This window comes from Trichosurus vulpecula, chromosome 4 (genome assembly GCF_011100635.1).
Source record: "Trichosurus vulpecula isolate mTriVul1 chromosome 4, mTriVul1.pri, whole genome shotgun sequence".
Taxonomy (NCBI): Eukaryota; Metazoa; Chordata; class Mammalia; order Diprotodontia; family Phalangeridae; genus Trichosurus; species Trichosurus vulpecula.
In genome coordinates, this window is record NC_050576.1 from 272,701,872 (window position 1) to 272,846,050 (window position 144,179).

The 144,179-nt window shown below is 40.1% G+C and overlaps 1 protein-coding gene across 1 annotated transcript; it reads left to right on the forward strand.

Annotated features, from left to right (window-relative positions):
• The first annotated feature begins 4,046 nt into the window (after window positions 1-4,046).
• IRS1 (insulin receptor substrate 1) lies at window positions 4,047-85,667 on the forward strand. Its single transcript, XM_036753865.1, has 2 exons — window positions 4,047-8,357; window positions 79,684-85,667. Exon 1 carries the CDS (start codon window positions 4,600-4,602, stop codon window positions 8,332-8,334), a length of 3,735 nt encoding a protein of 1,244 aa, XP_036609760.1. The 5' UTR covers window positions 4,047-4,599; the 3' UTR covers window positions 8,335-8,357; window positions 79,684-85,667.
• Window positions 85,668-144,179: the final 58,512 nt, after the last annotated feature.

The following is a 144,179-nucleotide window of genomic DNA, read 5'->3' on the forward strand; positions in this document are numbered from 1 at the left end:
TATAGTTCAATATTCCTTACATTTTTTATTGGTAGGTAGATATATAGATAATCAACATTAGAGTCCAAAGAGATTAAGCAATTTGTTCAAAGTCACAGACAGAAGCAGAACGCTTCAGAGCCTGTATTTGAACCTAGATTCTCTTACTCCAGAGCCATTCATCTTTCTACCACACCTCGTTTTGAATCAGCTTCACATGACTGCAAACCCAGAATATTTACAGATTAAATTAAACCCTCCAATTCCTCTTTTGAGGAGAGAGGATGCTGCATCACTCTGACCTTTTCATTACAGGAGTATTATCTCACTTTAAAAACAATACACAAAAAGCAGGTCTGAATGATTGGTACTGCGGGCATTCTAACCAGACCTAAAATTAACACTACCTCCCTCCCCCTTCAGTCTTACCTGGACTACTTTATCATACCACTAAAAACACCCCTTTTATTCTCATTATCGGGTCCGACAGGCATTCTTTGCAACTTGACTTGCTTACATGAAGACTTCCTCCCCATAGCCTTCCCTCCCCAATTCCGCAATCCAGTAGTCCTGCGAATCTATTGAACTGCAGTAACTGTCACTGCTGGTGTAAATGTGTGTGTATGTGTATGTGTGTTTCATCCTTTAACAAATATCTCCTATTTATAGTCTTACTGATGTGGGCACGTGCGCCAGTGTTACCAAGGCGTGTGTGTGTGTGTGTTGCACGCTACAGATTAAGAGTTTAGATAAGACAGAGGGCTGGGAGGGGAGGGAAAGGGACAGGAGAGGAAGGGAGAGAATACGAGTCACCAGATTTGAGCTGCCACACTGCAGAGATTCACAGTCCCCCAGTTTATAAATAACACAGCACTGAATGGCGTCTACCTCTGTTTTTTTTCTTTACTATGCATTGCAACCTACCTTGGAACCCTCTTCCTTTCTCCCCACCTCTCTACCCTGCGGTGTATTGAAGGACAAGCAACCACACCAATCAGCCGGCTTCCCAAAGCAGAAGCCCATGTGTTCAGGGAAGCCTTCCTACTTGCTGACGGGTTTTTGTTTTTTTTTTTTTTTTAACACCCCCCCCCACCCCTTTTAGCTACTGAGCATGCTCAGCTCCTCGTCTGGAGTCATAGTGGAGTTGCAGAGTGGAGCATCCCACATTTCAGGAAAGCTTGAGTGAGAGGAGGGACCAGTGCAGATCAATACTAGGGCTGGAACCTAAAAAAGACTGCAGGAGAGTGCAGTGATGGGGGTGGGGGTGGGGAAGACACGGGACAGGACGACGAATCATTGGTCAGGCTTTGCTTTCTACTTTGCCCTTTATTGATGGGCATCATTTCTCTCTGCTCTTTCAGGTGACGTGGGTGGGCAGGGGCTACATTTTGTTTGTAGGTCAGCTTAAGGAAAAAAAAAATTCTGGGGCACATTTACTTGTGATAAGGCAGAAGGTAAACACCTCGGAGAAGGTAAACAGCCACAACAGGGCTGTCTGGACAAGCAGAGCTCCTAACCTCGGCTTATGACAGACAGTGGTAGTAATGAGTTTGTAATCATCCATAATCTTTCTTCCCATTTCCCCTGTGATTAAGGGCACACGTTTATTACATGGCTTCCTGGTGTTATGGTTGCGCAGCATCAGCGGCTGCAGGGCTGAATTCTTCCTTTTGGCTATTCATTAACTGGACTATATACTGGGATTGAACCTTTCATGTTGGCCTAATTAAATCTACGCTCAGCTAAATGGCAGTCCCTTTACTTGCAGAGAGAGAGAGAGAGAGAGAGAGAGAGAGAGAGAGAGAGAGAGAGAGAGAGAGAGAGAGAGAGAGAGAGAGAGAGAGAGAGACCTTCTCACTGTAGTGTGACCAATGAACTGCACATCAAACTTTCTTTGGAGACCCTCACCATCTGTCTGCCTATCATTTTGACTAGGAGGAGGGGAGAGGGAGAAATTGCATAAGGCCCCAAGGAAGAGAGCAAGTAATTGTTATCCTCACCTGTTCCCCATACTTAAATCCTGGGATCACAGATTAAGCTGGAAGGGACCTTAGAGATCATTTATTCCAAGAGTTCCTAACCTGGGGTCTGCGAATTTGATTTACAATTTTTTTGCAGGGATATCTGTATTTTGATATAATTTGTTTCTTTTGTAACCTTGTTTTTTTAATTTTTTTTTCCATTTAAAAACACCCTTCTGAGACTTCACCAGAGTGCCAAAGGCGTCCATGGTCTCCGAATCCACATCCAGTGCCCTTCCCACACCTACAAACCCACCGTGAAATGGCTGATCTTACTGCACCACTGTTATTGTTATCCCTCTCCTCCCTCCCTTCTCTCGATCCTGAGGGAGACGGAGCTTCTTTTTAAGGAGTCACCGCCAAAGTCCCCCCCTCTTTGGTACTGCACCATACGTACCCTTTCGCATTGCATCCGCCCCGGACCTGCATACAGAATAGGCTGCAGTATGTCTCCTAAAAACCTTGCCATTTAAAAAAAAAAAATTCAAGAAGAAAAAACCCCCACCGAAAACAAACAACCGCTTGCATTGACCAATCTGTATCAATCTCCCTGAAAATCAAAGCCTCCTTTTAATACACCAAAGGGTGTGTGAAGATCTGCATAGATGATAATAATAGCTCACATTTATATAGAGCTTACTATGTGCCAGTCACTGGGCTAAGTGCTTTACGATTATTATCTCATTTGAGATAAAAGATGTAGGTAAAAGACCAATCTGTCAGTTACTCAATAAACATTAATGAAGCACCTACCTACTATGCGCCAGACACTGTGCTTGGTGCTTTACAGGTATCTCATCTGAGATGAGACTAAACTGTCAGTCACTCAATAAACATAAATAAAGCCCTTACTAGGTCTCAGACGCGGTGCTTTAAAGATATCATCTCGTTTGAGATAAGAGACTGAACTGTCAGTCACTTAAGCATTAATGAAGCACCTACTATGTGCTAGACACGAGCAGGAAACAGGCTAACACCTGTCTGCAGCTCCCTGGTTCTCGGTGGGGGTCTTCTCCTTGCCACGCCCCCCATTCTCCCCAATTTTTCAGCCCTCGCTTCCCGGGCAGTGGGGGCAGGAGGCGGCTGTTTGTGCACCTCCGCCCCATCGCAGGTCCACTCCCCTCCTCTGGGCCTCCTTCTAGGTCAAAGCTGAAATAAACAAACAAGCCAGGCCGGAGCCGGGCATGCTCAGTTGGGCCGGAGCAGGTTTGGGTCGGCGAAGTCAGAGGCGTTATTTGGTGTGTGAGCGTGTGTGTCTGGGTGTGCACTCCGGTGCAGAGCCGCCGCTCCGGGGCGCTGCCTGAGCGCGGCGCGGGGAGGGGGAGGAGGAACGGGAGGGGGAGGGGAGCAGGAGGAGGGCGGGCGCGGGTCGGATCGGAATGTAGCAACCTCGGCTGGAGCCTCTCGGCGGCGGCGGTGGCAGCTCCCTCCGTCACGTGTCGCGGTCCTGGGAGGGAGACGCGGCGGCGGCAGAGGCAGGGGGGCCCCGGCGCAGGCGGGCCCCGACGCTTGTTTGGGTTCTGCAACTCTCCGAGGAGGAGGAGGAGGAGGAGGAAGGAGGAGGAGGGAGGAGGGACTGCCCCGGCTCCTCCCTCCCAGGGAGAAGGAGACTCTGCCTAGGACTCCTCTCCCCAGTCTTCCCCAGCTCCCCGCCAGCCCTCGGGGGCCGCCCCTGCGGCCGATTGGAACGGGTGCCGCGGGAGCCCCGGCCTCCTGCATTTCGCGTGCAGATGGCCCTTTCTCCTCGAGTGGATGGGGCTGGCCTCGGGATCCCTCGCGGGCGGCGGCAGCACGAGCGGCGGCGGCGGCAGCCCCGCGGCCGGCTCTGAGATCCGATCCCGGTATTTCTGGGGAGAGGAGGAGGAGTGGGGGGTGGGGCCGTTGGTGCTGAGGCTCGGGCTGCTGCTGGTGGCGGCGGTGGGAGGGTGAGGGTGGGAGGAGAGGGAGGAGAAGAAGGAAGAGGAGGGGGAAAGGGAGGCGGAGGAGGAGGAGGGAGAGCCCTGTGCAACGTTGGGACTTGGCAACACGCCTCCCCCGGCCCAAGGATATTTAATTTGCCTCGGGAATCGCGGCTTCCAGTGGAGGACTCAGAAACCCGAGGAGTGTGTACTGGAGAGGGAGAGACAGAGAGAAAGGGGAAAAGCAGGGACCCCCCCCCCCTTTCCAGCCCCCCAGCTCCTCCTCCCTGTGCAGGAATCCAGCCCATGCAATGAAAGATGCATCTTTGCTTCTTCCCAGCGGCGGCTGAGGGGAGACTTTGCTCTGTATGGATTGGGACTGGCCTCGTCCAGGACTGATTTTCACCCCCAAGGGCATGAAACACCCATAAACTCTCGCTGGGGATCCTGACTTCTCGAGCAGCTGCTTTTTCTTCTGAGCTCGGGCGGCGGGGGAGAAGAATCAAAAAGAGATTCGGATCAAGGACAAGGGGGAGGTTGTATTTTTTTTAAACCGTCCCCGTCTCCCCCCACCTTCTCGGGCTGACTTGTTTGCATGTGCTGTGTTTGGGGGAGGTACCCGCTCTCCCACCTACCCGCTTGTATTTCTGCCCACCCTTCGTTCCTTGCTCGGTGGCTGGGGCACCAGCAGCAGCGGCAGCATGGCGAGCCCACCGGAGGGGGACGGCTGCTTCTCCGACGTGCGGAAGGTGGGCTACCTCCGCAAACCCAAGAGCATGCACAAACGCTTCTTCGTACTGCGGGCAGCCAGTGAGGCCGGGGGTCCAGCCCGCCTGGAGTACTATGAGAATGAAAAGAAGTGGAGGCACAAATCTGGTGCCCCCAAGCGCTCTATCCCGCTGGAGAGCTGTTTCAACATCAACAAGCGGGCTGACTCCAAAAACAAACACCTGGTAGCCCTCTACACCCGGGATGAGCATTTTGCCATTGCCGCGGACAGCGAGTCCGAGCAGGAGAGCTGGTATCAGGCGCTCCTGCAGCTCCACAACCGGGCCAAGGGGCATCACTTGCACCATTCCCACCACGAGGCTGCAGCTTTTGGAGTGGGAGGGGGAGGAGGAGGGGGGAGCTGCAGCGGCAGCTCCGGTCTGGGAGAAGCCGGTGAGGACAGCAGCTATGGTGAAATGGCCCCAGGACCAGCTTTCAAGGAGGTCTGGCAAGTGATTCTAAAACCTAAGGGCTTGGGGCAGACAAAGAACCTGATTGGCATCTACCGGCTCTGCCTGACCAGTAAGACTATCAGCTTTGTGAAGCTGAACTCCGAGGCTGCGGCAGTGGTCCTCCAATTGATGAACATTCGCAGGTGTGGTCACTCGGAAAACTTCTTTTTCATTGAGGTGGGGCGCTCTGCAGTGACTGGGCCTGGGGAGTTCTGGATGCAAGTGGATGACTCTGTGGTGGCCCAGAATATGCACGAGACCATCCTGGAAGCCATGCGGGCCATGAGTGAGGAGTTCCGGCCTCGCAGCAAGAGCCAATCCTCCTCAAACTGCTCCAACCCCATCAGCGTACCTTTGCGCAGGCATCACCTCAATAACCCACCACCCAGCCAGGTGGGGCTCACCCGAAGATCCCGGACTGAGAGCGTCACCGCCACATCGCCGGCCAGTGTAGTAGGTGGGAAGCCCTGTTCTTTCCGTGTCCGGGCCTCCAGTGATGGGGAAGGCACCATGTCCCGACCAGCTTCAGTGGATGGGAGTCCTGTGAGTCCCAGCACCAACCGGACCCATTCTCACCGGCACCGGGGCAGCTCCCGCCTGCATCCACCCCTCAACCACAGCCGTTCCATCCCAATGCCCTCCTCCCGATGCTCCCCTTCAGCCACGAGTCCAGTTAGCTTATCCTCTAGCAGCACCAGTGGCCACGGGTCAACTTCAGACTGCCTTTTCCCTAGGAGGTCCAGTGCGTCAGTGTCTGGCTCACCCAGTGATGGGGGCTTCATCTCTTCTGATGAATATGGCTCTAGTCCCTGTGACTTCCGAAGTTCCTTCCGCAGCGTCACCCCAGATTCCCTGGGCCATACCCCACCAGCTAGGGGTGAAGAAGAGCTCAGCAACTATATCTGCATGGGAGGCAAAGCCACGCCTAACTTGACAGCCCCCAATGGCCACTATAATCTATCCAGAAGTGGCAATGGGCACCGGTATACCCCGGGAGCTGGCCCAAGTCCTGCTACAGTTGGAGATGAGGCAGGCACTGCAGCGGAGCTGGAGAAGAGTTTCCGTAAGAGAACTCACTCAGCAGGTACTTCTCCTACCATTTCCCACCAGAAGACACCTTCACAGTCCTCGGTAGCATCCATTGAGGAGTACACAGAGATGATGCCTTCCTACCCGCCCTGTCCTGCGGCTGGCAGTGGGAACCGGGTGCAAGCCTACCGGCACTCAGCCTTTGTGCCCACCCACTCCTATCCTGAGGAGTGTCTGGAGATTCATCCATTAGAGGAGAGAGGTGGCCACCATCACCGGGGGGACGCTCCGGTGCTACACACAGATGATGGCTACATGCCCATGTCTCCTGGGGTGGCCCCGGTACCCAGTGGCCGAAAGAGTGGTGGGGATTACATGCCCATGAGCCCCAAGAGTGTGTCTGCCCCGCAGCAGATCATTAACCCCAGCAGACATCATTCCCAGAGGGTAGACCCCAATGGCTACATGATGATGTCACCCAGTGGCAGCTGCTCCCCTGACAGCGCAGGGGGGTCCAGCAGCAGCAATGTTGCCGCTTCTGGCAACAGCTATGGCAAGTTATGGACAAATGGGGTTGGTGGCCACCATCACCATCACCACGTTCACCCAAAGCTCTCTGTGGAGAGCAATGATGGGAAGCTGCCTTGTAGTAGTGACTACATCAACATGTCCCCAGCTGGGGACTCTGCTACCAGCAGTCCCTCTGACTGCTACTATGGCCCAGAAGACCCCCAGAACAAGGCCGTCTATTCCTACTACTCTTTGCCAAGATCCTTCAAACACACGCAGCAGCAGCAGCAGCTTCAGCAGCAGCAGCAGCAGCGTCGAGGGGAGCCTGAAAATGGTGCCAGGCTTAATCACCTGCGCCTCTCGGTCAGCTCCAGCCGTCTCCTCTATGCCACAGCCGCAGAGGACTCGTCCTCTTCCGCTAGCAGTGACAGCCTGGGAGGAGGTGGAGGTGCGCAGGAAGGGGCACATGGCCATCATCACCATCAGCCCCTGCAGCAACACCTGCCCCGAAAAGCGGATATGGTTGCACAGACCAAGAATCGCCTGACTCGGCCCACGAGGCTGTCTCTGGACGGCCCCAAAGCCAGCACCTTACCTAGAGCCCGAGAGCAGCCGCAGCAGTCTCTTCTTCCTCCAGAGCCCAAGAGCCCAGGGGAATACGTGAATATTGAGTTTGTTGGTGACCAGCCGGGCTACTCCCATGGCTCAGCCATCTCTCTCTGCTCTCCCACAGTCAGGTGCCCATCCCAGCGACAGCCAGCCCCTAGAGAAGATGAGACTGGCTCCGAGGAATACATGAACATGGACTTGAGGCCTCCCCGGAGGCCTGCCTGTCAAGAAAGCTTTGTGGCAAAGGCTGGCAGAGCGTGCCCCCTGCCCACTGGGGTGGGTGGTGTGCGTAGGCCCAGCCGAGTGGTGCCAAACAGCCAGGATTACGTGACCATGCAGGTGGGTGGGCCCTGTCCAGGCTGTGCGGATGCCTCCCTCAGCTATGTGGTTATGCAAACAAGCAGGGCTTCAGAAGAGTCCAGCGTCCCAGCCGCTGCAGCAACTGCCCCGTCCCCCTCTTTTACAACCACCTCCCCCTCTCTCCCCCAGCACCAAGGACAGGCAGAGCTGGCTAGCCGCCCATCCCTGTTAGGAGGTCCAAAGGGACCTGGAGGGATTAGCGCCTTTACCCGGGTGAACCTCAGTCCCAGCCGCAACCAGAGTGCCAAAGTGATCCGGGCTGACCCCCAAGGGTGCCGGAGGCGTCACAGCTCAGAGACATTTTCCTCTACTCCTAGTGCTGCCCGGGGCAGTAACGTTGCAGTGCCCTTTGGGGCTGCTGGTGCAGGTGGCTCTGGGGCCAGTGGCAGCAGTGAAGATGTTAAACGCCACAGTTCTGCCTCCTTTGAAAATGTCTGGCTAAAGCCCGGGGATCTAGGGAGCCCACCCAGCAGGAAGGAAGCATCCCAGACGAGCGGGGGTGCAGCCGGTTTAGAGAACGGACTCAACTATATCGACCTGGATTTGGTCAAGGATTTTAATCACCGGCCCCAGGAGTGTCCCCCTCTGCTGCAGCCTCCTCATCAGCCTCGTGGCAGTGGCGCAGCCAGTGGGAACGGCTGCTCCAATGAGGATCTAAGCGCCTATGCTAGCATTAACTTTCAGAAGCAGCCCGAGGACCTTCCATAGCTCCTCCTGAAAAATCACAGCAGGTGAGTTTCCCAGTGAGAAGGGCCAGCTGCAGAAACTTGGCCCCCATTGCTCCCTCCCTCCCTGTCTCCCCCCTCCCTCCCCACCTTGTAGGGCCTGCCCAGGGATCAGAGGGACACACACACACACACACACCACACATAATTATCACCCAGTTATCTACAGGCAAAGCTGGGCACCTAGCAGAGTCCAAAACTGCATTAGAAAAACCACTATCATTGCCTTGTCAAGAGACTGGGTAAGGGACATAGTTAAGTATTACTGGCCTCTGCAACACATACAGGTTTCTAGGTCTATAGATATCTATAGGCAAATATATAGCATATGTGTGAATATGTATGTACATGTGTATACATGTGGATATTTACACATACCATTTCTAAGGCTCGTGTAAGAGAAAGAAGCCTGGTCTGTTCCTGTTAGTAATTGCAACAGTATTTAAGAACACAAACAAAACAAAACAAAAAATCAACAGACTGGCCCCCAGGTTTGGGGTGGGTAGGGTGGAAATCTTGCTACAAGATAATATTTATTTGAGTTTTAAAGAAGTGCCTAACACTCCATCAGAGGTTGGTTTAACTCAAATTCAAGGTCTCTTTGTCAACTTGGGACTTTGGGTCTGTTATTTCAGAACGCTAAGGCATCATAAACAGAAATGGGAAGCCATATTCAAAATGCCCTTAAAAGATTTCATCACTGAATTCTAATTCTAGCTTTAAAAAAATATTAAGAATGAAGTAGTAATGGGTAAAGAAATAAGATCTCTCTTTGTTTCTGAATCAATATTCCGACAATATTATTCACACGTAGACACATCATCTCTTAGGCATGACTGTTTTTCAGACAGGATATGCAGTAATCCTCTGCATGCAACTGGGACCCATTATTAGTGAAGAGTTATGGAGGTTCATTACAGTGTGTCTGTATTACAGTAGTCGGCTTTTAGAAATGTCTGTGCTGAGACTGGAATATCTGTTGAGGGCTACTGTCCGGTTTATTTAAAATCACTTAAGCTATTTCTGTTTGTGGTGTTTGAAAGGAAGGAGAAGTAAGTCAGGAAACATGGGGGATTTTTAAAAAAAAATTTTTTAATAAAGATCACAAATGAACTATATTAATGCCACCTTCCTTATACTTCCATTTGCTGCTGATTTCTGAGATTGAGACTAGACATTTCAATAGTAAATGTTTTGGCTAAGGTTGTGTTGAGGATGGACATAGTTGCTTTTGACTCCCCTTTCCCTCCGTGGAAGCATGTTGCCTGGCTGGTGGTGATAGCCATGGGTTGAACAGTGGAGTACTTTTGTAGTGATGGCTACTAAGAAGTTTCCACCATTTGGAAACAATTTATTCTAGTGAACTAGTTATCTTGTGATTCTTTCTTATTCCTGTTTCAAAGATGACCTTTTTTTTTTAAGTGTTTGCTTTAAGTGTATGTGTTCATTCATAAAACATTGATTTTTGCACTGACCTTTCAGGCAAGTCAGTTAATTTCTATAGGGACAATTTCCTTGATTCCAGTAAGCTTTAGATGTTTGACCCACATCAGTCATTGTTTTGTCTTAGGTGTATGAAAACATACTGACAGAAGGCTAACGACATCAAATCAAATTTATATTCTAGGATGCGTCAGCAGAATGATGCTTACTTGTTTATCTTTAGTGTGTCTGCTTGACCCAGATGGGCTATGGTGTGTTGGGTGTAAATATTTGGAATTAAATTTATCAATGAAGAACTGTCTTGTTTCTTTGAAATTAGATTCCTTGGAGTATGAATCACTGGTAGACAGAAGAAAAAAAATGTTGTTTCATCATATTTATTCATAGCTGCTCCATAATTGAGCCAAGAAAGTAGATCTTTAGTAATATTCTTCCCAAAGAGAAATGTGTTCACCTCAGGTGGAAAGGATTACCCTAAGTATATTCATTCATAAAATACTGCTTTTTTGCTTTAAAATTCCAGTTCAAGGCAAGTCTATTAATTTCTATTGTGACTTTTCCTTTACTTCTCAGTAGAGGAGATAGATATTCTGGTTGAAATTGGCATTCGTGTCTTTTCAGGAAAAATAATACTCTGGGATAATCAAATCCTAATAATCACAGAATAAGGAGTGTGCGTGTGTGTGTGTGTGGGGGGGGGGGTAATTCCTCAGTATTTTTTTAGTGAGATGGAAATGTGGGGCATATGCCTTGGTGTGGATTGGGCAGTGTAGGGGCTGGTGTGAATAGTGGGCTATCGAAACAAAATTGGGGCACATTTTCTAAAGTAATGCCTGCTTTAGGCCTGTTTTCAGTTAAGAGATATTTTACTTATCATGATACAAATATGAATCATCAGTCGGTGGTCAGACTGCAACTCAGAGCTAAGTAAGTTTTGCATTTGTGAAAAACTTCTGGGCATTTATTTTCTTTTCACTCAGGTGGGGCTTGGATCTTTATGTAGGATAAAGGGGAATGTGGAGCTGTGAGAGGCCTAAGGTACTAGTTAACTATTTCCTTCTGTTTTATTTCCTTTTTCATTCTGGCCTTTTGGATTCCTCACCTTCTTTTCCCCAAACCCCAACCTTCCTCTCCCCATCTCTGGTTTCCTTGTCTTTTCTTCCATGCTAAGTTTCCCCTTCCTAGACTCCGAGTTCCTTCTATTCAGTTCAGCAAATAAGATTAAGTACTTGCAACTTACTAGGCATAGGGGGTGCGAAAACAAAAAATGAAAAACATTTCCTGCCTTTGGAGAGTTTACAGTCAACCTAGTGGAGAGCTAGAGATCACTCAGATGAATACAAGTTAGAATGTGACCAATGTTTGAGACTGGTTCGGGAGAACTAGACTTTAGAAGAGGAAGGATCGCTCCTAGTTTAGGAAAGGGAGAGGGGAAGTGTGTGTGTGGTTTCTACTCATGTCTCCGGCCTTTGTTTAATGCTGACCCCCCACCCCCACCCCCAGACTTCCCAGGCCCTTGTTTGTCCAAGCTGATCACCTTCTGCAGCCTTCGGAAGGAGGAGTTGGGAGCTCAGCTAGGCGGGGAAAGAGGAATGGGCGTGGACTGGATTGGAGGAAAACAGAAAATCTGGGGAACTGGGAAATCTGGGTTTTAGGGCTAGACCTGGGGAATCCGGCAGCCTTTGCATTTAGTTGCCCGTGGCTAGCTGCCGACTTTGACTCCAAGCCATTTTTATTTTGGAAAGAGTGGCCATTCCCCAGTAGGACTCTCCGCCCCCCAATTCCGTCCCCATCCCACCTTCTACCTCCATTTGCGGGGAAAGCCACGTGGATTCTTGTTTTGTCCTCTCCCTTTTTCCTTTTTGTCCTTTGTTTTGGCCTAGGGCGCTGCCTTTTACTTCTTTTTGATTTCAGGTTCTATTCCGTATTCCCTGGGTGATCTTTCCCCTCCCCCCACACCCCACCTTCTTGCTCTTCTCCCTTTCTCTTGGTCCCCAGCTTTCGTGTTCGCTCCTGTCCCCAGGGCACCCCTAGCGTCTCCCCACTCTTTTCTTTAGGGTACCCTGTCTGTCTTGCTACCTGGCTTGGCTTTTCTGCCAGACGCCTGACCACCTCTCTAGAGGTGGTAGGTGTAGCAGGAACGACCCCCGGGGGCCCAGGCTGGAGGGGCGGGGAGGTGGGAATGCTTCCAGGGGTGGCAGCAGAGCTCGCTGTGCTCGTGCAGGCACAGTGGCCCCTGGTGTCTGGCACAGGCTGTGAAGGCTGGCAGGGGTCGGGCGAGGAAGAACTGGCAGTGGTGACTTGAGGTGGGGAGGGGGCTGCGGGGGCGGAGGCGGGGCTGCAGCTGGGGTTCTGCCGCTCCTTTCCTCCGGCTTTGGCCAGCCAAGGCTCCTTCCCCAGGGGGGCCTCCCAGTAGCCTCGGCGGCTGGCCCGCCGGTGCATGCTGAGTTAAATATTGAGCTCCCCCTTGGTTCCCCCCCCCATCTTATTTTTGCCTCTACACCAGGTTGTGAATTCAGGAAGGAAAATAGATCAGACCAGCCCGATGATAGGCTAGAAACTAGCCTTCTTATTTTAAATAAAGAAACCCCCCCAAGTAATTTTTTTTCTGTTTGGTATACTCAGCACAGTTACTGGCACATAGTAGGCACTTAACAAATGCTTCTTGTTGTCTAGTAGGCACTTAATAAATGCTTGTTGTTGCTGCTCCTGTTGCTAATGATAACGAACCGGTGCCCGGGCTATTTTCTTACCAGTCTTACCAGATGAGACATCTTTTACTCTGGCTGATGACTTCCTCCTTTTCCCTTGCTTGGAGGTCTTTTAACTCCATGTGCTGGGGAAGTTCCATCTAGGGCTGGGCTAGGCTGGGCTAGGCTGGGCTGGCAGTTTCCAAGGGAATCTTGGGTTTAAAGCTTCCTAATGAAAAGGAGGGACTACAGTAAGAGAAATGCAGATACAGTAATTTGGGCCTTTTGTGACTTTCTCCTCTAATGACTCACCCTTCAGAAAGCCAGCATCTAATTCCAGAAATTTAAAAAAAAAAATCCTAACCAGTGAACTGTGTGATTTCAGGGAACTTAAGGGGCAATAGATACAGGTTCCTAAATGTACTAGGTACTGACAGAAATAGGAAATAAAGCTCTGGTATTTTTTTAGGTCATTATAAAATTTAAATCAGTCTAACATACTTTGAAGTGAATAACATAAGACAAGAGAATCCAGTTTTTAAAGTTGGTTACGTTTCGTTGCATATCCACCTCAATGACATATATAATATATAGAAACAAGTTACATATGTATGTAGATTATATATCTAATATGAAATTAGACTTGATATCTTCATGTATGTTTGTCTCTGTTCTGTTCTGATTTCCTCCTCTCTTAAAAAAAAAAGGAAGGATGAAAAGAGGGTGATGGTGGGAAGAAGCACCTTTCCTCTGGACTGACTTGTATGGCTTTTGTTCTCTTACTGGCTTCAACCGCTTGGCCCAAAGTTCTCTTCCTGCACTGAATCATGTGTCCTGAAGGCAGTGCTTTTCCTTAGGTGCTGATTGAAACATCACAAGGGAACAGTGTATGATTTGGCATGCTATGTAAAAAAATGTTTTGTCCTAGAGCAACTTCAGGCAGAATGTGAAGTTCTTTGACTTCAAAATAACTTTAACAAGAGTTCAAATAACTGGCAAACTCCCTCTCTAACGCTGTTTAGACTAATCCTGAAGGCTTAAAAATAAAATCTACAAACTGACAATTCTTTAACTTCTCACCCTTCTCCTCCCCAAAACCGTTTTTTAATATTACATTCTACTTTTGGGTGAATAGTATGGAACTCCTGCCACTGTTATTGTCCAAAGAATAAATAAATGCTGTCCATGGTATTGACTTTAAACGCCAGGACTTTGAATTACCCAGACCGTTTTTCTCTTTGTAGATCAAACCTCTTAGGCAAGTCCTAAAATAAGACCCCTGCTCTCAGGAGGCAACCACTTGCATTCTTTTCCTGGGTCAGATTTAAAGACATATTCACGTATAAAGGTATTACGTGTTCATGGATTGGGTTGTCCTAGTGGACATCGGAAAGCCCTTAGTATAGCCAGTCGTAGGTTTTTGAGGTATGCATACTTTATTGCCCAGCCATAGATCCTGAAGGAACATCCTCAGCATGATTCCAGGTTGGCCCCAATAGGCTAGGGAATACTTGGGTACCTTTCATGTTTGGAAAGAAATTGTCCAGATTCTACCAGATGAACTTTAGGATTGGTCTGACCTTCATTGACCCCTGATGACTAGACTGGACTGCCTGAGAATTCTCCAGACTGAATCAGATCCTTCTGTCTTGTCCACTGGAGAAGACTTCTGGTCTGCCAGCCGTGGGGCTATCGGTGGCGCCTTGGATGCTACCACATAGAATGTGCCACCATGAATATATTCTATCATGAGTAATCCTTGTTCACTTTATCCTAGTGTCCGCAGGACTTTAGCTAGACATTTAGGCAAGAAGAAAGCATCCAAAAAGCTCATAAAAAGGTGAAGAGCTTTGCTTTTGTGCTTATATTGTTGTTCAACTGTGTCCAACTCTCTGTAAGCTCATTTGGGATTTTCTTGGCAAAGATACTGAAGTGGTTTGCCATTCCTTCTCTAGCTCATTTGACAGATAGGGAAACTGAGGCAAACAGAGTTAAGTGACCTGGCCAAGGTCACATAGCTAGTAAGTGTCTGGAGGCTGAATTTGAACTCAGGTATTCCTGATGCTCTATCTAGTGTACCACCTAGCTGCCTTCACTATGCTTTTGCATTTTTGCATCTGAATGATTTGGTGAATTGATAGGCAGCTTTAGAGCCTGGAAAAACTGGGCTCCTACCTTTGACACGTGCTTGCTGTGCTGTGTGACTTTGGGTTGTTGTTCTTCATGCTTGAAGAGAACCCAAATGACCTCTCTATGTTAGAGTCAGGGTACAGTGTGTCCGACTGTGGCTGATCAAACCAATTCGAGCTCAGAAGGCTCTATCACAGGTCGGGCACAAATAGTCCATATGTCTATGTGGGCAAGTTCCTATAAGTTGCAGAAAAGATGATAACCTGTATTAGTAGAGGGAATTTACTAATTCAGAAGTTACCTATATCAATTAAATCATTGGTCTAGTGCCTGTCTCTGTTGTGAAAACTTATGGTTTGGTTTTTCCTGTGTAGGCATATGTAAAAGATTTAAACATTTCTTGTGATGATTAAATTAGTTTGGTTTCAGATTTTCTTCCTTAGGTTTTCTGAGCAGTTTACATTGGATTATGTATGGCATTTCCAGTTTTCTCCTGACGATTGAGTTTTTGCTGTATTCTGGAACTATAAGCTTTCTCTACTTACTACCTTGCAGATTTCATAAATCATCAGAATAGTCCATTGACTTTTTTCATTCATTGCTTCATTGATTTAGCCTTTTCCAATCCTTCTTTAACCGTGGTAGTAATCAGATAAATTTCTTAGCTCTATAATATATAAATGTTACCTTTTCAGCTTTAATGGTAATTCATTATAATGGCACTCTTAACAATCTGAAAAAGTGTCACTGTCCCTCCTCACCTTCTCTGTCTGCCCTTCAGGAAGTTAAATATTGGTTGAGGTAGTAGTTTATTTTTCTACTTTATAGGGTTTTTGGTAATTGCATTCAAAAGAGGTATTCTCTTATAATAGGCTACTAGAGGTCAGTGATTTCTATAAATGGTCCCATGAAGAAATAAGGGTATTATAAATTCTTTTTTGATCAAGATATTTTGATTTTTTTTATGACAGGTATTATCCTTCTTCTAGTTATATAAACTAAAGTTTCAGTATCTTTTAATTCATAGATGTGCCCAATTTTAAGAAACAGTCTTGGTAACTTTATTCTTTTCATTTTGTATTCAGATAAATTCTTAAGGAGAAAGCACTTTGATTTATTTTTATTGAACTCTATTTTAATATTGGGAAATGGATAAAGCACCAGACCTGGAGTCAGGAAGACCTGTTCAAATTCAGCCTAGATACTTACTAGCTTTGTGACCCTGGGCAAGTCTCTTGACTCTGCCTCAGTTTCTTCATCTGTCAGATGAACTGGAGAAGGAAATGGCAAATTCCTTCAGTATCTTTGTCAAGAAAACGCCAGATGGGGTCATGAAGAGTTGGACATAACTGAACAACAATATTATTTAATATTATTAGAATCTCTACTAATAAGGCAGCATCAGCTGGCTATAGAGTCCCGAAGACACAGATTCAAATCCTGGGATACATAATAGCTATATGGCCACGCCAAGACAATTAACTTCTCAGTCCTAGAGGCAAGATTGTAGTTTATAGATGAGTTGTCAGTCTATGTTGATGGATATACTTACTACAGCAGGAGATTCCTAAATAAAGGAAGTCATAGTTTGGGAAAATGATACGGAACTATTTTTATAGATCAAATAAAAATAGGCTTGTTATAGTTGCCACTTCTTTGCTTTTCCTTTCTCCTGTAGAGCAGAAACCACTTGAGGGCAGATAACTCTTTCATTTCTATCTTTCTACCTCCAATGAGTAGCATAGTTCCTGGCAAACTGTAAGCAGTGAATAAATGTGTTTTTTGATTGATCATTCACATAGAGATGATTATATTTGTCCTCAACTTAATTCACAAAAATGGGAAGACTTTTTTATGTAACGTGCCTAAGGTAATTTGAGTTCCTCAGAAAAAGATAGCCTTGGTAGGGTCTGTACCGTGATCGCTCTCTTAAAAATCTATATTTTTTGTTAGAGAAATATATTTTGTGCTTGTTATTGAGCGAGTCATTTAAAACTAACATAATTTGAAATAATTAAATTAAGTGAACCTACAAAAGACTGCTTTATGTATGGTTTTAAATTTCATTTTCTGTTTTTAATTTAAGGTGATATTTGCAATACCAAAGACCTGTCCCTGTATCCATGGATGCATCTAACTAAGACTGTCATAAATCAGAGGATGAGTCTCTCCTTTTTAATGTCCCGTCTTCAGTGTCTTATTATATTGCACCAAACTGTTTCATCAATGTATTAGTATGTGCTGAGATGCCTTAGTAAATAATAAATTGTTAAAATCTGTTTATTGTTAGCATGGGAAGTGAACCTAAAAGGTTATAAGCTGTAGTGAGTAAAAGAGTCTTTCATCAACTCTCCATTTGTTTTGTTTTGTTAACTCAAAGGCATTGATGGGTATCCTCTGATCTTCTTTGACACATCTGGGTCACACTGTTGAAGCATCACTTAATCCTAAGTAGCTGCTAGTTGTGTTGTCTGGGTTGGAGTGATCAAAGAGGTGCTTGCTGTTCCTCCTTGCTTCTCATTGTTTTCACTTAAATATTTTTAAACACATCTTTTATAGCCGGCATTTTCTGCAATGCTTCAGAATTAAGACTTTTGGCTTTCAGGTAGTATAAAACCTTAGACTGTCCTTGAAGGATCATAGATTCAGAACTGGAAGGAACCTTAAAGGTCCAACTCAAATAGAATAGGGTTACATATTAACTTAGAAAACCACAAATTAACATTATCTATGTTGTATTGTATTTTTAATTATTTCATTAAACATTTCCCAGTTATGTTTTAATCTGATTATAGCCTCACTGGTAAGTCAGGTAGCTGTGTTTGATGCCTCTGATCTAGTCCAGCTCTGTAATTTTACAAATGAAGAAAAGAAACCCAGGGAGATTGTGACTTACTACAGGTGACAGAGATAATGTGGGGCATGGGGTGGTGTCTGAGCTTATTTTCCTTCCCATTTATGTATAGAAATAGAAAGATTTTCAAATAAAGCCACCATATGGTGGCATCTGGGCCTCCCTCTCAGCTGCCAGGGCCTGCCTACCCTACCTCCTGAACATACCTTGTGGGTAGGTAGGTGGCAGAGTGGATTAAGTATCTGAATTGGAATCAAGAAGAAAGACCTGAGTTTGAGTCCTAATTCCTATACTTAACTAGCTGTGTGCCCTTGGGCAAATCATTTACCTTTTCTCTGTGTAATGGGGATAATAATGGAGCTATAACCTCAGGTTGGTATAATGGTTGGAAGGATCAAATATGTACATACATACATACATATAGCTAGCTATCTAACTAGAGATGATAGATGTTAGATGCTGTAGATAAAAGATGGGATGGGTGATAGATGGTAGATAAAATGATAGATGGTAGATTGACATTAAGTACTTTGCAAATCTTAAAACACTATAAATGCTAGCTGTTATTATAATTTATTTTGTATAGACTTTGGCATATATGTACTCAATGGCTTTGAGGGCAGAGACTTTAATTTTGGTCTTCTTGTTCCTAGTGCCAAGTACAGTGCCCCACATGGGCAATGGTGCTTAGACCCTTGTTGATGGCTTGAGCTAGAGCAGCTGGTGTGCCTTATTTACCCTTCATCTTCTACTTCTTAATCTCCTCTTTTCCCATTATAAAATTCCCTGTTCTCCTTTGGAGGAGGAAGCCAAGATTCTGCTCTTTTTAGTGGAGAAAGTGTTAATGGTAGTCAGATCAGTAAAAGCCTTTAATTTGGTACCTGTTAGGTGGTTATCACTCTCTGGGATGCTGTGAAGTACCCAAAACGATGAATATGACATGAAATCTTGTTTCCAACTTTTTGGAAAAAACTCAGGCGCTCAGAGATGAGGGAAGGGTGAAGGGGCACTAGGCTTCAAATCAGATCACAACTTCAAGTTCTGACTATACCACCTACAGACCATGTGACCTTGGGGAAAATACCCGAGTATCAGTTTCCTCATTTGTACTACCTGTCTCACTGGCTAGTTGTGAAGGCCAAATGAGATAACTCCATTTAAAGTTCTTTGTAAACCATAAAATGCATGTACACATGAGCTGTTACTGTTTTATTTTGGTTTTTTTTTGGAAGCTTCCTCATCCCTACTTGATGCAGTGGTAGGATCACCCGAAAATGTTGTAAGTCAGAGATGTGAATTTGTTCAAACATTTGGATTGTTGCTGATTCTTTTTTTTTGTTTGATGAGTTTTCTCATGCTCAAATGAAGCCCCTGAATCTACAGTTAACATCTGCAAAGGCTTTTTTTGTCTGTGGGTGGTTGGTTTTTATTTTTAGTAGAAAAAGATACTAACCCTGTGAACTCTGTCTCTTGTCCTAGGATCCAGCCTTCTCTGAGGTTTTGTCTTTGCTGTCTTAGGCACGTTCTCTCTCTCTCTCTCTCTCTCTCTCTCTCTCTCTCTCTCTCTCTCTCTCTTTCTCTCTCTCTCTCTCTTTCTCTCTCTCGCTGTGTATGTCTTGTTCTTTCTGTCTTTCTGTTTTTGTGAACGGGTTGACATTATACAGGAGACCTTGCATTTTGACCACCAACAAAAAAAGAAGCGTACCTTCTCAAGAAGTTGTTAGCAGCCTTTCACAGAGATAGAAATCTTTCTTGCCTTCAGTAAGTTTTATGTCTTACTGTGATTGATGAAGCTCAGTAAACAAATACAGCAGATTTAGTTAAACATACAACTGTTTAATAATTCTTCTGAAAGAATTCGTGGAGATTCACCTCAGCTCAATTTTCCCACCTTTCTTTGTACTTAGCAGCCAACAGCATACTTTCTTGATAATGTCTGTGCTTTCATTTTATTTAATTTTATTTTTCGATTTTAAAATATGCAATTATTTTATTTCTTTGCCCTGATAGTAAGAACTTAATTTACACAGGAACCTGCAGCGAGTACAACAATTGACAGAGAAGTATCCCTCCATCACAGGGGACCAGGTTTCCAGCAAAGCAAAGATGAGACTAAATGACAGCTCAATACCTCTTTCCCTTCCCTCCCTCCCCCTACCAGGCCCCAAAAGAGAAAACAGTAACCAAAAACAACAAAATAAATCAGAACCCAGAACTTGCTAACCAATGAATACAGAATAAGGAAGTTGAATTTATCAGCCCTTTATGTGTGCATGGGGGCAAGAATAATAGGAGGGAGCTCCCCCCCGCAACTATCTTTCCCCCTGCACCCAAAATGATAGGGTTTAGGAATGATAGTAAAGGTTCTCATCTGTAGTTGGAATGTTTGAAGGTTACTTAAGTCCAGGGTCTTGCTCTTTATTGAAATACCTAGAGAGAGAAAGTGGAAGAGATTCAGAGAGAGAGAAACAGGGAGGAGGGGAGGATTAGGACAAAGATTCTCCATAAAATCAGTTTAGTGATACAGTCTGCCTACCCTCCTTTCCAAAGCCCACAGAATTCAGAGCCACATTTTGTTAGTAATTTCAATATATCTGCTACATTTCATGAGACTGGAGTAGAATGGAAGTTAGACAGGAAGGTGTAGAAAGGAGGAGTTATATTTGATCAGAAGTCTAAAGTCTTTAAAAATTCTATTTTATGATGTTATAAAATAAAAATGTTCCGCTGCTTCTGTCCCCTCCACTTTGCATCAGTTCATAAAAAGTCTTTACAAGTTTCCCTGAAACCGTCTCTTTCATGATTTCTTATGGCGTAATACTATCGCATTGGCTTTATGTACCATAATTTGTTTAGCAGTTCCCCAATTGAGAGCATCCTTGTAGTTTCCAGTTCTTTTCCAGCACAAAAAGAGCTGCTCTAAATCTTTTTGTGTGTATGGGTCCCTTTCCTCTTTGACTGATCTCTTTGTGTGTAGACCTTATAGTGGCATCCCTAGGTCAAAGGACATGCACAGTTTAGTAACTTTGGGGGCATAGATCCAAATCGTTGTTCAGAATAGCAGTACCAATTCAGAGTGCTTCCAACAGTGCACCGATGTGCCTATTTTCCCACAGCCCCTCCAGCATTTGTCAGTTTCCTTTGTTTTTTGTCGTCTTTGCTGTTCTGATGGGTTTGAGGTGATTTAATTTTTATTTCTCTATTAGTGATTTGGAGCACTTTTTCATATGACTGTTGATGGCATGGATTTCTTGCCTTTAAAAATCACCCATTAATTTTTTTTGATGAATTGTAGAATGGTTCTTGAGGCTTCAAAATCTTTTCTTTTTTAACAGAAGGGACCCAAGAGATCATCTAAGCCATACCCTTCATATAACAGATGAGCTGCCTATAACCCAGAGAGGCTAAATTCCCATAAGTAAGAAGTAAAAGCTTCAGAATTCAAACTCAGAACCTCTGACTAAAAGGACAGTGTTTTTCCACAAAATCACATAGCCTCCCCAAGTGCCTGTAGTGGAAGGAAAGAGCAGGGCACTCAGAGGAGGCTAGGTTTCTATTCTTCTACCATTTTTTTTCGCTTGCCATTTCTCCTACTCACTCCTATATCCTTGACTAATATAACTTATAATTATCCTGGGTATTAGTTACCACCCTAAATGCCTGAAAGCAGAAGGTCAGACCGTGGTATGGTAGAAAGAACATAGAATTTTGACTAGTGAAATTTGCAGTCAGAGTCTATTCCTTAATGCCTACCTGACCTTGGGTAAATCACTTAAACTTCTCTGGGCCTCAGTTTCTTCTTTTGTAAAATGAAGGGGGTTGAACTAGATCATAGCATCTTAGGTTTAGAAGCTGGAATCAATGAATGAAGCTTAGAAGATTTGAATTAGATGTAAGGTTCCTTTCAGCTTTAAGCTAACGAATGATCCTGTGATCTCTTAATTGTCTCTTCCCAGTTCTGAGATGTGAGATTCTAAGTACAGGGAAGAGAGGTACGGGTAGCAAGGCCATTTGAGTTAGAGACCTTCATAAGGTTTGAGGGCTGTGTTTTCTCTTTTGAATGCGAGTCCAGATTTTGATAAGACAGATTTACTTATTATGAAAAACAAATATATGTGTATGTGTGTGGTGTATTACTTTGAAATCTCCGATCTGGTCAACATTTCACATTTTTGTCTTATCACTGCCAAATGCCTTACATGTTTCTGTCGCCCAGTTTCAGGGGAGCCACTTTCTGGCCAAAGGGAAGGGTGAATCTCTGGACTTCCTGTGGAGCATTTGGTGGGCTTCTAGTTGAACTTTCCCCCAACACACATTTAGGGTTCCTACCATTACTTTATCTACAGCATTCTTCTTTTGCTGTCAGTCCGTTCTCTCTAGCTAGATTTTTGCTGTATAAATATTGTGCTTTTTAAAATAGATAACAACTGTTGATTTCTGACAATGTCGTATTCCCATTTTTAGAACAACCTAGAAGTTGTTGGAATTAGATTTAAAAATCGCTCCTTTCATTGATAATCAATTCCCTCAGAAATATGGGAAACACCTTCCTTATTTGAATTTAGCCCTGTCTTTACTTTTTAATTTTTTTTTTTTTTTTTTGCAACATAAGTCCTTCACAAGTTACTACAAGGGAAGACCTTCAGAAGGTGTGCAGGCTTGTAGCTAGTTCTTTGAACTGGGTTAGGAATGTGTCTCAAGATGGAAGAATGGATGGCTGTTTGGGGCTTTTTAGCCCCTGGGCTCCAAACTCACTGGAGGAATGTTATTGTGTCTTCAAAGACTCTCACACAGGGCTTTGTTAGACAAGATCTCCGATAGTGTCTTTGCATTGTCCAGTACACAACAACACTGAGCCACTCAGTCTGGTCTAATTGAACGGGGCAACTCAGATATCCTTGAGCCTGCAAAGTAGCATGTTTGCAGATTGGTTGCTTTCAATTAATTGACTTTTTTTTTCTATTAATAGAAAAATTACCCAGAGCCATATTTCTGTCGTTTACTATTTTGTGATAGGTCCAAGTAGCTACTTTTTTTTGAGGGGGGGAGGGAGGGAGTAAGGGGATGATACACTTCATAATAATTAATATTTATATAGTGCTTCTATCTGTCTGTCTATCTGTCTGTCTCCCAACCAGGCACTGTACTAAGCACTTTACAATTATATCATTTGATCCTCACAACACCTCTGGGAGGTAGGTGCTATCATTATCCCCATTTACAGATGGGGAAACTGAGGCAGAGGTTTACGTGACTTGCCAAAGGTCACACACAGGTAGTAAGTGTCTTCAGCCAAATTTGAATTCAGGTCTTCTGACTCCAGGCTCTTGCTATAACACCACCTAGCTGACAGGTTCACTTAAAGAAGTGAAATATTTCTTAATTCTGCCCCTTTGACAGACCCATTATTTCATCACTGTGAGTATTCCTTTCCCCAGTGCAAAGACATCTTCCCTCTGTGCCTCCTCCTGCTGATTTTTGTTTATGTTTTCTCATAAATCCTCCAGGGAGGCTCTGTTTTATAATAACAGCTCATGTTTATGTAATATTATAAGGTTCATAAAATCCTTTCCTCACAACAGCCCTACGAGGTAAGAAGTACGAGTATTATTATCTCCACAGATGAAGAAACTGAATCTCTGAGACATTAAGTGACTGTGCATGATCAGACATCCATTAAGTGTCTGCAGCGGGGATTTGAACCCAGGTTTGGAGAACTTTCTCTTACTGTCTTCACTATTTTGAGATTCTCATGTTCTGTTTCACCTGTGGTCTTTCGCTTCATGCCTGGCCCATTTGTCTTTCTGGTCAGACCCATCTTCATAATGTCTCTGGTTTCTTTGCTGGAGTGCTGTGTTCACCGATGGGCAGGGTACCCTGTTTGAAGAAACATATTGCCATGTTTGGGCAGCCAAGTGGTGCAGCGGTAGAATGCCAGGCCTGGCGTCAGGAAGACTCATCTTTCTGAGTTCAAATCCGGCCTCAGATGCTTACTAGTTGTGTGACCCTGGCCAAGCCCCTTAACCCTGTTTGCCTCAGTTTCTCCATTTGTAAAAAGAGCTGGAGAAGGAAATGGCAAACTAGTCATGTGTCTTTGCCAAGAAAACCCCAAATGGGGTCACAAAGAGTCACACATGACTGAAATGATTCAACAGGGACGACAAATGGCATGTTTCAAGATCATGGCCGGAGGAATGCAGCTGGAATGGCAAGAAGATTAGAGAACACAACGCGGGAGGATCAGTTGAGAGAATTAAAGATTTTGGTCTGGAGAAAAGAAGGGGCAAATATGTCGATTAGATATTTAAAGAGACGCTTCATGGAACCAGGGACTTCATGGATTCTGCATGGCCCAATATAGGACCAATGGGTTATAGAGAGTCAGACTTGGTCCCACTACAAGGAAGAGCTGCTAGTGTTTATGAATAGTTACTATCCATAAATAGAATTGATTATCTTGGAGGAAAATATGGTAAGTGCTCCATCACTTGAGGTTTTCATGAAAGTTGGATAATCACTCATTGGGAATGTCCTAGAGGGTTCAGGTGTGCATTTAGGCTATGGGGTCCCTGTCACCTTAGTGAGTTTTGATTTTGTGAAGGTCACTATGATTATCGAACTGGCCAAATAAAATGGCGGTTGACTGGGTATTCAAATGACTCGATGCATTCTTCCTTCCTCTCCTACTCACCCACTTCTGTTTTCCTTTCTGTAGTATTGATTCCATCCCTGTGTTGAGATTTTATAACTTTTCCCTATGATTTTCAAAACTCAAGAAAGTTTTTTTTTTTTGAAATCAGGAAATGCGTAGGAAAAAAATCCCATGGTGATAGGAATAATCACAACTTAGAAAAAGGTTATTTTTCATTGTCATTTTGGGGTGCCTTAAGCAGATCCATTTTCCCCGTGCAATATTTTTTATCTTACTCATTCAGAATGAACGATTTTGGGAGTGACAGTGAGGTACCTGTTGAATCCTTCTGATATTCTTCAACCTAATGTGAAATCTCGGTTAAAATTAATTAGAACTTAATTAATTATTTGTGGACCTGAATAAATGATCAGTGATTCTGTGTCTGATTTATCTCAAAGCCTTTCTGTTTTTTTTTTTTTATTTTCCTCAAAGACACTGTCTGTTTCTTGAAGATGGACACATCTTTTGCTTTGTTTTGATGGGGTTTGCTTATTTCTCTGCTTGAAATAGCATCTCATCAGCTTTTATTCTGCTAGCATAATTCTTATGATGTTAATTGCATTTTACAGATTCAGGTCACAGTTTAGCATTTGCATTTGGGTTTAAGGAAATCGGAAATCGAAAGCAGTAAGAAAATTACTAAAAATAATTGTTTTACTCTAGCGATCTCAGTTATTCAGAAGCTAGTTATTAAGCTCCTGGATAGCATGGGCCCCTTGGGTCCGCATTTTCTTCCTCTGGTTCTCTTGTCTTCCTCTTGGGCATTTCACTGCTCATTAGCACCTCTGCCACCAGCATGGGTAGGGCTGGGGAATGGAAGAGAAATCCAAATCAGTCAATTTTGTTAACAGCTCTGCTAAAAAGTGAACTGAGCGAGAGAAGTTAAAAGTGGTTGTTAAACTGAGATTTGAGGATTACAGCATACATTTAGGCCTTTCCCCCATCCCTCATTTCCATAGATAATCAAGAAAGTGGACTTTAGTCTAAAGGCCAAAGTCATGGAATTCCTGTTATTAGAATTAGCTACACCAGCTGCAGTCAAAATCCATTTGAACATGGCTTGTTATGAGAGGGATTAGGCTATACCTTGGGTCTGGTCGTATTCTGGGAAACATAACTGCATTCAGTCAAATATCATTAACCTTTAGCACGTCACCTGAGAACGCTGTTTTTGAATTCAGGATTTTAGCACTTTACTGAGGCATTCCTTGGACTTTTAATTCCATTCCTCAAAACTTTAAAATGTCCACAGTTTGGTGGGCAGTAGTAGCATCAGGTGTTAGAGTCCTGGACTTGTAATGAAGAAAACCTGGATTCAAATACTACCTCATATACAAACTGTGTGACTTTGCAATCTTTCTCAGTCTCCTTGCCCCCATCTATTAATGAGGGATAATAACAGTATCACCCTCACAGGACTGTTGTGGAGAGTGAGATCATGTATGTCTGTCAATTTAGAGATGGAAAAGACTATATCAATAGGAGCTATTATTAGTTAGAAATAACTCCAGCTTTTAAAGAAATTAATCAATTAACAATTTTTTTTTTCATTTTTTTTGGTATCAATTAACAATTTAATTTAAAAAATTTTAATAATTGCCTCCAGTGTGCCAGATATTGAGGATAAGTTTTAAGGGACAATTTACTCTTTATGTATTCATTGTATTTGTTCCTCAATGCCTGGCACATAGTAGGTATTTATTAACATTATAAAATTTAATTGTTAATTGACTCTTTATTTATATACATTATAATATGTTGAACACAATATACATATATTGTGTATATCATATTTATCTATAATATGTATTAAAATGTATAACATATAGAAGATATTAAAATATATTCAAGTAATGCATTGAATAGAATATATTTTATATAGTATATGTATATCATATTGTATATATGTATGTGAATGTATATGTGTGTTGATAGAAATATATTTGCACGTGTGTACGTATATGTGTATGTACACACATATATACACACTTATATCAGCTAGGTGGCACAGTGGATAGAGCAGTGGCCTTGGAATAAGGAAGACATTTTCCAGAGTTCAAATCCATCCTCAGACACTTACTAGCTGTGTGACCCTGGGCAAGTCACCTAACCCTGGTTGCTTCAGTTTCCTCATCTGTAAAATGAGCTGGAGAAAGAAATAGCAAAATATACTCTAGTATCTTTGCCAAGAAAACCCCAAATGAGGTCAAAAAGAGTTGGACACGACTGAAAATGACTCCACAGTAATGTGGGTGGATGGATAGATGGATAGATGGACATATATATCAAAATATATGTGTGTATCTATTTATATCTATCTATCTATTGCTATCTCTATATCTGCAACAACCTGGGGAGTCAATGACTGGATATCTTTTTAAATTTTCAAATAACATTTTTATGCAAATGTCTTAGGAAAATAGGTTAATGAAACTTAAAACTAGGACTTCTTTTCCCTAATTAAGAAAGGAAAGCAAAAGTTTGTAAAGATAAAGAAGTTTCTCTGAAATTGTATTGTGCCTGCTAATTCTGCAAATAGTCGAAATCTACTGTAATACCCTTTGCTTTTTTAAATAAAGATTGGGGCCAATGGTCTGGCCCTATCATCTTATGAAATTAAAAGTTTATGGCGGTCTTCATTCCCTATTCTCAGGGCCCATATTCTCTCTAATGTAGTCTTTGAAGGAGTTGAGATAATTGTACCATTATTCATGGTTTCAGAAGAATATTTTACAGAACCACGTGTGGCTCTTTTTGACACTAAAGATCAAATAATCGTCTAATCTATTTCTTAAATGTACTGAAGGAAGCTACATTTCAATGTCTATACTTTAGGCACTCCTAGGAGCAGCAACACAGTAGGGACTTGTTGGCCAGTCAGTTCATTGATTAGAGGCAAAATATTTACAGAATGGGTATGGTAGTATGAATGTGCCTCCTCGTGTGAGCCAGAGGCAAATGAATAAAAGCAGGTTGACATCAGTGACTTTTTCAGGAAAATGGGGAATAGGGCCACCCTTAGGGTCAGCACCCCATTCAAGCCCTTGTTTTGTGTCATATCTCAACAGGCGGGGCCATCATTGTAATCACGTCCCCGTACAATATATTAGTTTATAGCAAAGCATGTGAGTCATCAGAAAATAACCCACTGGCCCCCTCGATGTTTGAAGATAACCCTTCAACTTTCTCTTAATAATAATGTCTGTGGCTTCTACTTACAGGCTTTATTTTCCTACCCTTTCATCAATTTTGTGGCTTTTTCCAGAGCCATCATAAAGTTTTCCGCATCTTCTTCCAGCTGTGGAGCTCATAACTGGACATGACTCTAGTAGAATGGTATCCAACAAGCATTGACTATATGATAGAAAACTGGCCTCCTGGTCTCTATACATGATACTTTAGAACTATGGATATTATTTAAGTCTCAAGTCGAACAAAATAACATTGTTGGAAACATATGCATGTTTATTTGCTTTTTTCAATTTGTAAAATTCCTTTAATAGTCATAACATTTATTAAAAACTGCAGAAACTAGGACGCATTTGATGTCTTTCATTTTCATTATCGGTCTTAACCATTTCAGGGGAAAACAGAATTGTTATTTATAAAAGGGACCTTATAAATCAGGGGTGCTTTACTCTGTGTGTGTGTGTGTGTCTGTCTGTCTGTGTGTGTGTGTGTCTATGTGTGTGTGTCTGTGTCTATGTCTGCACATACACACGCATGTGCATTGGACTCCTTGGGCAGCCTATGGAACCACTATCAGAATACTGTTTTTAAAAGCACAAAGTAAAATACATAAGATGATGCAGGAAGCCATTCATATTGAAATACTGTGATCAAGAGATTAGAAAACCCAGTTTCAGGGACTTCAGACTAAGAACTCCTCCACAGATCATTTAGTCCCAAGCCCTTGTATCACATTTGAGTCTCAGTGAGACAAGGACCTTACCAAAGGTCAAATGGCAAAGCCAGGACTGGAACCGTGGTCTCTTGAGTACTCTTTCCAGGGCATTAGCACTTCCTTAGGTTGCCTGACCTAGACCTAGATTGTGTTTGAGTTCTCCAGAGAGTGACCCGGTCCAGTCATGTCTGCATGCCTTGAGAAGATTGCAGTTTGGAAAATGCAACTGGGAGCGGGGGGGCATTTCCATCCTTAGGGCACCGTGAATAAGCCCCTGCCTTCACTGGCATGGATACTGGTCCGCACCATGGAAAACTAACTGGTCCACTGGGGAGGAAAAGAAAATATTCAGTATTCATTTACCCAACATTTGAGGGCATCCATGTGCATAGAGGGCAGCCTCCTTCTATCTACCAAAGTATTGCTCTTTCATTACTCATTTTCTTCCTCAAGGCTGGCCTGCGCATTCGTATTTAATCATATTTTGTCTGTGTGAAGATTAAGGAGGGGCACGGTATGATTCTTTCCCGCTTTTTCCTTCTGGGACAGCCCTTGCTCACCTCTGTGACTTGCATGTACCAATTCTCATTAATCATTCAGAACGTTTGAATGTTGGAACTGGAAGGCCTCTCTCTTTCATTTTACAGACGAGGACACTGAGTCCATAGAGGTTAAATAACTTGTTTCAGGTCACACAGCTACTTAATGAGAGCCAGAACCTTGCACTAGAAGCCCTGTCTCCCGAGGCTTAGGGCCCTCAGGGCTCCTCCATTACACCAGCTGTCTCTGTTGCCTTTTCCCTGACTTATAATAATGAGGCTGGTTTGGGGATGGTGGTGATGGGGATAGAGAGGAAGGGGATTCATCCTAGATCATGAAAGTGTCTGGGTAGGAAACAAAACTATACAGCATCCCAAGCTTTCAAAAACCATATACATCTTACGTCATTTCCCTTCCCTTCAGAAGAGCCAGACGCTCATTTAAAAAAATACACTTTTTTTTGGTCTCTCTAAGAAATGTCTCAGCTTGTCCTGTAGATCTGGCAGTAAGATTCTTTACAACCTAGATCATAAAAGATTACAACCAGGGATGGGTTTTACCTCCATGTGCTTTCTCTATATATTTAACTTTGGATTACATCGGTAATTTTTCAAGCACATTCCCTTATAATCTCTCTTGTTGTCTGTACTTGTTGATTGAGAAGGCTACTGGGAAATAAGCTCAGAATAGAAAACCCAGGGCCAGTTGTTGTACATTATTTTCACCAAAATGAGTCTGTAGGTAAAAATGTTATTATTATTCATGGGTCGTGGTGTACATCCTTGGAAACATGACTTTCAAAATATTTCTTTATAACAACCTTTTGAAGTAGGATGGGGATAGGAACCGGACCTATGTTTGCATTAGTTTAGAGAGCTCTCTGGTGAGGAAAATTTCTTCTGCCTATGCAGGCTGTCACCTTTTCTCCCACCTCGGCCCTTAGAGAGGTGCCTAGAATGCTGAGGAGTTGTGACTTGCCCAGGAACAGTCAGTAGGCAGTAAATATTTATTAAGCACCTACTATGTGTCACATATTGTACCAAGCTCTGGGGGATACAAATAGAAAAGAAAGAAGGAAGGGAAGGAGGAAGGAAGGAAGGAAGGAGAGACAGTCCCTACCCTCAAAGAGTTTACAATCCAATGGGAAAAGATAGTATACAAAATAAAGCTCAAAAAGGATGAAAATGTGATACAACTAGCTGGGCTTCCTTTGCTCCTTCTACTACATTATGGCATCTCTCCTGGTGTCCTCAGGAACTTACAGAACATCAAATAACTTGTAATACTTGGTGTCTCGTGCTCATTTGCAAACCGCATGTCTTTGTGGGATTCATTCAGTGCAGACGTGGATGGTATCCTCTATAGACGTTGTGTGATGTTTTAATTAGGTACTATCTGTTCTCCAGTCACTGACATCCAAGGGGAATTAACACAGTCGGACTGTATTTGCATCGAGAATGTTAGCAGCCCCCTGGAGTACATATATTTGGCTATTTATGAAACAGCTTTGCCTGAGAGCTAAAGACCCGAAAGCTTCTATTTTGGGAAGTGCCCCTCACACGTGAGGTTATGTGGACAATGATGGCTTTTAGCGTTCCAGAGAAGGCCCCATTTGTAGGAAGTCGAGGGTTAATATTTCTCCTCAGGATAGTAAACTGATAGATTATATTTTAAGTGGTCTGATTGTCCAATGAGCTGATGATGCACGTACATACACATATACACACACACATCTTTTTATTTAGAATCAGCCTTACTGAGTGTTTCCAAAAAATCTTTGAGTCTGCAAAATATTTTCATTGGCACCTTGGTGCCACCTTTTCCTTCTCCTACCAAGATCTCCCTCCCACTGCTCTCAGTTTGCTTAGACTTAGAGCAAAAGTGTCTGTCTGCAGCTGATACATAGTTTCAATTCCCCCACCTCCCATAAGCATAGTTTAATCTCTATGTAATGCAGCATAAACCTAAGGAAATTTAAGAATTTGGAGGTTCAGAGTTGTTTGAATTCTTCATCTCCTTCTCCCACACCTACAAGGATGTAAAAGTACCTTTGAATTGATTTTTTTGCATCTGATTGCAAATATTTTTTTCAGGTAGTTCTCCTTAAATGTCTAATTTGCGTGACTCTAATGTGAAAAGGTACGTGAAGTTCACTGTTGGAGGGAGACATTCTTGACATGAAGAATGGGTAGGTTTTACTATCAAATCCTGGAGATCTGGGTTGCATTTATAGGCTTGGCTAGGAAACCCTCTCCCTTTCCCCCAAACATTTCACTTGCATCCAGTGATTTTTAAACAGAAAACACAAATTAGACACATACAGTTTAAAGCATATTTATGTTTTGTTATGTTTTTGTTATGTTATGTTTTGATAGAGTATGTGAGTAGTTTCTCTGTATTTAATTACCTTTTAAATATGGAAAATACAAGTATCACTCAATTGCCAGTCAGCGTTTGCTGGGATATATCCTGCCACCACAATTCCTGCTGCTTAAGCCCTTTAAGGTTTAGGCCCAGGCATTACAGTGGCCGGATGGTCCTTGGTGCTAGCCAGTGCCAGGATGGAAGAGAGAGCCCCATTGTGGACCTTTGCCACTACAGGAAATAGGTGAGAAGCAGAACACATTTTAGAGCAATGCTGATTTCCTTTGGCTAGCTGGGTCAGCTGTTTGAATTTGGTCATAGAAATCTGAACTGCACAGCTGACCAGCCCCAAAGAGAGAGAAAGGGTGTGAAAAGGGAACAGGGAGAGGGGGGAAGTTGGCCAGATATTGTTTCTTTTTGCGTGTTCACTGTAATTAGAGTAACTTTGATAGTGTTGGCTGCTGTTTGTGTTTTTGTGTTTGCATATTTTTATCCCGAGGAAGGAAAAAAAAATCCTTGGTTGTTCTTGATTTAAATTTGTCATTGTCAAAACAGAGAGGCCACCATTGAGGGCATGATCCAATGTGGCTGCCCCCAAAATTTATAGCTGGTTCCTTTCTTCTGGGTCTAGAACTCATTCACTTAGCTATCCAGAACTGTAACTACTATGGTTTAGTCAATTCACGTTTATGTCAAAATTTACTCAGAATACCTGACTACAGAAATAGAAAGAAAAGGACAGAGAGAGTTGGGTAGAGGAAGAGGTAACGAGGGAGGGAGGAGAGTCCATTTCTAGGTAGGCATCTGTTCAAGGTCATTGGCCTAGTGGCCAACAGTATTTATAGTTATTTTTGTTTTTCGTGTAAGATAGGTGTATTGGACTGACGGATGGGTAGTCACTCTGGCGGCCTGTCACATTGGTGAGGGTGCCTTATAACTGTATCTCAGCAGAATAATGCAGCAGGCATACACAAATGGTCATGAGCTGGTGTGATTCTTCAGGGATTAAAGCAGCCTGTCAGAGTTATATAGGATGCTTGTGGGGTCCAAGACTAATCAGATTTTTTTTTAAATTAGATTTTGCTCAATAAAAGAAGTTATAATGAAGTTCCATTGCTTGTGTGCCTATCACATTGACTACATTTCTGATAAATGTATACACTTTTAGAACTAGGAAAGACACTAGGTAACTGTTGCGTTTCCTTCATCTTCTAAATGAGGAAACTGGTGCCCAAAGAGTTTTAATGCCTTGTCCAGGGTCCTATTGGATTGGTGGCAGAAGCAGAACTGGGTTTCCCATGCTCTTTCTGCCATACCACAATATATCAAACAGAGCTGTCATGAACAAGTGTGCTACCAAAAAGGCACCCAGAAGTATAGCTGGGGCAAAAGGGGAGGACCTCAGAGAGAGCCCTTGGACTTAGAGACACAGCACCCTGTTGGATGAAAGACCTTGGGACACCATGAGGCTATGTTGGGGGGACAGCTGGTGTTGGTGTTGGGGTGTGTGTGTGTGTGTGAAGCTATTTTCATTAATTATTCTTGCTTAAAACAATTATTCTTGCTAACTGGGTTCTAAGCTCTAGTTGTTTCTCCCTGCTGAAGTAGTGAAGGTGTCTCCTAAATTTCAGTACCCCAAGGCACAGCTCTAGTCACCCTGCCCTAGTTACAGATCTCTGTATGTCAAACTATGTTTAGTTATGTACTATAACTTCCATGCTTAGCCTGCTCACATGAATATTTTGTTATAAATACACAGCAGTAGTGGTTTCATCCAGAATAGCAAACATTAATACTTAAATTTTGTATAATTTTAAGGCTTAAACTCTATGCTTACATAAGAAGTAAGACTACGTTAGATTGTATTTTTTTCACCTAATAGGAACATATGCTATTTGTTAATTATCCAGTTTTATTCACTTATCAGAAAATGTGTCAGACTCCTTTCTTTTGATTGGCCTGGCCCTTGTTCTTACATAATTATCTGGTTTCTTGGAATCTTAGATTTGAAACCTGGAGATAATGACTAGGGTGAATCTTTTCCCATTAGCCATGGTGTTACCGCTTAAATGATAGCCTTGTTAAAGTACCTGGGTTTCATAATGATAGGTTGATGGGCTGTAGATTTTCAAGTATGTGCGCTGTCTCTAGTGTGTTAACACTGCCGTATGTCAGTTAGGGTTTATGAAATTCTTTGGAAGCCCAGTATGACGTCTGTCACAAGCCTGTCTAGGTTCCTCAGTTGCAGTACTTTTCTGGTGAGGCAGTACCACAGATCAGTAAGTTCTATATGTTGGGTATGATTCTAGTATCTCAAAGAGCATTCTGGGTTACCTCAGTTTTGTTTCCATTGATTCATCAGTTCCCCAGTTCAGGTAGATTGTGAGCTTCCCAGATGGGATGTTTTTAGTGGTAGTGTTCAATTCTGCATTCCCAGTGATCAGCTTTCTCAGGGTATTGACTGATAAACAACCATAGGCATCTCGGGATCTTTTTGCTAGTCTGAAATTCAGTGCTGAGTCTGCCAAGTGGCGTATCATTATGTAGGACTATTATAAAAATGTAATTACGAAAATATAGCAGTTCCTGAATGGGGATCTCAAAGGCTTATGATAATACTTAGATAAGAGTATTCTTATTCTTAGCCTGCTTTCCAGGTTCTTGCTGTGTCTTTAATCATAGTTGCATGAAAGATATCAATTAGGAATGACCCTGATATTGTAACCCAGTATTATGGCAGGAATGGTGGAATGGGTCAGGCTAGGCATGCTTAGTTCTGGTGATACAGTCAGCTCTGTTAACTTGAAGTAGTCTCAGGATCTTAGTAAACTTCTCAAGACACCCAGACTTGTTTAGTAATTGCCAGAGAGATATATACTAGTGATTTCAATAATTTTTAAGGTCACTAAATAGTTTAGAGGTCAAAGGAGTTTTCCTAAACAACTCTTAGCTCATCATGGGGTAGAAAGACCTGAAAAACTTAGTCCTTTCATTGACTGCCTTTTTCCCTGTGGGCTTCATAAATGATTCCGTGTTTATTACTTTTTAGGTTCATAAGGAATAATAAAATTGATTAGAAATGTGTGACTAAATAATGTACTTGTCAAAAAGACTACCATATGTGCTAAGACCTCCCAAATGCCTACCTCAAAACAAATGAGGGCCTTACATCTTTTCCAGCTCTGAAGTTCCATGTCATTCATTCTAGAAACCATTTTGCATGTGTGGAAGGTAGGGAAGGAGAGGCCTTCCCATTACAAACTTTTGAGCCATACCTTTTTTGGTGATGCATTAGTAAACCCAACCACAAAGTCACATACTTGAATATGAACCAGCCAACCACATCTGGACTGAATCTTCATAGTTAGAGTTCCTTATATCCCTTAATTAGAGCCCTACATGGGTTGGCAAAGGGGTTACTACAAGATGGCCTCATCTCTAGCCATGCCCCATTATGTCATCCTAGCCCCTGAGATACATGCCTGAGAAACCAGTCCATCTAGGTACTGGGTGTGGACTTCTTGGGACTCACTTTGCAGGGCTTCATCCCAGTCATGTCTGGCTTTCGATGAGCTAATAGCCCAAACCTTAGGCTGCCCTGATCTGCACCTTAGTTACCATAACTGACTCTTCTGCTCTGGTTCACATGAAACCTGGGTCTCTATTTTTTTGTAACGAATGAATCAGATCCTTCTTCCTGAGATTCTCAATACAAGTAGTCTTTGAGTTATTGAATTAAAATGAGGCTTTAGCAAGAAGATTTTGTTTAGTTTTTCCCCCCCTCCCCTCTATGTCACCTGAAATAACCTATTACTCTCCTGGCCCTTATTTTTAGATTAGCATTTATTTTTGAACTCTTATATTGAGTGGTTTTTAGGGTATGAAATCTAAATTTAGACTTGCTGATAACACTTGGCTGCCAGGGGACTGACACCTTGTGAAAGCTAGTATGTTTTAGGAACTAAAGTTTTATTTTACTTTAATCCTCCAATCTCCCTTATATTATACCAGATATCATTAGTTTGATTCCATAACCACATTTCAGAGCACTGGTTAGCCATCATTTTTAAAGCGTAGGGAAGTTATATGGCAGAGACGAGGTATATAAACAAAGCTACAACACTTTTCTTTTTAAAAAAAATGTTTATTTCTCCCCACTTCACCAAGAAATGGTGATAGATGAATTAGCTTTTAATAGCATTCTCTTTGTATTGTTTGCTTTTCTGGGAGGTGGTGCCGGTGGCATGTGTTGCTTCCAAGTCATAGTCTGCCTCAGCATCTTCTCCAGTCGTGTGTGTGGGCTGAGGGAATCTAATCTTGCTAGAGATCTCAATTCCCTGATGCTACCTTCAAAAAAAAAAAAAGAAAAAAGAGATAAGGGTCTTCCCTTTTCTTTCAAAGATAGAGTTTCTTAAAGTGCTATGGAGAGTGAGAACTGGAATTCTCCACTGCTTTGAAGCATTGGGAGATGTCTCATTTAGATCTCTAAACTTGCCTCAAAAGGGTCCGTGGTGTATGATGCCACTCTTGGAAAGGTGTCTCCTCTAGTCCAAGCTGCTGCCATAGAGGCTTACCAGAGCTGCCTCAGAGTTTGGAGAGCTCACTGGAAAGGAGATTGATTTGGGCAGGCTTCAGGGGAGGTCCAGTAGAGGATCTGCAGAGACCTCAAGGGAATCCGTAGATAAATCTAGCTTTCCCCTGCCTCTTTCATTCCCTGGATCTCTCAGTATGGACTAAGTCACGAGTGACTAAAGTCCAGGGGTGGTAACCTGTATCCTCAAGGCCACATATGGTCCTCTAGGTCCTCAAGTGCAGCCCTCTGACTGAATCCAAACTTCAGAACAAATCTTCTTAATAAAAGGATTTGTTCTGTAAAACTTGGATTCAGTCAAAAGGCTGCACCCAAGGACCTAGAAGGCCACATGTGTCCTTGAGGCTGCGGGTTACCTTCTCCTGTACCTTAGAGCAAATTTCCAGTTGCTGATCTTGTCTTCTCATGTGTGAAAGTATAGGAGGAATTAGGAGTAGTTTCTAGCCAGCCACCATCAGAGATGTTTTAGCATACCAACAACCTGTGTCATCCATCAGCCGTTGGATCAATGCTCTCTGCGGGCATCTGAATGTTTACAGTATCGTCCTTACCAACTTTTGAGGGATGAGTGAGATTATCTGCCAGCATTCCTGTTAAATGATAGAGTGCTGGGTGGCTGACCTTTTTATGCAATGGAAATAAGGCATGAATTTTTAGCAGGGGTTGCTGCCATCATACATACCAATTTGTTTAGTGTTGAATTTAAAGGTAAGGTATTTGAAGGACGCAACATCAAAATTTCAGCTTAACATTTCCCACTACTATGATTCTGTGAGAGACTAGAAGTATGGATTCCATGCTGGACTTGACCTCTGATACTGTGTGACCAGGGGCAAGTATCTCTCAACCCTCTGATAACTCTTGAAGTCTACAAGTTATAGAAGGATTCTAGTCTTCATAGATGGAAGAAGTTCCTTGTGCCAATGAAATCTGACAGGTCTTTGGCATACCAAATAGCAAGAAATGAGGTTGGTAAATAAGGGTTTCTTTATGATGGCATCCCATACTCAGTGCTTTAAAGCTGATGATAAAACACGTACTGTTCTGTATCCTTAGGGAAGAATTAATTTGTGTCTCTTGTACCTCATTTTGTAGAAAAAAATCAATTAGCCTGATAGTTTCCTATTCTGTACGCTGACACGTGTGGGTCACTATCTGATCTTGATTTCAGGATAAATTGTATGATTTTTATTGCAGTCAGTTGTTTTGGGCTCTGCTTAATGAAAATAATACCACTGACCCCCCTCTATTCAACAATTCACCGTTTACTGAGTACCTTCTATGTTTCAGGCTCTGGACCACGTACTGGGGATGCCAAAGCAACCAAACATGTCTGCCTTCAAGGAGATGTGCTCCTCAAAGTATTATGAGATAATATTTGTAAAGCACTTAGCACAGTGCCTGGCACACAGTAGGTACTGTATAAATGCTTGTTCCTTTTCCCTATGCTCTTTGAAATAATTTCTACATAAATGAGGATAGTACAGATCGACAGAGCATATGCTTGCACTTTTTCCATTGGTGATGTCAGAGTAACTCTGAGTTATGTATCACATCATCTCTCCATTATCCCTTGTTAGATTGGCTGGAATCAAAGACAGAACTAGTGGTAAATTATTTTTTCCCCTGAAAAGCCAATTGGCTGCTATGAGATTAAATGTATGTCCCTTGCTTCATTAGTTCATGCTACAGACTACCAAATTTTTGTTTTAAATTAATCATTTTGAACTAAATACTGTCTGAAACATACTTCCCAATTTCCAGTATAAGATATTCACCAGATTTCCATAGAGTCAGCTGTTGTTAGAGTCAGCTGCAGATACCTTATCTGCTGGGTGGATTGTCTACAGAGAACTGGGTTCCCACCCTCCGACTGCCCCTTTAATTGTCCAGTTGGATGTCAGTGAGAGAAGCAAACAGAAAAGAGGTCTTAAACTGTGTGTGTGTGGGTGGGAAGGGAGGATGAGAGTAAGGAGAGGGGAATGGGTTTACATGGTTTTTGCACCAAATTATGTCTCTGACCACATTCTAAAAGTGATTTTCACTTTTTTGCCCACATTCCAAATATAAGTGATTTTTTGATTATCTTTTTTAGTATATTGCACATCTTTCCTCAATCTTTATTGACATGAATATTCCAGAATTCAGTACAAGTCAAATCCTGCCCAAATAATTTTCACGTACTGATAGTTTATTGTATTTAATGTTTCTCAAAATAAGTAGGCTTACTAGATTGGAATTTGGAAATAATTTTGAGTTATCTTCCAACTCTTAAGATGTGATGGTTCGAAAGTACTTTTTGAATGCTGCTGTGGGAATCCTATTTATTCTTCATGATGAAGTTTCCCTCTTAATTGTTAAGCATGTATATATATGGCCACCCTTCCTCACATCAGCTGTTGTGTGTGTGCTAAGGGCATGGCAGCCAATTTTAATGTTAGCTTAAACAAAACCCTCCTGTAAATCTACTATTAACCAAACAGATATGGTGGTCGGATTATCAGATCTTTAGGATTACCCATACCACTGCTTCCTCTTTGACCATGGAGGAGAGTCAGAGTGGCGATTCTGATTTCAATATTATTTAACCCTCATCTCCTGATACAAGCAACATGCTTAAAGTTCAACTATTAATGTTTTGACATGAAAAAAATATTAAATTGCAAACCACAGTTATTTGAAGAATAAATGTTAGGAGGTACAATTCATGGTGGCTATTTATCACGTTAGTGAAGGGCTTTTGGTATTGTTTCAGAGAGACTTGGTTTCAAAACTTGAAGTGATTGTGGGAGGTGTGTGTGTGTGTGTGTGTGTGTGAGAGAGAGAGACTTAAGAGTTTAAATTTTTTTTATTTTGTTTTTAAAAGAGTAAGGTAATAGGAACTGTTATGTGGATGAGAAAAATAGTCTCAAATGGAGGAAGGGCTGGTTGATATCATAAACACCAAGAGTGAGAGAAAACCACAAAGATTTTGATACATTTTTTTTTGTTGTTGTTGGATTGAGCAATTCTGATGAAGGATCTATGACTGTTAAAGCTTTCATTGTGCTATTTGGAAGAAGTATGTCCTCCTTTGGGAAAAAAAAATCCATTCAAACTTAAGATTTGTGTGTTGGTAAGTTCATTCTTCTTTCTAGTGGCTTTCTGAGGGGTGACCGCCAAAATCTGAGATGTGGCATCCCTGGCATTTTTTGTGGGTTTTGTTTGTTATATTTTTGGCACAAATTTGGGCAGTAGCCTTTTCAGAGAGACTTAATACAGTACTTTCAGAGTTTTGCATAATTTTAGGACTGCAGAAGCCACAAGATGGTATAAAAAGAAAACCCCAAAAATGTAGTAATTTGAATAAAAAGAAACTAAAAATAGACCAGTATGGGAAATGTTTAGAAAATGGTAAGTGGAAACTAACCAGGAACTCAGTAATACATTTCCCCCCCCCCCCAATTCTGCTTTTCTTAATACGTGTAGTGAATTTTGCCCCTTTGAAACTTTCTCTCCTCTTTATCTTTTCATTCAGAAAATTACTTGCTTCATTCTAAAAGCATTTGAAGGAAGATGATGATAACAGAATACAATTGCTCTCTGATTTTATTCTTTCTGTGGAAGTTCATTCTTGGGAGACACTGTTTTATAAAATTAACATTTCATGGTTCTTTTAGCAGAAAACCATCTTGCTAATAGTGTGTGTTGGGTGTAGAAGTGTTCTTTCTCTGCATTTTCAGGGTTTATGTCTAGAATTCATTTTTGGACTTAGACCAAATATTTCAGCACTTTTTCCTGTAAAGTATATGGAAATTTTTGTAAACCCTAAGGTGTTTTTCATTTACTTTAACATTTTTGCACTATTATTATTGTGGTTATTTCTATTGCTATTAAAAAATATGTCACCAGTGCCCTAAATAAATAATTTGTGTGATTTTTGACCTTTTGTCCCTTGGATTGCTCTTACTGTATTTCAGAGTAGAAGCTTCTGGAGGGTGGGTGCACGTATGTCGTTGACAATATCATTTCATCTTTGATAATTTCATCTTTGCTTGATGAGGATATCACCTCAGAATGCTGTATTCTAACAGGGGTGGGGTAAATCAGTATTCATAGAGGAGAGGATTAAAATTACTTAATTGAATTCACAAAAATCAGATAGGAATCTAGACTTTTTTTTTCCCTAGGGAAAAGAATGCAATGAGAGTCATTGCTACCAAATGGAAACTTTTGAAGGCTGTAATTTATATTTAAAAAATATCTCTCAGTAAGCATGAATTGTACTGATAGTGTCGCTTCAGGCTCATTGCTTGGCTCTGGGCTACCCACTTCTCTGAGTAGCAATGGTTTCTTAGAGAAGCAGTGCTTCCCTTCAGTTCCCTAGGCAGTATGAAATTCAGAAAATCACAGACAGAATCGGCCTCAGAGACCATCTAAATAGTCCAACCCATACCTAAAGAAGAATTACCTCTACATCAGACTCATCAAGTGGTCAGTCTTTGCAAAGATCCTTAGTTAGCAGAAACTCACCAACTCCCAAGGCATCCTATTCCACGTCTGAATGGTACTTTTGAATAGTTTCAAGAGTTTTTCCTCCCGTCAAGCCAAAATTTGCTTTGTTGCAGCTCCCATGTAGAGTGGTAAAGTCAAAGTATACCTGACACACAGTAGGTGCTTAATAAATGTTTGCTAGTTGATTGGTTTATGTGGAGTGTGAACACCAGGGTTTGAGTTCAGACTTTGTCTTTGGTGTTACTTGGGCTCTGAGCCTTAGATTTCCTTGTCTGTGAAATGAGAGGATTAGACTGAGTGACCTCTGAGTTCCTCTCTAGATCTAAAGGCCTGATCTTATCACCAACTTCCTACTGTATTGATGCAGCCCTGATTTATTTGCTTTTGATTAGGTACAAGCTGCCCATGTAAATCCAGTAAGGTGTGATTTTGGTTAAAAATAATTGGAAATAGGAAGTTACACAAAACAGAATAGAAAATAATACCATTGGCAGCCAGTGTTAACTCATAATAAAAATGCTATAGTTTTTTTTCCTGGTTCCTAAATAAGGTAGTCATTTAATTCTGGCTAATGTTAGATATAGTTCACTCTTGATTCGTAGAGTATAAACATTGAGTCTTAAAAGTTTGAGCCACCTCCTCTCCCCCTGTAGAACAGAAATTACTTTAGGGCAAGGCCTGTGGTTTTTTTTTTGTTTGTTTGTTTGTTTGTTTTTTTGGTGGGGGGAGCAGTGGAATGGGGCTATAACATACAGTACAATTGGTGCTTAATAAGTGCTCATTGATTAATTTGCTTGTTAACTTTGCATGCAGAGAGGCCTTTGCTCAGTTGAAGCTTGAGAACGTGGCTGTAGTCTGGTCCCAGTATTGAATAAACTGCTGGGAGACATTAAATTTGGAAAGTGTTTAAGGATGGGTATGAGGGAAACAAAGTGGACCATTAGCCAAATTTATCTGATAATGGGTTTAGTTTAAAATGAATCACCAATATGTCAATATATCCCTATTAAAATTGAAGTCTCCCCAACATATTCATTACATTATTTAACCAAATATATAAGATTTTTTTGTTAGCTAGCATTTTGGATTTTCCACACCTGTCCCTGTCCATTAGCGTAAGTTACCAGGGGTTGACAGTATATTCATATTCCTGCTGATATATAATAATAGCTCCCATATATATGTCACATTTCCCCATTTTATCAATATGACAACTTCATGATTCAGGGAGTTGAAGCTTTGTTATCTGCATGGAGTTAGGGGATTTTTCTTGATTGTACCTAATTTGGCTTCTAAGTTTAATTGCACATTGACAACCTGTGGTCAAAACTTGGAAGTATCCATTTTCATTGAAGCAATGTGGAAAACCCTGGTAATTGCAAGGTCTTGCCAGAGATGCATAGGTGTGCCTGGGCTTTTGCTATATATTAGTTTTCAGCATCAGGTTGCACAGGAGCAGCTTGCAAAGATTTCCTCCCTTAAGTATATACATCTTACGAAATTCTTGTAAATGACAACACCTTGAGTTTCAGGAGGCATTTCTGATGGCAAGTTACTTTCCAGCTTGTAGCACGTGCCTGGCACATAATAAATACTTAATAATTGCTTGTTGACTTGACTTTTGAGAAGGTATTGTGTAACATAGGTAGGTGGCCTAGGGGATAGAGGGCTAGACCTAGAATCAGGGAGACCTGAATTCAGATGTGACCTCAGATACTTACTGGCCTTTAACCTCTATGTCAGTTTCCTCACCTGTTAAAATTGGGATAATAATAACAGCTTCCTCCCAGGATTGTTATGAAGATTAAATGAAATAATATTTGAAAAATGTTTGCAAACCCTAAAGTGCTATATAAATTCTAGTCATTATTAATATTATTTTGTCCTTAACTGTCTTTCTTAATGGAAAGAAAAGTTTTTATGAATCTGTTGATACTTAGAATGACTAGGCCTGGAGGGGCCTGTCATTGTGGGATAGGAAGTAGGGCAGCAGAATGCATACATACCTACATGCATGCTTCCCATATATATGCCAAAAATCTATCCCAGCTGTGCTCATACTCCTATAGAAGTGTGTTGAAGCCCTGTTTCTAACGTAAAGACGTTCCAGATGGGCAAAGGTATAAATAACAGGTTACATTTTTAGGGGGCAAGGGTATTTTTTTAAAGTTATGATCTTATGTATTCGTAATCAAATATAAGCCAGGGTGCTGTCCTACGTGTCAATCAGAGGATACTTTTCGAGTTACCATTTTGCAAATAATTTATTTAAACATATTTTCACCTTCATAAGGAATAGGAAGAAGCTTCCAAATGCAAAATGTTCTGAAAGAAAAAAAAAAGGTTTTCATTTATTTTTAAATGTTCTCATTTAGTAAAACTGTGCTTATGGTTTTTGAGGGTTTTAATTCGATTTCCAAATTTACTTAAGTAAAAAAAAAGTATCAAGTTTTCATCAAGCCTGAGCAGTGTTAATTATATGTAGCATGGATCATTTTGCTGCTTCTTTGCGTGACTATTAAATCCAATCCAAGTCTGTGCAGATGTTCCAATATTTTTGTTATCAGTCAGAGAATCTCAGCATATTTTCTTGGTTTGGTGATGCATGGAACTCCTCAAGTACTGACATTTTATAATGACTTCTGATATCCTGTATTGTTCTCCAATCCCGGGAAAAACACCATCACCAGTGGCAGTATTGGCCTTGTCCTTCCTCCATGCGTGATTTTGGGGGCTTTGTTTTCTGTAGTCTTTAATGGGTTTGGAGAGATGTATCTGCCTTGGCCATAACCATTCTTCTCCGCTCATGTGATACCCATTCAACTTCAATGCAGAAATAAATGTCAGTGCATACCAAAATATAGGAGGTGCTACAGGGTTTCCGAATTTGATTTGCTGCAGCTGCTGTTCAGCGGTTATTGTTTCAGGACGCTTACCAGCTGCCATGGTTAATAGTATGTATGTTTAAAGTCTTCTTGTAGCTCTAGGCTGAAAAACTTCAAGCTGATACATTTAACAAGTTAAAAAAAATAGAATGTGCTTTCAGAGCACAATAGCTTTGGACCCCACAAAATTTTTTTTTGTCTTTGGGCACTGTTTGCTTCAAAGAAAACTGTGTTTACCAAAATCCAGTTTTTTTTAAGCTTATGAAGTATTTTGGGGGACTATGTTTCATAAACCACATGGATGCTCAATATGAACCATTTGTTAATGGTGCTGATTCTTGGTTCGGCTTTGAGTCATGTGTAATGGATTTTCCCTTGTACTGTGCAGTTTTAGATACTGGAAGCATATTTTTTTTCCTTGCCCTTCAGAGGGCCTCTCTGGGTCATCCTCTGGGTCCAAACAGAAGTGGAATTTATAATTTAACAGCCTCTCTTATTCCATAATCACTCTCTAAAGTTACCCGGAATACGAATGTTCTCTCCAGAAATGTGTTCAAGTTCCATGTCTTGAGTATAACCTCAAAATGGTGCCCACTTAAAAGTATCAATTTTAGGCTGCATTTTCTATTCTGCCCAGCTAATTATGAGAATGGATTTCTATTTATATCTTAATTTGGAGCTGGTTTCTCTTCCCACCCCAATTCTGTTCTTTAAAAGAAAATATATCCCTCTGTATTCTTTCTCTTAATCTGTGGGGTTAGACAGTATCTTGCATGGGAAGGTATTTTAAAGGGACGTGATCAGTCACTATAGCCCTTTGGAAGTAAAAGGAAGAGTCAGCATAATATTATATTTCAGTATGCATGTTTTTGGCTTTCCCAGTTGCCAAATCCAAGTTTAATCCCCATAAGTTAATGCTCCAGATAAAGCAAAATATATATTTACCTAGTCCAGGGTTTCTTGACCTTTTCTGTGTGTATCATGGACACTTTTGGCAGTCGGGTGAAGCCTATGAACTCCTCAGAATAATGCCTTTAAATATGTAAAATAAAATACATGGGATTACGAAGGAAACTAACTATATTGAAAAACATTTTTCAAAATATTTTTTTTAAAAGTTCCTGAACTCCAGGTCAAGAACCCCTGATCTAGCATTTGTTAAGTGCCTACTATGCGTCAGGCACTATTCTGGGTGTTAGGAATACGAAGACAAAAACAAAGTCCATACCCTCATGAGTTTATATTCTGCTTCTTTCCTGCTTCCCTCCCACTAACAAATATGGCTTTTAAGAAAAAATGTAGTCAGTGTCTAGACAATTTCATTAGCTTTTCCATTCCAATTATCATGTTAATGTTCATAGAAGACCAAGTAGTATTTATTGGTAAAAGTTCAAAAGAGTTAGTTCAAATGAAAATTCTGTTGAAAGGAATATCTGCGTTGAATGAACTCTCAACGCATTTTACATAACTCTCCTCACCCAAGATATGTGGTTTATGTCAACTTGAATTCTGCAGTAGTGAAGTCAAGCTCATGGCACTCTGCGCTTGGGTGCACGTTAATGGTCTTGTAATTGATTTGCATAATTTTGTTATTTCTAAAATAGTTCTTTAGGTTGCCTGATGCTGAACTGATAGACTGTTCTGTGTGGCTTTCACGATAGAATAACAAGAAAGCTAGACTGAGATTTTAATATTTTAGTCCATTTAAAGAATAATTTTAGATTTAGCACTGTGACATTCTTATCAACCCTACTTGGACCCAGAAGATAAAAATGGAGCTGCAGAAAACACTTTTCCTTTTTTTTGCCGGGTGGGGAGGGGGAAGGATTGACTTAATGTTTTCTCACCATCAGATATGTAGGGATACTTAAATTTAGAAGTGCCTTTATAGTATTAAGGTTACTTGCATTTAATTCTAGTTGTAGAGGATCCAGGAATCCCTTTCTTATATTCTTATATTCTAGCATATAAGACTGTAACTCATCAATTTAAAAGTCTTGTTGGAAAGTTCTCATACATCTGGTTGCCAGCCTCTCAACAGCTTACATTCTATCACTGCCCTTTCTTAAATGTGCCTATCCAGTACTCCAGATGTTGTCTGATCAAGACAGAGTACAGTGTATCTGTCACTTCCCTTAGTCCTAGACTCTTTGCCTCTCTTAATGAAGCCTAAGGTGGCATTGGCTTTTTTTTTGCTGACTCACCATACTGATGATACATCCGTAGTTCACTACCACGGACTGGAAAAACTCTGTTTTATTTCAGATACCGATGCCAACTTCAGTTGGTCAAAAGGGAGAGTTGCTCAGGGCCCCAACCTTTTATTGAATTAAAGTGGAAGACAAGATAAAATAGTGGAATCGTCAGTATCTTAGCTGGAAAGAATCTAAGGAAAGAATTTCATGCTGATCAGAAAGGAATGGAGAATCATTTATGGGAAGAGTTTTCAGAATAGTGTTTAAGGACACTTAAAGTTAGAAGAGTTTCAATAGAACAGGTACCTCCCAATACAGACCTCAATAAGTGGGTTTTGTGATCATAGAAGTGTGTCATAGGTTGCAGTAGACCACTTGGTTAGAAACACTTTCCTCAATCTTTGACACCCTTTCTTTGGACTGTTTAGCTAGTTGACCAATAACTCAGTTCCTTACATTCTTAAATAGCGTCCACTGAACGTAATTTAACTTCTTGAGTCTAGGTCATCATTGTGAATATAGTTTAGTACTGGCCTTGGACACATTAAAGTGTATATGGGTGGTTATCCAACACTAAATTCTTTTTGAGGTCTGTGATTTCTTTTGTAGTGTTTATGTCTTCTTCATGGTATGCCAACTCTTACTTTTCATTTCTGTTATTTTGCCTACCTCTGATAGCTCCTTTTGCCGTGGCACATATTAGGTGCTTAATAGTGCTTGTTGACCAATTGACTTCTATTTTACTATTTTTTTTGTCTTCTGTGGGTTAGGAAATCAGATCACCAAGCTTATTAGAATTACATATAGAGTAAGGATAAACTTTGAAAGAAAATTCAAAGGATTTTCCCCATGAGTAAAGTACATGAGTGTTATGGCATTTGTCCTGACTGCCTAGATGCTATTTTTGCTTTTTTCTGGTTTTTAATTAATATGAAGTGATTCCCAGAAAAGTGAGGTGTTGCTTCTATTAGGTTTGGTGGAAAAGAAGGTGATGACTAATTTGTTGGAGACTCATTGTGAGCCAAACACTAGAGGTAAAGAAATCTCAGCCTGACTAGAGTTTACATCCTAAATCAGAAAGTAAATAATTAGGCTCAAAAAGAGTTACATATCAATATATCAAGAAATGCAAAATAAGATAACCAAAATACAGAAGTAAGCAGGAGATTGAAAATAAAAGAATAATTGTAGAGGGTTGTCATTTATCATAGAAATGTTCCAGAGGGAGGTCAGTTTTGAAAGATTGGATTGGCAAAAATCAAATGGAAAGATGCCTTCCTTCCTTTTTAAATAACATAACTTTTCATATTGCATAGACTTTTGGTTTTTTAAATATAAAACAAGCATTCCAGCAAGATTAAAAGACAGAGGATCATATGAAACTGTAATTTTCCTTACTCTAGGATGTTTAAATTTTTTTTTTAGACTGTACATTGGTTCCAGAAATCCATGTCTAATATAAATACATTTGTATTTAGTACATTTGAGTTTAATGCTCTATTTATTATATTAGGGTTTGGTGTTCTGATACATCAAAACAAGAACCAAAGACAGCTCTGGTTAAAGGTATTTTCAATTCGGGGGCCAGGGAACAGCAACCTCTTCAGGATCAAAATTAGTGGGACCATGCAGTGCCAGTTGAGAAAAGGAGAAGAGAGACTGTATTGTCACCATTTGACTTATATCCCACTCTAGTCTAGATTGACTTGGCAAAAGAATGACTTCGTTTTGTTTGTGTTTTGGCTAAGCTAATTTTGCCCAGATTATGTACCATCTCGAGTATATAGGAAAGCACATATTTTTCAAGATAGATATCTTTCTTTTTTTTCATAAGATTAGAGTTGTTAGATATTTCTTATAGAGGATGATAATTAACATTCTTAATTATAGAGCTGTCCTTTTGAGCACTTTCAGATTAGTTGCTACCAACTGGGGTAATATGCATTAGCTGAATTCTGTTTATATGTGAACTGTATAATATTTTAAAGCTCACGTCATTGTTTTATCCTTCTCAAAGTACAGAATGTTTTGATCTACATAAGGAATATTTTTTTTAAGAGTGGATGCCTAGGAAATGTAAACAACTGGTAGGGGAAATGCAGCTGTTTATGATTTGCTTTTTAATCTTCTGTTCTTTTGTGGCCTCTGATGTTAAAGGGCTTTTGTTTACCTATTATAGTGTATGGCTTATGATTTTATAAGTATACTTCTTATGGTTTTGTTTTGGCTTTCTATGTAAAGGGAAGGGAGGGCAAAGGGAAAGTCACATGTTATAAATATCCCCACATTTACCAGACCTTGGATTTGAAGCAACAAGCCAGTATAAGCTATCATCTAGAGTGGAAAAGGTTTTGTATTTTATAAGGTCAATAAATGGCATCCTTCATACTTTACTTTTAGGCCATATTTGTGTTTTTATGTCAGAATCTATTCGTCACAGCCAGTTACTTTTGTCCTCCTCTGGTAATACTCTTTAAATTAGAACCTTTATACTTAGTTATTATACAGGAAGATATTTAATTTCTTACTACATCACCTTTATGTTTTTGATGGCAGTCTGTCCTATAAGTGTTATTAATGGTACAGGTTAAGTTCAGTTCAGGTGCTTGTTAGGTGTAAGGCTCCATGCTATGAGCTGGGCGTTCTGAGATTAAAAACTAAGCAGTCCTTAGCCTCAGGGAGTTTTCATTTTACTGAGGATTCCAAAGGAAGTAAACACAAATACATACGAAATGGTTTCACAAGAATGTTAACCAGGGGAGGAGGTAGGGAACTGACTACTATAGAAAGTGGCATTGAAGGAAACTGGGGGTTGTGTGAAGCATAGGTGAGGGGGCTTTTGCAATACTCTGGATTATTGTGCCAACCTTAATGTGGCCATTATAGGGATAGAGAGGAGGGGTGAGATGTGAGCCATCTTGTAAAAGTGGAATGAACAGAATTTGGTAATTGATTGACTGTGTGAGGTGAATGTCAAAGAAGAGACTATGAGAATCCCAAGATTTCAGATGTTGGGTTAAGTATTCGATAAGTGATAATGGCATAGCAGAAATAGTAGTCAAAGGGAAAAATAGATTTAGAAAAAGCTTCTAAGATTGGTTTTAGACCTTTAGGGTTTCAGGTGTCATTGGGGCATGTGGGTAAAGATTTCCTGATGGAAGTTGGAGTTGTGAGTCTGGAGTTTAAGGCCCCAGGTAATTCTCAAAGACTCTTAAGTTGCATGGGTAGTGGGAGTTTGGTCATCTGAGGATTCCTAATACTACTAAAATCACGGGGCTGATCAAAATGAAAGCCTTCTTACAGTGATGCTCAATGGTCATGAATCTTAAAATATCATCATCTCTGAGGAATCAACATTTCCTGATCATTAAAAGAACAATAAAAAGAAAAATAATGAATAAATTGGTTGCCACAAATTAAGAATGATAAATGGCTCAAATGAAGCGGCATAAGACACATCTAGGAAGATGAAGCAATCCATTTGTGTAATAAAAGTGAGGTGCAATTCACTCGTAAGAGGTAGCTAGGTGGCACAGTGGGTAGAGTGCCAGGGCTGAAGTTAGGAAGACCTGAACTGAAATCCAGCCTCAGACACTTAATTGCAAGTCATTTAACCTTGATAGTCTCAGTTTCCTGATCTGTAAAATGAGCTGGAGAAGGACATGGTGAACTCCTCTAGTATCTTTGCCAAGAAAACCCCAAATGGGGTCACGAAGAGTCGGACATGACGGTACAACACAGTTTACGCATGGAGCAGTGGACAAAGGTTTGTTGAGGGCAAAGATGTGTATTCTTGTCTTTGTGTTTTCAGTGCCTAGTGTATGCCTCTGCCTAGCCCTTGGATATAAAAAGGGCTTAATATAAGTTTGTTGAATTGTTGGGGGAATTCAGTTAGAGTTGGGCAACCTGGGTGCTTGCGTTGGTTCCCAGAGAAGGCATCAACACATTAGATAAGATAGATAAGAGGTCCTTGTGGGATTGATGTGAGGACATGGACAAGACTCTTTCAGTATCTACACTGAAGAGATCACAGATATTTTTGAATTATCGTAAATACGAATGACAAGAAATGAATCCATCAGTAATGTGGGGTCTCCCTTTTTTTAGGTTTTAGTATTCATCTTACCATGATTTGAGAACTTTGCTTTTTGGCTCTGCGTTTCTTGATTTGAGTGGTTAGGTTAGGAAATCAAACAGTTAAATCTAAAAATCCAAGGTTAATTAATTTTTGTATTTATGTGAATTTTTATGAATCGCCTAAGGAGGCCTAAGGTGGACAAATTAATTTTGTCCAGTTGTAAAACTCAAGTGAGGAGTACTTTCTATACTCCGTACAAGTTATTTTGAGCCCTTACTTATTTTTTTAAAGTCTTATCTTGAACTTGTCTATTTTATTATTAAGTGCTGCAATAACTTGTTATTTGTGTATAAAAGCAGAATATTTAAAAGCTCAATTCATGGTTAGTGTGCTTTAAAAATATCTTTTTAGTTAAGGATAACTCATTCCAATTAAGTAGTCAGATATCAAATTTTAGTTCAAAGAAAAATTGAAAAAAAGCCTTTTTAATGGCAAATCATTTACTGAATAATAAAATAGTGATAACATACAATATTTCCAAGTTAAGTCATGGAGATTTTAAGCGTTATGTTTTCTATCAATTTTATCTCTTTGAGATGTTTGTCTCTATATCCTGTCTGTCCCTGGGCAAAATTGGGAAGGGGGCAGTTTGCTTAATGAGCTCCTCCATTTTCCTTTCAATGACTTCACCACCTTCATTATTTTGCTCCTCATTCCCACTGTGGTAACCATTTTATTCTGGCATCCTAATGATGGCTAAAGGTGAGCCCTATGTGGCATTCCCTGTACATCTACCTTCCTTGGGTAGCATCCTATATTTCAGACCCCACTTGTTATTCTCTTCCATTAGGAACATTCCATTGTCCTATTTCATCAGGAGAATGGCAGGTTGCTAGCTTCTTTGTTATTTAATCTGATAAATTAATTTGTGGTTAAGATATTAATGGCTGATACTGACTTAATTATGAAGAAACATTTGTTGAGCACAGTATCTGGTGCTTGGCTTCCAGATAACAGATTTCTACTTTTGACAGACGCCTTTCATGCCTTGACTCACAGAAGTGACTAACTTGGCATTCCAGTCTAGGAGGTATTATGGGGGCAGGTGAGTTTTTTTGGCACACAGTCAGTTTCCATTGTGTAGGCAATCTCCAAACCTACTTGCCTGTAGTACTAGCCTAGTCTCTAAAGGCATATTCTTTTTTTAATTAATTAATTTATTTATTTTTAGTTTTAGTTTATAGCATTCAGTTCCTCAAGTTTTTGAATTTCAAATTTTCTTCCCCTCCCTCTCCTCCCCCTTCCCCACCCAAGATGGCATGCAATCTGATATAGGATCTATATATACCTTTACAGTAAACATATTAAAGGCATATTCTTCATTTGTTTCATACATGTACATAAAGAATCTGAGCTTTGGAATAGATAGCAGAGGCCCTATAGTCTAACACATACCTTACTTAATAATTATCATCCAGCCATTGCTTTAAGGATCACTAGTGGTGGTGGTGGTGGTGGGGATAGGTGAGGGGAATACCTACCTCTCAAGGCTAATTATGTTTTTGGATAGCCTTAATTATTAGAAAGACATTTTTTTACATCAAACCTAAATCTGATTTTTAAAAAATATTTCCTACCCATTGTTATTAGTTCTTCCCTTTGAGATCAGGGATGACGAAGATAATCCTTTTTTCACATAGCAGCCTGTAAGGTACTTGTAGGCAGTGCCCATGGCCCCTGTGGGTCTTCTCTTTGGTAGCCTAGTTAATAGGCTGTCCCTAGTTTCTTTAGCTGATTTTCCTGTCATGTGACTTCTGGGCCCTTCCCTATTTTGGTTTTCCTCCTGTGGATACTCTCCAGAGTATCCCATCTATGTCCTACTTAAAATGTAGTGTCTAGAACCAAACATTATACTCCAGACTTGGTTTGATCAGGACAAAGTACAGCAGACTTCTCACCTCCCTCTCTAGTCCTGGATGCCGTCCTCTCTAAAGTCAATCTAAAATCGCAGTAGCTTTTTATTGGCTCCATGTCACACCGTTGACCTACACGTTGAGCTTTCAGTGAACTAAAATCTCTGTATTTGTTCTCTAACCCCATCTTCCCCATCTTGTGGGTGTGAAGTTGATTTTCTGAACTCAGATGTAAGATTTTGCATTCATCCCCATCTAACTCAGTTTTGACCCAGTGTTCTAGTTTGCTGATGTATTTTAGGATCTTGAGTGTGATTCAGTATATTAGCTCTCCGCCCCACCCCCAGCTTTGAGTCATCTGCAGATTTGATACACTTAGAAGAGTTCATAGGCTCAAGAGATAGAAGGAACCTTGGAGAGCTGATGTCCTCGTTATACAGATGAAGAAATGAGGCTTTGTGAAGAGGAAAGAGATGTGCCCAAGACTATGTAGTTAGTAGAATTGAGACTTGAATTCAGGTCATCTGAATCTGAATTCAGTATGTTTTCCATTGCCCCACATTTCCTCTTTATTTGTGCCTTTATCTAAGACAAAGCAAAAAAAGAAAAACATTAAATGGTATAGACCAAACACAGACCTCTGGTACATTCCACTGGAAACCTTTCAAATTGATATCAAACTATTAATGACTGTTCCAACTATTCAGCCCTTTCTGAATCCGCCCACTGAATACTGCTGTCTAACAGCTACATCTCTTCATCTTGTCTACAAAGGGTATGAGATACCTTATTAAATGCTTTGCTAAAATCTAAATTCCCCAAATCTACTAGCCTAGGGATTTTGTCAAAAATAGGAATCAAGTTAGTCTGATATAATCTGTCCTTGATGAAGCCATGCTGGTTCTTTGTTATTACTGCTTTCTTTATTTACTCGTCCTATAATGATATGTTCTAAAATTTTTCAGGAATTAAAGTTACATTTGCTATCCTATAGTTTTGTAGACTCAAAAAGAAAATGGAATAACTGTTTTCCCTAAACTGCGGTGCGTTTCCCATTTGCCATGATCTTTTACAGTTTAAAGACATTGTCAGCAATCCCTTCTACAGGTTCTTTCAAATACCACTTACCAGTTATCTGTTTAATACCAGACAAGTCACTTCCTCTTGCTGGGCTTTGGTTATCTGAAAAATTGGGACTAATACTGCTTTGACAACTGACTGGAGTGGGCGACTATGAGAAAAGGGCTTGGTGAGCCTGAAAGAGCTATCTATGGAAATGCAGGTTGTTCTGAGATACAGTTCATCTCTTCTGTTGAGGTCATCAAGGAAAGCTAGGTGTTCTCTTTGGGGTATAGATACTCCGTTAGCCATTTTTTGTGCTGTCCTTTCCAGGCCATAGGCCATAGAAGCAAAATAAAATTCATAAAGCTCTGTGTTCCAATGGTTGTCAGTTACCACCATCCCATCCTCCATGAGCAATTCCTTCTTTGATTCTTTTCTTTTTCATTACTAAGAAAACCAAACCAAAACAAAAAAAGTGGATTGCTTTTTGTCACATTTCTTCCCTCTCCTGGTACTCTCTAAAGTTCCTTCTGGGCAGATTGTTTTCTTGGTATTCTCCTTAAAGAGATTACCCTGCACACAGTAGGTCCTCAGTATTACTGACCAAGTAATTGTGGGTGACGGCATCTCGAAGTAGCAGGAAACTTTTTGGAGCTTTCAATCCACCTTATACAGTTCATTGCCCAGCGGTGGTTTGGGGTTAAGGCATTTGGGCAGTGACGCTGGCCATCCCCTCATTAGCTATCTATTTATTTCCTAAAGCCATAATAAGCATCAGCTTTTCCTGCCTTTTGTGACTTCTCTAGGCCAGTAAAATAGCACCTCTGGGGTAATAAGTTCAGAGTAGAGACTCAGGGAAAGGATGGGCATCAAATAAGTAGGATCTATCCCTGGCTGGACAACTTCATTGACTTTCAAGCTCGGTCTTGGCCTTGTAACTGGCTTCTTGCTAAAGAGGTTTGAAGGGTGATGCTGATTGGCGTATTCCTGACTTTGGAATCTGCTGCTGCCTGTGTTGACCCCTGTGTAATTTCTCACTCAGATCAGGGTGGTATAGTGAAAAGGAGATTGGGTTTGAAATCAGAGGACCTGGGTTCAAATTCTGCCTCTGCCACTTAACTACCTAAGTAACCTGGGGTGACTTGCTTTACCTTTCTAGCCCTTGGTTTCCTAATCTGAAAAAATAGGAGGGGAATTAGATGAGATAACCTCTGAGGTTCCTTGTGATATATAATCTCCTGCCAATTTCAACAAAACAACAAGCTTACTATGCATGAGGACATTCAGCTAAGAACTGGGAATACAAATAAAAGCAAAAAAGGCAGTCCCTGCCCTCAAGGAGCTTGCATTCTAATGGAGGAATATAGCAAATAAAAGAACTGAAAAGGGCGTGGGTATTTATCTGTTGATAAGAATCCATCCTTCTCGCCTGTCTTTTCTTTCAAAAATATCTGTCTATACAGTTGCCTTTCTCTGTCCATCTATCATCTGTTTTGTCCATATATCTATCATCTATCTTATCTCTCCATCATCTGTCTTATCTGTCTATAAATGTTCCATCATCTCTCTCTCTTCCCTTTTCTCATTCTCTCTGTTTCTCTCCCCGCCTCCCCGCCCCAGCTGTTGAGTCATTTTTCAGTTATGTTCAACTCTTCGTGACCCCATTTGGGGTTTTCTTGGCCAAGATACTAGAGAGGCTTGCCATTTTCTTCTCCAGCTCATTTTACAGATCAGGAAACTGAGGCAAACAGGTTAAGTGACTTGGCCAGGGTCACACAGCTAGGAGATAACTGAAGCCAGACTTGAACTCACAAAGAGGAGTCTTCCCAGCACTCTGTCCACTGTGCCACCTAGCTACCCTTATGTAAATGTTTATGTCTTTATGTGTATTGTTATTACATATGAATAATGTCGGCTAGAGACCTCCAGAGGTCATTTCTGCCAGAAGGCCGCTGTCTGCTTGAATGTTGGGTATTGACTGGCAGAATTTTGAAGAATAGCTCAGAGGCGAATGAACACAAAACCTTTTGCCACTTCAGAGAGTTACTGTTTCTAGGATTTATGCTTTGATGTAATGATGAGAAACTTTCGTTTAGAAACTCTGCCTCCTTACTGCAGGGGCCTGATAGTTTTAATTTAATGTTAACATGAGAGGAAAAGGTTTTAACTTTATCTTACTAGGCAAGTAAAGCACAAAAGATAATGGCTCAAAATTCAATTTCCCTAAATCTCCACTGTGAGGAAAGAACTTAGAGCAAATTAGTGTGTTTCTCTTTGGTCTTCCAATCCCAAGGCTAACTGTTTAAGAGTTTCTCTCTTAATTAAGGGTGTTATCCCATAAAAGTAATGTCTTAGCTATGCCTGTCTTCTTTGTGTGAAATTGAAGAATTTCCAAGTACGAACAGTTTTATTGATGGTGGGTTATAATAAGGGCAGCTAGCCTTGGGAACACATGACTAAACAGAATCTCAACAATAAACTTTCCAGTGATGATTCTCTCATTAATACTAGTCTTTTAGCCAAGATAATAGACACTACTAATGTGCATATCACAGTAACTAAACATCAAGGTGAATTTATTTTTTTCTCTTTCACTATATCACAAGTAATAGGATTTTTGGTCCACCAACCACAGTTAAGATTTCCAGGGCCGCCTTCCTGGTCACAGGGGAGTCTTATATTTCTCATCACTTAGAACTCATCTTTTCCCATTAGAGAAATATATGGCACAGGCCAATAATATTTTGAAATCTTATCATCGAGTCCTGGTGAGTATTGCTTCACTTACCAATGCAGGCAAGAGAAGGTCAATTTAGGTGAACCCTTTGGCACTTGTATTTTTCCTGAGCTTAATCCTGCTGAATTTCAAAATACATTACCAGGTATGCTATAAAGATATTCCCCCAGAATGGGGGGACATCTGGTATATTTAAAAAGTGATAGAGTTGGAGTTGGTATTTGGAGGACTTGGAGTTAATTAAGTAATTTCTTTGGGCCTCAGTTTCCTCATCTGTAAAATGAGGCAGCTGGGTGACAGAATGAGTAGAGGGGAGATCTGAGTTCAAATTTAGCCTCAGACATTTACTAGCTGTGTGACCTCACTGTCTACCTCAATTTCCTCCTCTGTAAAATGGGGATAATAATAGTACCTACTTCCCAGGGTTATTGTGAAGACCAAAGATTTGCAAATCACCCTATAAATGCTAGCTGTTATTAGTAAAATAAGGGTTTGGGGTTAGATGACCTTCAGCTCCCTATCTCTGGACCTATGAATTTTTGCCTTAACTGTGATATTCTGTTTACTTGGTTCGTTGCCAGCGTTTTGAAAGATATTTTTTAAAGTTTTTGGAAGCAAAAGTCTGAGTATCTTTTTAGCAGTATGTGTTCCAGTGGTTGCTTATTTTGAACCATCAACGCATAGACAGTTTTAGGAACTAGAGAAGATTTTAGAACATCTGTTGTAACTCACTCATTTTACAAGTGAGGAAACGAGGCCAGGAGGGGTAGAGTGCTAAAACTCAGGTCCTATGTTTAGTGTCAGTGTTATTAGGAATACAATTTCTCCTGCATTCATTCACTGACCAATCAAATTGGTATTCAGAGTTCTCCTCTTTTTAGTTTTCTGGAGATGAGTTGGCAAAGGTGGGTCAGCATCTAAAGACCCCCTGCCTTTTGTCCCAGCTGTCAAGAAGCTTATGTTTTACTGGAGGGAAAATTAATTGGGTTCACTTTTCACGAAGTGAACAACTAGTAACAATACTTGCCAGTTAGGAATAGGACCCATTTTAAAATAAGAAAAACAGCTCTGTCATCTTAAAAGAAGTTTCTAGAATAGAATTCCAGACCGAAGAAACCTCTGTGAAGTGCTTCCTTTTTTACTCTTGGCCTTTAGCTCATTGGCTATAGACAAAAACCATCATTTGATTTGACAAACTTATTTTCTCTGCTCTGCAGACTTTTCTAACTGCCATGATATGGAAGCATCCCGGAGCTGAGAAAGGCCTAGCTTTCAAGATAGGATCTCAGAATAAAATTGAATTATTTTTTTCTTTTAAAAAAAAATCCTGGTTATGGTTCAAAGATGTAAATGGCCTTGTTATACATACTGGAAGGTAGCATTTTGTAGGGGAAAGAACATGGAAGTGGGGCAGGGAGCCGGGATTCTGCCATTCTTTTGCTGCGTGACCTTGGGCTTTCATGAAAAACCTCCTCTGAGGTATCATCATAGCCCAAACTTGACCCTGGGTTCTCAAAGGCTGTCTCTATGGGAACATCTTTCCTGGCAGGTCCTACCATGTTGGAGAGGCTTCAAGTGGTAAACTATCTGAGGACAGCAAGCCAAGTTCAGAAAAGCCTCATTGGCCACTAGATTTCAACACCCACCACCCATTTTTTTTAAAATTCTGAACATCAACTCAAATGGACACTTCCTTCCACATAGTAGAAAAGGCTAGAATTGTACATGAAGTTTAAAATTTGTCATGTATAGCTTGCTTTTCTTTTCAAGTATACAATAAATTCAACATGTTACTTTCAAAGCTAACCTGCTTGTCCACAATTCCTTGGTGGCCTTCCTTCTCTTGTCTTCTTTGTATTTCAGAAATCTGTTCAATGACTCTCTTTTCTTTCTTTTTCTTCCCCCATTTTATCCCTAGCTCTCTTCTCCTCTATCACTCCCCCACCTCTCAGTTGAGAAAAAAGAAAAACAAAATCTCTTAACAGATATGCATTGTTAGGGAAAATAGATTTCCGCTTTGGCTGGGTATGAAAATGTATGTCTCATTCTGTAATTAGTGAAGCCATTCTAAGAACCCCTTCTGAGACAAGGATTCTTAACCTGGGGTCTATGGATAGATTTCAGAGGATCCATGAATTTAGATTGGAAAAAAAAAACTTACAACTTTATTTTCACTAATTGAAAGTACACCTTCAGTGATTTAAAAACATTACTCAGAGAAGGAGCCCATGGGGTTCACTAGATTGCCAAAGGAATTCCGTGGTGCAAAAGGTTAAGAACCCTTTTAAGGAGGGGTGTCTCCTGTGTTGGTTGCTATCAGTCAAATCCCAGCTCTTTTGAAGTGTAGAATGAATGACCTTTAGCAAATCAAACATTTTCCATCTCTGGGCCTCAGTTTCGTGATCCGTAGAATGAAGAGGGTTAAACTAGAAGGTCTCTCAAGTCTATTCCAAGTCCAGAATTCCATAATTTTAAGGAAAAAAGGAAACCCTAAATAGGTTTGTGTATGCCTATCAGTGTATCTCGTGTTGGAGCAGCCCCATTGGATGCAGTCTGATTTGTGGACCTGGGAAGACACCGAGATAGATACCAGATGGCTCGTCTCAATCTGGAGGCCAGAGCCAAGGGAATGCTGTGGCTTATGGTACTCAGCAGGTAGAAGGCCTGGAGACTTGCCACTCTAGAAAGCTCTCCAAAAAGGTTCTGCTAACTTTCCTCAGTTATTCATTATTGAGTTAATAAAGGCAGGGGGGATTGATTCTAGCAATTCCTTCCTAATTTTGTCTCTTAGAGGGGTTTCTTGGGAAACAGCTAAAATATTGCATGTATATCAATATTCATTAGCAAGAAAGACTGCAGAGGATGCTGGAAATTTGCATAATGCAGTAGTTGAAAGGGTTTTTCATAGTCAGTTGTAATATACAGGCATCTAAATTTCACCTTTGGGTGAATGTCATGAGAACCCATTCAAGTAAAATTCTATTTCAAAAAAAGGATTTCATTAATTTTATTCTACAAATATTTATTAATCACCTGCTGTATGTAAGACACTGTAGCTCTGTAAAATAAAGTTATTTCTGGATCCTGGCAGATGGCCCAGAGCACATTGTTGAGTTTGTTACAAAGAGTTTACCCAGAACCAGAAATGCTTCATCAGGTCTATTTAATCATCAGTTTATAATAAAAACTTGGCCATGTATTGTTTGCAGTGTAGACAGGGAGAGGAGAACTGTAGCCCTGTTTAGTTCTACAGAGGTAAGGAATCTTCATCATAAAGGGACAATTAGTTATCCACTCCCTTCACCACCTCAAATATCCCAAACCCATCCCAGATTTCCAAGCCACCCATTACAATTAGCCAAGTCACAGAAAAGATCCAAGAGTTTAGAGAGGAATAACGGCTTGGCATGTACATGTCATCCCTGTCTCTGACAAGAATCATAACTTCTAGCAACACCTCCAATTTAATAGAGTTCTGTTATGATGAAATACATCAGATTTTCTTATATAATGGAATTTATCCTGGATGAATATTTTATGGTTTTGTGTAATTTTAGATAAGCCGATACTAATACCCAGTGATTGGGGGAAGGAGGGAGGGAATAAGTATTCATATAACGCTTATTATGTGCCAGGCACTGTGCTGAGGGCTTTGCAAGTATTATCTCATTTGATTGACAAAGAATAATCCCTCATGCTTCTAATTCCTTAAGGGCAGCGTGTAAGGAGTAGTTCAGGGGATGGGATTTTAAGTAAGGTGCACTTTACCCAGAGAATGCCAAATGGATCCGATTCTACCTGTTGACTGAAGTGGATATGGAGGGATGACCTTTCTCCAAGGTCATTTGTGATTTGACTATTCCATTACGACCCTGTTCTCCTCGATCTTTCTTCAGGGTTTGACAGGGAGCACTGCATTCTTCTGAATCCCCTCTCCTTCCTGGGCTTCTGAAATGCTGAGTCCTCATGGTTCCTATCTTCCCCTTCTATTTGGTTCTCATCTTTCTTCTTTTATGGCTCACCGTTCTTCAATTCCTTCCATTCAATACAACAAGTACATATTAAAGACCCACGTCCTTCATTAATTAAGTCCTATGTCCTAGGGATTGTGCTGGCCTCTGGAAACACAAAAACAAAACTGTTTCTTCATTCAAAGAGCTTTTTTGTTGTTGAGTTGTTTTCAGTTGTGTCTGACTCTTGGAAATCCCCACTTGGGATTTCCTTGCCAGACATCCTGGAGTGATTTTGCCATTTCCTTCTCCAGGTCATTTTACAGATGAGGAAACTGAGGCAAACAAGATGAAGTGACTTGGCCAGGGTCACACAGAAAATAAGTGTCTGAAGTCAGATTCTATTCTTTTATTATACAGGGGAAGAAACTGAGGACCCTGGTAGGTTCGGTAACTCATCCAAGGTCACAAAACATCAGAGAGGACTTGACCCAAATCTTCTGGCTCTGGAATAAATTCCTATTAATTGTGCCTCCTCTCTCCTTCTTTCACTCCTTCTACAATGACCCTCGTTCAAGCTTTGATTTTCTCTTAGCTTTCTCATTGCCTCTGAAATGGTATTTCTGTTAGACACCTCTTTAAAGCATCCTACATGGTGCTCTCTTCCTTGTGCCATAATCATTTGCTTATATGTTATTTCCCCCCTTATAATCTTCTGGAGAGCAAGATCTTTGTCATATCCATCTTTGCATCTCCAGAGCCTAGTCCTAAAACAATGTCTCACCATTAGAAGGGGCTTACCTCTTTCCTTCTTTCCTTCCTTTCATCTATCTGTCCATCTACCTGTCTGTCTCTCTATCTATCTGTCTATCATATCAAATAACCTAGTATGTTACAGACTTGGCATAGTTCAGTTCAAATTGAGCCATATAGTCACATAGGAGAAGTGATAGCATAGTCCTGGAAAGAACCATATCAAGCATTTAAAGATACTGTAAAAGTCTTAGAGGGATTTTCTACAGAAAGTATTTGGTAAATGAAACAAAACACAGGGGTCCAATCTTTTATGCAAATAAATCAATCAACAGTCATTAATGTGTGCCTGTTATATGCTAGGCACTGTGCCAAGTATGGGGATACTAAGATAAAATAGAAATAGTTCCTGATCTCAAGGTGCTTCCATTCTATCAGGGAAGACAACACACACATGTCTATATATACTACATACATACATACACACATATATATGTTTGCATGCATATATATGTATGTGTGTTTATAAATAAAGTATATGGCAAACCACTCCAGTATCTTTGCCAAGAAAACACCAAATGGGTGTAAAACAAGTGAACATTGTATATTATATATACATCCATACCCATACTCATGCCACCCTCAAATGAAATAAATACATATATGTGTATGTATATATGTATATACATGTATGTGTGTGTGTGTGTGTGTGTATATATATATACATATATATATATATAAAAAAAATACAAGGTGATCTTGAGGGAAACACGAATAGCTGGAGGTGGGGTGGGATGTGGAGAAGATCAGGAAAGATTTCATGTAGATAGCAATGCTTGATCTCAGCTTTAGAAGAAACTAGTTATTTTAAAAAGTAGATGTGAGGAGGGAGTGTATTATAGGCATTGGGGACAGCCAGTATTAGGCTGTCCTTGTATTGGGAGAAGTCAATGCTTGAGGAACAGTAAGAAAGACCATGAAAGGAAAGAATGTATAATAAAGTTGGAAAGATAGATTTTAAATGCCAAAAAGAAGAGTTTTCATTTGATTCTGGAGTTTATAATGGAGAACCATTAGAGTTCATTGATTAAGGGATTGACATGGTCAGACCTTGCTTTGGGAAAATCATTTTAGTAGCTGTTGAAAGTGACATCAGGGTGCTCATGATAAAAGCCTATATTACAGGGTAGCCAAGATCTGAAACAATATCAGTTTGTTCTTTTTGTTTCAGGAGTACACAGTCAGCAAGAATTACACCTGTGATTCTACCAGGTTATGTTATTTTTTGAAGTTCCTGTCTTCTGAGGGAAATAAATATTAACCAGATTTTGATGATTTTTCCAGCTCAGGAACTTAAAAACCAATGTTTGATTTCAGTTAGCTGGTTCTTGTCATCACCATAGACACGTTTGTCCTTAAAAATCCAGTCTGGTGTTTTTTTTTTTAAAGTCTTTGTGCATGGCCCTTGAAATTTTGTTCTTTGAGTGAGTCATTGTCTTAGGTTATGTGCATAGCATATATTTTTGGTCACAGAGCAGAGAATTGCCATTTTCAGAATGGCCTATAAGAAAATGAAAAACAAAAACAAAAACACCACTAGCCCTCAGTCACTCTATTCTTGAATCCGTTGAGTTCAAGTTCACAAGACCAAAGTAAGTTGGAGAGCTCCTTGGCTAGATTTTTACTGTAGTGCTGAAGAAAGTGTTGATTGAAGTTCTTTCAAGACAGGTTGAGAATTACTTCACAGACATCTTACTCTTCCCATGAAGCACTTTGCAAAGTGCTCTGACAACTACCAAAGTAATTTTCCCAAAGCACAGTTCCAACAACATCACTTCCCTAATCAATTAACTCAAATGGTCCTTTATTAATCCCAGCATCAAATGGAAACTCCTCTATTTGGCATTTAAAGTAATTCACAACCTATCTTTTCAGCCTTCTTATACATTTCTTCCTTCCATGTTTTTTCTCTTGATGTCGATTGAGCAGAAATCTATAATTGTGAGCTTCCTCTCTCAAAGTTATTATTTCTTCATTCTAGGAATATTTGATCTTTACATTGGTCATATGTGTGTGCTCGCGTGTGCGCTCTCTCTCTCTCTCTCTCTCTCTCTTTCTCTCTCTCCCTCTCTCTTATCTCTCATCTCTCATCTCTAATGTCTGTCTTTCTCTCTGCCTTTGTTTCTGTCTGTCTTTCTCACCTTCCCCTACCTCTGTCCCCTCAGCATTGGATGAAAAGGACCAAATTCCAGATTGCCATGGTTCATTTTACCAGGGCATTACATGCCAAGAAGTCTACACTTAAAAATCAACAGAGCAGATGGAGGTAGAGCCATAGATTTAGAACTGAAAGGGATCAGACATCTAATCTGATTTCTTTTAGCTGGTAAGGAAACAGGTCCAGAGAATAATTGGCAGGGCTGGAATTTGCACCCAGATTCTTTAATTCCAGATCTAGTTTCTTACTTATGCAGCACAGAAACAACTCCATTTGGATTAATTTTCTTGCTTCAGTTTTTTTACTCTGCCCTAGTAGGACCACATCTAGAGTACCATGTTCAGTTCTAAGCATCACATTTTAGAATGGTTATTGATAAGTTGGAAAGTGTCCCAGACAAGGGCAAGCAAGTTGGTGAAGGGAATTGTTCTCATGTGAGGATCTTTTGAAAGAACTGGAAGAGAACAGAGAGGAAGAAACTCTAGGTCTTCAGAGTATTTGAAGGGCTAGCTACCATGTGGAATAAAAAGAACTAGGGTAGTGGCTTGGCCCTAGAAGAGACAATCAGGAAATTAGAAACAAAGGGGGAAAGTTGTAAAAAAGAATGTTGAATCTTGATGTAAGAAAAAAAAAACACCTTCATATTTAGAGCTGTCCAGAAATGGAACGGACTGGGTACCTCAGATGGTAATGGCTTCCCTCCATCTCCCTAGAGGTTTGTAGTCACAGGCTGAGTGATCACCTACTGAGTACAATAGATGGGATTCTTGTTCAGATATGGGCTAAGCTACATGGTTTCTGAGTTCCCTCTGTTTTATTAGGCATTTAGGACCTTGTAGAAAAGAGAGTAATGAAAGAAGCATCCTTATCCCCAAGAGTGATTACTTACTGCATAAACAACTGGAGAAAAGGACATTTTCCTATCCTAGTGTTTTTGATAACTTAACATAGAAGGGTTTTTCCCCAATTCATTTCCAATTTCCAGTTAATTTCTAATTAATTAATTACATTTCATTTCCAATTAAAAGAAAATATATTGTTTCATTTATCTAGCTTTTTGCTCTCACTTTATCCCCTTCTCCTATTTTGGCAGCAGAGTTCACTTGGTCATTGGTTCTTGTTTGAAAGAGTAAAAATGTCCAATTGAAAAACTCATGACCATTTGCTCTCTGTGGTATTGGTTGATTGATGATGGCAAGTGAGTAGATGTATGTATTTCACCAAAGTGAGAATACTATTTACTCTTTTATCTCCATCATCTGTGAGTGTGAACCAAGAGCTTCCCTTACCACACTTCCTCTAGACTGAGAATATCCAAAGTTAGATGTATAATCTTTTAAGATCTTAATGGATTTTAAATTTTCAGGACTAATGTGAATTACACTCACCATTTCCATTTCCTCTTTCTCCGCTCCACTCAAACTCTTTACTTGTTTTCACCAAAAGGAAGTAAGAATAGGGAATATTGCAGGTACATAGCCTATTGAGGATTTCTGGGGAACCTAGAAATCTATTCAAGTTTACTAATATCCAGACCTTTTAAATCATCATATATGGGAAGAGGGGGCAGGGCAGTAGCCGGGAAAGAAGAGCTTTGTTCTAGGAAGTCACGGCAATTGTGAGTGGAGCCATAAAGTGGTAGCTTTTGGTGACCTTTTAGAGTAGCACTAGTGCTATGGATTTAATTACTGTTTCCTGAGCAAGAGGTGAAAGGAGGTGAAGTCTGGAGAGGATTTGGGGGAGAGAGATGGGCATAGTGACAGGGCAGATGTATGATGCCTGTGTTGATTTGGCTTTAGTGTTCTGTTGAATGGTAGTTGGAATGAAGTATGGTCAGACCAGCTAGATATATAGGGTGGAGATGAGGATTGGCTCACCCTCTAATCCAGCCCCAGGGTGAGTCTCATAAAGTTAAATGTATTCATGGAATAGAAGGGGAAAAAGAGGAGAGTGACTTCTGGAGCTTTAAATTTGGAGGGATTATGTTCTTGGTGAGATCTGAGAGGCAGGTGACAGAGAAGATGGGGAGATGCCCAAGATGACTGGGCCCTGGTGTCTTGGAGGATGTCTAGATTTTCCTCTATACTGTTTCTTCAGAGGGATATCTTGAGTAGGGGAGCCAAGAGACTGGCTTATTGCAGTGAGAGTTAGAAGCGTATTAGTATAAAAGATTCTGCACCTCTGCGTTCACTGTATTTCCATTATTTGTATTTTAATAAGTATTTAATAAGTCCCTTGCCTGGAGAAGGTCAGCTAGTGTGTCCTAGACCAACACACGTAGCATGTGGCGAGACTATCAAATGGAAGTTTGTGAAGGAGGAGATAAACTGAAAACAATTCATGGCATCTAGCTTTGTCTTTAAAATGGGAGCTAACATGGAACACAACTTTGTTTTCCTGGTAGAAGAAGGCAGAATCAGGTCATACCAAATAGATTACCCATTTGTGACCTGATTATTCTGAAAAAAAAAAACTTGAGGCATTTTTGAACCTGGTTTAAGCGAAGCTCATCTTAGGGTTGTTAATTAAGTGCTAATTGTAGCCTGTCACTGTTTGATAGTAATGGTGTAATTATGTGGTTAAGTAGTATTTTGAATTCATTTTGTCAGTGTCTAGGGCTATAGTCTGGAGAGAATAGCAGCTATTGTTTTTATGTGTGACATAGTTCCAGCTGTTCCCATGGTCGAGTTTAAAGTTTATCTTTTCTTGCTGGCCATTCCTTTAGTACTTAATCTAGGATATCTTTGAATTAGCCATTTGGAAATCAATGTATTCTTTCTGTGGTCAGTTTTTCAGTATTTTAAATCCTGTAGCACTCTTATTAGCAGAAAATGTGTTTATGAGGGGTGGTGGAGGGATGTGTGTCATAATACCTGTGGTGGCTCCCTTAGATTTCTACTTCCCTATGTTAGCATTTATTACAGACAAGAAATTTGTCCCCTTAGGTTTTCCTCTATATTTAAGTAATAAATCTTGATGTTGTTTATGTAATCATCTTCCCTATAGAGCCTTTTTTGCTTCATAAAATGAAGCATATAGGGATCTGGTAAAGTCTTATACTTGGGTTCAAAAAATGAACTTCATAAGAACATCATGGAGGGAAAGGTGATTAGACAGAAGCTTGGTGAAAGCCGTCTGGGGGCTTTAGTGTACTACAAGCTCCATATGAGTTTGTCACATATAGCGGTCAGAAAAGCTAATGAGATCTTGAGCTGCTGGTGAGAGAGCCTACTGTCCCAGATGTGCTCAGCCCCAGTAAAACTATGCCTAGAATGTTGTGTAAAGTTTGGGTACCATATTATAGGAAGAAGGGATTGATGAGCTAAAGAGAGTGCAGAAGAGGGCAATCTGGAATGATGACCTTAAATCCTTCTCATATGAAGATTGGTTGAATGGAATAAGGGACATTTATCCTGGAAAATGGAAGATTCACCAGGGACATGTTGTTCTTCTCAGTCTCCTTTAAGTGATCACTCTTGTCCCATCCTTTAACTGGGAGTATACCCCAAGGCTTTGACCTGGACTCTCTTATCTTCTTTCTCCATACCTCTTGCTAGGTGGTCTCATCAGCCTCTGTGGGTTCAGTTATCTCTTATCAGATGACTCCCAGCTTACCCTAGCCAGCCCTAGTTTCTCTCAGAACTTCAGGCCTTCATCATCACCTGCCTATTGGACTTTTTCCACTGGATGTCTCATATGCATCTCAAAGCCAACCTATTGAAAACAAGACTAAATAGTTTCCCTCCAAAGTTGCCTGTCTTCCCAAATTTTTGATGGGTGCTGTTGTTCTTCCGGTTATCCAGACGCATAGCCCTCCCCTCTTGCTCACCATTCATTTCCCAAGCCTTATCATTTCAGCCCCCATGACATCTCCTTGGATCCTTTCCCTGGCCTTTTGTTCCCTCTCTCTTCTTCCCTCTCCCTTTCTCCTATGTATATTAAATATATATACACACACACACATTTGCGTGTGTGTGTATGTATATGTGTCTATGGCATTATCTCTCTCTAGATACACACACATGTACACATATACGTATATATATGTGGGTATAAACATAATCCTAAGATCTCTTACATTGAAATAAGTGCTCCCTCTTCTAGATCTTAATGTATTTAGACATTTTCTGTTCTCTGGAAAGGTAAGATTTCTTTATTTAATTCAGAAAACATCTTTTCCCTTCCCACTAAGTACAAATCAGGTTTCAGCCTCACTGCTTTAGAATTAGAGTTTCTGTGGCTGACCTGCTCTTTGACCTTTGTGCTCTGACACCCCCCCCACACACACACACTTACCAGTTGTATGTCCAAAGGGAAGCCCTATGACTTACTTAAAGTCTTTCTGAACTTCAGTTTTCTCATCTGTGAAATGAGTTTATACCTGTCCTACCCACCTACCTTATGGGGTGAAGCCCAAATGAGATAACATATTTAAGGCACCTTATAAATCTTGAAAGTGCTATAAAAATGCCCATTAGTATCATTATCATCATTATTACTCTTATCTATTCAGTTCAATGACATTACTATTTTCAGTAAGTTGTGTTTCTATCCCTATAAGAGACTGTTGTTAAGGAGGTCTGGCAAATCAAAGATCTAATAGGAAAGAACAATGAATTCGACTCAGCCGACATTGGTCTAGGGACGTCCAGATACTCCTGGGTGTCACTCCAAGAGGTCTAGAAGTGTCTTAGGTGATCACAGTCAGGTTGGGATCACCTCAGGGGCATTTCTAAATAGCCCTTTAAGAGAAAATTCTAGCAAAGTCAATGCCCTGATTTGGCACCAGCAGCCAGGATGATGTCCTTAGAGTACCTCGAGTCCTGCTAGGCAACCTACTTAGCACCAGAAAAGCAGGATAGTGCTTAATTCAGAATGATATTAGGGGACCTTTGAGTGAATGTTGTTTCCCAGATAAAAGAAAAAAAAAGCCTAGACATCAGCTAATAGAGGGAAAGGATCTCCAGGAATCTAGTGGAAATAAATCTTTAAAGAAGAAATTAGAGGCTTTGTATGGGCAAAAATCATAGGTCAAGGTCTGGTATAAATTGGGAGACTCTTCCCTCCTGACTAGAGATTAAAAAAAAAGTTTGCAAGGACCTTGAAATTTCTAGCCCTTTTCTACTTAGAAGGACTTAGAGCTGTAAACAATAAGTACTTTATCAATGATTTCAGTCCATCTTTCAGATTTGATTCGAACTCCCCCAGCTGAGAACAATTAGGCCTGCATCTGGCAGCAATTTCAGCCTTTCACAAAGTTAGTCATACAGCATTGGCTATGTTACCCTCTGGTGCAGTTTCTTCGTATGAGAGTTTTGAAAAAAGCCCACCCAAAACACCCAATTCCTCCCAAAATATTATTAGCTCTGCTTGGGAACCTGGAAATAGTGCATGAGTAACTCACTGAACATCCATTTAAGCCTATTCATAAGAATTCTTGGGGAATTCTTTCATGTAGCATTCATTCTTTGCCGAGTTGTGACGTCAAAAAACGACTGCAGAGGGCAAGGCCTCATGTTTTTTGTTTTTTTTTAATTTCTTCTGTGAAAGCAATAGAAGTGGCCTTTCAAAGGATTTCTGTGGAAAGCATTAATTTTAAGAGTCCCTTAAAGCTAGGCTAATGCTATCTGTCGTAATATTTAACATATCACCTCATGATATCCCCTTTGTGGGTAGGCAGCTCTTTGTATGAAATTGTACCATGGTCCAGTTCCCTTAGATCTCATACTTCTAATGACTTTTCTTTGGGGCCTGTAGTGTTTTCCTTCTGTATGTCTTCTGAAAAGAATTTCTTCTTTCTTCCTTTGAGATGCGCCCCCAGACTTCGGCTTTTGCCCCTACACTTCACTTGTTTCCTGCAAGTGGATTCTCTCTCAATTGTTAGGGTGTCTTTTTTTTTAACCATTTAAAGTACCATAGGAAGGCAAGATATTAGAACAGTTTCATGCTGTGCTTCCCCTGAAGACAGAGAGACTGGGGAAGGGTTGGTACAAATTGTCTTGTCGTGGTTTGAAATTTTTAGTTTTTCCAAAGGTTTGAATGGAACATGATTTGGCTCAGATCTGTTTTTGGTATCACATTAGATCACTCTGTTTCCATTTTCATTGTGGGTTTTTTTTTTAAATTTTGGTTGTTGCTGAAACTTCCTCAATTACTTTTTATAATTTTTTCAAAAGCAACTTTAAAAAATTGTGGCAGTGGTAATACAAAGGCAGCCCAAGTTTATAGTAACTATTTTACTGTACCCCAAATTATAGTATATCATTAACTCTTGACCCAATTAGACAAGCCCCACATAACCTCGGTGTCCCTAGTGACATAGACGGATTGGCAAAGTGGAAATTGTTTTTCCAAACTCCTTTTTAAGGTAGGCCAATTGTGTTTTCCCTACAGCTAATAAATCTTGCTTGTATTTTGCCTGGAATACTTTTAAGAAGGAAAAATGAGGATTTTTAGGATGCATTCATTTTAAAAATATATTCCCCACATGTATTTTAAAACAAGTTTCAGTTGGCTCGAGATAGTGTTCTTTCATTGTCTAGACAACCTGATTTTTAGGATAAGTTATTTAACATCAAAGAGCTCTAGCTCGTATATCCTACTCCTGCTCCCTAACGTTTCTCCCTTGGTACCCCCCTGAAGGCGGGAGTAGAGATGAAGGCTGAAACCTTTAGCTTGCGGTTTTAAAGTTATGTTTTCCAGGAGATGTAAATTAGGTGTGTGCAATGAGGAAAGTCCAGTAGTAAGCCTCAGAAATACTAGGATCTGCATCTAGCTATTGCGTATTGGGGCTTTTCTAATAACCAAAGCCCTGTGGAAAGGAAAGCCCTGCCAGCTGGACCCAACGTGAGTCTTATCTACATGGATCCCAGAACAGATGTCAAGCAGAGACCACTCGTCAGAGGTACCTTGTAGTAACTTTTAAAGATGCTTATTGGGCTCAGTACATTTTTCTTGCATTACCCAATTCTTCCATAAAGTCAACCACAAACCATATTGTAGGGGACTCCAGCTAAAGCTTGTGGTGAGTAGGAAATAGATTAAACACAGGTTTCCCCTTTTCTCCAGCTGCCAACAATGATGTCAGTGATGTTAACGATCCTTACCTCAGCTCACTGCAGTCCTAGCACCCCCTATTAAAACACTTGTCTTGTGAACTGTTTTTATATGTTGTCAAGGAAACACCGAGGATTGTTGATAAGAAACAATGGCGTATCCAGATGATGACTTAGATGCAGAAGAAAGCACTTTCTTTTTTGAAGCCATTCGTGTGAGGGTTCTGGGGAAAGGCCAAGCAGCAGAAACCTCCATTTGCTGTCGGATCAAGAGAGTAAATGGGAGGGAACAAACTTCATTGACAATTCCCTGGATGCCAAATCATAAAAGGGGCGCGTGCATGGAGAACTTTGCTGTCCATGTACGTGAGGTTGTACTTTGAATGTAAGTGTAGCATTGCATCAGAAACCCAGATAGGACTCGTGTGTTGGGTGGTGTGCGTTTCTGAAAGTTAAGAAAAAAAGCCATGTGAAACATCAACAGAAAGCTCAGGACTCAGGGGAGTGGGGGGCAGCATGAGGAGGAGTAGAAAGACCCCTGTGAACACCTGAGGACCATTTGTCTTACATATACATATATATATATATATATATATATGTGTGTGTGTGTGTATGTATGTATATGCACATATGTGCATGTGTATATGCACATATACACATGTGTGCATATATGTGTATACACATGCACATATATGTTTGTCCCTTCCCCTTAGGATGTAGCTCCGTGCAAGTGAGGATTTTTCATTTATTGTCCTTGTATTCCCAGAATCCAGCACAATGCCTGGCACATAGCATGTACCTAATAAGTAATTGTTAATTGATTGTTTTCCTTTCCTTCTTGCCTTCCTTCTGTTTCCCACGTCCATCAAGGCAGATGCTTCCTGCCGTGGTTGCTACCATTTGGCATATCTCTTTGGTTAACGGTGCCCCTACGTCAGTAGATAGACTGAGAACCAGTCAGACTGAATGACCATTAGATGCTAGTATCTACTTAATCAAATACCATTAATTACTACTGAAAATCAGTGCTTCCCCCCTTCTATCTCTTTACAGAACATCTAACCTTTTAAAAATAAATTCTCTGAACCTTTAAAAAAATCACAAAACTTTTCATTGGAGAAGAGCAAGGCAGCAGTGCCAACACCCTTTCTCCCCTCCAGACTTTCCAGGGAGCTGACAGATGGCTTGGTGTTGTCCAGAGTCATTGGCTCCTGCCTGTGTCATTTACATTTACCTCTCTTCTTTGGTGGTCTCAGGAAGGCACCAGTCCTGCCAGAAGGTCTTTTCTTGGGACAAAAGGACAGGAGAGAGAAGGCCTTCCACACGTTGGCAGCTTTCCCCGCATTTTCTTCCTTGGCAATGCCATGCACTGAAATGTTGGCTAGCCCCCACCCATGTGACTTGGATCAGGCAAAAGTGCTATTTAAGCAGCCCCATTAAAGCTTTTGGCTCTGCTAGGAGGTGACCCTTTGCCATCAAAGAGACCAAGTCGCCGAGTAACAGCCCAACTTTAGCCTATTCAAGTTTCTTTTCATTTGCTGAAGTGACTTTTCCCCCCCCTTCAGCTTCAAGTAGCAAATATCTTTAGCTACCTCTTGCTAGCTTAACTCCAGCTTCATTTTTCATAATGATACTTACTCTTTTGTTTCTCTTTTTAATAGATGTATTTTAAGGGTGGTTTTAGAAAAGGAAGAACAAGCGTGTCACCAATTGTATACTGTTCTTAGGGCTTAAATTAGTCATTGTCAGAATCTCATATTATATTTTTTTTCAATGGATATTAGGAAAAAAAGATCTAAGAAGCATACTCTCAGCTTGTATGAAGGGGGAATCTTGTACATCCTTTCTATTCATTGGTCTTCTCTATGCTGGAAAACATCTAAGGTATTCTCCGTTTTATTAGTGGATTCTAAGGTGAATCCTATTTTCCCTAGTGACTTTAGTTATAAAATTGGATTTTTATTGCAGCATCTTTCACTCTACTCTAATCTGCCCTCCATACAGTCACCAAATTGGTATTCCTGAAACATAGATCTGTTACCTTCCCCCATCCCACTCAAAAATTTTCAGTGGCTACCTGTTGCCTCAACCACAAAATACAAAATTCCATCTCTTTACCCAAGCTTTGGAGCTGGTTCTCCTTTCCCAAGCAAACCCCACCTTAAGAATCCGTTATTTCTATCAGAGCGTTGCTGGGGTGCCCCTTTGCACATGAAACCTTTTCTGATTCCCGCCTCTTATTAGTACTCTTTCTCATTTGAAATGACTTTGTATGCTTTTCATTTTTATGTTTGTGTATATATTGTATCCCCTCTGTGGAATGTAAGGTCCTTGAGAGGAGACTTTTTTATTTTTGCCTTTATCTTTCCAGCCTGGCAAAGTAGGTACTTAATAATAAAATGGTTTTAAATGGAATTTCTAGGGTCCCCAATAAAATCAAGTGAAAACTTTTGTTGGAAGAAGGAAGTTAGTATGGAAGTTAGTGTGGCCTTGGCTGTAATGGCAGCTTTTGTACTGGGCATGCTTTTAATACCTGTTTACAACTTCTAGGTTTGTGTTCCGCTGTCCACCCCTCCCCCCACCTCCCAATTGGGCTCCTTCTAAGACCCGAGGGATTCTTCGCTTGCATAAGAAGCCCCAAACCTCATAGTCACAGCTTCCAAAATTCATTTTCCTTTCTTTTCTTGTTATGATTCTTTATAATTGCCAGAAAAATTAGACTACAGTACCACACTTCTTGGGCTTAAATCTAGGTATAATATTTATATGTGTGTGTATATGTATATATATACCACAAATGAGCTTGTTTAAAACAAAGGATACACATATATATATATATATATAATGTATATATTCTCTTTTGCTCTCCATATGTGTGTTCATATATATACATATGTGTTTGTGTGTGTATAAAACCTTTAATTCTTGCTCATTATTTGATACCGGATTTGTGAGAATAAAGCACATTTAGAAATCAGCATTTTTGCTATGCTTTAAAAATGTGCACATACCATAAAAGGTTTGATCATCTTTTTAGAATGTGTTTTGTCATTATGAAGTATAGTTTTAGATGAACTTTGCCATTTTGCCTGGTCATTGTTATGATTCTTTATAATACCTAGAAGAACTAGTCAGCACTATCATACTATTCCTAGACTTAGGGGTGTGTGGGGCGGGGGGGAAGGTGGTAGAACTAAGCAGTATTGGGAAAATTGGTTGGATGAGAAAGAGGGCATGGTACCATTCTTCTTGATAATATGTATAATGTAAATTCCTCTTTTTCATCTATGGACTGATTTAGGTTTAAGTCTTTTAGCTCAATATCATATTTGATATTGTCTGTATTAAAAACACTCTATAAATATCAGTCTTTTTGGTGGGAACAGTTTCAAATCTGTGTAGCACTTAAGTCATTGTTGGGCAAAATTAGAAGTTAATAAATGCCTAATAATGATGTGACTTCGGGACTGAGAGCAAGATAAATAAATGCTGCAGGGAGATTGGTTCTTTTAGCAATAGGGGGGCAGTTGAGAACAGGTGATGAGTTCGGTAGTGGCTGCCACATTTTAGCAGAGATGGAGAGTAGACAAGTTGAAATGTTTGGACGTGGGTAACCAGGATGGCTGAGAGGACTAGAGAAACCTGCCACACAGCCATGGATTGGTGGAACGAACTTGGGATGTTTAATTAGAAGAAAAGACTTGGGGGAAGTGACCACTGCCTTCAAGAATTTGAAGGGCTGCCTTGCTGGAGAAGGCTTAGTCTTGTTCTGCTTCTAAGGGCATAACTATAAACTCAATGAGTCAAAGGTGGAAGGAGCCAGGCCAATCAGCAAACATTTATTAAGCATTTCTGATATGCCGGGCACTGTCGTGGGTGCTAGAAATAGAAAGAATGGAACAGTCCCTGGCCTCGAGGAGCTTGTATGCCAGCCATGTAAGGAAAAGCTCTTCCTGATCATTAGAGTGGTCCAGAGTTAGAATGAGTAAGGGACCATTGAGGTCATCTACTCTAATCCCTTCAGATCCTAGTTGGAAAATGGAAAAGGATCCCTTAGGAGAGAGTGGGTTTCCTCTAGCAGAGGCTAGATGACCACTAGTTGAGAATGTTGTAACAGGGCTAAGTGGTTTCTGAGGTTTCTTCTAGTTTTTAGTCTCTATAGTTTGGAGAAGATAAAGTCAAATTTCAAGGTAGGTGGGGAAAAAAGAAGGTGGCAGCTAGGTGGTGCAGTGGATTAGAGCACTGGCTCTGGAGTCAGGAGGACTTGCATTTAAATCTGGCCTCAGACACTTGCTGGCCGTGTGACCCTGGGCAAGTCACTTAACCTCTATTGCCTCCAAAAATAAAAATAAAATAAAAATAAACAGATGCCAAGTGAATTGGCACTCCCCCTTTGCCCCCCCCCCAATAAATAAATAAATCCAGAGTGTGTAGTGGGAAGAATTATGATTTGAGTACCAAGGAATTAAGTGCTTAGGGCAATGGGGAGATCTCAAAGGATAAGAATGAAGAGGAGGCTATTGGATTTATCTAAGAGGAGGTCAGTGATGACCCTTGAGAAAGTTTCAGCGGACTGGTGAAAATGGAAACCAGATTGTGGAGGTCCAGGAATGGAATTGGAATGGAAATAGAAGCAGCAGCTGTGGACTACCCATTTCAAAAAAAAAAATGTGTCTATGAATAGGAACCCAGGATTGTAGTCTGAAGGTATTGAATCATTAAAAAATGCTTAGGGACAGATGGTCAGATGTAGAATGTCGAAGCTGTCTAAATATTCTGAAAGAAATGATAATTCAGAGTATCGAACCGTGAGCGAATAAAAAGGTGTTATGGTCTGTATGTGGTGATGACCCTGCAGACCCACTATCAGCAGGACATGCCCTTTTTTTTGTCATCCTCATTTCCTCCCCCAGTCTCCATGTGTGATAGGCATTTATAAGAAGGCTGGAGGGATTTAGACGTGATCACGTAACAAGACTGTAGCTAAAAGGGCCATGTGGGGAAAGAACCCATGATCTTGGAGTCAATAGTCAAATGATTTAATGACTTATTTAATGACTCATTTATGTGGATACATCCTGTAGTACTTGTGCCCATTGGCAGCTGCTTAAGTTCCTCCAAGGGGGTCTACCCAATGCGCTAGGGATTTCTTTATTCCTCTCGACGTTGCAAGGACATCAATGGAATGGCAGGGATATCTGTCGCGTAGCCCTCTCTTCTTGCTATGAACAGCTCACTACTCATCCCCACCATGTGCCTTTCCATTCTCTTTTGGGCAGCCCTAAAATTTAAATTCTTTGGAGAGTATAGTCTTCCATGATTTACATCTGTACAGCCATAAACGAACCAAAAAAAACATATTTAGGAATTTTGATTTTTGTTTTATGTAAACTAAACTAAAAAAAAAACTATGCTTTTACTAAGTTTTCTTGTTGTTCAGCTATTTTCAGTCGTGTGACCCCATATGGGGTCTGCTTGATGAAGTACTGGAGTGGTTGTTTCTCATTTACTCTCCAACTCCTTGTACAGATGCGGAAACTGAGACAAACAGGATGAGGTGACTTGCCCGGGGACACACAACTAGTAAGATTCTGAGGCCAGATTTGAACTTGGGAAGATGAGTCTTCCCAATTCCAGGCCTGATACTCTATCCACCGCATCACCTAGCTTCTCCTTTTACTTAAATTGTATATGTGAGAGGGTACAAATAATATTGTTATTTGAGGGTATTTAAATTCCTTGTTCTTAGCTTGTATTTGCCATATCCAGTAGCATACGCTTTTCTTTGGATTAAGACATTGTTTTACTTTAAATAGTTGAATTTAATTCCTAGAATTATTTTTTCTAGTTGAACCGTATGTGAGACTTCAGACAGTGAGCTCCATTGAAGAAAACTAATTAGTGCAATAAGTCTGAGTGTAGTTAGAACAGGAAATGTGGTATTTCTGGCAGTGTTACAGTATATGCTGAACAGCTTCCTACTCCTTACCTCTATCCTTTCAGTAAAATAGGAATTAGGAATAATGCTCTCACCAGATGTGTGCTGCTGTGTCCCACATTGCTAAACAAACTGTTGGTAGATTTCAGGGGTTGTAAACACACCCTTAAATAAATGGTTTTAAACCCAATCTGGATTACTTTGATGGTGCTTATTGGGCCAGTTTTGTAACCCTACAAGATATTAGCTGCTTTCATGATAAAAACAATCCAATATAATGAAACAACTTGAAAAGTAGCAAAGATCTTATGCTCGTTTCTCTTTCTTTTAGGAAAAAAAAAATGTTGTATAGATTTTTTTTACATCTTTGTTATTTCTCAATGACACTTTTCCCTGCCCCTTGCTAACAATGAAATCTCCCCCTTGTAACGTACAAGTAGTTATTCAAAACACACCAAGAGCCAGTGCCTCAGTCCACACCCATAGTCTGCCATCTTTCTGAATTTCCTCTCAAGTGGATCAGAGTTCTAGTGACTTCCAGTGGTTTTCTTTACATTATTATGGTCATTATTCTCTTACTTATACTTTCTGCTCTGCAACACTTCATATAAGTCTTCTTTCTTGTGACTTTTCTGGGATGGTTTTATTTTCCAGAAAGTTGAGACTGAGTCAGAGCTCCACCAGTCATGCGTTAATGTGACTGTTTTCCCACAGTCCCTCCAACATGTATTATTTTCCTTGTTTTTCATCTTTTCCAGTCTGATTAGTGTGAGGTGAAACTTCAGTTGTTTTAATTTCCATTTCTATTGCTTTTAATGATTTGGGACATTTTTTATATAATTGTCAATAGTTTGCATTTTTTTTCAAAATTGCCTATAAATATTCTTTCACCATTGACTGTTGGGGAATGGCTCTATTTGCATCAGGATACTCTATATCTTAGATAGCAGGTCTTTATCAGACATATTTTCTGGGAATATTTTCTCCCCTGCAACCAACAGCTTCATTTTATTCTACTTAAATTGATTTCGTTTCTGCAGAACCTTTTGCATTTTACATAATCAAAGTTGTTTGTTTTGATCCCATCTGTTCAAGCCTCATGCTCCGGTCCCTCTCTTCTGCCTTGCCCCTCATCATTGGAAAAATGGCTTCAATAACCATGATCTAGTAAAATGTAAATTTCTACCATATGTAGTAATGTAATAATCCATAAGTTTCAATGACTCATTTCAAAAGGACTGACCTTTTCTTGAGTGTGGATGCATTTGTGAACTCTCAAAGTATTTTGTTTTCCTTACTGTTAATGGTATTAATAAGTTGGTATTGTAGTTTTAGAAGATGCAGTAGAGGGCCTATGGGATATTGTTGTTGAGACATGGAAATATCACAAAATAGTTTCCCACCGCAAAACCCTGTGACTGTTGGGGGCGTCATGTTACTTTGCTCACAAGTTATCACAGAATGATGTAGCTCCTAAGAGTTGATCCCAGGAATGGCAAATGGTAGAAAGGAAATTTTTTAGTCTTTTTTGCTAAGGAAATCTTTCACATTTTACTGTGCCCAGAGATCTGGGCCCATCATGTGAGCATACCATAGTTACTACTCTCTGTATTTTTAGATAATATTTCTAAATCATAGAAATTTATGAAGGCATATTCATGCAGCATCTGGTGACTTGCTTTCTAATTTGGTTTTGGGTGTGTGTGTGTGTGTGTGTGTGTGTGTGTGTATGTGTATGAGTGTGTAAATAAGTACGTATATTTATAGATGTGGATGTACAGACACCCGCATGTATAAGATGTTATCCCACAAAGAAAGTAAATTAATAAACTTCCTGGAAACCTAATATCAAACATGTATTATCTCAATACAGGAGTCACCTGGAAGACCACAGATTTATTCCAACCATGATAGCAAAGGTCAAAACATTGGGGATTATATTAACTTGTGCATCTTTCCAAATATCCCAAGTATAATGCTTACACTGGGAGAATGGACTTCATGTCTAGAAATAGCCCAAGAATTTATGTCAAATTGAGATTTAAATTTTAGGAAAAGCCCATCAGGAGCCAGATTTATTGAATAAGGTGAGTGATCAAGCTATGTTAAAGAGGTTTTGTTAAAAAAAAAAGAGGTTAATTATTTTAGCACAGTGTTTGGCACATGGTAGGCCCTTAATAAATGCTTATTGACTGGCTGGACACGTGTGTGTATGTATATGTGTATATACATACCCACATACATACATATGCATGTGTGTATAGCTGCATGCATGTGCACATATATCCATCTATCCGTGTGTGTGTACACACAAACACACCTACACCCGTACTCATACAGTGAAAAACTTTATTACTTATGTTCAGATAGCAAGCGCTTTTTAAAGTGGTTGGAGCTCAGCAGACCTGGTTTCCTTCTTGCTTTTGGCTTGTGTTAGAGAATCCCGGGAGAACCTCAGCTATTGGTTAGCGTTGACATTCAGTGGTTTCCAATGAGCATTAGTACAAGCTTTGCCTTAGAACAGTTTGGGAAGTCATGTGCTCGCTGTTTCTCAGGTGTAGGTAGGTCTATAACAGCCATCAGATCACCTCTTATCTCCCGTGATTTCAGCTCACATGCCAGAAGTGACTTGAGTGTATTTAAAGCAACTCAGAGCAGTAGATTTCAACATGTACAGCCAAGCTCTGCATTGCCTCCCCTCCCCGATGGCCCCCCAACCTCCTCTCTTGTACAGCCGGTGCAGGTTAGAGCATGTGCTCACGCAGATCACCGGGTACAGTTTGTTTCCCTGCCGAGCTATTCATTCAGCAATTTTTGGAAGAGTGCCAGATATGAAATGCAAAGCAAACCATGCACCCTTCCCTCTTTCCCTGTTTAAATTAAGCAATTTCTTTGTTTGTCACCAGTCCCATAATAAAGTATGGCATTACTGTCTAATTTTAGGCCCCTCGCTTCGAAGCTCTGTTAAGTAAGCTGGATGGAGATATTCTGGGAGGAACATTCCAGTGCTGCTGGAGGGCTCAGGAGAAAGTTGAGAGTAAATAGGAGATCTGTGAGATAATTCTCCGGGGAGTTTCCCAGCATACCACACATCATTTGCAAAGATAGGCTTCTCTTTCACTTGAGGACCACACAAAGTAAATTCTGTTCCTTGGCAATTAATGGGCACAGGACAGGGAGGCCTTTTTCAAGTTTTTACCTTGGTGTCTCTATGGCAAGTCTTTATTTGCAAGTGGGGAAAAATAGACTGTTTGCCTATCTTTTAGTAGCAGGGTTCAGATTTTAAAATATACAGAACTACTCTCATATATAAGCCTATAATCCTAGTTTCATGAGTTTGGACTTACCTGAAAGCCAGAGTGTAAACATTAGCAAAACCCCCCTTTAGAAAGGAGATAGGGCAGAAGGCAGGGACGGGGAGAGCTGGGGCTGTATTGTGAACTTCTTTCTTCATTGCCTCCTTTTCCAAGCTTAGGGATCCAGCGTCTCCTTCTTAGAGACTCAGCTGAAGACTCGGGGTGGTTGATGACAGTTTGTTAAGAGCATTTTTTTTAAAAGAGGGACTGAGGTTATATAAGGCATCTGTCTCAGCGCCATTCTGTATAAAGGGGAATGAATAACCCTTCTTTTTTGTAAGTATTGCCTTTGAAAGATCATAGACTGTGGAGTCAGAGGGATGAGCTTTAAAGGCTTACCACTTGTGTGGTCTTGAACATTATATCGTGAGCCTCAGTTTCCTCATCTGTAAAATAAATTGTCTCCAGGGTCTACTTCCGCCTCCAAATCCTATGATACATACGTGTGTGTGTGTGTGTGTGTGTGTGTATGTTTTGCCTTTGGGAGAGGGAATAGAGGGAGGGAGAAAATTTGGAGCCAAAAATTAAACTTTCAAAGATAATAAATCCTATGATCTATTGTTGTTCAATCATTTTTCAGTCATGTCATGTCCAATTCTTTGTGATCCCGTTTGGGATTTTCTTGGCATAGATACTAGAATGGGTTTGCCATTCTTTTCTCTAGCTCATTTTACAAATGAGGAAACTGAGGCAAGCAGGGTTAAGGGCCTTGCCCAGGGTTCCACAGCTAGTAAGTAAATGTCTGAGGCTGGATTTGAACTCAGGTCTACCTTGACTCCAGGCCCGGGCTCTCCATCTACTGAGCCACCTAGCTGCCCATCCCCACCCCCACCCCACCCCCAAATCCTATGATACTTCATTGTATTTCTTGCCTCTTTAATGATAGGAGAGGGAATGGAAAGCAGGAGAAAATTTGGAACTAAAAATAAAATGTTTTTTTTTAAAGTGAAATAAATTCAATGATAATTCATTGAACTGTACCCTTAAATCTAAATTTGAATGAGCTTCCTTCTTGGCTGTTTGTCGTAATTCTTCTGTTAAGCAGTGCTACATTTTTGTGTTTCTTACTTGATTTTTAACAAAGACTTGTTCCACAACATGTGCTTCAAGGATAGACTTTTATGTTCGTAATGGCCCCTCTTCATCCTTCCCCCACCTCCCTTGCCTTAAGCATATGTCCCAGTAGATGCGCACATCACCACCTCAGTAAGTAGTCAGGCTTCTCATTAGTTGGGTCTGTTGAAAATCATACTGATTCGTTTGCCTGTTGAATGTTTGCTGGCTTTAGTTTATGATTGTTTTAGATTCTTACATTTGAATAAAGTCAAGATCCACAGACCTTCTTTAGGCACTTAGTACAGTGTTTATTGTGCCTGGCACCTTTGATTACTCATTACATGGCCCTCTTTCACATTCTAAAATAATTTGTAGCGAAAAATGCCTTGTGATCATAACTTTTTCTTTCTTTCTTTTTTTTTTCAATTGCAGAATGATGACCTACACAACCTCAGCAAATCCTTCTTAACTCATGGGTATTCAGACGCCAAGTGTTTCATGTCTCACAACTAGGACCTCACATCCTCTTCCTCAGTAGATGGTACGATGCACCCAGTTCAGTTTGTTTACTTAACACAAACCTCAGGAGTCCCGTTGACTGAACTGCACATTCTCTGTTGTGCCAAGCAAAAAATAAAAGCACTGTGACATCAGAACAAGGAGTCTCCATAACTTCATCGGCAACCACAAGGACTTGGCTGGCCACAATGAACTGACGTGCCCACCACTATATCATATGAGACTGGGTACAATTAGCACATTTACACAGTATGCTAAATTTCATTTGCTGCTGAAAAACCTGTATGACAGATCATCATTGTAAATTATTACATACCAAACTGTTGATGCTGGTTGGAGAGTATTAAATATTTAACATAGGTTTTGATTTCTATATGTAATTTTTTTTTAATTAAAATGTAACTTTTTTTTTTTCCTACAGCACATCTTTTTTTTGGATGTGGAACTGAGGTACACTATGTTCTGTTGTAAACAGAGTGGGGTAACTGCTTAAAAACAAGGCTAATGAGAATAGAGTAGGGTACTATTCTTGTTTGAAGATTGTAATTCAGAAAATAATATAATATTATTCCTAGGTCCGCAGATGACCCTCGATTGTACAGCTATATTTACTGATAATATCTCTTGTAACATAAACCTGATGTTGATCTGAGTTCCTTACGATGAAATCATAATTTTATACTTCTCTTATAAGACAATAGTAGGCCGTGTTAACTAAACTGAAGACAAATTTTCTATATCTGGTATTTGCAACTGTCAGCTTGAACTCGGCAAGTGCGCAGAAACAAAAATATGACAAAAAGAAATCAAAGTCTTCCATTGTATATATTGTAAAAAAGCAAAAAAAAGAAGAAGAAAAAAGAAACATGGGTGATCTCTTCAAATCCAAATCTCTCTCGGAATGAACAATGTGGGTGTTTGTAAATTCTGGAAATCTCTTTCTATGAGTAATAAACTAGATGCTGTTTATCTTTTTTTTCCTTTCCCCCTTCTATAAGCTATATCCATTCTCACAGTTTTTTTTTTCTCTGTGCACACATACAGATATTTCATTTCCCATGTTGTCTTGAGAATGGCAGCAGGACAAGTGAGTGCTTGCTAAACGAAATTAAAATTCCAGAAGGTGTATTAAGATAGCTAGGACAACATCTCACTCTACTAAAGACCTTTATCTCATGTTTCCTGAGACCTTTCAGTGTAAAGCTTTTAAAAGAATGTAATTAGACTATTTTACTTAAAGGGCCCTAACTGACCCGTTAGTGATTATTTAATAAAATCTGAGTAAACCAGGAATACTTAAAGGAATGCTAATATGCCTATGGAGCATCAAAGCAGTCCCAAAACAGTTCATCCTTTTCTTGTTCGGGAGACAAACATCCTGGGAATTTTTTTTGTGTGTGGTTGAAGAAATGGCAATGAATCTACCTTTAAGAGGCCTGATTACAGATTTTTATATTTTCACTGGTGAACTTTCTAATACTTTATTGACTTAACTTAGATACCAGGCTCCCTCTGAAGTCAGTAGCAGTTCTGTATCAGGGGGCCCCAACTTTTTTGTGGGGATGAGCTATTTTTTATTTCCTTAAAACTTGAAATCACTTAGGGAGAAGAGCTTGATAGAGGCCACTGCTCAGCCATCGACCAGATGGGAGCTAATGCACCACTCTTTCGAAGAGGGATGGTGATGGAGGAAGGAGATAAGTGAATATCCCATCATGCTGCCAAAGCCTGTGTGAATAATGTTAAATCAGCTGAATGGCATGTGTCCCACAGGCTGTTGTATTATGATTCATCATCGCAGATCCCAATACTTTGCATGTTCAAACAGTGGCTGCAATGAATAGGCCTATAGTTATAAACAACGATTTAAATATTTTTTAAAGACCTTACTGAATATGATTACTCTTTGTAGAAATTCTCTCTATTAATTTTGAAAAACCTGCTATGAAAGACTTCTTTTTTTTTATAAAAAGCAGACTTCCATAATTGAGCTGACTTTCATTATTCACCTGTTTTGACTCATCTTTTTGATAGTATACAGAACAAAGCAAGCTTTCCTGTTCTATTCCATTAAGAACTCAAGTAGTTCTAGAGAAATCAGTGAACCAAGTCAGCACCGACTTTTCCTATAAAGCCAGTTGTTTTTCCATCAGCTCAAGAAACCTAACCTTTTCATGGATATCTTAACCTTAGGCCCCTCTCTTTGTGGAATTGATACAACTTTTTTTTGGCTCAGCACCCGTTAGAACATTATATATTGTAAAAGAGATTTCCTCCCTCCCCCAGCTTTTTAATGCCTTTGGTTTGTCGAGGGGTTAAATAGTTAAGAGATGATAACTTTTCCCAGGTTGGTGGACCTGAGTTTGGTGAAGGCAAAGGAGTGACTTGTGTCACTTGATTCATGTAAAAACTGATAGAAGGATGGGTGTTCAAGGAAGAGATCTCTGCCCCAATTTCATGCAGGTGCCATCTTGAGGACAGTCAGCTGCTTGAGTCTTGATTGGGTTCAACTGAAGCCCAGGTTGGTGTTTTAAAGCCAATCAAAGAAAAGTCAGAGGCTTGAATTAAACAAGAAACTAAAAGTGAGGTTTTTAATGTTCTTTGGTTAGCAAAATAGTTTGTCTTCAAAATCACCCCCAGCCGTTTGTAGCATTCATTCCTATAGGCTCAACCACAGACTTAACTAAAATTATTGGAAATGTTAAGTATGTTTCCTACCTAAGACAATACCCCCATTGGTTTAAAAAAAATTGTTCTAGAGCCAGATAAAATGAAGTAATTCCTTTATTGATGAGCCTCCTGACAATGAGGACAAATCAAAGGTAATTTTATATATCTGGCTATTTCTGGTTACCTGCCTAAGGTCAAGAACTTTTTCACTGGCCTGGTTTGTATCTTTTTTTTTTTTGCTTTGTTTTTCCACAACAACCTTTATTATTCGAGTTGTTCTTATGAAGCTGAATTTTTGAACCCTAGTATAGGACTTTACATTTATCCCCATTAAATTTTATCTTAATAGATCTAGGTTGATTTCAGTATGCATTGATTTAAAATTTTCCTAACAGCAAATACACAAAACCTTTCTTTTTCCCAAATGTTTAAAACCTTTGTAACATTTTTGTGAAATACTAAGGAGCCTCTTCATTGTTTTTACTAAAACTCTTATCCTTTTGTCATCCTGTCCTAACTATAATGTACCTTATTTAATTAGAGAGAAAATATTTACACAGGTGGAAAATGTTCACGTTCTACAGTCTCAGTGAAGAGTGAGAAAGTAAGTTCTTGAGAGTGGGTGTTCATGGTCCTCATGACTGGGTATAGTCAAAGCAGATTCATTTTGCAACTGTTGTGAGAGGATCGAATGAAATGATACATGTAAAGCACTTTTCAAACCATAAAGCACTATACAAATGTTAGCTATCAGATGATAAGATCCTGGAGCCCAAGACTGCATGGGAATTATGACCATGATCTTGGATAGACAAATCTGTTGGGATGGCATATAAAAATAAAAATGGACCGGCCAAATGTGACCTCCCAGCAAGCTGAAGGAGGAGATGCTTCAAGAATACAATAAAAATCAGGCTAAGGCAACATTGCTGTCTTGTAGGTTGCTATCAAACCCAAGAGGAGAGTGGCTGCCATTTTTAGGGGTGTGATAGTTCTGCCTTTTCAGTCTACGAATTAGAAAGCACCAGCCAGAGATGAATGTAGTCTGTGAATTAGAGAGGGAGTGTCATATGTCTACCACTCCTGCTACTTCCCCACCCATACCAAGCAGGAACATTGTCTTTGTTCACAAAGACAATGGTATTTTCCTAACTTAGGGATGAATAAAGCTGTAGGATATAGTGGAGAGACAGCTGGATTTGAATTCACAAAGAAAGATCTGGCTTTAAATGCAACCTCTGATATTGCCTGTGTGACCCCATGGCAGTCGCTTAGCTTCTCTCAATCTCAGGCATCTCTCTGAAGACTTTTAAGTTATAGTCTAGAGGTTGTGATCTGTGTTAATGGAAGGGAGTTCTCACATCAGGAGATCTATACCGCTGAAATCACTTTTTGACGCATGGATGAAAAATGTCATCAGCTGGTAAAGCAACATCCAAAGTGCTGTAGGAGATACAAAACAAATATGCTTAAGTCCCTATCATTTAAGGAGTTTCTACTACTAAGGAACTTGCAATCTAATTTTTTTTTAAATTGAGATTCCATACCCCAGGGGGAATGTGTATTCATGTGCATGCATGTGTGTATGTGTGTGTGCATGTATGCGTGTATGTGTGTGTGTGTCTGTGTATGTGTGTGCGTGTGATTCTGGATGGCACAAGCATTGTCTTGTCCCGTTGCTGACCTGGCATCTATGATGTGGAATTATCAAAAAGTCCAGATGTCACTTATAGTCATTTCCCAAGGGTTAAGCATCCTCCCAGTGAAAGCATACTTAGAACAAAACAGGAAAATCCGTCTACACCTGTAGATAACTTTAGGCAGGTCTGTCTTCACTTGTATACACAAACAACTTGTAGCATAGCAGTTCTTAGTAATTTATGGTAGGCGCAGGCCCTGTTTCCTCAGTACAATGCTACTTGAAGGCACAACTCTTTCTTCACGCCTCAGGGACTGCCTTTAGGATGGGAAGAATAAAAGATATACATGTTTTCACTGCAAATGTTTGTACAGTTCAATTCATTAGCTTATGAAGGTGCTGCCCGTGGTGCTATTTCACTTGTGTTCAAAAAGAGACCAAGGCATGGTCTGTATTGCTACCAAAACATTCTCTTGTATAGATGTGTATTGAAAAATGTATTGTGTGTGTGTGTGTGTGTGTATATATATATATATACATATATATCTATATATGTCATGGGTACCAGGCCAGTTGTATATTTCCATTTAGAAGTGTTTCATTTTTCAAGGTTTTGGTAGTGTTCTGATTTTAATTTTTTTTTCTTGATTTAGTCTCAAAGATTCTGTCTGGTACTTAGAACTGTAGTGTCTTCATCCCTGATTAAAGAAAACTGTGGAAATGAATTCACTGATGTTAATTGATGTTAGTTATCCTCAGTGTCTTTGGTAAAAAGAATACTAATCAAAAACAACTAGTCAAGCTTGCTTTAAGACTCACCTGAGCATTTGGTTTCTCAGGTGCTCTGGCCAAACATCTTTGAAGAGGTTTGAGTAGATTTGAAGCCACTAACATAATTAGGTTCACCTTGCCCTGCCCCCACCTGCACTCCCACTTCCACTCCCACAACAACTTTATTACCTCTAAAGCCTCAGAAACACCATCCTCTTGAATTGGCCACCTTGGACTCCTAGAAAGGACTTAAGAAATAAGCAGTGAGTATGAGAGAGATTTTGAATTTAAACTGCCTGTTTCCAGCATAGAATCCAATTCCATCCTATAAGCTTTTATGCCAGTTGTAAGCCAACTATGTTTAGACACAATAAATTTTGAAACCGCTCAGAAACAGTCTAAATATATGTTTCACCTTTATTGGTGTTAAGTAAAAGTTTGTTCATTTGTCCTAATTTGACAGTGAAAAACATGTTTCAGGATATTTTGAAACAAATCCTATTTCTTTCTAGTGTGATGCTATCAGGGGACCAGGAAGCTGAGTTCTAAGTCTCAGAGAATCTTTTAAGGGCTTAATAAGAATCAGTTATAATTAACCTGCCCATTATTTAGCTGTACTATTCAGAGTGACTCTATGAGTGCTTAAATCATTTGTTGCCCTTAATTGTTAAGGAGATTTTTCTTCTTTGCAATATCTTTGCTTGGTATTTGGCGTGAGTTCAAGGTCTGATTTATAGAATATTTTTTAAAGATTGTTTTTATTCATTCCAAGTCCATATAATAAACTCAAACTATAGTTAATAAAATGTTGCCAACATTTTGGATGAATAGGACTATTTTTTAAAAACAGGGTATGTTTTAAGAAGTGTTCATTGGTATCAAGGAGTTCATAGCATGGTCAGTTTGGAGCTGGAAGGGACTTTAGAGGTGATGACCCTCATTTTATAGGTAAGGCCCCTGAGGATCAGAATGGTTAAGTAACTTGCCCAGGTCACACAGGTGTGAGAACCAGTAGCAAAGCCAGTACTTAAGTTTGAGTCCACTAGAAGTACACCTTTCATATCTACTACACTCTTTCCTAGAAACCAGTTTGTCCATTGAAAAAATATTGTGCTCTATCCTCCTCCAAAATACCCCTTGCTAAACTTAATTTTCAAACCTTTTTTTCCTACTAAAAGAATAAACTTATAAAATTATAGGACCCAAACTAAGGAGGTTTTCCTATGTTTATTTCTTTCTTCACTTTTGTTTTTTGGTCTTAGTTCACCTGTGCTAAAAACAGTTTTTTAGTTCCCTAAGGTTTTTCTGAATAAGTCAGTTTCTTTGCAGCATTGGGATTGAAATGCTCTGCTATACTTTATAAAACATTCTGCTTTTTAGAATCCAGCCCAAGGTGAGCTGAGGTAAATTTGAAGGCTTCCGTTAATCCTCTTTTCCACCCAGCCCCTGTGAAGGCATAGTGCTTTTTCATCATTTTGACTCTCAGAACCTCAACCCTCCATTTTTCATCTTTAATGAGGTCACCTGTGAGTTAGAGAATCCTCCCCCTTGTCCCTTTCCTCCCCTCCCCTCCACACCAAACTGCCTCCCCTTCTCAGGAAATGAAGAAAGGAGGCATGAGAAGGCATTGGTGTAGTCGGTGGTGAAAAGACTACTTGAGATTGATCAGTGAACAGGCTCCCATAAATTAGTAATTAGATCCATACAGGTCAGTCAACCAGAATTTATGGAGCAGTTGCTAAGTGCCAGGCGCTACATTGGAGTTACAAAGGCAAAAAACAGTCCCTGCCCTAGAGCTCACATTCTAATGGGAACAAAATGGAAACAACCATACATCCAAGATACTGATGGAGAGTAGGTAAAAAGCAGTAGCAGAGAGAAGGGGAGGGGCTGGAAAGGCCTGCCAAGTTAGGAAGCACAGATGAGGAGAGACTTTGTCACCTAGGTATGAGGGGGCACAGCTTGTGGAAAGGCACAGTCAGGAAATGGGTGTCCTGTATGAGGAACAGCAAGATCTCACTAAGAATGTTGCCAGGGAAGTAAGACTGGAAAGGCAAAAAAAAAAAAAAAAAAAAAAAGACTAGCTTGTGCAAGACTTTCAGCACCCAACAGCATTTTATATTTGATCCTCGTGGTAATGGGCAGCCCCTGGGGATCATTGAGTAGTGACACGGTCACCTCAGAAGATCATGTTAGCAGCAGAGTGGAGGATGGGTTTTCGTGGGGAAAGACTTGAGAGGGACCAACCAGCAAGCTATGGTGTATTAGCATCACAATATAGAATTGTCTTTACATATGGCCACAGTCTAGGTGTAAGGTGATGGAAGCCTGCACCAGAGTTAGGGACTGTGTGAGCGAAGAGAAGGGCTCTTAAAGGAGAGTTGGTGTGAAGGTAGAAACAACGGAATTAGGAACCGATTGGATATGTAGAGTGAGTGAAAGACAGCCATCAGGATCAACACTGAGGTTGTGGGGCTGGGTGATGCTTCACCCCTTTTACCCTAAAGTGTCTGAAGGGCCTAAATTCTTAAGAAACAGTAAGAAAATAAGGATATTTTCAATAAGAAAATATTGAACAAATATTCAGTATCAATACTTAATAAGGATCAAGGGCCTGCTGTGTGCAGTGGACTGAGATATAAAGATAAAATAAAACTCTGTTCCTAACCTCAAAGAGTTTATAGATTGTAGTACAAAGTAGAAAGTGTTGAGTATAAAGAGGTTCCAAAGGTCCAATGAGCGTTTAGAGGAAGGAAAGTGCCCTTCTAGCTGGGGCCTCATCAGAGGAGGCTTCATGATCTTTAAATTAGTTCTCCAAGGATGGGTGAGATTTCAAAAGGAAGAGATTAAGGGTGGGGTAGAGCAGGGTTTACTGTGAACAGCCTAAATTGAAGGGAGAGCCTTGGGGAATGGCTTCTTCAAGGGTGAAGGGTGGAAAAGGAACCAGAGGAGTGATCACAGAGTTAGGCGAAGACTCAAAAGTGTCCAATCCTGCACAAAGGTCAAAGAGAATGCAAATGAAAAAAAGTCTCAGAGTAATAACTGCAAGAACAAACACTTTAATATTTTTTGGCCCAAGATCACTGTAAAAAATTGGATAAATAACAAATAAAAGGTCAAGTAATCAAAAGTACATTAGAAAGACCACTGCACAATTTAATAAAAAAAAATCTAAAATAAAATGCCAAGCATTTAAAAGTAAATTAGAAAAAGGTCCAAAATAGATTTAATTCAGTGCATGTGTTTGCGTTGCATTGATTGAACCAACCGGCCGTGGAGAAACTCACAGTGGATCTAAGAAGGCTGCAACATACTACTTACATGCCCAATGGAGATGGGCATGCAAGAAGCTAGGTAAAAGATGACAAAGATATATCTGACTAGCAAAGAAGGTGAACTCCTCCCCTCAAGAGCAAGAGTGAATGATAGAAATACCAAAGACTACGCTGGTACTCATGTGGTATTCAGAGGCCTACAGGAAGGCTTCCTGCATGTTTGGTCTTCTGGAGCATTTGTGAGTGAGCAAGGACAATAATCAGACAAGATGAGAAGGTATCAATAGTGATTTATCGAGAGCTAGTTCCTTAGAGAGGGAATCCTCCCATTGATGAGATGATAGAATTATTGAGGCATTAAAGGAAGTGTTAATGTATAAAACATATACATATAATATATGTACATATATATACATACATATATGTCTAATGAGAGGTTTGGGTGAGAATTTCAAATGGTATTGCAACTATATGTCATCACACTTTATTAAAGATGGCAGTGAGTACAGAGAAGAAGGCCCTTTGTTCAGGCGTTCTAGATATCCCAATGAATCAAGTTTAACATTTATATACACTGGAACCATGTTATAACAGTCTTCTGGCTCACAAGCAGAATCTGGTAAAATATAGGTGCCTCAAACCCTCAGAGTTTTAGTTTGAAATGGGTGGGGATGAAAAGCCTCATTATACCATGGTGTCACCTGGACAATGGCTCCATAGCCTAGGACTCAAAGACAGTAAGATACCAGTGCGTGAGAGTTCAGTGATGCACCTCTAACAGAGTAACAGAAATGGATGCTGAGAGTTTTGAATTGCCCCTTAGTTTTGAATATTCTAGGTGTGCCTCATCAATTCAGAACCTAAAAGACCCTGGAAATCTTGGGTTTTCCACTCTTTTTCCAAACTCCTTTGAGTTGTGACAGCATTAAAGTGCCAGTACTGCCTTCTTAAGACTCGCCTCATGTGCAGCGATTGTCCTTCACGAGTCCTTTCTTGATACCTCCAGTGGCTAGTGCCACCTCTCAGCGATTGTGTAGTTATATTGCACAGAGCTTATGACTATTTATCCCTAGTGTTCCTTCCTAGAAGAATGTAACCTCCTAGAGGTCAGGATTGAACAATGGAGAAAAGGGCATGATTTATGAAACTAGTGGAATTATGTTCAAATCCTGCCTTTGATGCTTACCAGTTATGTGCAAATGACTTCAGCTCTGGGGACCTCAGTTTCCACATCTGTCAAATGAGGAGCTTGAATGAGACAGCTTCTGAGACTCCTTCCAACTCTAGAACTATGATCCCATGATTATTTCATTTTTATATTTGTAGCCCTGGTGCTTGGCACGTAGCAGATATTTAATAAATGCTTTTTCATTGATTGATTCTTCACCTACCACAGGAGTGGTGACTCAATATTTTCCTATTCAGGACATCTCTAGCATTTATTCCTCCCAACATAGGATACTATGATTTTTTTTCCTCAAAGTCCTAAGATGAGGAAAGTAAGGTTTATGGAGGTTAGTAGGATTTGAACATTGACTCCAAAGTCTGTGCTCTCTATTTCTAACTTTATAAGGATCACAGGGACCATGAGATTTAAAGGCAGAAAGGACCTTGGGGACTGTCCCTTCTAGGTTGACTTAGCTGATTTGAAAGTTGGTCAGTGCCTTCCCCAGCCTTACTCATCCCTGACCTCCTAAACCATTTCACAATTCCCTCCTCTAAAATTGCCCTTCAGTAGTCTGGGCTAATTGTCATCCGTCATTGGTGATGTATTTAAAACTTGGGTAATCTTTTGGGAATGGATTTGAAGAAATATTTTTTGGCTGTTAAACTGTGGACTGATATTTGGATAAATGCAATTTCTCATTCATTTCCTTACGGAAAGGAGTTAACAAAAAAAAATACAAAACAAAAAATCCAAGGCAGATCTATCAGGTTTGAAATGCTAGACTTCTCCCATGGACAGAATGCTAGTCTCTTGATTAACTGTAAAGACTTTATTCCATTTTACATTTCCATCACCTCCCACATCTATGTTTTAACAAGATCACATCCCTCATATGTGAAAATAGGTGAAAATAGGAATGTGCTTTACTTTTCCTATCCACATTTTTTAAAAGGAAGGAAGGACTGGCCTAATTTTTCCCTTCCTGAATGGATTGGGTAGCATCTTCTGAAACATTTGACAGCTGGGGATGTGTCACATGGTTATGGCTTTCTAAAAGAGTCCATAGGAACATCAGCTAAGAGCTAGGAAGCGTCTTCAAGACCATCGAGTCCAATTCTTTCATTTTCTGGATTAGGAAATGGAGGCATAAGCAATTAAATGACTTAGGGTGAAACAGCTAATAAGTGTTTGAGGCCCTGACTCCAGTCCCCTAGCTGTCATGCCTCCTGGCTGCCTGGATCAACATGCTATCCTGTAGAGAAGCAGTTGGATTTACTAGTTACTCATGTGAATGGACCTCCTGAAGCAATTCAGTTAAACTAAAGAAGTTATTAAGCACTGACTATGTGCCAGTTAGAGGCCATGTGGCATAAAGGGCTGGCTTCAGAATCAGCTTCTTTCTCTGACAGGCCAGCGGCATGTGGCCATGGGCAAACCACAGGTAACTCAGTCTAAGTATATACTGACATGATCAGTTGGCATTTTCTATTGAGTGTTCCAAATACTGATGAAATCACAAGTGTAAACTCCAGGCTCTTTCCCCTCCCCCCATCCTTGCTTACTCCTCCATGCTCCCCTCCATCCCCCCACCCACCCCCAAAAACAGGTACTATAAATATTAGAGTTCGAGCCCCCATCCTAATTTTTAAAGGTAATTTAGATCTCTTGTTAGTACTCCAGATGAGGGCCTTCCCCTACCAATGCTGTAGCTGAACAATTTGTAGTCTCAGAAAAGTACCTGGGGACCTTGAGAAGCTAAATGGCTTGCCCTGGATCACACAAACAGTATGTGTTGGAACTCAGGTCTTCCAGGTCTTCCTAACTCCAAGAATAATTTACTCACTACACTATAAGTTTCTTTTTCATCCAAATTTCTTTCAATACTTTATTCTATTAGAACTTTTCCTTTTAGTGTTTTCCCATAGAAAAATACCACACTATTTGTCTTTGTATGTTAGTTAAATCAATATTAAATCAATAAACATTTATTAATCTCCTACTATGTGCCAAACACTGTGCTAAGTGCTGGGGATACAAAAAGAGGCAAAGGTCTGTCCCTGACCTTTATTTTATATTAATTCCAAAATTAATATTAATCACAAGAATAATAATGATTAAAATACCAAGACCTTTAGCTTTGAGGTTCTGTCATAGTTGAAAGGGATAAGCCAGGAGTCAGAAATCCCAGATTTTAATGTTCACTCTGTCAGCTGCGTGACTGAGTAACCTTTATCTCTCTAACCCTGTAAAATGGAAATGTTGGACTAGATTATCTCTACCACCCTTTTTAGCTTTATTCCATGCTGTTTTATTCTGGGTCCTCTGGGACCCTTGCCACCATAGAACACAGAGACAGAGGAAGGCTTGAGAAGGCATTTCCCAAAGACACTCTCTTTTCTACCCCTTACTTTACCAAAGTCATCTGTGGCAGGATCGGAAAATATATTTCATGGGAAGATTAATGGAGCACAAGATGCTATCTCCTATATGGACCTTGGAAGATGCCTTCTATCCTATAATATAGCTTCCCTTAAGAATTTCACTTCCTTTCCTTTTTGGGGGGGATTAATTTTTTTCTCATCCCTTCATCTTTGAATGGGGCCACAACATCATAGCAGCATTTACCTCACTGTGGTGAGGATGTGGTCATGAGTTCTCAAAAGCATTGCCATTTCTGGTAGATCCTACCAAATTGGAAAGGATTTGAGGGATGGACTGTCTGAGGTCCAGCCTGGCTATTTTCCCAGAAGCTCACCATCAAAAGTTTGGTACCAGGTGATGAATGTTTTTGACCACAACTCATGAAATCATCTGATGTGTGGAGCAATTGTAATCTCCATTGGTGGAGGAAGTGAACACCCTCAAGAAATCATAGATCTTATGAGGTGCTGAAATTTGGGAACCCGGAATTCTTTTTTTCTGATGTTATTTGTTGTTCCTTTTATTGAAAATGGCTGACCATTTTTCAGCTTAAGAATTCTGGTGTATTCATAGCAGGATGTCCCCAAGTTTAAACCTGTGTATTTCCTATGAATATGTTGAGCAGTTGACAATATAACTTTGACCTTATCCAGGCTTACCTCTTTTAAGTAGGCTATAGTTTTTCTGGTACTTGCCTAGCCTCTTTTTTGGTGGGGAGGATGGGCCTGAGCTTATTGCTTCTAACGAAAGACCGTTCAACAATTGTTATGTGAGATCTGAGAGACAAAGCCTTCAGCTCCCCGAGTCTCTCTTGGAACTCACTCTCAGCACCATCTGGGACCCTTTTCCCTAATTCCTCCTCCTGGGACCAGAGGAGTAACTGTAGCCAAGAAAGACAGGCCACCTTGACAGAATTTTTGAGGGAGGATAGCGGAGTCTTCTCATCCCTGCAAATGTGTCTTTATCTGCCCTGACTCTCATTAGTAACACCTAGGACTAGAAAAGAGAAGCACAAAGATGAATAGTTTATCTGAGGAAAGGACTGCTCTGAAGCATGTACGTATCTATGAGGGACTGTGTAGAAATATTGGAGGATGGGCAAAGTAGAAAGTAGAAAGAACAAGAGAATAGGGATTATAATTCACTTGAGAAGAAAGAGAAGGGAGAGTTTTCCTCATTGTTCTTTTTATCCAGCTTCAACCTGACCAATATATGTATGTGTGTATGTATATATACACATGTGTATATACATAATATACATATAGATAGATGTGTGTGTATCTATCTTGCCATCGAATCATTAGTGCTAAGCATGCATGGCACCTATGTTTTTATTCATGTTCCATAATAGACACAAGCCTAAATTTTCATCTAAAACCAACCACAGCTTCTTATCCTCCATGTTAGAGAAATGAGATCAAATTTTAATAAGGCTTGTGCAATCTGTCTAACCATTTTATAGTCACCTCCTGAATAGCACCATGAATTTACATCCACGATCCAGGGGATGGTTCATGAGTAATGGAGCTAATGAATGTTCTATATAGAAGAATCCATTAAATCCCAAACACACTGAGGAATAGCAGAAGTAACACTAGACTATGGAAACCTGGGTTCGAACTCTGACTCTCCAGTAGAATATAGAGGTCAGGGGGTGTTCTTTTTTTTCTTCTTTCCTTTTATTCTGTCAAAGCGACTTACACATGGTAAACATTTAATAAATGTTTATTGATTCAAATACAATTGAATAACTAGCTGTGTGACCCTGGGCAAGCCTCTTGGGCTTCTCTGGGCTTCAGGGTCATATTGTCCAGTGGGACAGTAGGCCCTCTGGCTAGGGTCTATAAAATAAAATTCGGCCATTAAAATGTGTCATAAAATTGTAATGAAGATGATTTCTTAAAAATACATACATATTATGTTATAGAAACATACATGCACTCTAGAATAGGTGCCACATACACACAAAGAAATAGATAAATTTGGCCATACATCTCTCTCCCCACAGAAATGGATAAAATCATACAGATGCATCAGTTTGTGTGGCTATAACACAAGCAGCCTTATCCAGCCCTTTGGTCTTCTAACATGTAAAATGCAGTAGGCTGGGCTAGGTGGATCACTGGATACAGAGATAGAGGACTTGGCTCTGTCACTAACTAAACTATGTGACCTTGGGCAAGACAGTTAATCTACTGAGTTTCTTCATTTGTAAAGCAGAGAGGTCAGACTCAATGGCTTCAAAAGCCCTTTCCAGCTATAAAACTATGAACTTTAAGGTCTTTTTTAGCTGCAAATCTATGATTTTAGGCCCTCAAAGTTTTTTTCTACCCTTAGCCTTCAATGATTCTCTGATTTTCTTGAACCCTTTTAAAGGTGCTGTCTATATCTTATATTTTACTTAACTATGTACTTGTCATACTATTCCCCTCCCCCCACCCTCTGTCAGGAAAAATGTAGAATGCAAACTCTTTTGGTGGCTAGGAGTCTGTCGTTCTTGTCTTTGTATCCCAGCATCTAGCACGATGCTTTGCATATAGTTGACCCTTAATAAATATTTGTTGAATTTCATTGAATCGATTCTAACCTAGTTTCTCTAGGTCAATAACTTATCTCCTCATTATAATGCTAATCATTAACGATGTATCTTGACTGGTGGTTATCCCTTTGGTAAGATTTCCTGTGAACATCATTCATGGGCATCCATGTGATTTCCTTTGTAACATGGGTTTCAAGTTTCTACCAGAAGAATCCTATCCTGCTGGGGTATTAAATAACTGACAGCAGGTTTTCCATAGCAAATTCTATTCATAATTAGATGGTGCCCTCAATCGATGATGGACATCTTTTGAAGTTGGCAAAGTGTAAACATGAAGTTCGAATGAGTTAAAGGATTTAATTTATGAATGATGGCCAATTTCAGTCTACTTGAATCAAATTATAACCTTACCCTTTAATCTATCCAGATCTTATCTAACCCTCAATGACTATCCCAAGTCTCACCTCCTCTAGTGAAATCTTCCTGACCACTCCAGATCTGAGTGGACACTCTGTCCCTCCTGAACTCATAAAACATTTACATATTAAATGTGATACAGTGGGAGGAACAGTAAATTTGAAGTGAGAGGACCTGGGTTGAAATTTTCACGTTTCTACTTTTATCTGTGTGATCTTAGACAAGACTGAGTCTCAGTTTCTACATACATAAAAGGAAGGTGTCGGACTAGAATTCTAAGGTTTGAGAAGCTTTTCAGAGTAATAGGGTGGTATAATGAATAGAACCCTGGACTTGGAGTCAGGAAAACCTAGGTTCAGATCCTGCCTCAGATTTGTACTGGTTTTGTGATCCTGGCCCAGTCTCTTAACCTCTCTGGGCCTCAGTTTCATTACTTAGAAAATGTGGGGATTAGACTAGTCAATGATGTCAGACTCATATAGAAATAGCTATCTGTAGGTTGCATATTGACTTAGAAAACCAAAAATTATCATTATTTATGTTCTATTTTTATTAATTTTATTAAACACTTCCTAATTATATTTTATTCTGGTTCCAGCTACTTGCAGGCTTGCAGGTTGATGTCTTTAAAGTGACCTCTGAGGTTCTTTCCAGCTCTGAATCTATGAACCTGTTTCTGATGATTCTCTCACTATTCCACACAATTTAGCACTTATTTTGCCAGTAATTTATTGTTGTTAAAACTGTCTCTATGGTTCTGTCCTCTATGAAATGAAGGCCTTAGACATTATGGAGGTTTTCTTACTTTCGGTTATTATAGAAACATCATAATAAAAGAAGTCCACAAAATGTTGACCGAGGTAAAATTTTAGTGCTGGCTATAAAGAAAATGCTAATAGAGAAAACTGGGTCCATAGCCAATGATCTATTTTTAGGTGTTGAAATAACCCTTCACTAAAAAACTAATCTGATGCCTCATGATGGTGTGGAGGTGACCCCAGATTTTGAAAGGCTATACTAGCAAAGGAAGGTCCTATCAAGCTGGGAATATTTCAAGAATGTACTTGATGACAGGCTGTCATCCAATGACCAGCCCAGTTATGACAGAGAGGTGCCCTTCACCAGAATGAGAGTGATGAAGGTCTGAGTGGCTACAAGTCACAAAGAATGTTTACTGAGTAAGGCACTAAAAGGTTGAGATCTACATTTCTAGCCAGAGCTCACACTCACCAAATTACTACTCAGGCAGTAAGCTTGTATTAAATGTCTACTATGTGTCAGGCACTGTGCTAATTGCTGGAGATACACAAAAAGGCAAATGACAGTGTTTGTCCTCAAGGCACATATAGTCTAATAGGGGAGACAATATGCAAATAGCTATATGCAAACAAGCTACTAATAGGAAAAATATTAAATTATCAACAGAGATGCTATACTAGAATTAAGACAGATTAGGAAAGGCTTCCTGTAGAAGGTGGAATCCTGAGACTTGAAGGTAACCAGGGAAGCTAGCGGGTAGAGATGACAAGGGAAAGCATTCCAGGCATGGGGAACACCCAGTGAAATTGTCCAGGACTGGGAGATGGAGTATTTCGTTTGAGAAATAACATGTAGGTCACTGGATCAAAGGATGAGGTGTAAAGTAAGAAAGTTGGAAAGTTGGGATTTGATCAGAGGATCTTATATTTGATCCTGAAGGTGATAGGGAACATTGGAGCTTATTGAGTATGGTCAGACCCATGCTTCAGAAAAATCAAGCTGGTGGCTTCATGGAGCATGCAGTGGAGTGGGGAGAGATTTTTGGCAGGGAGACCAATCAGAAGGCTATTCCAATAACCCAGACATGATATCATGAGGGCATATATCAGGATGGTGAAAATGTAGGAGGAGAAAATGGGGCAGATTTGAGAAATGTTATGAAGGTGAAATCTACAAGCATTGCCAACATATTGGATATGGGAGGGGGGATGAGAGACAGTGAACAAAGATGACACCTAGGTACTAAGAGGACAGTGGTGCTCTTGATAGTAATAGAGATATTTGGGATTGGGAAGAGTTTATGGGGAATTATAAAGAATTCAGTTTTGAACATGTTGAGTTTAAAATGTCTACAGGATATTCAATTCAAGATGTCTAATAAACAGCTGGAGATGTGAGACAGAAGGTCAGTGGAGAGGTCAGGACAGGATAAGTACGTTTGAGAATCATCAACATAGAGATGACAGTTTAATTCCTGGGAGCTGATGAGATGACCAAGTGAAATAACAGAGGAAGAAGAGGACCCAGCACAGAACTCTGTAGATACCCGTAGTTACTGGCACAACATGGGTGACGAGCCAACAAAGGAGGCCGAGAAGGAGCAGTCAGGTTGATAGGAGGATAAGTGAATTTCAGAGTTTATGAACATGGAACTGGCACATTTATGGCAGATGGCAAGACCAAGCATGTGGCCATCAAAAATAAATAAATAAATGAATAAATAAATGGATGGATGGATGGATAGATGGATAAATAAATAAATAAATGAGAAGTGTGGCCATCTTTGTGGTGTGGCTGAGGTGGGGTGGAGGAGTAGGTCATGGAAAATGAGTAAGTTTAGATAAGTTATGGTCTTTGAGGAATTAAAAATATCTATTTCTAAGTCCCCTAGTATGATGAGGAAGGGACAGACTGTGAGCCATTCGTTGAGAAAAGAAGAGGAATATCCTGGATATCTGTAGACAACAGCTACCAGGATTTTGATTGGGTGGTAAATATGGATTGTGTGAACCTCAGAGAAGGAGAGGTTACTACTGCATGATAATGGTAGAGGCAGAACGGGGAAGTGGCAATAGGAAGCAAAGAATATTCCATGTCTCCCACCCCAATTAGTGAGGCAAGGGGGATGAATGAAAATACAGCCAGTTCTGTAAAGGGTGGCCAAGGGAGGCTGTGTCATCAGCAGGGAGTCAGGTCTCAGTGAGAGCCAGAAGATAAAAAGAGTGAGAAAGGAAAATATTTAAGATGAAAGCAAGTTTGTTGCCTATGGAGCAGGCATCCCAGATGGCACAGTGGAAGGGTTAGATAGCTTTGAGTTAGGACTTTAGGGTGGTGGTGGGTTAAGTACAGAAGTCAGCCAATAAACATTTATTAAATGCTTACTATGTTCCAGATACTATGCTAAGCTCTGCCAATGCAAAGAAAGGCAAAAGGGAGCCGACAGTCTGGTGGGAGAGACAACATTAAAACAATTCTGTAGGCACAAGCTATTTACAGAATAAACAAGAAATAATCAACAGAGGGAAGACACTAGAATTAAGAAAGATTGAGAAATGCTTTCTGTAGAAGGTACAATTTTAGCTAGGACTTGCAGGAAACCAGGAAAGCCAGAAAATGGAGATGAGAAGGGAGAGCATTCTGGGCATGGAGAAAAGCCAGTGAAAATGCAAAAAACAACAAGGAGGCTGGTGTCACTGGATCAGAAAGAAACCTGAAGTAATCAAAGTAAATATTTGGAGAGCAATTTTAGGGATAGGAGGAGGGCTTTTGTTTTTTATAACATTCCCTTGCATTCATTCTCTCACTCATTCAGTCAGGAAGCTTCAGTTTAGATCTTAGCTCAGACGCTTGCTAAGTTTTGTGACCAAAGGCAAGTCACTTAACTTACTTTGAGTTTTAGCTTCTTCTTTGGGAAAACAGGGCTAACCACACTTGGACTATTTATCTTCTACTATCCATTGCTACCTATATTTCTGAGGAAAGGGCCAAAGTGTTCATTATTATTATTCCACAATGACATTTTTTGGTGTTTTGTTTCTATTATAACAATAAAAAAATGAAAATGCAATCCTCGGTTGCCTCATCTGTCAAATAAGCAGTTCAGATGATGATTTCTCTTTACAGATTAGGAAACTGAGGCTCAAAGAGATCAAACTGGAACCAAGGTCTCTAGACTCTGAGACCAATGCTTTTTCCTCTGTGCCACCAATGGTCCTTTTGTCCTGGAGCCATAGAGGCCTGTGCAAATAATACAAGGTAATCATACTATTTTGCAACATTTGAGCATGTATGGACATATTGGAGGAGGGCAGTGAGCCACAAGTAGCAGGAGTTGCAATACCTTTGGGAAAACAGATGTTCACCAAAGACTAAATGAGCATTGCACAGAAAAAGTTCTTGCCATTGGCAAATTAATGACCTGGAGGTACTCTGGAAATAAGTGGTCATTGCTAAAAGATAGGACCAAATATTGAGCACACAAGCTTTGTGACCCTGAAAAAGTCACTTAAATTCTTTGGTCTTCAGGTTCCTCAATTTTAAAATGTGGATCGTGATGCTGGTAGTATAGAGTTCTTATAAGACTCAAGTGATATAGATATTGATTAAGAGATACAGATCTGTATCAATCTATCTATAGGTATGTCTATATATATATATACACATATATATATATAGACACACACATCTATGCATACATATGTATTGCACATATATACAGTATGTACTATATATATATACATACATATAAATACATACTCTGGTGGGCTGGCCACATTGTTCAAATGCCAAACGTACACTTGCCTAAAAAGCTATTTTAAGGAGAACTCATGCAAGACAAGGGCTCACACAGAAGTCAGAAGAAGCAATACAAGGACACACTCAAGGTCTCTGTGAAGAACTTTGGAAATGACTGCCTGACATGGGAGGGGCTGGCAGAGGACCACCCAGAGTGGCATATCCACATCAAAGAAGGGGCTGTGCTCTATAAGCAAAGCAGAATTGAAATAGCCTGAAAGAAATGCAAGAAGTGCAAAATTAGAGAATCCACCCCATTTTTTATGTAGACTGTTTGTGCCTCACCCAAGCTAGAGCCTTCCGAGTTTGTATTGGTCTGATCAGCCACAGTCAGACATGTTGTAATTTGACTCCAACATAGTGATGCCACTTTGGTCCTCTTCATGAGCAGAGGACAGCACTCAACTAGTGTGTGTGTGTGTGTGTGTGTGTGTGTGTGTACAAAGCAATTTGCAAACTTTGAAGCCCTGTATCAGTTATTATTATTGCTAATAATAATCTAGCAGGAAAAAACTCAAAACCACGTGGGAACATGATGATGGTACATATTAATCTCATCATTCTACCTGTTAACTAAAGATGCTTTCAGCTAACTTCCATAACTTTATCTCCCACTACTTTTATTCAATAACAAAAAGACATTATTTTACCTACCTGTAACCCAGAGAGTATGAAGAGAATGACAGCAGTTGTGGAAGAAAGTAGAGCTGGCCTCAGAGCCTGGAAGACTGGGGGTTTGTCTTGCCTGGGACATACACTTGGCTGTGTGACCTGGGGCAAATCGTGTAGTGCTCTGGGCACTAAACCAGCCTTCTCTAAGGCACTAAGTTTCAGAGAAGACACCGATTAACATTGATAGGAGTTCTTTATATCTATGGAATCACAGGTCCAGACCTCATCCCTCACAGCAGGATTGTGAGTTGAGCTAGGAGCACTTCCCTCTGAACTCCATCGAGGAGGCAGCTCTGTCTAGTTGGAAGAACACTGGTGCTGGAGTGAGAGGACCTGTGTTCAAATCCCATTTTTGGCATTTCCTGATGTTGGGCAAGTCCCGTCTGGGTTGTAGATTCTTTCCTTGTATAATGAGGGGGTTGGCCTAGATGACTTCTAAGGCTCCCTCCAGCCCTAGATTTATTATCTCATGAGGAAGAAGAGATGATGACAATGTTAATAAGCAGAATCCTAAGACAGAATTCGCTATTGACTAATTTGAAACTTGTACTTTTATGCCATGTTTTGGCAGCTATTTGCAAAAAAAAAGTTAATAGGTGGTGCCCTCTCTCTGAAACTCTTAATAGACTTTTGAAACAAGTCATAAAACGTTGACTCATTCCAAAAATGATTTCAACTTTAGGAGCAGAACCAAAAGAAAAATCTACCTAACAGAGGAACACGTAACTTCATTTTAGTTTTTCAGTATATAATAGCTACCATTTATATAGTGATTTAAAGTTTGTGAAGCATTTTACATGTTATCTCATTTGATCCTGAGAGCCACTGTATTAGATGGGTGGCATTGGTATTATCCTCATTTTACAGAGAAGGAAACTGAGACTGAGAACTGTTAAATGACTTACCCAGGGTCATACAGGAAGGAAGGGGGGAATAAGCATTTATTAAATGCTTACTATACTGTACTAAGTGCTTTAGAAGTATTTTCTCATTTGATCCTTACAATGCCCCAATAGTTGACAAAACTGAGGCAGAGATTAAGTGTGCACAGGGTCTCACAGCAAGGAAGTATCTGAGGATAGATTTGAACTCAGTTCTTTCTGATCCCAGGCCCAGTGCACTAGCTCCCATACCACCTACATGCATGCTAATTCACACAGCTAAAGAGAACATGAATTAGGATTTGAATTTAGATCTTCCTATAGCCAAGTCAGGCTTCTATTCATGGAGCTATTTAGCTGCCAGTGTATGTGTGTTACTATAATCCTACTTCTCAATTTCTAATGAAGTCAAAATAGTAAGAAACAGGCTTTTATTATACCATGATTTCTATCGAGCACTTAGCTAGGTATCTCCTTGAATGGCAGGCATACTGTGCTCAAAGCATTTCTGCCTTGGTAGCATCTGCCAAAGCTCTGTATTCTGTTGGCATAGCCCTTGAGAACCCAGGGGAACTTACATGCCTCAAGGAAAAAATGAGAAAGGGAATATTGTAGAGGGTCAAGTATTAAGGTATAAGGAAAAATTACCTTAGACTGTGTTTATTAGAAATGGGAATAAATAACCAGCAAAACATTCCTAATTCTATTCCTTGGAGTTATTTAAAGTAGGGTAGATGTTCATTTTGCCGAGGATGTAGAGATGTAGCTGTCTCTGGAGGGAGTCGCCTAGACTAGATTTTATCCTAGATAAATCCTCCTGGAGGTCCTTTAAAATAGATCATATTGAAATAACTTGAAACCAGCATGGACATTGTCAGGCTGACTCTGGAAGAAATATGAGTCAGTAAGACAAGGGGGTTGGAGCTCAGAATCTCCATCCAAGGTCTGCAAATACTCTAGCCTGGCCTGCCTTGCTCAGAAAACTTCAGTCTCACTCACCCCACTCCAGTAACTAACTCTTACTCAATTGAATGTGTCTTGCTTCTTATAGAATTTCCACATTCCAAGTCAGAGAGTTGATTTGAGGGTGTGATTTTTGCTACCTGTGCCTCAGTTTACCTGGGGTGTTTTTTCATACTGCTTCCTCTGATTTCCAAAATTGTTATTTATTGGGGCTCTCTAGGTGGCATGGTGGAAGGAATTTTGGACTTGACATCAGGGAGAACTGAGTTAGCTTTGTTTACTAACTTTGTGAAGTTGGTAACTCACTTAAACCTCTCTCACACTCAGTTGCCCCTCACTCATAAAATGAGTATTATGATGATACCTACCTCCCAAGGTTTTTGTCAGAATTAAATGTTATAAGATATGCAAAGTGGGGCAGCTAGGTGGTGCAGTGGTCAGAGCACTGGCCCTTGAGTCAGGAGAATCTGAGTTCAAAAATGACTTTAGATACTTACTAGCTGTGTGACCCTGGACAAGACACTGATTGCCTCCAACAATATGCATCTCTCTCTCTCTCTCTCTCTCTCTCCCCCCCTCTCTCTAATTTTTGCAAACCTCAAAGTGCTATATAAATACTAGCTATTGATGATGATGATAATAATGATGATGTTGATGATGTTAGAGCAAAACCACTCAGCTAGTCCTCTGAGTCCAAGTGTTTTCTCTACTACAACACACAGCTGCCTCTCACCCTACACAGCTTTCCCTTTGGAAAGGCAATTAATATTTTTCTGGGTCTTATGTATCGTTAAAAAGTGGTGGAATGAGGATTCTAACCCAGATCTCCTGACTCCCAGTACAATGCTCATTCCTCTAGGATAGAATAATGCTCGCTGGCTACAAATATCACCAAGTATTTATTCTTCTGAATTGCAATAGCCAATTTGTAATGGTTAATTGGCAGGTAGAAGGTGAGGTTTCGTGTTAAGGAAATAGTATTTCCTAATGATACTATAACAAGGAATTCTGGTTCTTAGGGCAAATTCAACTCAGTTGAGTAAAGGGTTGGGTAGGAGTTGGAAAGAAGAGGAAGGTAGCACAGAGGACAGTCTTCCCTAGTCATGTATAGTAAAGCCGGACAGTCATCGCTTAGTGAGTCTGGTGGCATCTTTTAGTGTGAGAATGATAGAGGACCATGAGGTACAGGGTCAGCAGGCCCAAAAACAACTTCCTGAAAGAAGCGTGTCTCTAGCTGTTGGCACAAGTTGCTCAAACTAAGGGCTCTTTTTTGATCTTCTGTAGGCTTGATCTTTGGACTGACCTGGTGTTGAGATTTTTATAATTACCAAGTTTTCTGGAACATAGTGACTGACTGAAGGTCTGTTTTAGCCTTTGAGCTCCTTCTCTCCTCCTCCTCCCAATTAAACTCTTCCGTTCTAAAAGTGAAAGATTGTATAAGAGGGAAAAAAACCACATACCAACCAAGTAAATAATATGAAGTTAACAGTCTGATGAATTGTAAATGCATTTTCTTAGCAAGGTCTATGACTTTAGAAAATATTCATTGAAAAGAGCTTTCTCACCTGTGCTACCAGAGAAAACTGGTGCTGCATAAATTAATTCCTCTTACAAGCAGTGATCAGCACCTTTCACCATTTGATTGCTTTCCAACCTCTTAATCAGTTTATTTCTGCTGAATTCAGAGTGTATATCTCATGAAGTTTTTCCATCCCATTGAAGCTCAAAAAGAAGGGACAGGATACAGATATATTTGTCCCTCCCTATGTTAAAGTCAGTGACCTGTGTCATTGGACACTTGGTTAAAACGAAATCAAGACTGTCCATCACAAAGATGACGCTTGTAGGAGCTACTGAAGCTATTTTTTGGCAGAACTGTTCAAAAATTCCCTTCAAAAACAGCAGTGTGTCCTAAGAATAAAGAGTAGAAATTTTGTTCAGCATTCATTTAGTGGAGAAAAGCAGGCATAATTTTCCTCAAAGAGTGATGTGTTTTTAGAAAACTTAGATGTTCTGCTCTAGAGAAAAGAACTCACAACTCATTTGTAAAATGAAAGGCATAAGTGGTTTCATTTTTCTTTGTATTTTCTTAGATATCCACTAGGAGAATATAAAATGTTACAACTAGGAAGGACCTCTAAGGTTAATTAGTTTAACCTTCTAATTAAATAAATTAGTAAACTGAGACTCAAGTATATGAGAAATAGTAGTAGCTGACACTAGTGTGGCCCTTTAAGATTCCCAAAATGCTTTACATATATTATCTCACTTGAGTCCCACACATCCCTGATAGGGAGAGGCTACCGGTATTAGCACAATTTTACAGAGTCTGAGACAAGGTAAGTGACTTTGTCATAGTCACACAGCTAGTACACTCCAAAGGGACAATTTGAACCCAGGTCTCTCTGGTACGAGGTCCAGCAAGTAATTTGTTCAAGGTCATAATAGAAGGTCTCCTGACTTCTAGTCTAGTGCTCTCTCTACCACATCAAGTTTTGGCCACAAAGGCCCTGACGTTATCAAAATATTACCAAATAGTATTTGTTAAGCAAGTCTTGCGACATTTCCTGTGGTTCTTTCTCAAAGCCTGACTTTACCCAAACAGTATGGAATGGGCTTAATGTGGCAAAGTCAATTACACCCTTTGACTTCCTTGTGATCGTATTGAAGGAGAGTGGGTGGAACACTGTAGACTTCCCATTCCCCCATCTTCCTGTGTTCTTGCAATATGCATACACCTACCTTTGGGAGGTGAGAAGAAAACAGAGGCGAAGTGTCACAGCTTCTAAATGCTGGCAACTGATCACCTTTCTATGTACTTGTCCTGGCAAGGAGCAACAGGACACCTTTTGGGGCCTGGGTCAGGAGACGGGAGGACCATTCAAATGGGAGCGGCAGTCACTAATTCTACCATTGTCTGTTATCATACACACAGAAATTTCTGAAGTACCATGTAATGGAAGAACAATGATTTCAGCGTGCCTTCGTCATGAATTTAGTGCTGGAAGGGAACTTAGATCACACCTAATGCAGTGCCCTAGTTTTACCTTCGCTGAGGTCTAGAGAGAGAAAATGATTTGTTCAAGGTGACATAGGCATTAAGTAATAAAACCTGCATTTGAACCCAGATCTTCTTACTCTAGCTTCAGCCCTGGTTCCTTTGGTCTAAAAGCAATGGATTTCCTTATTGATCAAATCTCAGCTCTGATGCTGACTAGCTCTGTGAAACAGGAGATCCGGATTTCGTATCCTCATTTAGTTACATCCCTTCTTAGTCACCTCATTAGTAAATGAAGAGGTTGGACCCTATGTGGTTTCTTCCAATTTGAAATCCCTTACCCCTACATTCTGGCCAGCTTGGCTTGATACTGTCTTAATAGAAGGAAGTTGGGGGACTTGGATGAGTGCAGAATACATCAGTTGCTATTTATTAATAAGAGTTAAGATACTCCCAAGGTGAGTAAACTACTACTTATGTGCAAATTATATCCACATTAATTCTGTCTGAGTCATGAGGGTGCCATTTAGAAAATCACTGATCCAGGCTACTAAGTGGAACCCTAGTACCCAAAGGAGTTAATGTACTTTTCAAAATACCTAATTTATACCCAAGGATGGGGTTGTTAACCTAGTTAGATGTTATGCATATCTACTACTGTTACTGATCTAAATGCATTCACTCTGCTCCCCTGGTTGCATTTTCTGGGAAATGCCTGCGTAAACGTACGTAGAATTTTCAAAAGAAGAACTGCACGTTATGAATGACCCTATAAAAATATTCCCAATCACTAGTAAGGAGAAACATAAATTAAAAAAATAAGGTGTTACTTCAGATGCCACAAAATGGCAAAAATAATAAATGATAGAAATAGTTCGTGTTGGAGGGGCTATGGAAAACCAGGCATACTCATGCACTGCTAGAATAGTAAATTGGTCCAATCATTCAGGAAAATGATTTGGAAAAATGTTAGAAAAATCAGTAAAGTATTCATACATATCCTTTGATCCAGCAATCCCACTAATAAACATTTACCTTAAGGAAGTCAAAGATAGGAGGAAAAAAGGCCTAGCAGCATTTGTTGTTGTGGCAAAGAATTGGTGTCCATAGAATGGGGAATGGCTAAAAAGATTGTAACGCATGAATGTGATGAAATATTATTGTAAGAAAAATGAATCTGAGGAATTCAGAGTATCTCACATTCACAGAATTTCAGAATTCGAAGGTTCCTCAATAGTCATCAAGAGCTCAAACCATGCCTGAAAAAGATGTCCATGTACAGCATCGCTGGTAAGTATTTTCTGACAGAAATGATAATGATGATGATGATGATGATAACATTCACATAGTGATTTAAAGGTTTGCAAGATGCTTGACGTATATCATGTCTGTCAATCTTCACAAAACCCTAAGGGAGGTGCTATTATCATCCTGTATTTTACAGATAAGAAAGCAGGTTGAAAGAATGATTTTTCCTATGGTCGCAAGGCTAAGTAAGTGTTTGAGTCAGGATTTGAACATATGTCTCATTAACCTTACGTTTATTGTTCTTTCCTAGCTTCCTGGTTGCTAATAGGTAGCCAAAAATTTGATAAATTGTAATAATCAGTTTCAGGGCCAAAGAGCAGGTGATGAAACCCGCTTGCCTCCTCTTGGGAGATATAGTCAGATAAGGTGAGTGTGTAGGTTGGCTTTTGCTTAACTGTTTTCCCTTATTTCAAAGTGGAGTGCTATGGAAGCTGGGTCATGTTGAGAAATGGCTATGGTTTTTTTTTTTATTTTAAAGAAAGCATAATATTATGTAAGTAAGCAAACACCCACGTAAAGGTTCTTTGTGTCCTTGCCTGCACTTGTGCAGAGGGCAAAGTCAAGGGAAGAGATGCTTTCACTCCTTCTCCCTCATGAAAATGGGCTCCTGAAAGGAACACGGCCAAACTGGGTTGGAACAAAATCAGAGATTTAGATCTGTAAGGGAACTCGGAGGCCATCTTGTGGTCTCATTTTACTCAGATGAAGAAACTGAGACCCAGGAAGGTTCAATTCATTCCTCGAGGTTACAGAGCTAGCATGCTTCAGAGGTAGGATTTGAACTCAGGTCCTCTGACTCTAAATCCAGTGTTTTCTTCCCCACTGTACCACAGAAGGCATGCCCTGATGAAAGTCCCTATGGTACAGTTGAAAGGGCGTTGGCATCAGAAGAGCAAAGTTCATCTCCAACATTTACTGGCTGTATGACCCTGCGTAGAACACAATCTTAGAGTTATCTCAATTTCCTCAAGTATAAAGTGGGGATACTCTCTTTACCTATCTCACAGGGTCGAAGTGAGAAAAGCCATTGTTAACGTTAAGGTCCTAGGGAAATGTGAGTTATTATTATTTTGTTTTTCAGCACATTTACCAACTCCTCTGTGCTTCCTTAGCCTGGAGTGGTGCTGGTTGGTGTAGCCACATACCAGTCCCAATGCAAAGGAAGTGCTTAATAAAAGCTTGTGGACTTACTAACTTTACAGTTGGCTGCTTACCCAGGCCCCATGCAGTGGAAGGCCAGGCCAAAGGCATTCTCCGAGAGCAGGAGAACAGAGAGGAGATCATCTTGAATCCGCACAGGAAAAGATGCTTAACTAGCATCTCATCAGGAGATTAAAGGGGAAAATTGGCTCTCCTCCTCCCACATTTTGTATTATATAGCACCCAGGAAAGATACAGTCGTTTCCTACAGAATGGTCATGGAGTATGACAGATGATAGTGGTGTAGGTGTAGGAATACTGTACTACGAGTCAAAAAACACAGGTTCCAGTTCTGCTTCTGACACTCCAACCTTGGCTCAATTATTTAATTGAGCCCCCATTTCCTCATCATAAAACTCAATTCAACAAACATTCATCAAGTTAAGGTTGTGTGGCATGTTGAAGAAGGAGCTGACCTTGGAGGCAGGAAGGCCTGAGGTCAAATCCCCTCTTCTCACACCTCCTGGCTTTCACCTCACTTCATTTTGCTCTAGGCTAGTCTTGAAGACTATAGGTTACAGAGAAGGTGATGACCTCCATCGGTAGAGAGAATTTCCTCATCTGAGGTTTCTCTTTATGATGAAATCATACATCCAATCCCTATCCTGTGAGCCAGGCACTAGGGGGAAAAGCAATCAAAATGGCTGTAATGATAACTGGCCTGTTAAATGGGAGTTATTTATTATTCATGCTAGCCTCTAAGGTTTACAGAGCACTTTTATCAAAGACCCAACAAGTTAAACTGTATTCTCAGGGGCTAGGTCCATAATTGTTTCCATTTATATTGTACCTTCTACATATTTTCCTCATTTGATCCTTATAACTACTATGTTAAGTGGCTGGTATTAGTAGCCCCACTTTATAAATGGGGAATCTGAGCTTAATGAAGTTGTTGCCATAGGCAGGATTAGAACCTAGGTTTTTCTCTCTCCAAATGCAATGTTCTATCCGCTAGACCCCACTGCCTCCCAGCAGCTAACCCTTGCAAACTGGAAGAGGTGACTTGAGATGGTTCAGGAACCAGGGTATGGATGCTCAGGTAAGAACACAACCTATACCTGGTCTAAACAAGTCATTTTAGGAATCTAGGTCAAAGGTCAGGCAGACCAACCCAGACAAAGTTCTAGCCTTAAATGAAAGTAACAGTTAAAAATGCTTCCTTTGTGTGATACAGCAGCCTAAAGCTACACGTAGGAAGCTGGCAGAGAGAGGGGTATTTTAAGAGGCAACTGTCTTCAGGGTCAAAGTTGACTTCATCTTGTAAATGTTTCCAGTGATTTCTTATCCTCGGGAGCTGATTAGGAGGAAATCAGTTCTTTATGCTGGCATCTCTCAAGAAGGCTAAATTGAAGGCACCATAGAGAACTACTCCAAGCAGGAAAAGACACTTGCAAAAGCCTCCTGGGAGGCACGTGTGTATCCTGCACCTGCAGAGTAAACGTGGCCCCTATTTTTTGGCTCCGTAAGGCTGTTCCTCAATAAGGGGTGGGGAGGTGTGGGGAAGGAGGAAGGGATTCTGGCAGCACGATCTGAAACTGGATGTCTCCCAGAGCACACTGTCCTTTGTCAAGGGCTGGGTCAGAGTGCAGAGAGGAGAGGATTTCTTTGCTATCCACTCTTCCTAGCAGTGCAAATAACAAGTTGTAATTATAATTTTACTACTGGCCAGTCCGGTCTACTGTTCTAAAGTTCTGTGTATCATCCAAGGGCTCGAGGAGAGAGCATTCTGCACTACTCCCAGAGCCTCCCTTTGTAGTCAATCTATAGTGAGGTAAAGGCACTTGCTTTTGTACAAATAGTCCCAACAACCACGCAGTGCATAAACACATACCACAGAGAAGCCTGGCAGGCAATAAAATCTCCAGGTTATTACCAGGGACCTTGGCATCAATTCCATAAGGAAGGGAGTGGGGCTGACATCTGTTGAAGGTAATTTTACTAGAAGCTTTCCAAGAGGATCCAGGGGTAGCTCCATGCAGAAGCAAAAATAACCTTAGCTTCACTACTTACCAGTAATGGGAGACTGGGATAGCACTGGACATACCTGTGTTCTCAATTTGTCAATTATGAACTGGTGATAATCACACTTGTGCCACCTATTTCCCAAGGAAATTATGAGGGAAGGGGAAGTAGCTGTTATTTCTTCGATTAAGGAGTCTGGAGAAATATGAGGCTCTATCCTTCTCCCTCATCTTTACAGATGAGGAAACTGAGGCCCCGGGGGAAAAGTGACTTGACCAAGGTCATGTGTTTTTTGGTGTTATAGTAGATGGGGGGAGGGATAAAAAGAATAGAAGCAATGATGAGAGGCTTAACCTTTTCCCTCTAGTTGGGGAAAAAGAAGTATTTCTAAGAAGTTAGTTTCTTGAATATACATCTATCCGTAAGATCAGAGAATTGTAGAATCATTGTATGAAGGGACCATTTTTTGAGGGTCTGGACCTGTGGTTTTCCTAGTATAGAGAGCACCCCCTCCCCTAAACCCAAGGAAATTCCCTCTACTAATGCAGATACGTGACTGCTCTGCAATTTAGTCTTAGGGATTATTGGGAGGGGGATGGGAGAGGGAAGGGAGCAAGCATCTATTAAGAGTTTACTATATGCCAGGCACTGTAGTAAGAACTTTACAGATATCTCATTCTATCCTCACACCAATCCCTGGTGCTGGGGAGGAGCTATTATGATCTCCATTTTACAATTAAGGAAACGGAGGCGAGCAGAGGTTAAGTGACTTGCCCAGGGTCACACAGCCAGTAAAGTGTCTTTGGCCAGACTCTAATTGAGGTCTTCCTGATTCCAGTACCACTGTACCACTAGCTGCCTATGACTGGCCCAGGGTCATACAGAGCTAGTACATGCTACAGGAGAGACTTGAATCAGGGTCATCATGCCTTTAAGACTGTTCTATCCATCTTGCCATGCTGTCTTTAGAGCAGGGAGTGTTTTGTAAAATAGCAGATAGCAAATTTCAAGATTTAGAAACTGGTCATGTGATTGGCTGACTTAACATGGAAAGTTTCTTTTGTAACTTATTACAGAACGAAATTTGAGCACCCTCAACCTAAGCCTCCAAGAGCTGACTGGTAGGATGATTAATCAGTTTAATGAAAATTTGTGTTATCAGGGCTAATATATATCATTTGCCCACTGACTATGACAGGGTTTCCGAATGCGTTAATGGTGGTATGGAGAGTTTCTGTCTTCACACTGATAGTAAACATGCAAATTCTAGGATGGATTTATGACCTCGTCTATTATTCAAGAGTTCTCTCCAAAGATATACATTGCAACCTACCTACCCCTGCTGATCTTGTGTGACTCTTTTCTATATCCCCCCATAAGTTTGTCCCTGCAAGGGTTCACCCAGCATGTTGGAGGTCGGCTTTACTTTGGGAGGATACGGGTGCAACCTACAGACTGCCCACTGGTCATCTCTTGCTCCAGCCATGTGACCAACTCATCTTCTTTCACTAAGCATTTCTCTGATAACATGATTTTTTTGTGAATCTGTTCCAAAGTTTCTTTATTTGTAAGTTTCAGCCTGCTAGTCAATGTGGACATCCCCTCTAAGGCTAAAGATCACAGCCTACTTGCTCTGCCATTCTATGCATCTTTGGTTTGTGTCTTAGCATAAGGTCACCACAGGGGACCTCCTCCTCTTCCTCCTCCTCCTCCTCCTCTTCCTCCTTCTCCTCTTTCAATGCTTCTTCTTCATCTTCTTTCTCTCTCGGTGTGTCTCTGTCTCTCCCCTTCCTTTCCCTCCATCTCTCTCTGTCTTCTTTCTGTCTTCTTCCCTCTCCCTCACTCACGCTTTCTTTCTCTCCCTCTTCCTTTCTCTCATACCCTCTCTCTTGCCCTCCCTTCCCCCCCTCTCCCTCTCTCTCTTACCCTCAATCTCACCTTGATTGGAAGTATAGCAGCCTTTCCTATTCATAGGGTCTATCCCACTGCTGATCATATGGAAGCTTTAACATGCTTTATTTTTCTGACCTAGGCTGGTTTGCCCCTCCTGGTGATCTTCTTTGGAGGACTCACCATCTCAGTGTTGGACTTAGTTTGGACACCCAGTTAGATTTAGGGCCTCAGCCTCTTCCAGTAGGAGGGATTACAGATCTGTGTCATCATGCTTGGCCATGTTCTCTTGACATAATACAAACCCTACCAGGGGAGTATATAGGCTGTCCATCAGGTACCCCTTACTCTTGTCATGTGATCTGTTAGCCAATTAGTCAACTAACATTTATTAAGTACCTACTATGTGCTAGACACTTGTGTTAAGCTTTGCATTATGTCTCCAAATCATTTTTTCATGCACAAAGCTCCATTTCCCATCTCTGTGTCTGCACTGGCCATCACTCATGCCTGGAATTCATTCTTTCTTCAATTCCTCCTCAAAGAATCCCTTTCCTTCTTCAGTTAATCAATAAATATTTTTAAGCACCCATGTACCAGACACCACACTAAGCCCTGGGGATACAAAAAGAGGCAAAGGATAGTCCCTGCCCTCATGGAACTCACAGTTGAATTGGGCGGGGGGGGGGGGGGGAAACAAACAAATATGGACAAACAAGCTACAAATGAGATAAATAGGAAATAATTAACAGAGAGAAGGCACTAGAATTAAGATAGTTTGAGAAAGGCTTCCTGTAGAGGATGGGATTTTATCTGGGACTTTTAAAGGAAGCCAGCAGGTAGAGATAGGGAGGAAGAACACTCCAGGTATGAAGGACAACCAGAGAAAATGCCTGGACAAAAGAGATGGAGTGTCTTGTTCACCAAAAAAGCAAAACAGGCCAGTGTTGCTGCATCCAAGATCATATGGTAGGGAGTACGGTATAATAAGCCTGATCAGGTAATGAAGGGCTTTGGATGCCAAACAGAGGATTTTGTATTTGATCCTCAAGGTGATAGGGAGCCACTGGAGTTTATTGAGTTGGGGGGAGGGAGGTGACATGATCAGACCTGTAAGTTAGCATAATCACTTTGGTGGTTGAATGGAGGATGGATTGCAGTGGGCAGACAGACCCACCAATAAGTTGTTGCAATAGTACAAGCATGAGGTGATGAAGGTCCATTCCAGACAATTACCATCTTCTACGTGAAGACTTTCCCAATTGCCCCAACTACTACCACCCTTCCTTGAAAATTATCTTTTATTTAGTTACTTTGTATTTATTCTCTTTCAATTGATTCTGTATATGCTTATATGTATATTTGTTGTCTTCCTCATAAGAATGTAAATTTCTCATGAGTAGGTATTGGTTTATTCGTTGGATTTATATCTTTAATGCCTGTTACGGTGATTGGCACGTAGAAAGTGCTTAAACATTATAAGATCATAGATTTAGACTATGAAAGGTCCTTCTTCTAGTCCAACCCTCTGGTTTTATAGAGGAAGAAACTGAGGTCTAGAAAGATGAAGTGATTTGTTCAAGGTCACATAAATAGTAAATGGCAAAGCTAGTATTCTAATGCAGGTTCTTGTGTTCATACACTTCTTTGATGAATCCTTTATGTTTTTTTATTGTATTTAGTTGTTTTTAGTGTGTGGTTCACACCTACCATATACCTCTCTTGCCCTATCAGATTGAAATAATATTTGTAAAGCACTTAGCACGGTATTTGGCACATAGTAGGTGCTTCATAGATGTTTGTTCTCTCCCCCTCCCTTTGGATCATCCTCATGAAACAAAATAGATGTAAAGATGTGAGAAAATGATCTTTAAAAAACAAGTCATAGAAGGGAAAGTATGTACATTCAGAAGAAAATTGCTTTAGCTGTTTAATTGCAGCAAGTCAATTAAGAGGAAAAAAGCAGATGGCAGTCACTTACAGGGAAATAATCCAAATTGTTGTGAGATAAAGATGATCCAGCCAAGACGGCTGGAATCTTTAGAAAGGAAGAGATGCTGAAACTAATGAGGATGGCATCTAGGGAGAGGTACGGATGTAACACTTGGTTCTTTAGGGCTCCAGGGACTATCTACACACAGGAGGAGGCATCGGGCTTTAATGGGAAAAACCAAACAAAAGAGGAAAAGACACAGAATTTGTCTCTCAGTCAGCACAGAAAAGTGTATTCCCTACATTGTAGAATTGTGGACCTAGAAGGAACCTTTGATACCAGCTTGTCCATCCCCTTCATGTTGTAAATAAGGAAAGGGAAGTCATGAGAGATTAAGTGACTTGTCTCCAGGCACATGACTAGTTAATGGCAGAGGTGGGTCTTTCTTGATGCCTTAGATGTCATGACTCTTATCTGACATATACAGAAATAGAGTAGATAGTTCCCTCTGTGGGTTAGTTGGAGGGGCCATGGAAAGAACCTCAGACCCAAAATATCTTTTACCCTCATGCCATAGTGCCTCAAATTACATCATTAGAAAGTCATCCTTTGGGTTTAGTGAAAATAACAACCGACGTTTATATATTTTGTATTGATTCAGCATATAGCTATTAGTTATATATACATATATATATATATGGGGATATATATATATGTATATATAACTAATAGCTATATGCTGAATCAATACAAAAGAAATACAATATAACGTATAATGGAGAGTGTCAGAGGTTGGGGGGAATCTGGAAAGAGTTAATATAGAAGGTAGGGCTTGAGCTCCATAATGACGGGAATAGTGTATTTTATGCATCAGAGGTGAGGAGACAGTGCAATCTAGGCACGGGGGATGGGTAATTCAAAGGTAGAGATGGGAGAGAAAAGACATGGGGACAAAAGGGAAGGCTACTTTGCCACTATTCTCAAATACTCGAAGGGGAAAAAAAGTACAACGAGGCTGAAAAGATACTTTGGGTTCAAATTGTGCACACCTGAGACAGCTAGGTGGCACAGTGAGTAGAGCACCAGCCCTGGAGTCAGGAGGATCTGAGTTCAAATCAGACCTTAGACACTTGACACACTTACTAGCTGTGTGACCTTGGGCAAGGCACTTAACCCCAATTGCCCTGCCTTCCCCCTTTCAAAAAAATGTGCATGGCTAATAGGCATCAGAGACAAAATTAAAACTTAAGTCTTTCTGGCTAAAATCAAGCACTTTTGCCACAATACTAAGATTTAATAGCGCACATTTATTTAATGCTTTCTACGTTGACCAAGCTTTTAATCATTGCTCTCTCGAGGGCTCTTTCTTACGGGCCATTTTAACAAATGCCTCTTAACAAATTAAAGTGAGAAGGGTGAAGGAATAAGCATTTATATAACACCTACTACATGCCAGGTACTGTGCTGAGTGTTTTGCAGATTTTACCTCATTTGATTAACACTTTAAGGTGATAATTTAGTGACCAAATTTATTGAATCATTTTCCTCCTAACAAGGCTGTGAGAAAGGATGCTTGGCTCAACCCAACCATGTACATCTCCATTGCTCTGGGATTAATATGTAGGCATGTGTGTAAATGTGCATGTATGTGTGTATGTATATACATGCATGTATATCTATATCTATATCTATGTATATTCTTATAATAGCTGTCATTTCATCAACAAAGGGAGCTCCCAGTGAATAACTTTACCAGTGCAGATCGGGACCTTCTCTAGTTTGTAATCTTAGATACTTCCTGGTTATACTTGCTTTACTATGTATCAGTTGACCCAAGTCTTTCCATGTTTCTCCGAATTTCTCACATTGATTATTTCTTTTGGATCAGTAATATTGAATTGTATCGAATATTGAATAACTGACTTAGACAGTCCCAGTCATTTATGTTTTCCTACTCTCTTATGTTAATAACTTTGGAGCCAAATTAATACTATTTGTGCTTTTTGAAAAGTCTCCCTATGGAAACCTTCACCTTCTTTCCATGTATGATCTGTTCCTCCTTTATTGAACAGTAGCAAGTTTACTACTGAGTTTTAAATCTCTTGTTCAACAATTGCTTTGTGGCCTAGACTAAGGTGTCAAAGGGAAGTGACAGGGGCTTAGTTTTCCTTTTTAGAAGGCAATCAGGCCTACATTTCGAAAGAATCAGTCATGTCCTGAGCTTAAGCAAAATAATCTCTAGGAAAAGACTTTTGGACCCCAACCAGTGTGTGCCAGGTGCTGTGTTTAGAAGAGAGTTCGTTAGCTTCCATGGGAATTGTAAGTAAAAGAAACTGCTGGCTAAGATGATCACCCATTGTAGAGATCAAGAACTCATACCAGATACCCCAAATTAAATGGATATTCTTTTAAAATGTTATAAAATTAGATTTGATTATTAATAGAAAGTGGAAAATTTTCTTAGGGGCCAATTCATTTGGCTCTATTCCTTAACATAACTATTAGGGTTTCAAAGAGAAAATACTAGGTAGAAGTTAGGCACTAAGATAATAATTTTAAATTAGTCAACCCATAACTATTTTTTGAATACCTACTGTACTCAAGAGAGGTAGCATGGTGTAGTGGTTAAATCAGGATGTAAAATTATTAAAAATTGGTTCAAATCCCACTTCTGACACTTTCTAAGCCATGTTGCCACAGACGAGGTCCAGGTTGTAAAGACCTTTGAAATGCCAAGCAGACAACTTTGTATCAGATCCTGGAGGTCATCGGGAGCCACTGGAGTTTGTTGAGTAGGGGGCACAGTGGTAGTTGTAAGAGAAAGCTTCATGGAGAAGACAATAGCGGTGTTTGGGGATAACTGGATATTCCAGAACCCACTTACCTTTCCTTTTACCCCAGATTCCATTATATCAATTACCCAAAGGATTCAGGAAATATGGTACTCATTTAGACCCCAGCAGAGTGCATCCTCTTCCCCAGGAGTTCTTAACCTTTTTGGAGTCATGGACTCCTTTGGGAATCTGATGAAGCCTATGGACCTTTTCTTAGAATAACATTTTAAATACATGTTAGATAAGTTTAAATTTTAAATTAAATAAAATTTAAATGCATAAAATAAAATAAACAGAATCACCATGGAAATTAAAAATATTGAAATATAGTTACCAAATATTAAAAGATGAACAAACAAATTTACAGATTCCAAGTTATGAATGCCTGGTCTATCCCTAGGATATATCTGTACTTCCTAAATAAGATTCATCTGATTTTTTGGAAACAGGCCAAAGAAGTTTAGAATCAAGTCTGATAAAGATGGTAGATGAGGGAGCTTGGTCGTTATTTTGGACTTCAAATAAAGTGTTATTAACAACAGTGGGGCCAGTTTAGGATCATAGTTTTAACATGGGAAAGGGTCTTAGAGGTTTTCCAATCCAACCACTTCCTTCTTTAGAGAAGAAACAAGGCCTGTATAGGTAAAGTGACTTATCAAAGATTATATAGGTTGAAAGTGGTAGAGATAGGGTTTGAACCTAGTTTGTCTCTCTTGTACCACACTACCTCCCACTTAATTGATTTCCTGGTCTATAAATTGGTCCTGAAGACAGTTCAAAAAAGGCCTTCCATGTTTTAAAAAAATTTTATTGGTGCCAGTCATTTTTTCGGCTTTTACTTATTTTTTGTACCACACTTCCCAATGTGTGTGTGTGTATGTATGTGTATACACACACACGTACATATATACATAGATACATACACATATCTATCTATCTATCTATCTATCTATCTATCTATCTATCTATCTATCTATCACTTTCACTGTCCTACACCTTACTTCCCTACCTTGTGAAGACAAAAACAATTGAGTCAATCCAATGGCTGTAATGATGGAGCCTGGGACCACCTGAAGCATTCTGCATCCACAGTCCCCTATATCCCTACCTAGAACCTAACTGTGCCTTTTAGTCTTTCCTCTGGAGCCAGGATTGGTCATGTCATTGGACCTGACTTCAAATGCCTTTTAATGTTGTTTTCTTTTACATGATTATAGTTATTTTGTGTATCATTCTCTTGGTTCTGAGCCAAACAGGTTTTGAGCAATAGTATCTTTCTTGGGCTAAGTGCATACCCTTCTGTAGTTACTACTTAGAAGGACAAGCTTGTGGGATCAGAGATCTAGAGTTGGAAGGAATTTTAGGGGTTATTTAGTCCAACCCTCTCATTTTACAGAGGAGAGAACTGAGGCATAGGGGTTAAATGAAATTGCCTTTTTTCTACTTCTCCTATGATTTCATCCATGTAAGAAACTCCTGGTGGCAGCCTTCCTACACTAATACAAATTGGCACCTTCTCTGCAACTGCTAGCTTTAGACAGTTGATTGGGACACCAAGCGATTAAGTGCTTTGTCTAGGGTCCCACATATGATATGTGTCAGGGATTCACCTCAAACCCAGATTTTTCTGACTCTAAGTCCCACTTTCTATCTACTATATTATGTTACCTCTTTTAAATTCTTTTATATTTGTTGAAAAATGAGTCTCATTTATTTATAGTGATACCTTGGAGTCAGTGCTAAAGCTAGGAATGTGGGTTTCTAATTCCACTTTGTCAAGAAAATCTTTGTGTGATGGTGTTTCCATGGATTGGAATTCATCTCATTGCATTAGGTTGGGCAGAATTCCGAGAAATATCTTTTGCGGTTCAGGACAGAGGTAGGGCCATAAGCTGTGACTCAGTCTTCTCAATCTCTTCTTAAGCTGAATGGTCTTAGAATCAGTTTTGTTAATCTTCATGTAATTATTACATCAGTTTTATTTGTGTGGTCTCAACAAAGCCATGATTGAGGTAGGGCAGCTGGGGCTGTGCCCCAGGTGCTGACAAGGTGGGGCACCCTGTTGCTTCATACCTTGTCATCCCCTCCTCCCCCTTACATAATGTTGGGATTGTGGTGGGGGGGGGATGGGGAGGGGGGAAATCTGCTGCCCCTTTTCTAGCAAATGGCACCTGAGGTTGGACTGTTACCTGCAATACTACCGCTTTCCTCACCCCTCTCCCAGTTGTGGTGTAGTGGAAAGAACCATGGATTTGTGTCGGTTGTTGTTGAAAATCCTGCCTCTGAAGAGGATCTTGGGAAAATCACTTAGCTAACTTGGGTCTGAGTTTTCTCATTTGTAGCATGTCAGGGTTGGGCTCTATGGCTATGAGAGATCCATTCTATCTCTAGGTCTTTGATCTTAAGTAATTTTTTTTTTACTCATCCAGGTATCTTGACCATACTTAATTCACCTGGAAAATGGGGATGATGGTAGTGATAATAATTTTTGTTTTATCCATCTCACATGGTTATTATGGATGAGGTGCTTTGTAAAGCTTAGCTGCCATGTAAATGTGGCCTATAGACTCTCAAGTTTGTTTGATACAGGGAATTCAACAAATCCTGCTCTAATTCCCAGGCCAGTGCTTGTTCCATGACTGTGCCTCACTTTTCCTAGAGCGATACCATATCACTCTTTGAGCTCATCAGAGGAAGTCCCCTGTTGATATTCTCCATACAAATGAGAAAGGCAGCAGTCGAAAAAAGGTTGTGGTATTTAGAATCCATGGTGCTGATCTCTTTGTGGGGATTGGTAGGAGATTAGAGGTAGATGAAATGATTGTGAATAACTTTTTTTAGAGCACTAAGGGGGGGGATTCTTGAGCTCTGAAAGCTGAATATCATCTTGGTGCAAGTGACTTACTGTAACTAGTTTAGAGGTTAGAGGGAATGGGGAATGGAGGCATAACTAGGATTGATTTTCTTTAGCTCTGAAAAGAAGTAGGGATCATTTAGTAAAGTTTCAGCTCTTTTAAAGCACACAAGGTAATGTTTCTGGGATGGCTGTTCAATTTTTAGGTTGGTACTACTGGGAGCACCCAGGGAACTACTACCATCTTGAGCTCCTGTAGCAATCAGAGCAGATACTAGGCAATTTGGAACTAAATTCCCTACTCTGCTTGAATCAAAATGTGTTCAAGCTGAAAAGAACCTTGGAAGACATATAGTTTGACACCTTCATTTCATAGGTAACTAAAACTTGAAGAAGGGCTGTGATTTGCCCAGTGCTATTCACCAAGTTAGTCTTGGGTTTTTTGTTATCCTTAATCACATCTTATGAGTCTTAGATCAGTGGTGTCAGATTCAAAGAGAAACAAGAGCCACTAAACTATGCATAAGGATCCCGTGGAGCTGTATATCAACACAGAAAACCACATATTAACATTATCTACAAATTATTGTATTTTTATTTACTAAAAAACTATTTTCCAATTACATTTTAATCTGGTTGGGCAGCACCTTGGAGTGTTGTGACCCACATATTTGATAATCTGTCTTAGATCATCTTGCCTCTCCCAAATATATGCATAGGTTTCTAGAATTGGGATTTCGGAGATCATCTACTCTGAGCCTCTCATTTTACACACGAAGGTGAGCCCGTAAGAAGATAAGTAGACAGTAATTTTACTTGAGATGTGGGATAGTTGCAAGTGTACTGGTTAGTGAGAGAAAAATGAATAGAAACAATGTTGGGGTTGAGATGAAACCTCTCAAATTCAACATATTGACAAAAATATGAATAGGTAAATATTGGATGGTGGCGAATGGAAGGGCACTAATGGACTTGTGGTGGAGCTATGACTTGGTCCAAGATTTCTGGAAAATAATTTGTAACTATACTAGCAAAGTCACTAAGATATACTTACTTCTTGACCCAACTAAAGTACCGGGCATATACTTCAGGAGTCAAAGATGGAATGAGAGGTTATATATAACCTGTATATACACAGCTACACATACACAGACACACACACACATTTATCATAGCTCTTCTTATGGTTGGAAAAACTCAAAAGAACACTGTCCACTGAATTTAGAATGATTGAAAGAATTGTGGTATAAAAATATGATGGTCTATTATATTCTAACAACCAATAAATGAGAAGAATTCAGAGAAATTTGGGAGGACTGGTATGAACTATTCTAGAGGAAAGCAAGGAAAACCAGAAGAATAATTTCTGCAATGCCTAAAATGCTCTCAAGTAAGACAACATGGAAAAACAGGGACCAACTGACTTCAGAGGACAATGAAACATGCTTCACCCCTTTCAGTAGGTGACCTATAATTGTGGAATGAAGAATAGGTTGCTAGACATAGGCAATATATTGGCTTGTGTTGCTCTACCATATTTCTTTGTTAGTAGGGAGGATTCAGTAGAATGGGGAGTTGGTCATTGGGAATGGACAATATTTAAAAAAACATAAAATATTCTTTAAAATTTAATTCATCAGCCTTAGAATCAGAGGACCTGAATTTGAATCCTGACACTTAATATCTGTTGGTTGTTGGAAAGTCTTGTGCCTGGAGCTCAGTTTCCTATTTGATAAAATGGCTGTATCCATCTCACAGGCTGTGAAAAAAGCACTTTGTAAAACCTTCAAGCATTATAGAAACAGGATTTATCCTAGTTAGGGAAGGAAAGGACCTGTCTCATACTTCTTTATCTCTACAAAGCCCGCACAGTGCCGAGCTCAAGGGAGGAGTTTAGGAAAAGATGCTGATCGCCTGGCGCATTAACTATCTCTAGTTGCTTGTCAGTTACCAGGTCGTTTCAAGAAATTTCAAGAAGAAAGGGAGGCTACCTGAGACAAATTGACAAGAAGCAAATGATTTTGCTGCCTGACTTTTCTACCTCTCTGTGGCTTCCGCAGCCTTGCGAGCCGCTTAACTGTGGCTTCAGTTTTTATTTGTAAATGCTGTCAGATCTGTAATTTTAGAGGCAGTCTGCAAGCTGGTGTTTAAGGAAGGAAAATAAGGCTGAGGTATTTACCATGACACACAGGAACAGGGGAAAAACATGAACAAGCTGGCACTTTGTAGCACGTTATTGCCGTCCTTTAATAAAGTAATAGATGCTTCAGGATGGCTTTGAAGTCCTTGCCAGCTTCTTCACAGGGCTGTGAAATTTGATACTTTGGCTTGTAAGCAGTCTGTGAAAGTACAAACTGGAATGCTTGTGAATTCATTCAGAGACTTCCAAACTCGATCTGGCCTGGGAATGGGAATAATGAGGCTGAGAGAGGAGGGCGGGGGGGAAATGGATCCAGTAAAGAGTGGTGGCTGGTTGTCAATTTTGGCCGCCTTTCAGTGAGACAGTCTTGTACTTTGCAGAGATAAACAGTGGTTTCCCCAAAGGATAGAAGGGGATTTTAAGAAGGAAGCTTGGTCTTCCCAATAATGTTTTCTTATTTAAGAAGCCTATGGCAGACTCGGGCTAAACCCACATTTAATAACACACGTATCGTTATGGCAGGTGTCATGGTGCAAGCTAGTGTTGGCAGAGTAGAGGCAGGGCGTTTGAAAGCTTCACATCCTTTGAGAGGGACCACTGCTGAGAAAACCTGGCACAGCCAAAGTCAAGACTGTTTTCTTTTGGTCTGCCTAATCCTGGCTTTGCTATTTCACTGGCTGTGTGAGCTTGGAAAAGTCTCTTCACCTCGCTAGTCCTCAACTGCCACATCTGTAAAATGAAGGCATTAGACTAAATGACCTCTAAGGTTCCTTCCGGTTTGAAATCTAAGATTTCTTTAGTAGCTATTCCTTGTGCCAAATGCATCTTAAATAAAGGGACATTATGACTTGTTTTCTTGATCCTGAAAATGTCAGCAAGAGTTTTATAAGTGTCATAAATTATAGACAGTAAACCAGGGAAACCTTGTGCCCAGAGAGGGATTATGGCTTTAGCTGTGCATATGCCTAGGATCCGTGTGACTCCACAGCCTGTGATCACTGACAGTCAAATGAGCCTGAGATGGCTCTTCTCTAGAGGTGGCCTTCCATCTGCCATCTTTGACAAGTGGTCACCTTTGCCTATGATGCTCTTTCTCCTCATCTCTGCCTTTGGGAATTCCTAGCTTTCTTTAAGGTATCTTTAAAATTGCTTTAAGGGTCAGGTGCCACTTTCTCTCAGAGGTTTTCCCCCATCCTACCTCCAGTTATTAGTTTGTCTCTCTCTTCTCTCCTCTCTCTCCCTCTCCCTGTTCCTCTCCCTCCCCCCTCCTCCCCGCTCTCTCCTTCTCTCCCCCCCCCCCACTCTCACTGTCTCACCTTCTCCTTCTCTCTTTTTCTCCCTTCTCTCCCCTTCTTGAAATTACTTTGTGTTTTTTGGCATATATGTTGCATTTCCTTTTCTGTATGTATGTTATATATCCCCTTCATCTGTCCAGGAAAAAATAAGCTCCCATTTTGTTTCTGTTTTTGTATCTGCGGTGCCTTACTCATGGACTCTAATAGTGGTCCTTGCCCTGTCCACTCATCATCAAGGTAACTAGAACAAAAGGTGACACTTTCATTTCTCATTCTATGTCAGACAGCACTTTTGGTCTTTATTACTTGAGCTATGACATTACAGATTTCTGAGTCATAAATGTTAAATTCAGAAATAGAGAAAGATTCCTTTTGTGAGATATTTACCAAGCAGCAAACTTGAGTGAGGCCTCTCAGAGGAGGCACAAAGGGCTCAAGACGTAGAATTAGGATACCTGGTTTCAAATCCTGGTACCACCACTTGCTACTTTTATTATGCTGGGTAAGCTACTTTCTTTCTCTGGGCCTCAGTTGCCCATGCTGTAAAATAAGGGAGTCGGACTAGAGGAACTCCAAGGTCCTTCTAGTTCTAAATCCCTGGTCCTCTATAACAAACGGGCTTCCAATGAAAGCACAACCAGCTAAGTTGCCTGAACAGAAGAAATTCTTCCAAAGTGAGCATCTAAATACAAAGAAGCCCTGGATGGAGGGGGGGTGGCTGTGGTGTTCAGAAGACCTGGGTTTGAATCCAGGGTCTTCTACTGCCTAGTCCCTGGAGTCAGGAAGACCTGAATTCAAATGTGACCTCAGACACTTACTAGTTATGTGATCCTGGACAAGTCACTTAACTCTGTTTGTCTCAGGCTCCTCATCTGTAAAATGAGCGGGAGAAGGAAATAGCAAACCACTCCAGTATCTTTGCCAAGTTCATGAAATGGGGTCATGAAGAATAGGACATGACTAGTTGACCAAACAACAACAACGAAGCTCTGTGACTATGAGTAGTTGACTTTCCTCTCTGATATCTTTCTCTCTTAATATTGTGATAATAAGTATGTTTATTGCTTACCTTACAGAGTAGTTGTGAAAAAAAGACTTTGCAAACCTTAAAGGTCTATAGAGATGTGAGCTATTAGGAAACCCCATGTTTCAGAAGGTTGAGAGAAAGGAAGCAGGAACCTTCAATATTTAGTGTTGTTAAATTAATGGATGAGAAGCAGAAAATAATGAGTACATGCATTTAGAATTTAATTCAGTTCGATTCAGCAGATATTATGTACAAGGCACTGTGATAGGTGACAGGAATACAGAGACAAAAAGGAAGCCTTTCTTGTCCTCAAGAAACTTCCATTCTCCAGGGCATTCTCGCTTGTCCTGCCTGCCTAACGTAAAGCTAAACTCAGAAATGAAAGAAGTGTCCATGCTGATGATAAACGATATCTAATAGACCAAAAAAAGCCAAAAGGAAAGAGAATTAAGAATTGAGAAGCCTTGTTTCCTCACAAAAAGATTATGTTATTTCAATCTCTAACAAAAACTTCATGGAATAGGATTCTTAGTGTTTCCCACTATCCTTTTCTCATTCATTTCTGAAGATTGAGGACCTATGCTTTCATTTAGTGCTAGACTGAAGGTCCAATTCTGTGTTTAAGAAGTCACATCCTTGGAGGTGTGGGGATACGAGAAAAAGCAGAAGGACTAGGGTGATATGACAAATGTGTGTATGTATATGTGGCAGCTAGGTGGTGCAGTGGCTAGAGTGCTGGGCCTGGAGCCAGGAAGACTCATCTTTCTGAGTTCAAATCCTGCCTCAAAGGCTTACTAGCTGTGTGACCCTGAGGAAGTCATTTAACCCTGTGTACTTCAGTTTCCTCATTTGCAAAATGAGCTGGAAAAGGAAATGGCAAACAATGCCAGTAGATGCCAAGAAAACCCCAAGTAGGGTCATGCAGAGTCAGACACAACTAAAATGACTGCAGTAATAAGTGTGTGTGTGTGTGTGTGTGTGTGTGTGTGTGAGTGTGTGTAGGTGGGGGGTAGTGTTGGTATGATGACATGCTTAGACAAGAGTCAGTCCCCAGCTTAAAAACTGTGTTCACAAAGTTCATTTTAAAATCATTCGAAACTTGCTTCCCCACAGCCACTGTTAGAAATGGTGATGAGATTCCCATCCCAACCAATGAACCTTGTCACTGAAGCGAAGCATTGTGCACTGGCAATGAAAAGTATTAAAAAATAATACTGTTAAGATGCTAGTCATTTGAGAAACAAACAACTCAAAAACTGATGCCAACATCCAGAAACAAAAAGAAATCAAACGAGTAAGAAAGAATTCTTTATTTAGAATCTTGTTAATTAAGGAAAAGTAGGCTAGATGAGAAAAGGCTGAGCCAGGAGAGAGGCAGTGCCATGTTGTGGAAAAAACGTTGGTTAAGGAGTCAGAGAAACTAAGTTTGGACCCTTATTCTGTGACTACGTGGATACCCTTGAGAAAACCACCTGCTCTTTGGGGGCCCTGGCTTCCTCATCTGTAAAAATAAGAGCTCTGAACCAGGGGCTCATTCAGGTTCTGCTCCCTGAAATCCAGGGAACTTTTATTATAAAGACAACTTCTGGGGCATTTGAAAGGACTTTAGATGTCTGCAACTCTGGCTATTTATTATGTCTTATTTTCAGTTTAAATTTTATGGTTTTCTTTCTCATTGATATAAATATTCTACTGCCATAACTTGTATTATTAGGACTTGTTTTATAGCCTAAACTGAACAAAGCTAACGGGGAGAGTAAGGGAGGCAAGAAAAGGAAGAGATAGAAAGGGAGATTTTCCTAATATTTGGGGCAAGAATTGAATGAGACAAAAGAAGTTAAAAGGATATGTTTTGGGCAGCTAGGTAGCGTAGTGGATAGAGTAAAAGGCCCGGAGTCAGGAAGAGCTGAGTACAAATCCAGCCTCAGAGGCTGAGTAACTGTGTAGCTTTGGACCAGTCACTTAACCTCTGCCTCAGTTTTCTAATTTGTAGTGATGATAATAATAGCGTCTGCCTTCTGTGGTTTTGAGGATGAAATGAGATGATTATAAAGTACTTAGTGCAGCTCCTGGAACATAGTAAATGCTATCTAAATATTATTATTATTTGTGACAAAGAGCAGATGTCTGAGATAGATTAATAGGGCTGGGAATGATGAAAGATAAAAAGACAAGGCGGAAGTACGGTGTGGCCATTATCATCCTGAGGGAAAAGAAAGGCCATGGTGGAGAAGAGGCTGTTAGTCAGATGGTTTGGTTTGCTAGATGGAATAAGCATGTACTTATGCACTAATGACCTTGGGAAGGTGGGAATGGGAAGAGTGATGACATGTGCAACCAGCTGTTAGTATGTATAGAATGTTCACAAATCAAGGATGTTTATAATTTGGGGAGCAAATGCTATGCTAGTGAAGGGTTACGCAAGGAACAAGATGCCTGAGGTGATAAACAAAGTATATGACGGAGTGAGCCATCTTCTTTCTGGGGGATGGTTGGCCACTTGGAGGTTTTTACTATATATATCCCTTTACGAAGCTGTTGTCAAGGATATTCTCTGATAAGCTATTTAGAGATAGACAAATGGTAGAGAAATTATTTAAACCCTATATTTTGTAACATGACTTGGATGAGTCACTGTACATGTTCTATAACCCTTGCCTAGTTTCTTTGCATATGAAATGCTTTTTTTTCTCTACCCCGCTCCCCCGCCCCCCCCGCTCCGTTCCTTCTTATCCCTCTAAAGTGATGCTGAGGGTATCTTAGCAAGCTATCTTAAGAATATGGGAACATTTCCCTCTTACAATTTTTATAGATTCTTCCAGATTTTGGACATGATCTGGCCAAGAACTAAACTGAATACAACCCATGTTTGTGGTTTCTCTGTGAAGTCATCATTAGCATTGTCGAAAACCCTCAGAGCAAATGCTTTGTAGAGAGACAATGAGTTTCCTGTCCCCAACTCCATCCTTCCGTCCTCCCTTCATTCCATCCTCCCTCCCTCCCTTCCTTCTTTCCTTCCTTCCTTCCTTTCTTCCGTCCGTCCTCCCTTCCTCCCTTCCTCCTTCTTTCCTTCTTTTTTTTTTTTTTTTACTAAAAATAAAGCTCAATCTAGCTTACTATACTGTTGGTGTAGAAGTTGACCTTTATAGACACTTGATTTTGACATAAAGACCATAGATACATGTGATTACATTAGGGTTTGGCACTGGTGGTACTGGGAGGTGGGGATAGGGTAGCTCAGAAAAAATGTGTTATAATTAAGCCTCTTATGAGCATATATTTGCTGTATTCTCAAGAGATTACCTTAGTCTCAAAGTCAATCGGAAATCAGTTTATAGCTATGAAATTAGAAAGAAAAACTATTCATGTAGTCTATTTATAGCACACTGTGAGTCAAAAATTCAGAAAGTAAGATTTGCAGTTTCTTGTACAATCATCTTTTTAATTATACTATGTTATGGAAATGCTTGTTTTATTCCATAAATTAAAAATAAAATAAAAAAATAAATTATATTCTAAATTGGTTTTGAAAAAAAAAGTTAGGAAAACATGCAAGAAAAAAGGTAACCTCTAGCTAAAGGCTTATTAGCTAGAATCAAAACTGCAGTCTTCGTGTATATGACAAGTAGTTTACTTTTAAAAAAATTCAGTCACTTAGAGGCAGCATTTTTGTACCTTTGCTATGTCCCCTTTGCTTTTTCTGTGGTCTCTGCTGTCTCCAAAGTTTTCTTTCCTCACTTTTGCCTCCCAGAATACCTAGCTTCTTTCAATGCTCAATGCTGTTGCAGATCTTTCCTGATTTCAGTGTTTGTTTGTGGCCTCTGTCTCTTGGGATTACTTTAAATTTACTTATTTTAAAAATATACATTTATTTATTTAATTAAATATTTCCCAACTACATGTAAAAATTTATTTAGCATTCATTTTTAAAAAAATTTGAATTCTACATTTGCTTTATCCTTCCCTGTCCTCACCACCCTAGAGAAGGCAAGCAACATGATATCAATTACACATGTGAAGTCATGCAAAGCACATTTCCATGTTAGTTATGTTGCAAAAGAAAATACACACAACCAAGAAGAATAAAAAAATTTAAAAAAAAGTATGTCTCATTCTGCATTCAGAGTTGCTCAGTCCTCTCCCTGGAGGTGGATAGCATTTTTTTTCATCATGGGTCCTTTGATATTGTCTTAGATCATTGACTTGATCAGAGTAGCCAAGTCTCTGAATTTACTTATCTTAGGATCATAGATTTTAGAACTGGAAAGGACCACAGAGACCATTGAACCTAATTCCTCCTCATTTTTCTATTGGGGAAATTGAGGCAGACAGAAGTTGAGTGACTTGGTAAGGGGCACAGAGCCAGTCGTAAGGGCTAGATTTGAACCTGTCTTCCAGAATCTAAATCTAATTCCCTGTCCATTCTGCTCTGCTGCTCCTCTTCTGGTATCTTTGTTTTTTTCTACCTATTAGAATGTGAGTTCGTAGAGGTCAAGAAATTTTTCAGCTTTGTTTTTATATCACCACTATACAGGAGAGTACTCTGCACATATTAGACACTTTAAGTTAAACTTTATTGTTGGGTTTTTGTTTGTTCGAAATAGGTTAATTGGACCCCTGAAAACAAGGGTGATGGCCTGAAGGTGCAGAATTACGTATGTTATTATTATCCTTTGAACATGGCAAATGTATGGATTTCTTTTGCTTGACTATGCTTATCCATTTCAAAGATCTTTTTTTTAAAGTTTTGAGGAGAGGATATCTAGTGAGAAGCAAATGGCAAACTGCTCCAGAATTTTTGTGAAGAAAACCCCAAAAGGGGTCGCAAAGTGTCAGATGTGACTGAGCAACATCAACATCACCACCAACAACATCATAGGTATGAGGGCTACTTGAAAAAGAAAAAATAGAAAAGAGGCCCATTGAAGGGTTTTTAAAACAATACGCAGAAGAACACAGAAGGAAATTCAGAAGGAATCACAGACAAGCAGGACAGCTTTGAAAGAAACATGCTGAATTTATTATATACTTAAAACAAGATAGTATTTCAAATATATTATTTTCTATTCTACTTTGTCTATGAAAATACTCTTTTTTCCTATTATTTCTGGTTCTTGCTGTACAAAAGTGCTGCTATAAATATTTTGGTGCATGTGGTACCTTCCTTTTGACATTCACCTCCTTAGGGTGAATAAAAAAATGTTCAGGATAAAAAATTAAAACAAAAAATAGGGTAGGTATTGAGATAGTGCTATGCTCTATTAATTTATTTGGCATCTTAAAGTATCTTTTCAAAGATCTTAGTCTATCTAGTGGCACATTCTGTATTTACCATTTTTAAATTAAAATCAGCTATCCTTGTATTTCATTTAAAAAAATCTTGCATCATTGTTGCATGAGGATCCTACTCAGAACTGTCCTTGTTTCTACCAATCCTCCTTTCCTACCTGGACGTAAGAGGAGATCCACCAGTCCCAGACGCAAGTAAGGCTATTTCCTCATAAAATGTACTTATCTTGATATTTCTTCTGTCTTCAAAGGACAATGCATTAGCTTGTGGGATTTCTTACACGCCCAGCATTTTCCTCTTAAAAGGCAAGATCAAAAGTACTGATTCTATTAAGCATATATGTAGTGTTAGTTTGTTCTCTAGCAAGAAAAGAAGAGAATGCTAAAGGTTAGACAGTTTCCATGTTTTCATTTCAATGGTATTGGGGTATGGGGGGTATGATAGGGGTATTTATGCTTATCCTGACTAAATACTTAAGCTTAAAAGGGTGCTGGCAGCTATTAATAATGTTGTAAGTTACCTCTTTCTCTCTCATTCTCAGCCTCTGTATGTCAATTTTTCTCTACACCCATACCCATATATCTTCTCTTTCTCTGCCTCTCTCCTTCTCTCTCCCTCTTTCTCCCTCCCTCCCCTTCTCTCTCCCTCCATCCTTCCCTCTCCTCTCTCTCTGTTTCCCTTTCTCCTTCTCCCTCCTCTTTCCCTTTCTCCTTCCCCTCTCTTTATCAGTGTATATAATTCCCAGCACAAAACTCCCTGCACCAATTTAGATGGACAACTCTTTTTCAATTTATAGTTTTAGAAACACTAAAGGATTAAGTGACTCTGATAGTCATACGACAAGCATATGTGAGAGAATAGCTTGGACTCAGTTTTTCTCACTTCAAGACCAGCCCCTTTACCCACCACACAATGCTACTTCTCATGTATATACCATTTATCTGTTACACACCCACAGGATTTCTAGCTCAGTAACAGGCTATTACTTATGTTGCTGGAACAGGCAAAGACCAGACAAACCTGAGAAGCAAAACAGTTAAAATAAAAACCATGAAGACTCTTTCTTCTAAATAATTTTCATGTATTCCATAACCTGAATTCACTAATTTAAATTATCTTCTGTCTCCTGCTCAGCCCCCATAGCCATTGTCGAGGAGAGCAATCACTCTGGAAAAGGAGCCCATCTTCCTTATCACCACCAACATTGACTGCTACCCAAAGGCCAGAGACTAGCAGGTAAGCCTCAAAGCCCTGGTAGTGACAATTTCCCACCAGATCAATGACCCTGCTATTACAGTTTATTTATTCGTCATCCTAGGAAGTAACTCCCATGCATATGTGGCTTGGTACCCGCTTCTATGGGTCGTTCAGCCATAGCTCTTGAGGACTCAGAAAAGAAAGTTTGCATTTATAGTTTCTTATAGCACAGTAATATTCCCTTATATTCATGTGCCACAACTTGTTTGGCCATTCCCCAATCAGTGGGGTAACTAACTACCTCCCACCCCCAGTTCTTTGCTACTACAAAAAGTACTGCCATAAATATTTTCATGGATGGAGGGGCTTTCTTTTAGACATTCACTTTCTTAAGGTATATGCCCAGAAGTGTTATTTATAGACCAAAGGGTATTGGCATTTAATCCTTTTCCTCACATAATTCCAAATTGCTTTCTATAATGATTAGGCCAATTCACAGGTCCACCAACAATGCAGCAGTGTCTCCATCTTTTCAGGATGCCTGCAAAATTGACTTGCCATCTTTTGTCATCTTTGTCAATTTGCTGGGAGTGAGGTAGGATGTCAGAGATTTTTTGACTTGCATTTCTCTTATTATTAGTGATATCAAACATTCTTCTATATCAGGCCTGCACAATCTGCTGCCTGCCCAGCCTGGCAGGCTGCAGATTGTGTAGGCCTGATCTAAGTGGTTGTTAAAAAGCATGTATTCTTGCTCTGAGAACTGTTCTTAGCCCATGACCATTCATCTATAAGAGAATGACTTGTGGTTTTATGTATTTGTGTTAGCTGCCTGTATAGATCTTGGAAATCTGACCCTTAATAAAGCTTTTTTCAGTTATAAGCCACTTCCCTTCTCATTTCAGTTGCATTAATATTGTTTGTGCAAAATCTTTTTCCATTTCATGTAATCAAAACTACCTATTTGATCTTTTCTAATTGCCTCTACCTTTGGCTGGCTTAAGAATTCACTTGCTAGTCAGAGATCTGAAAGGTACCTGATCTTGTGTTCTTCTAATTTTTTTAATGGTATGATCTTTAATACCCAGGTAACGTATTCATTTTGAGTTTATTGAGGCATAAGATGGAAAATGTTTGTCAAAACCTATTTCCTGCCAGACTTCATTCCTGTTTTCCCAGAAATTCTTGTCAAATAGGAAGTTCTTTCCTATGTAATTTATATTTAGAGGCTTACTGAACACTGGGTTATTACGTTCAATTATTTCTAATTCTTTCTTGTCTAGTCTGTTCCATTCTTTCATATTTACTATGTTCCGCTGTCAGAGATTATTAATAGTGCCATCATCTGGGTGTACCGTCTTATTTTTAAAATGTAGAAAAAAATTGAAGGAGTAAAACAGATCTGGAGATAGCATTTTTTATACCTGAGTCATACAGCACCAGGTATGCTTTAAATTAATTTTTAAAAGCAAATTCAGCTGAATTGGGAAAAGACCCATAGGATACCACCCCATGTGGGGAGGAGATAGAGACCATGAGACCAGGTCCTCCATCAGATAGCTTCCTATTTTAGCTTATTATTCTTGCTAGTGAGGTGGTTCTTCCCCTATACTGCTCAAGGACTGGTAGTACTATTGGGTATCCTTTAAATTTCAGTACTCTGAGGCACATCATGGTTGTCCTACCTTAGTTACATGGTAGAACAAAGAAAAGAGAAGTTTGCCATAGATAGCAGCAGGCAAATCAAGACAGGAGAGTGCAGTTTGGCTGGTCCAGTTCCATAGGGGTGTCAATGCAGAGGGAGCAGGGAATCGATGCACTTTCTTGATGAGTTATATAAGGAAGTCATAGAAGATGACCCTGATGAATTTCCTGGTTTAATCTGATTTATCTGTGACCTTGATGAGAAGGAGTGAAGGGAGCTATATATGAAATTATATGATCAGTCTATCATAGAATACTCAACTTCCTACATTCAGTGATTTAGTCATTGACGTTCGCTACACATGATAATCAATCTCTCATCTTTGCACTGGCTCTCTCCCATACTAGGAATGCCCTTCCTTCTTGCCACTGCCTTGCTGAACCCCTTATTTCCTTCAAGAAAACGCTCAGTCTTTATCTTCTACATGAAAGCTTTCCTGTCCCCTCCAATGTCTAAAGCTTTCCCTTAAGGCAGCTTGGTGGCACAGTTGATAGAGCTCTGGGGCTAGCATCAAGAAGGCCTGTGTTCAAATTAGACCTCAGTCACTTACTAGTTATGTGACCCTAGGCAAGTAAGTTAACCTTTATCTACCTCAGTTTCCTCATTTATAAAACAGGATTATAATAGCACTAATCTCCCAAAGTTGTTGTAGGGATCAAATGGGATAATATTTGTGAAGTGCTTAACATAGTGCCTGGCATGCAGTGGATGCTAGATGAATGCTTGTTTCTTTCCTCCTTATACTACCTTCTATTGATATTATATACATATATGTGTATGTGTCATATATATACAGATATGTGTACATAATATATATGTATATGTGATATATATGATATATGTATACACATGTGTATATCACACAAATCGTGGGCAGCTGGGTGGTACAGTGGATAGAGCGCTGGGCTTGGAATTAGGAAGACTCATCTCCATGAGTTCAAATCTGGTCTCAAACATTTACTAGCTGTGTGACCTTGGGCCAGTCGCTTCACCCTGTTTGCATGAGTTTCCCATCTGTAAAATGAGCTGGAGGAGGAGATGGTAAACCACTCCAGAATCTTTCCAAGAAAACCCCAAAAGAGGTCACAAAGAGTTGGACGTGACAGAAACAACTCAACAACCCGAAATATACATATCATCTTCCCAATAAGATGTAAGCACCTGAAGAGTTTGGACCGCTTTACTTCTTAGCTTTTATCCCCCCAGCACAGTGAAGGTGCTTCGTGAATGTTTGTTTTATGATTTATCATAGCCTTCAGAATCATGGTATAAAAGAAGGAAACAACTCGGATTTCATAAGCTAATTGGAATAGGAAAGAAGAAAGGAAGCTCCATAAAAATGTTTGAAGATTTTAAGGGCATTTTGGCCCTTATATCTAACAAGAGGAATGCCATGAATGAGGAGACTCACCCCTCCCCTCCCCTTACTGCTCCCCAATCAGTTTAGGCTCTTTTGGTGGCTGACTGTTTATGTCAGGGATAGGGAAAACCATCATTGCCCTCATTCTGAATTTCTGAATCTGCTGAAATTCAGAACCAAGGAGAGAACCTATGGAAAGAAAATAAAAACAAGGCAGCTAAGTGGTACACTGGACAGAGCTTTGGACTTGGGGTCATCAAGACAAGTTCAAATCCTTTCTCAAACACTTACTAGCTGTGTGATCATGGGTAAATCACAACCTTTGGGAGTCTCAGGTACTGCATTTGTAAAATAGGGATAATAATAGCAAAGGCAGTAACATGTGTAAACCAATCTGCAAACCTTTCAGTACCGTATCAATGCTAGCTATTATTATTTGACAAGATGAAACCCTATGCGATTATTAGTGTAAGGTGGAATAAATAGGTTAGGCTGAAATGAGGAAGTAAAACATCTGGAAAGCAAAGTCCAAACTCTGAGCTTGATTGGAAAGAATTTGCTTGACATGAACATGAAATCCAAATATAAAACCAGTGTCTAATCTCATCTTTGTGGTTTCCATCTCGATTTCTTCCTGACCTGCCAGTTTTCCATTCTCTTCTTGCAATGCAGAAATACCTCCAGGTTTGGGACAATCTCTTTTTATCCTGTTGCCAGTCAGTGTTGTGCACCTGCCCAAGTCCTCCCTACCCTGCAGCTCTCCCCACACAGTGGGTAATATGCATCTGGAGACTCAGGTAGGACTTTTGTGCCTAGGATAATGAGATTAAAAAGTTGCAAGCAACAGCAGATTTAATGTCTTTTATCAGCCACCCAGGGCATGCTTTTTGGCATAGTTTGGGCAATTTGTGAAGAGGAAGAGAGAAGAGACAGAGATCCTGCAGCCTTCTTCCATTTGTGATTCCTAGAGTTTGGTCAGTAATGACAGATGTTATCTTCATCTCTTCTTGGTTTTGAGTATGGTGCATATAGGTTTCAAATTAACTCCTGGTAGGCAGCAAAATTATTTTAGTGGCCAGGAACTTGGCAACCAGTGTCACTGAATCATGAGAGTTGGAACAGACCTCAGAAATGAAGTTCAACCCTCTCACTTACTTTATAGAGGAAGAAATTGAGTCTCAGAGAGGGGAAGTGACCTACCCAAAGTCACACAGCTCATTTAGCTTGCTTCAGATTTTGGTTCAAGGACTGCTTCCTACAGCAAGCTTTTCATCCAGGAAAGCATTTAGTTTATAATACTAAGTACTAAACTCGGGTGGCTAGGTGGCACAGTGGATAAAGTATTAGTTCTAGAATTGGGAAGAGCTGAGTTCAAATCTGACTTTAGGCACTTGCTGTGTGACCCTGAGCAAGTCACTTAACCTCTGTTTGCTTCAGTTTCCTCGTCTGTAAAATGGGGATAATAGTACCTACCTCCCAAGGTTGTTGTGAGGATCAAATGGGATGATTATAAAGCACTTAGTGCAGTGCCTGGAACATAGAAAACACTGCGTAAATTTTAGTTATTGTTGCAATTTTAAGTAAATGTATGATGAATTGAGTTAAATTGAATTGTAGCCAAATCAGGACTAGAATCCAGGTCTCTAGGGCTATTTTCATTACAACGCGGTAGGTAGATTGTTCTCTCTCTCAGTGAGTGCAGTTGGCTTAAAATAACACGGAACATGAAATATAAAATCCTCTAATTAGTTAAAAAACAAAACAAATAAGCACAAGTTTTTAGGAATCATGTTTGATTTAAAGTATTTAGTCCATGAATGAGTGAGGAGGAGGAGGAGGAAGAAGATAGGAAGGGGGCAGAGTAGGTGAGTCCACCAACATACATTAACAATTATTTTCTCTTTGGGGTATCACTTTCTAAAAAAATGAAACTACCATTTTTTTTATCATTAAGGTGGTTTACCTGCTCATAGCACTTCTTATATGAAAAGATGTACCTGATGGCCTAGAGACCCTTAAGATTCTGAACTCACGGAGCCTGGATCTGATAGGCTTCCCTCATCAACGGGCAATAAATTTCAATTATTTCTCAAGTTCTCTTAGTCTATGCCATTTCCAAGTCTATTGTCCGAAGCTGAGTCTATACAGACAAAGTGAGCTGGACAGCTGAAGGGCTGTTCAATACCCCTGATCTGTCCTATTGAGATGAATCCCTGGCAAGCAGACAAAAGCTTGCCCTGAATTTGCACTCACTTATGTCCCTTGTAAAATGATCTTATAGCTTTCGCATGGGTGTAATTCCTGTCCCACCAGTTAGGCTCCTTGAGGACCAAGATAAGGTTGTCTGTGGTTTGACTGTTTTAGCACAATTGATACCAAAGGACTGTTTTGGAACAATCTCTGCCACAGAAATGCTTTGGAGCTCAAGAGCACAGGCCCAGGGGCAGCATGTAAATGGTTTAGTGCATGCCATATCCACCAATAAGCGAATGGTAGAGGCCAGGTTGTTAGAGCTGAGATGCCCTGAGAAAGCACATGCAGAGGCTTGTGATCTGTTGGAAGCAGCCTTGTGTGTCCCCATGTTACCTGTAAGGCCCGGTGAGTTTGATCAATATCAACCAGCATCTGGGAAGGGGGTCTGATGCTGGTGAGGTGAGCCTCACTCCTCTCCCATCCCTCTCAGATTATCATCACACAGAGGGAACTCTAATGTGATTCTGTAGCTAGAATGTTTGAGTAGAACCTTGTGCCCCAAATTCTACACCTACTGTGTTTGTAGTTCTTTTCTAAATTAGCCTTTGAGTGAATTTGTCTCTCTCCCTATTGTTAGAGCCTCTGGCACTGACACAAAAGAGATTCATTTTATATAAAGTCCCATAGAGTGGCAGAAAGTTAGTGAGCTACCAATTTGTATCGATCTGTAGCTGTAGAGAACAAATAGGAAGACTGGACCTGTACTGGTTAAATTGTGAGGAGCTACAGTCACTGAAGGCAGTCAACTCTTGCTTAGGTTGTCCTTGGATATGACACTGATTCTCCCATTTACTCTTGAGGAAAAACACACAGAGAAAAAGACAATATTCTTTCATTTATTCCCCCCTCCCCCACCTAGTGTTTGTAAAACTCCCTAGAGAATTTAGTGCATTGTTCTGCACACAGTGGGTGCTCAATAAAGTCTTAGCTACCTCGATGGCTTACCATGCTGCTCCAAGTCACTGATTTGATTTAATTCTATATTTCAACTCATGTATGGTAGATTTGGGTGCATAGTAGGTCTAAGACAGGCTAAACTAGCAAAGCAAAGTAGAGGACTGTGAGATGCCCACAGAGCTCTTTCAGGTCCCACAATCCTCCTTTTGATGGAAATATCCAGAATATAGTTTCACCTCATGAGTGCATGACTCATTCCCTTCCCAGTCTCTGAGCAGCCCAGAAGGATGTCCTAACACTCCAGCATCTTACCCCTACGAGAACCTGTCAAGCTATCACCCAGAGACCATTTCCTCTTATTCTGGACAGTCTTCTAACTTGGGTAGTGTGAGAGATTTTAGAGCCGAAAGGAAATTTAAAAGCCTAAAAGTCCGAGCTCTTCATTTTGCATATGAAGAAACTAAGACAGAGAAATTAAGCGATATCTACAGTAATAAATAGCTGGCATTTATTTTATTGCTGTTCAGTTGTTTTTCAGTCATTTCCAGCTCTTTATGACGCCATGTGGGGTGTTCTTGGCAAAGACCCTGGAATACTTTGCCATTTCCTTCTTCAGCCCATTTTTCAGATGAGGAAACTGAGGTAAACAGAATTAAGGAATTACTCAGGGTCGTACAGCTAGCAAGTGTCTGAGGCCAGATTTGAACTGAGTCTAGGCCCCACATTGTATCCACTGTGCCACCTAGCTGCTTTATATAATGCTTTAAGATTTGCAAAGCTTTATACAAATATTAATTTATCCTCACAACCGTTATTAGTGTTATGATCATCCCCATTTTATAGGCAAGGAAATTGAGCCTTAAAGAAATTAAATGACTTGCCCAGGTCCACTCAGCTAGTAAGTATCTGAGGCTAGATTTGAATTCAAGTCCAAAGTTCTATCCACTATGCTATGCATTCTTAGCTGGTTTTTAAGTCCATGTAAGTGGCAAATTAAAAAATAGGAGAGGGACTGCTATAGGAAGTCACACTTATAGTAGTTCAAGGTAGCAGCTGACTTCATAGCAAGGGAAGAGACAGATAAACTATGAAAATCACTCAGAAAGCCAAGGAGTCTGGGGCCATTTTGGATGAGGGCAAATAACAATAAACATACTTCAATGGACCCTGAAAACATTTCTGTAGCATACATAGCAGAGTATAATGATTGATTTCACAATGATGACCCTGAGTCATCAGGAATAGGTTAAAAACTGCTTGTCATAATAGATTTAAGAAGGTAAGAAATTACTGAATACATATTAGAAATATGTCCATCCAAAATGGTTAAGTTATTTAAAATATCTCAGTGATAGTCTTACATTGCCCGTCTTACGGCACTGAGGTACAGAGTGTTTTGTATCCACACCAGAGTGGTGAGAGATTTGGAGGCTTTGCTATTTGAGAATCAGTTAAAAGAATTGAGTATGTTTAGAAGGGAAACATCGTGGGAGATGCAAGAGCTGTCTTCATGCTTTTGAAAGGCCATCATATGAAAGAGGAATGACTTGTTCTGCTTGGCCCTAGAGGGCAGAAGAAGAAGCAAGCCTAGAAATTGCAAAGAGACATATTCAGCTTAATGTCAGGCAAAAAAAAAATCCTCCTACCAATTGGAGGTTCATCCAAATAAAAAAGGTCCACTTTTAGTGCTAGTGGATTTCCCTTCGCTGGAAGTCTTCAACTCATTGCTGTTGGGTGACAAGTTAGAAAGGATTTTTGATTTGGTATATGTTGGACTAGATGGTGTACCTCCTCAATATGGCTCTGAAAGCTCTTTGTAACCTGACCTCAAAGTGTTTTTCCAGTCTTGTTATAGTTTTTCCCCTTCCTATACTCTATAATTTAGCACAACTGCCTTTTTCTCTGTGTCTTACACGTGAGCTGCTTCGTCTCTTGTCTCCATGCATTTGGATTGGCTGTCCTTCATGCTTGGAATGCAGACATCTTCATCTTTACCTCATTGAATCCTTCCTTCCTTTAGGACTCAAATCAAGCAATCACCTTCGACAGGGAACCTTTCCTGACCCTCTCAAGTGCCCTCCTTTCCTTAGCCACCTTCCTTTTATTTTGCATTTATTCAGTGTATACTTGTACATGTGCATGTCATATCCTTCAAAGGGTTATAAAGTTCTTGATTTTTGTCTTTGTGCACATAGTAGGGGCTTAATAGTACTTGCTAATTCATTGGCTCTTCTGCCTCTGAAATTTTGTGATTTTGTGAAACCAGAAAGTGATATATTAATAGGACTTGTTACTGAACCTTGTGTCTTTCTTATCTCTATAAATTCTGTATGGGATTGTCTAGGGCTAGGCATATGTAGGGAGCATAGGCACACACCCCATATCATATTTTTTAAGTTTTTAATTCCCCCCCCCCATATCATATTACTATAATGTAGGGATAGAGACTGGATCTGTGATTTCGTTGACTTAGGGAACTTTCTTCTACTAATGTTGATTAGCACCTTCTCTGCAACTTTGTAGCCTTGGAGAGTTGCCTAGAGCACTGAGATGTTGCTCAGGGTCACACAGCCTGAATGTGTTATATGATATATGTGTAATATAATGCTCTATATGATATAATACAACATAACCTTCAGTACTTCAAAAAAATCACTGGTGTGCTCGCTCACTTCTCTGATGCAAATTCTAACCCCATTACTGAGCAATAAACATCTTCCTGGGATTTTCAACATAAATATAAATTTTTATACTGCAAAATTTTAAGTACTAGAACAGTAGAGATAGTCTGCTATAAGGCATTTTGAATTATTCCCCATTTAAATGTGGAATGGGACTAAGAATGGAGAGAGACATTGAGTTGTTTTCAATGGTATCAATACTTCAAGAGCCATGATCTCATTAGTGTGAAAATTCCTTCTACACTTTAGTATATAGTCTTCATGAGGTGCTGTGGATGAAAACAATCTTTTTCCTTTCTTCGTTCGTTTGTTCCTTCCTTCATTCATTTGTTCCTTCCTTCCTTTCTTTTCCTTCCTCCCTCCATTTATTTTTCTTTTGTTCTTTCTTTTTTCCTTTCTTTCTTCCTTCCTATTTTTCTTTTATCTCCAGCTATATTTATGCATATGTATATCTATAGATAAATATAATGGATTGTATATTATAGATACACATGATGGGTATGCTAGATGTATCTGTGTATATGTACAGCTATCTTTTTATAGGTATACATAAGTGATCATTTTCATCAATAGTAACTCATGAAGAGTGTATACCAAGGTGTGGAAGAAGTGTCTACACTAATGAGATCATGGATCTTTGGAAGTATTGATACCATTGATAAGAACTCAATGTCTCTCCATCCCTAGCTATATAGAGATATCAATATATAGGTATATGTAGGTACAGATATAGATGATAGAGACATACATATATAGACACACATACATGATGGGAAGGTATTTTAATATTTAAATTATTTTAAATTAATTATTAAAATAAAATTAAAATAATTACAATTTTAAAATTAAATAATTTAATAAATTAAATTAATATTTTAAAATTCATTAATTAACAACTATTTATTGACTACTTGGACAGCATGCTGAATGCTTTGAATTTTTTTTTTTATAAAAAATCAGTTTTGTTGATGACTTTTTTTTAAACTTCATGAACACTTTCTTATAACCCTAATTCCTCTCGCACCCACACACAGACACTCCCCCCTTGTCACAAAGAAAATCACTTAAGGAAAACCAATTGATGCATGGACCATGTCTACTAATGTATACAACATTTCTGTATTTTTTCATTTTTTAGACAAAAGAAGGAAAACGTATCTCATTATCTTTCCTCTGGAATCAAAATGACTTGCTGTCCTTAATTTGAGTTTGGCCACTGTTGAGTGTTGTCCTCATCTGTGTCATTGTAGTCATAGTGAAATGTTCTCCTAGTTTTGCTTTCTTCTTTCTGTACTAGTTACTATAGTGCTTTCTCATGTTTCTATTATATTTGCCAATTCTTGGGGCTCAAAAATACTCTATTATATTAACACATTTCAATTTTTTTCAGCCATTATCCAACCGGGTGACACAGACTTTTCTTTTGTTTCCTTCTTATCACTTAACCTTTAGTCTATCAATAAATGTTTAAGATAGCAGGTGTCTGATTACTGACCCTAGTGATAGAGGATCGTTGATTTAAACCTTGGAGGGAGGTTATTTAATCTAACTCTCTCATTTCACAGATGAGAAAACTGAGTCCCAGAGGATTTAAGTGACTTGTCCAAGATTAGATACAATTATACAAGATTGCAATGAATGATAGAGCTGGGATTCCCAGCCAGATCCTCTGACTTCAGTTCTGTTCAATACTTTTCACTGGAGGATCCATACACTCTTTCTACTGTGCCATCGCTGTCATTTCTTGGACATTATTTGACTTCATCTATATTCATCTATATTCAGCTCTCTCCCCGAAGGTGAGTGGTTGCCATTATAGTCATTCACAAAGAGATTAAAAATAATCTCTTCCTCTTAGTGATAGTTTGGTATAACATTAGAATAAAACACTTGTCGGTCTTGTGAGGAATATCAGAACACAAATGAGCTCAAATGCTCATCAGCACAGGGGGTGTAAGCTTCTGGGGCTGTAAGGCTCACATACTTGACACCTCAGGGACAGGGAACACACTGAACCAGTGGAGTCACCTTAAGATATAAAATTCCCAGAACTGCTTAGAAGGTATCATGAACTTGTGACCAAAAAAAGATGTTGTACTTTGGGGAGCAGATGACAACCTAGTTAGTAGTTTGTTCTATAACCATAAAAAGAGCTGGAGAGAAATGGAAATAGATCTCCCAAGTTTTGCCAACAGATCTTACAAGTTTCATCTTGCAATAGAGACATTTAGTTAATGGTTTCCGCCCCCCTCCATGGATTTAAATATTATTGCCAACTGACAGCTTCCCTTGTTAAGATATGGAGCAGTGAAGCAGGGAGGAGCATTCTTGGAACAGTTCAGTCCTCTGGTTCTTGCCCTTTATATATGAAGAAAGTAAGTTCTCTGAATAACTTGAAGGAAACATCTTCGTTTTCTAAACTACTAATTAAGTCAATTAATTAAAATAACTAATTAAGTCCTTCAACAAACATTTATTAAGCACCCATCACATGCCAGGCACTGTGCTAAGAGCTGCGGATTTTAAAAAAGGCAAAACCAGTCCTTATACCCAAGGAGCTTACATTTGAATGGGGGAGATAATATGTAAAAAAAATCAAGTGAAAATGGTATGTACAAGATGCAGACGAAGTAGATGGAAAGTAACCTTGGAAGGGAAAGCTCTGGCAGCTGGGGAAATCTAAATGACTTAATCATGCACATAGTTAGTAAAGTCAGAAAAACAGAATTTGAACTCTGATTTCAAATTCAGATGATTACACCTTGCATCCCCAGAAGAGAAATCTTCAGTATTTTCACAGGCCAATAAATAGACTTGCTTGTATCTCTTCTCTCTTTTCTCCTGCTACTGCTAAGAGATCCTACGACAGGCCCTCTTTACCACTCACTGGGACTACCATAGTGGTCTCTTAACAGGTCTTCCTACTTCTGCTCCCTCCACCCATTCTGGTCCATATTCCTATCGGAATAACCCATCTTATGGTTCTTTACTCCTATGGGAAAAGGTCTTTAGCCACTACCTGTTGTCAGGAAGCATGTGGCAAAGTAGAAAGTGTGCAAGAGTGCAAATCAGAGGTTCTGGGTTCTAACCTTATCTCTCTGCTTGCTACTTGTGTGGTCACTAACCTCTCTGGGCCTCAGTTTCCTCATCTGTAAAACAAGGGGGTGAGACTAGATGCCCTGTAAGATCTTTTCTTGTCTTAAATGCATGATCCAATGAGTAAAGTTCAAATGATTTCACTTCACCTTTGAGGCCCTTTGCATTCTGAGAACATTCTACTTTTTCTGTCTTATCTTCCATGTCAGTCAAACTATATTATTCTCTGAATCCCTGCACTTTCACATCTTGGTGTAAATCCTATTCCAAATGTTTGGAGCATACTCTCCCCTCACCTGGCCCCCAACCCCACCCCCTACCCATCTTTCCTTGCTGAATTCCAACCTTTAAAGCCTTTCCTCTGAGAATTTGTCTAGAGTTTGTTTTTCATCCCTCTAATGCATTTATTACATAATATTGGATATTATAACCATATTTCTTTCTTTCGTAGCACATATGAGCTCTGGAGGTACTTTTCTAACCCCCTGTAAGTGTTGGCAGGCTTGTCCCTGTGGCACAGCTACATCACCCCTCAGGGTTCTATGGTTAACCCTGAGGGGTTGGGTCTTCCTGCTTCTGCTTCTGCTCCCTCCCTGCTGTGGTCCATATCCCTACCCGAACAACCCAGCTTGTGGTTCTTTTACTCATTTACTAATGCCATGTAGCACTCATGGGCTGCCTTGGTGTGTTTCCTACCATGATTGCCAGGTGACATCATTTAGTCAGCCAAACTTAGATGCACTTTTAGAAGGATATAGAAGGAAGGGTGGTGGAGTTGTAGTGAGAAAAGTTGGTATAAAATATCTCCTTGATCCCCCCTCCCTCAAAAAGAAGTCTGTGACACATGACACGCTTTTTCACAAATACATATAGTATCCAGGGGAAAGTGAGATCAAGCTTAAAGACCATGTGTAGCAAAAGGGTAACTTATAGGTGCTGGAGTACTCAAGGGTCTCCCCTTAAGTTAAACGATGGTGTTTTCTCTTGGGCTTTTTGTGTAGCTGTGACTCTGCATCCAGAACGTCCCTGGTTTTTGATTCAGACACTGTCATCAACGAATCGAAGGATGCTGCTAGAATGGCAATGGGAAGATGGGAAGTCCTCTGGACCTCCAAAGTCACTAGGACCTCCTCTGATTAAGAGGCTTGGGAAGAGATTGAGCATGAGACTGAGGCAGGCTGAGAGCTCTGCTCTCCTACTACAATAGATTTCCTATTAAGGGTTTAGCGCAAACACTCTCCTCCCTCCTTGTTTGGATCTTTTACTTCTGAACTGGCCAGGTATATTATAGGCAATCCCTAAGACTTGACTCATATCCCTCTTCTATCAACTTCATTGCAGTTCATCAAAGGACTTTGCATACTTTATCTAAAACCAGAGTATAATGATTGTGAACAGAGGTATTTACACCTTGTTCTAACTGACTCAATCTAGACAAGTTCTCACTTGATAAATCTCTTAGGTCTAAGTGGGTGGGGTAAAAATCAACCCACTTATCCTACTACTAGAATGTGAACTCTAGGAGAACAGTCTTACCTAAAATTTGTACCTCTTCCAGTGTGCTGCATAGAGTAGGGACTTAATAGGTGTTTATTGAACAAAGGAATGAATGAATACTAAAAGTGGTGAATAGCAAAGATCTCTACAAAATGCCAGCAGCTCTCCATCCCTTGGCAGACATTGCATCTCTAACATAGCTGCTGAACTGGAAAATGATTATGGTTATACTGTTATCTCCACCCTATTCTGGGCTATACTCACTTTGAGTCAGTTGATCAACACTATTTATAGACTGATATTTTGCGTGGTACCCTGCTGGAAGTGGGCAGGGGGAATGAGGGAGTGACAGGAGTGAGGGTGCAATGCATAGACCAAAGACATAGAAATTACAGTCCTGGGCCTCAAGGTGCTATTAAGGAACAGAACAGTAGCATAAACTAAAAGACCACAGTTTCTTTTAGGAATCCTTGTCTATTTTTCACCCTCTATGCAAGGTTGTACCTCAGGAATTTGTCCTAACCCTAATCTTAACTCTTTTCATTTCAACATACCCTCCCACTTGGTGATCTCATCAATTCCCATGAATTCAACTATTATCATTATTCAGAAGACTGCTAGATCTATATACCAGCCCTTACCCTCTCTTGACCTTTAATCCCATGTTTCCAACTGATAATTCCCTCACTTGGATGTTCCTTGGCATCCCCAAACTCCAAAAATAAAAACAGATTCTGTCTAAAACAGAATTATTTGATGGTTTCTCCTAAATTCAGCCTTCTTCTTAACTTCCATTTTCTCTCATAAATTATAAGGTTGAATTGTCCGTTCCTCTGAAGGTTATCATCATTTCCACTTTAGCCACCAGTTATTCATCATTGGTGAGAATCAGGTCCAAAAATAGCAATTCTTTTCATGAATGCTTACACATTTCAAAGAATGAAATTGTCATTATAGCAAGTCAAGAAATCATTAGCTATTCCAAATCTAGGAAATGTTTGGAAAATTAAAGTTTCCCATCA

What these genes read in the sequence shown, in the direction of transcription:
- IRS1 (XM_036753865.1), top strand. Translation starts at nt 4,600, where the DNA reads ATGGCGAGCCCACCGGAGGGGGACGGCTGCTTCTCCGACGTGCGGAAG.